General features: G+C 44.3%; 1 protein-coding gene across 2 annotated transcripts; it reads left to right on the plus strand.

Annotated features, from left to right (window-relative positions):
- The first annotated feature begins 5196 nt into the window (after positions 1–5196).
- On the plus strand, positions 5197–110178 carry JAM2 (junctional adhesion molecule 2). Of its 2 annotated transcripts, XM_073668268.1 has the most exons (10): positions 5197–5378; positions 63943–64008; positions 70764–70880; positions 73139–73288; positions 83252–83442; positions 87252–87354; positions 89326–89433; positions 100610–100622; positions 103845–103878; positions 104634–110178. In XM_073668268.1, exons 1-10 carry the CDS (start codon positions 5324–5326, stop codon positions 104664–104666), a joined length of 870 nt encoding a protein of 289 aa, XP_073524369.1. In that variant the 5' UTR covers positions 5197–5323; the 3' UTR covers positions 104667–110178. The 2 variants fall into 2 exon arrangements, with proteins under 2 accessions (XP_073524369.1, XP_073524370.1); XM_073668269.1 differs by lacking the exon at positions 100610–100622.
- The last annotated feature ends 34001 nt before the right edge of the window (positions 110179–144179 follow it).

A 144179-nucleotide genomic window follows, 5' to 3' on the forward strand; every position in this document is an offset into this window, starting at 1 on the left:
AAAATTTTTTTTTGTTAGGGAGCTATAAGGGTTAAAAGTTGACCAGCGATTTCTCATTTTTCCAACAAAATTTACAAAACCATTTTTTTAGGGACCACATCACATTTGAAGTCACTTTGAGAGGTCTTTATGACAGAAAATACCCAAAAGTGACACCATTCTAAAAACTGCACCCCTCAAGGTGCTCAAAACCACATTCAAGAACTTTATTAACCCTTCAGGTGCTTCACAGGAATTTTTTGAATGTGGAAGAAAAAAATGAACATTTAACTTTTTTCACAAAAATGTTAATTTAGACCCAATTTTTTTTATTTTCACAGGGGTAACAAGAAAAAATGGACCCCAAAATTTGTTGTGCAATTTCCCCTGGGCACGCAGATACCCAATATTTGGGGAAAAAATACTGTTTGGGCGCACGGCAGGGCTCGGAAGGGAAGGAGCGCTATTTGACTTTTTGATTGTAAAATTTGCTTGAATAATTAGCGGACGCCATGTTGTGTTTGGAGAGCCCATGTGTGCCCAAACTTTGGAGCTCCCCCACAAGTGACCCCATTTTGGAAACTAGACCCCCCAAGGCACCTATCTAGATGCATAGTGAGCACTTGGAACCCCCAGGTGCTTCACAAATTGATTCGTAACAATGAAAAAGTGAAAAAAAAAACACTTTTTCATTTTTATGAATCAATTTGTGAAGCACCTGGGGGTTCCAACTGCTCACTATGCATCTAGATAGGTGCCTTGGGGGGTCTAGTTTCCAAAATGGGGTCATTTGTGGGAGAGCTCCAATGTTTGGGCACACAGGGACTCTCTAAATGCAACATGGTATCCGCTAACAAATTGAATGGAAAATCGGCTCAAATTGTTAGCGGACACCACATTGCGTTTGGAGAGCTTCTCTGTGACCAAACTTTGGAGCTCCCCCACAAGTGACCCCATTTTGGAAACTAGACCCCCCAAGGCACCTATCTAGATTCATAGTGAGCACTTGGAACCCCAGGTGCTTCACAAATTGATTCATAAAAATGAAAAAGTGTTTTATTTTCACTTTTTCATTTTTACGAATCAATTTGTGAAGCACCTGGGGGTTCTAAGTGCTCACTATGCATCTAGATAGGTGCCTTGGGGGGTCTAGTTTCCAAAATGGGGTCACTTGTGGGGGAGCTCCAATGTTTGGGCACACAGGGGCTCTCCAAACGCAACATGGCGTCCGCTAACAATTTGAGCCGATTTTCCATTCAATTTGTTAGCGGACACCATGTCGCGTTTGGAGAGCCCGTGATGTGCCTAAACAGTGGAGCTCCCCCACAAGTGTCCCCATTTTGGAAACTATACCCCTCAAAGATTTTATTAAGGTGTATAGTGAACATTTTGAACCCAGAGGTACGGCACATTATTTGTTTACATTAGGTCATCATATTGAATAAGTTTTCATTATTCTTGAGCGCAAGTGCTCGCTACTTGAGTTTGCATCGGGTACTCAGGTATGCACCATGTACAGCGTGTGCTCGAGTGACATGCTCGAGTCCCTGCTCTGCATGTTTCACGGTTATTAGACACCCAAAAAAAAACATGCGGGGATCGCTCGTGCATGGCAGGCAATCCCCGTAAAGTTTTTTGGCCGCGAAGCATATGGGGCAGAGACTCGAGCATGTCACTCAAATACCCACGATACTAAATGCATACCAGAGCACCCGATGCAAACTCAAGTAGCGAGCACTTGCTCTCAACACTAGTCGCCATATCGTCATCTTTTTTTCTTACTTTTGAAAAAAATCCCAACCCCAGCCCTAACCCTAGCACAACCCTAGCCCCAGCACAACCCTAGCCCCAGCACAACCCTAGCCCCAGCACAACCCTAGCCCCAGCACAACCCTAGCCCCAGCACAACCCTAGCCCCAAACCCAGCCCTAACCCTAGCCCAATCCTAACTCAAGAGTTTATTTTTGACGCCGTTCCTTGTGCGGTATAAGTGATTAGACGACTTTATTCTTCGGGTCGGTGTGATTACAGCAATGCCAGAATCATATGGGGTTTTTATGACTGACAGCTGTCACACACTAAAAGACGCATTTTTTGTAAAATCTAGTTTTTGCATCGCCATATTTTGAGAGCTATAATTTTTCCAGATTTTGGCAGACAGTCATGTGACGGCTCGTTTTTTGCGGGATGACTTGACGTTGTTATTGGTGCCATTTTCAGGCACGTGACATTTTTTGATCGCTTTCTATTCCGATTTTTGGGAGGCAGAATAAACAAAAACCAACAATTCAGGAATTGTTTTTTTTTTGTTTTTTTTTATTCTGTTCCGCGTGTGGTAAAATTGATGAGGCAGCTTTACTCTTCGGGTCAGTACGTTTACAGCGGTACCACATTTGTATCATTTTTCTATGTTTTGGCGCTTATACACAATAAAAGCTATTTTATAGAAAAAAATATTTTTTAGTATCGCTTTATTCTGAGAGCTATAACTTTTTTATTTTTCGGCTGATGGAGCTATATGGCGGCTTGTTTTTTGCGGAACGAGATGACGTTTTCAGCGGTATCATTTTTATTTATATGCGTCTTTTTGATCGCGTGTTATTCCACTTTTTGTTTGGCGGTATGGTGATAAAGCATTGTTTTTTGCTTGGTTTTTTTTTTTTTTTTTTTTTACCGTGTTCACTGAAGGGGTTAACTAGTGGGACAGTTTTATAGGTCAGGTTGCTCCGGACGCGGCGATACCAAATATGTGTACTTTTATTGTTTTTTTTTTATTTTTTTTATAATAATATTTATTGATGGGTACATTATATTTTTATTTTTGGTGTATTATTTTTTTTATTTTTTTATAATATTTTTGCACATTTTTTTTTTTTTTTTTTTTCCACTTTCACACAGTTTATACACTTTATTACTTTGTCCCACTCTGGGACTTTCACTTTTTTTTTTCTGATCGCCTGCATGGCACAGGAATGGAGCACCATCCCTATGCCATGAAGGCTGTCAGAAGTGCACAGTGTGAAGATTGCTTGGAGATGCACTGCGCATGTCCAAGCAATCTTCCTGCTCTCTGGTGACCCGGATGTTGTCATGACGACATCGGGTCGTCATGGCAACACCCGGGAAGCCTTTGCAGACTGCGCTGGAAGCCGGAAGAGGAGGTGAGTATCGCCGATCACCTCCCCTTGCCCCCGCAATGCCGCGATCGACTTCGATCGACTTCGATCGCAGCATCACGGGGGTTAATGTGCTGGGAGCGGTGCGTGACCGCTCCCTGCACATAGTACTGGGTGTCAGCTGTGACAATCAGCTGACACCCGGCGGCGATCGCGCCCGCACAGCCTGTGTGCGCGCGCGATCGCGATGACGTACTAATACGGGTCTGGCTCTTAAGTCCCAGGGCACAGACGCGTATTAGTACGTCAGATGTTATTAAGGGGTTAAGTAGCTTTTCTGATGATTGCATACACCTGGCTATGAAGTTCAAAGCTCAATGAGGTTACAAAACCAAAAAAAGTGCTTTAGTAAGTCAGTAAAAAGTAGGTAGGAGTATTTAAAACAAGAAAATGATAAGGGTGCCCATACTTATGCACCTGTCAAATTTTGTTTGAATGCAGATTGCACATTTTCTGTTAGTACAATAAACCTCATTTCAAGGCAGAAACATTACTGTGTCCAACAGTTATTACATATATCAAACTGAAATAGCTGTTACAAAAACACCAATTTTAAGAAAACATTAAGCTTAAGATTAATAGGGGTGCCCAAACTTTTTCATATAACTGTATGCTTATTCTGTATTGTCTGTATATGTCCCCCTTAAAATTTGTAAAGTGCTGCGGAATATGTTGGCGCTATAAAAATAAAAACTGTTATTATTATATTATTATTAAGTAAAATGGATCCACAGTACGCAAATCTTTTCATGGTCAAGCTTGAAAGTGACTTCTTGTCCTCATGTCCCATCAGGACTATCGTTACATTGATGATATTTTAATCATCTGGACGGGGTCTGAGCAATAGCTGAAGACGTTCCATGAACACTTTAATCAATTTCATCCCACCATCAACCTAACACTCAACTACTCCTGTACTGAAATTAACTTTTTGGACACCATCATCAAGCTACGGAACAATGAAACAGAGACATCCTTGTACCGGAAACCAATCAACCGTCCTACATACCTTAAATGGGAGAGTTTCCATCCAAAACACATAAAAAACTCTATTGTTTACAGCCAAGCCATCAGATACAATCGGATATGTTCCAACCAGATGGATAGAGACAAACACCGTGATGGCCTCAGAAAGACCTTTTTGAATCATGGTGACCATCCAAGAACAATTGAGAACCAGATTACAAGAGCCACCAGGATATCGAGGAGTCATCTCCTACATTACAAAACTAAACAAGAAAGCAACCGGGTGCCTCTAGTAGTCACCTACAATCCAAATCTGGAGGCGCTAAGAAGAGCTGCACAGAAACTACAACCCTTACTACAAAAAGATGCCCGATTACAATCAATATTTCCAGACCCCCCACTTCTGTGTTTCAGGCAGCCCCCAAATCTAAGAAGCATCATTGTCAGAAGCTCCCTGTCCTCTCCACCAGCTACAGGAACCTTTCCTTGCAGCCAGAAAAAATGTAAAACCTCTGGAAATAATGACCACAGACAAGATGAGGAGACCCCAACTCACATCAGGACTACAAGATCCCAGGTACGTTCAGCTATCACATCTAATGTAGTAAACTTAATTATATGTCCAGCTGGGGGTCTTTATGTAGGGGAGACGGGGCAAAAACGTAGAGCAAGGATGAATCATCATCGCCACACAATAAAAGAAAAAACAATAGATCTACCTGTCTCCAAAGCTTGCAATCTGTTACCATCTTGTCAGTTAGCCATTAAAAGCCATCAACCACCAAGGACTCTCAAATCCTAATATAAATATCAGGCAGCACAAAAAAGAATAAAAAGTTATTAGAATAACCAAATTGGAGCTCTTACCATGGCCCAGCCTTGAATTGGTTAACTCACTAATTTCAACTTTTCTCATCACATAGACAAGAAAAAAAAGTAGCTTGGTTATTAATTGGTTAAAAACCGTACAAAAAACGGTTTCCCAGGTTTCCTATGCCCCTGAACAATGGCACAAGCTGCCTGCTTATGGAGAGAGCTGCCGGCAGAGGGCGCTGAGGAGCCGCAGTCCCAGCCTGTCCTATTGCTGTGCTCAGACCTCCCCGTTATCAGCCGGAGCAGCAGTGCGGGGCGCAGAGTGTGGAGCCGGCAGCAGCTGCCCTGGATCTGAACTCTGCTCCTCTCCTCACTTTCCTCTGGAGACGATGTGGCTCCCGGCTTCTTGCCTCTGCCTTCTGGGACACTTTGCTGCTCTTTGCTGTGAGTTTTTTGGGGGTTTCTTTCTCTATTTTCCAGGGTTTCTTTCACTTTGTGTTTTTCTCCTGAGTTGTGAACAGGTCTCTGCTTTGTGTTTGTCACATTGTCCTGGATGGGGGGCTACAGGGAGGGAAGCCGAGAACAGCAGCCCCTCATAATGAGCTGTTTGCCCTGGATGGGGAGGGGGGGCTGCAGGAAGGGAAGCAGCCCCACATAGTGAGCTGTTTGCCCTGGATAGGGGGGCTGCAGGGAGGGAAGTAGCCCCTCATAATGAGCTGTTTGCCCTGGATAGGGAGGCTGCAGGGAGGGAAGTAGCCCCCCATAGTGAGCTGTTTGCCCTGGGTAGGGGGGCTGCAGGGAGGGAAGCAGCCCCCCATAGTGAGCTGTTTGCCCTGGATAGGGGGGCTGCAGGGAGGGAAGCAGCCCCCCATAGTGAGCTGTTTGCCCTGGATAGGGGGGCTGCAGGGAGGGAAGCAGCCCCCCATAGTGAGCTGTTTGCCCTGGATAAGGGGGTTGCAGGGAGGGAAGCAGCCCCCCATAGTGAGCTGTTTGCCCTGGATAAGGGGGTTGCAGGGAGGGAAGCAGCCCCCCATAGTGAGCTGTTTGCCCTGGATAGGGGGGCTGCAGGGAGGGAAGCAGCCCCCCATAGTGAGCTGTTTGCCCTGGATGGGGGGGGTTGCAGGGAGGGAAGCAGCCCCCCATAGTAAGCTGTTTGCCCTGGATGGGGGGCTGCAGGGAGGGAAGCAGCCCCCCATAGTGAGCTGTTTGCCCTGGATGGGGGGCTTGCAGGGAGGGAAGCAGCCCCCCATAGTGAGCTGTTTGCCCTGGATGGGGGGCTGCAGGGAGGGAAGCAGCCCCCCATAGTGAGCTGTGGCTACATTGTCACCTCTGTGTGTCCTGCTGGGACATGGGAACATTGTATCCTCACAATCTGCCATGCTGTAGCTGCTGACCTGGGCACAGGTGCCCTTGTGAATACCGTGGTGCCCACTCATCATATCACTAGCGCTGCATTGTCCCTGTATCAGTCTGTGGCCACTTTCCCCTGAGTTCTACAGAAGTGACCTCTATGGTATAGTCAGGGGACATCACATTTGGCTCGTTGGGTCCCGAGAACATTTTAGGTCCAAAGTTGTGGGGTGTCCTCATCTTTATAATTGTATTGCGCCCAGCAATGATAGACTGCACCAGCAGGGGTTAAATGTATGCCCTCTGCCCATTATTAGCTGCTGGGTTCTCATAATTGAGCGTCAAAAAGTGATGTGTGTGTGTGTGTGTGTGTGTGTGTTTTATGCAATTGAAAAGCTGCGTTTTACAGTACTGGCAAAAACTGAGATTTCAGAAATCTCATGCACATCATTGCTTTTTTTTATTTAGTGACCTAATTGGAAAACTACCGCCTATCACTTCTTTCAGTGGTGCGTGTTTTTTTTTTTTTTTTTGTGTGTGTGTTTTACCATAGAAAGCAATGAGAGTGCAAAAAAAAACTAAAAAAAACCCGCAACCATTCGCTTTTGCTGCTTTTTTTTGGGGGGTGTATTAACCTAACTTTATTAAAGATGTACTGTGAACAAATGACATGCAAAAAAACCGTAGCAAAATCTTTTTTACTGTGGGAAAAAAACGCAACAAAAAAGCAACGTGTAAGCATCACCAAAATGCCATAAAAGCAGTGCATGTGCAAATTTTTTTGTTTGATTTTAGGAATCTGGCTCCCCTATACAATTCAGTGGGTGTGCAAATAAAAAACAAACAAACAAAAAAAAAACGGATGCAATCCGGACGCCATCTATGTGGTTTTTTTTTTTTTTTTTATGGATCCTTTACAATTATTAACAAAGGAAACTGCGTTTGGCTTTGTGTAATTTTTACCTATTGGTGAATATAAAATGGTTATGACAGGATCCCTGCCATCTGCCTCCTACCTGGCGGCATCCCTGGTGCCTCTTCTAGCGTCCCATGTGTGTCACAGTACAACTGATGACCCTGAAGGAGCCGGGGATGTAGGAGGTGGTTTGCAGGGTTCCCGGCTCATGGGATCCTGTGAAATGATTCACTCATCTCTAATAATGACGAAGGTGAAAAACCGGTCATACAGGTGATGACTCGGACGACCACTTCTCATGCACGTATCCATCTTTTTCACAGATAGTACACGTAACCCATTGAGATTCTTCACGTCTGTTATTTTTTTTTATTTTTTTTTTTTTGCTGACCACAAAAAGAAATCGGATCTACTTCAAAATCCATGTTTAAAAAAAAAAAAAAAAAAAAAACACCTCAGTGTGAACACGCCCTACATGTATGGTTTCATGGGGACTTATCTGCTGCAAAAAACTTTGCAAAAAGTGACTCTCAACATAAATTGGCCAGACTGATGAATCTTGGTAGTGCACACTGTGGAGATTCACTGCGGACTTGAACCCCAAACCTGGACAACCCCTTTAAATTCAGTATTGTATTTCAGCAGATCCATAATGATTGTGCTCTGAGCAGTCGTAGCGACAAACTTGTTTTTTTTTCTTTTAGATCAAGTCTGATATAGGAATTGTAGTGAGCTGGCAGCGCCGGGGTTAAGTTCTCCAGCTGTCCATTATGTTAAGTGCTGGTTCTGTATTGATGCTTTGCGTCTTGATTTATTACTTGGGTGATGCAGCACAATCCAGGCTTAAACAGGTTTTCATATGAGTGAATTGGATTTTCTTGCTTCGGGCTCCTCAAAATACCTTATTTCTGCAGCAATAGAAATGCAGTGTACCAGGGAAGGCTGCCCAGAAGTCCGCGCCAGCTTGGCACACATCTGCATTCTGAGCTGCTGTAACATCACACTTTTTTTTTTTCCCTGTGGCCCCGGATATTTTGTGCACTTCCAGTAAGCGGCTGCCCCCTCCTGCCCCCAACACTGGCGCTAAACCTTAATCTGACTCGCATGGTAAAAAGCCAGAGCCTGATACATTGCGACTAAATCATCAGGGTCACAGGAAATGGCCACATATACCGGCACAATGCCGCATTGTCTCATATGGGGACTTAGAAACTTTTCACCAAAGTGACAAAAACTTCAGTTTTTCCTTTTCACCAGTTTTGTTAAACTTCCCCCATTGGCTGGATATATACATATACTGAGGTGTAAACTCGTCTGTCCAGGGGATGGGTGATAACTTTCTGATGCCAATAAATCGGACCCCCCACCGACTCTGACAAAGGTAATATGCCCCTCTTGGAATGAAGCCCCCTCCTTGTTTATTCCATATGTGCCTGCTGGAGATCACCGAGTACAGCTCCATTCTCAGGATCGGTGGGGGGTCCCAGTGGTCGAACCCACACAGACCAGAAACTTATCACCTATCAGAAAATTATAGTCTGAGGACTCTGCAAGATGCCTACCGCAGCAGCAGTCAGTTGCCATGTGTCCTGAATTTCCCAGGAATCTTCAGCCGAAATGTGGTGGGGTTTCTAGAATTCCCAGGTGAACCAGAAACGGTCTCAGGAGGTTTTCTTGGAGGATTGGCGCAGGGTTGTGCAATCTTCAGGAGCGCAGAAGCTTCCTGCTTTGCTGGGGGTGCTGCGCTGCTGTTTGACAGTTCAGACCAGTGGCAGGGTCATTGCTACGAACACACCGCTCTCACAGAGGCAGAGGCAGGTTTGGACGGGTGAAGCACATGAGGACTTAAAGGGCACCTGTCACCAGAAATAACGCGATTTAACCTGCAGGTTAACAGCGTTATTATGCTGCCCGGCGCCTGCACGCAGCCAAATGCAGCAGGGAGAAAATGAATTTTATTCTTCCCGCCAGCATTCAGTTTCAGTCATGGAGGCGGGGGGCGCCGCTGGTTCAGTCAGCGCTGTAACCCTTTGAGTATACAGAGCAGACGCTGTAACCGTATCCCCGGCACTGACTGATACTCACTGTACATTGGGGCTCAGCTGTCAGTCAGGGCTTGGGACACAGTTACAGCGGCCGCTCTATACTAAGAGCAATGACTGAAGCTGAATGCTGGCGGGGAGAATAAAGTTCATTTTCTTCCCCACTGCATTCGGCTACATGCAGGCGCCGGGCTGCATAATAATGCTGTTAACCTGCAGGTTAACAGTGTTATTTCTGGTGACAGGTTCCCTTTAATGCTGGTCAGATCATGTAGTCCTGCCTGCTTCAGAACAGGATGTAAAGCATAGAGCATGCAAGCAGCGCATACGCCGTACCTATGCAACTGGCAACTCTTGAGACTGCATAGAGGGCCGGTAACCTAGGCATTGAGCTGTACATAATAGAACTTAAGAATGTGTTTTTTTTTTTTTTTTATATAAGAACAGACTATTTTTGATAGGTAAACTGCAAAGTTTCTTGAGACTTGAAATTTTGCCTATTCAAGAATTAGAGACAACCTCTTTAAATGTTGGCAAACATATGCGTATACTGCATGGGCCTACTGATGGACTAACTTCCTATGTAAAGTCTAAGGCTGGCTAAACACATTAGATGTCTGTCGGCCGAACGATGCTTCGTCTGACCGCCATCTCTCCCATACACAGGAGCGAATGCTCGGACGAGCGCTATTATGTTCTCTATGTGCACGCGGCTGACTGACACGTTGGCCGGAGGCTTATCTCTGGGAGAAAAAATGGTAGCGGTAGTCTGAAGTAGGACATGCGCCATTGACATCTCTCCCGACCATCAGTTGACTGGCGCCACCATACATTAGACCGTTGGCTGAATCCTTTGTTATCGGAGGGTTCAGCCGAAATTAGTCTGTGTACTGGGGTATAGCAGCGGTGGCAGCAGCAGCAGCACTACTGTCACTATATCAGTGGTTGTAACCATGGATACCTAAGGTCCTGCATATGAGGGAAGACATAGCGAATCAGACTATACTAATTTCTAATTGGAGGTATTTTCTATTATTATTATTATTATTATTATTACACCTACTACATTTGGGATAGGCTCTTGGCGATGGGAATACTATAACTATCTTGCCAAGTGCAGCATCCCTAATAGTGGGGGCCACTAACTGGGACATAATTTAGCAGAATCCCCTTTTAATAAGCAGACTGTTGAACGGTGGCTTTTTGGTTCAGCTCAGAAGGCTGGAGCCCCCTTTTATATCAGAGAGGTGCTACTCTGTTATGTGGAAGTGAAATAATGGCATTGATATCATCTGATCACACAGTTGGCTGCAGCTTCCCCACTCTCTTATGTGTGATCCCGAATATGCTGTTTGGAAATCTGAGCCTCACTCCCAGCTTAACGCTGTCTGCAGGATCCCAATACATGGAATTCAATGCTCCCAAATAATGAGCGCGCGTCGTTACCACCCCCCCCCACATGGCAAACCCTCACGTCCAGCAGTGGCAGAAACAACTGCTGCGGGCCGGCAATTGTCCCATTGTCACCCTGTATTCTAACCATGTGTGGAATGCGGAGCGTCTCACATGTGGTTTGTCAGGGCGGTACTGGAGGTAAGTATGTGACAGCGGACGGCGTGCATTTATTTATAACCGGAGAGCGGTGACAAGGCATTCGGAAGATGTGGAGAGCGCAGATATTTGCAGCATGGAATCTGTTATTCCACTGTATTCTGCTATATTATCGCCACCATTTTTTTTTTGGGCTGCAGCAACAACTAACATGATGAAAATGCCCATATATTTCTGAATACTGCAATAAAATGTTTATAAGGCTATGTGCCCACGATGCAGAAATGCTCCTGATTTTTCCTGAGCGTTTCTGCATCTCCCCTGGCAGAAAAAACACATGCGGATTGTACATGCGGATTGTACATGTGTGACGCCTCATTCTCGAAAGATCCCCTTTTGAGTTTACCCTGGGTGATGGGGGACTCAGTGTCAGGTCCTGTGATGAAGAGATGGGGTGCAGCCGTGGCCCGGACCCGACCCGTGCTCAGGGCCGTCACATGAAAAGGAAGATGTTGTGGGCTCGTCTGGGTTGAGTGGCTTATTTAACGACTACGCCATCTGTGGTGCCTGGTGAAGGGTCACCAGCGCCGCTGCAGTCCGCCGAGGCCTGGTGTCATGGCGGCCAAAGTTCTCACTGCTCCCCACAGGCGGAGCAAGGCCTCGGGGCAGGCAGACAGGATGGAAGGGGGGTAGTAGTGCGGGGAGTACGGGCACCGCGTCGCGTGGCATGGCGCAGAATGAACAGTCCGGAGGCCATAGGGGTGAACTTCCAAGGCTTTACTCACTTAGAGACGACAGCGGGAAGGCGACTCCCTGCTCCCCGCGGAGTCCTGCGGCCACCAGGGACGGGGGTCCGACTACCTCCGAAGAAGTACAGCATTCAGTTGGGACCCTACACCAGAGTGTTCTTGCGCTACAGACCTCACCCTTTCCCGTCTGTGCGTGTGTAGATAGTCCGGGTCTCCCTCTGAGCTCCTCTCAGAACTAGGGCACGGGTGGCAATTCCTCTCCATCCGATGCCCGGTGGAATCCTCAGGGCCTACCAGGCTTTCCCAACCAGGACTTGGAGTAACGGTGTCGGGGGCCGGTACCCCTCTTGCAGCTGGAATCCCTCTGAATAGATCAGGTAGGCGAGGACAGGTGGCTTAATCCTCTCCGTCTGCATCCTCCCCGGGACCCATTTGCTGTGGAGCCACACTCTAGAGCTCCGGGCCTTCTTGCTCATGGTCCTTGAGCGGGCTGAGATATTCCTTATCTCCCACCTGCGCATCATCCCAAGGCCTAGGGACTAGGCTGTGTCTCCATCCCCTGCAGGCCCACACAGGATCCACTTTCAGGGTAGGAGATCACGTTCTGACACCAGTCAGGGTACACCCGAGTGCTGTCAGGCATCAGTCAAGAATAGTCAGAGAACCCCCAAGAGCCAAGATGGCTCTACATTAAATATGAAATTTTAAAGTGTAACTAACTTGTAAGTCCTCCACCCTCACCCACTAACTGGTTCCTACCACGTTGTGTTCCCCAGTCTCCATGTAACCAGGGGAGCAGCACCTAGTGCATACTAGCTCCCTCTGGTGGAGAATGTGGTGTTGGATGCAAAGGTTGGGTCACGACTATCACACTGTCCTTACCTCAGAGGAGGAACACCACACTCCATTAAAGAAGTGCAGCATCCCTGTGGCGGTCGAACCCTCAGGGGCGCCACACATGCATTTTCCTGCCAGGGACTTTCGGATGTGAAGCGTTCCTCACTTGCATTTCCGCATGCGGGTTGACAAGATCTGTCCAAGTGATTTTAGCATCACTTGGAAAGTGCTTGACAACTTGGTCACACTATATAAATCCATGCAACCGGCATGGATTTATATAGTGTGACTGAAAGAATGGTAAAAAATAAAAAATCTATACTTGCCTTCCGATGGCCCCCGGTGTCTTGCTTCACTCGGTGCTGACTGCCGGCAGTTTGCGGTACACCTGAAGGACCAGCCGACGTCAGCATTGCGTGACCCGTCACATGACTATGATGTCAGCGCAGGTCCTTCAGTCCATTGTGATTTGCCGGCATGAGAGGAGGAGCGCACCGCTGGCCGCCAGAAGGTAAGTATCATATTTTATTTTTTATTTTATTCTTTTTTTCACAGTTTCTATGGTACCCGGGTCCGGAGGAGAGTCTCCTCGTCTCTAGACCTGGGTGTCATCCGCACATTAGAACGCATGGAATCCGCATGTACAGATGCAGTGATGCAGAATCCATGTGTTCTAATGCAAGTCAATGGCGGCAAAAAACGCAGTTCTTCCGCAAAATAATTGGTAGTGCTGCGGATTTTTCCACAATGATAATCCGCAGCGGAAATTTCCACAGCATGTGCACAGCACATGCGGATTATCTATCATTGGGGGACATGGCAGGCCTTCTACCATGCGTTTTTGCCGCTGCTTAAACGCATCGTGGGCACACAGCCTAAGGCACCAGCAAAGTCTGAGGTTCCAGAAATCTCATACACACATCATGGATTTTTTTTTTTTTTGTGCTTTGCATGGTTTTTTGAAAGATAAAGCATGTCACTTCTTTCAGCGTTTTTTGTGCATAAACCAGAATGAGATTTTTTTTTATTATTATTTTTATTTCACTGAACTTTATTTAGAACACGGACAAAAGGACAGTGCAAGAAAACAGCAACAAAAATCGTGAACCACTTCCTGGCAAGAGATCAGGTTTTGCTGCAGATAATGAATGCCGAAAAAAACATGTGTGAACATGGCCCAATACTTCCACACAATAATGCCGTCATTAACTGATAAATAATATCTCCATACAGTATCCAAATACTACTCCTACATTGTGCCCTGCCATATATATCCGGAAATACTGCTATTTAGTGCCCAGTGTTCAAATAATACCGCCATACATTGCCGAAGTAATAAACTGTAAGGTCTCAAGTGGACAAGGGTAGTTAAAGGGAATCTGGCACCAGGATTTTGCTCCATCTGAAACCTGAATGATGCAGAGACCCTGATTTCCATTGATGTGTCACTTATTGGGCTGCTTGGTGCAGTTTTGATAAAATCCGTTTTCTCTGCTGCAGATCTAGCAGTTCTCCAAATGCTGAGCTCTGTATAACCCCGCCCCCACCACTGATTGGCAGCTTTTGGCCTATGCACAATCAGTGGTGGGGGCGGGGTTATACAGAGCTCATGAATATGGAGGACTACAAGGCAGCAGATTTACGAGTCCTCTAGCGTTAGTCTCCTCTGATGATAAAACAGTGATTTTTATCAAAACTAAGCAAATAAGCAGCCCAGTAAGTGACACATCACTGGAATCAGGGTCTCTGCCCCTACATCATGCTGGTCTCAGATTAGGTATCAAAACCCTCTTAAAAAGTTAAAGTCCCTGGTGATCCAGAGATGTAAAGTTTACATAATCCAATCTCGGGTATCTTCCTTAGATCCAGTCTTTGTGACCCACTTAGGAAAACAGAAGCTCTGGGCCATTGCTTTGTTTGTCACCTCATAAAACTTGCTTTATTCTTTGCATGAGCCAACATATTCTCGTAATCCCATTCTCTAATTTGTGGCTCTCCACTGACTTGTTACTGAAAATGGAGCCTGGCAGCAGAACATGACTGTTCAAACCAAGCACAGGCGCGTAGTGGAACCGTTCAGAGCACCTTTCCACCTTTCATTCATCCCTACCTGCCACTTGCTTCTGTAAAGCCAGAGCTGTCAATCGAGAGAGGAGATAAATGGGAAACAATTCTGATTAAGGCCACGTTCACACGTTCAGTATTTTACATGAAAACCAGGAGTGGGTGCATGTGTGTCTGTTATACTTTTCCTCTAATTGTTCCACTCCTTGCTTTGGCTTACAAACACTGATGTAAATTACTGTGCGTGTGAACGTGGCCTTAGTTCCCACAATGAGTTTTTTTTTTTTTACTCTGCTTATTTCTGCTGAGCAAAAATACAGTATCTTAGGCTATGTTCACACATCATGGTTTTTTTCAGCTTTTTTTTTTTTTTTTTTTCTGCAGCAAAACCTGATCTCTTGCCAGGAGGTTGTTAAGGATTTTTGTTGCTGTTTTCTTGCTTTTTTTTTTTTTTTTTTCTTTGGTGCGTTTTTTTTCCCACCACCCATTACTTCCAATAGGTGATAGAAGTGACATGCTCTATTTTGCAAAAAAAAAAACTATGCTAAAGCACAAAATCCTGAACAAAAAAAAAAAAACAAGGTGTGTGCATGAGATTTCTGGAATCTCCATAGACTTTGCTGATACTGTAAAACACAGCAGAAAATTTGCATCAAAAAATGCTGAAAAAAAACCATGATGTGTGAACATAGCCTTACAGTTCTAGCAAAGTGGATGAGATTTATAGTGGATGACCACTTTTTTATTTTTTTTCTTGATTATTTTTTTTTTTTTTTACACTGCTTTATCTGACCTGCGGTGCAATTTTTGATGCCAAAATTTGATAACATGCTAATTTCTCTTGTGGGTACTCTGAGTTGTTGGTGCAGATTTTTCCTATAGAATTGCGTCAGACGTGTAAAACAAAAAACGCATGTGTGTTTTTAGGCTATGATCACATGTAGATTTTTTTTTTTTTTTTTTTTTACAGTACCAGCAAAAGCTATGAGATTTCAGACATCTCATACATATGTTTTGTTTTTTTTTCCCCTGATTCTTGACTGATTTTGAGAACTGCGTCTTTGAAATTTGCAGCCTGTTAATTCTTTCAGCGTTTTTGCAGCATTTTTTTTTGTTCTCCCATAGAAAACAATGAGAAGGGGGTGGGGGCACTGCAACAAACGTCTTTGCTGCAAGTAAAAATCGCAAGGAATGCAGAAAGACGCACCAAATACTCATTGTGGAAAATGAGATGAAAGATTATAATATGTGTATGTGTGTGTATATATATAATATCTGCACATCCAAAAACAAATTTAGAATTTAAATGGCAGTAATGTATTCGGACACTAGTTTATTAAATATGTCTATATGAAGATGATTAGCATTATCTGCCTCTGAACAAGCGGTCAGACCTTGTTTTTTAATGCTAATCTTGTTTTCAGCATAAAGCCGCACATTTTATTTTTCGGTCTACTCATCTGCCTCTCCCTGTGGGTCGAAAATGCCAAAACGGAGGACACACAGGACTTCTGTTGCACTAAATTCTATATGCATGCAGCAAAGTTGTTCCTCCAGCACTACTGTACAAGGTGAGCAGATAAGCTATTGCTCTCTGTTATTATTCTGACTCCATAACTAAGATGTGAGTGTAAGCAGCTTGAGACACCATTTCTATGGCTCTCTTTGTACCAGTACTCACACGAAGAGATTTCATCAGATAGCTTGACTCGACTGCAGAGGCTCGTCTGAAAATTCCAGAAGAAGGTTTGTTTTCACGCTGAATTCTTGTAGATATGCACAAATACAGTAGCGGTAACTGCAGTAGGTAAAAAAAATACTATTCTGAACCAGAGCTGCAAGATATGTGGCAATCTAAGATGGCTGACACAGAATGAGGAAAAAGAGGGGGTGAGGGGTGGGTTGCTGACTTCAGAGCTCCCAAGTCATGGGATATGATGGTTATCAACCAAATTCTCATTTAAGAACGTATTACTCTGAGGCGCTCCTGTCCCATAGCACAATTAGGTGGGAAGATGCACCGAGCGCCAGTGCTTGGTTTGTACAGTCATCTTGTGCTGACAGATTTTCTTCAGTACTGGTGGCTCTGTTGCTTTTTCGCTTGGCTCCTTAGGGCACATCTATTATCAGTGACTTTAGTTTTACTCTATTCTGTCTTGTAATCTGTAACAGTATAATTTTTATTTTTTTTTTCTCATCCGGAGCTTTGGCTCCTACTCTAAAACCATGCTTTACACTGCATCTCTGCCTCTTTAAATTGGCCAAGCACAATAGTTATCTGCGAGCCAATGTCTAGACATTAGATTTCCATTACAGTAGAGATATACCAGTAATTCTTATAAATGATTAGGTATCTGCTAGAAATTTATTGAAGCAAATGAGCCTAAATTAGGAGGGATCCTAAACTAGAAAATATCATAAATCGAAAAATATTTTAAAAAGCGAATCAGCAAAATCCTTTATTTGTCCCTAATGAAGCTGCTGATTTTACTCTATATGAATAATTACCATTTGCCCCAGTCGCTGTCTTCCCTCTCCACATACCGTGAGTATGAGATGGTTGAAATTCCTTTGAATTAGTTAGACATTTTTGGGAATAGTAGGGGGGTGGAAGTGTTTTTATAGCTACTATTTGCAAACAGATGTCCTGTCCGGACTGGGCTAAGAAAGGAGCCTGACGCTGGTGCTGGACAGGTGGCAGCCCGTGGAGGCTCGGCCTCATCAGTGTTCCCATGGATAGTGTGAGGCACATGCCAAGTGCGAGGGACAGTGTTCAGGCTACTAAACTCTGCCGAGAACTTGTGTGGACCACAAAAATGTGATGTGAAAAGAGAAATGACATTTTAATTGCCAGATTGTATTGTATAGCTTAAAGGGAACCTGTCACCAAGGTTTTCCCATATAAAGTAGGGCCAGCACTTGGATGCCCTATGTGACAGCATTCTAGAATGCCGTCTATAAATCCCCGATCCGCTCTGCATAACACAGAAAAGATCTTTTATTATACTCGCTTACGGGGCAGTCCGGTTTTATGGGCGTCGCTGATCTTGATTCGCTGAATCCTCTCTTCTTGCGATGCCATCCTCCTTACCTGCTTCATGTGGATGACGTGTCTGTGCGTCATCCACAGTGTCCTCCATCATGCTCCTGCGCAGCGCGTACTTCACTCTGCCCTGCTGAGGGCAGAGCTAAGTATTGTAGTTGTCACAAATGTCAGGTGTGACAAACAGTTGTTCTGGATCCAGCTGTAGAAGGTCACTGCGCTTGGCTCTGCAGGCACCTTCTTTGATCTTTTCATCTTTGTAGTGTAGTGATATCCTTCTCCTTCTAGGACCTAGCAGTGACCTTCAACTTCAAATGCCAATTGACACACCCTTGCTGAATATTTAAATCCCTTCAGTCTCTCCAGGGAGTCGCCGGTGATAGCTCTATTTTCCTCTGTCCTGTCCTGAAGTACTAGTAGTTGGCTAGAGTCTTCATGGAGTTCCTTTGGAGGATTGTTGGTGTGATCTCTCTGGTGTCTTCTCAACTAAGTGTTTTCCCTTGTCTGTTTACCTGTTTGTCTTTAGTTGCAGTGGGGGCTGACTAGTGCTCACCCCGTTCCCTCCCTATCTAGGGCCTATCGCTACGGGCAGTCAGGGATTATTTTTACTTCTCGGCGATAGGTGTGGAACCTTTTTAGGGACGTTAGGGCAGTCAGGGTGTTGTCAGATCTGCCTAGGGGTCTCCACTCCCCCTTTCCTTAGTGTTTGGGCTTCCTCCCCCTCTTCCCGTTGTTGTGCACTTAGTCTTTCCCTCACCTTGCTTGACAGTAGTGCACATGCGCCAGTGCTCTGTGCCCTTTCCCTGCACATGCATATTACTTAGTGAATATAATAAAAGCTATTTTTTTTGTGTGTTCTGCTAAGCACATTTGGGACTTGTATACAGCATTCTAGAATGATGTATATGAGGGCTTACAGGTGTTGGCCCTATTGTATATCGAAAAAAGCTGGTGACAGGTTCCCTTTCATTGCAATGAGCGAATGCAGAGCAAGATAGTAGTAGGTTACAAGTTGTTTACTGCATGGTAATATAGTTCAGGACAGTGAAATTAAAGGGGTTTTACAATATCAGTAAAAATTTGCATAAAACAGACCCATTACTCACCTTATAAATCCCCAGTGCTAGTGGTGACTGCCGACCACCCACAATCAATTATTGTATGACCTTGCCCAGCACTTATTTTGTCCTATTATTTTATTTATTTTTATTTTTTTCTGATCTTTGAAAACCCTTATAAGGGAAAAAAAAAAACGCTAAACACTTTCCATAAAATTCTCTTATTGTATACATTTGTCTGGACCTCCAGTGCTAAAGCAAAGTAACAATAACTTAAGGAATGAATGGGGGGCTTAAAGATACCCTGTCAGGACCCCCATGCCCTCCAATCCAGCAGCACTCACCTACAGTGCCTACAAGTAGTATTCAACCCCCTGCAGATTTAGCTGGTTGACACATGCGGAATTAACTTGGCATTGTGACATTTGTACTGTAGATCAGCCTGGAAGTGGGAAATGCACTGCAGCAACTTTTTTTTTTTTATAAAACGTTAAAAGTTAATTCAGAGTGTCATTTATTATTCAACCCCTCAAACCACAAGAATTCTGTTTGGTCCCCCTAAAGTATTAAGAAGTAGTTCAGGCACCAAGAATAATGAGCTTCACATGTGTGGATTAAAGATCTCTTTTGCCAGCCTTTTCTGACTATTTAAGACCCTCCCCAAACTTGTGAACAGCACTCAGACATGGTCAACATGGGAAAGACACAGGAGCATTCCAAGGCCATCAGAGACAAGATCGTGGAGGGTCACAAGGCTGGCAAGGGGTACAAAACCCTTTCCAAGGAGTTGGGCCTACCTGTCTCCACTGTTGGGAGCATCATCCGTAAGTGGAAGGCTTATGGAACTACTGTTAGCCTTCCACGGCCTGGACAGCCTTTGAAAGTGTCCTCCCGTGCCGAGGCCAGGCTTGTCCGAAGAGTCAAGGCTAACCCAAGGACAACAAGGAGGAGCTCCGGGAAGATCTCATGGCAGTGGGGACATTGGTTTCAGTCAATACCATAAGTAACGTACTCCACCGCAATGGTCTCCGTTCCAGACGAACCCGTAAGGTACTTTTACTTTCAAAGCGTCATGTCAAGGCTCGTCTACAGTTTGCTCATGATCACTTGGAGGACTCTGAGAATGACTGACTGGTTCAAGGTTCTATGGTCTGATGAGATCGAGATCTTTGGTGCCAACCACACACGTGACGTTTGGAGACTGGATGGCACTGCATACGACCCCAAGAATACCATCCCTACAGTCAAGCATGGTGGTGGCAGCATCATGCTGTGGGGCTGTTTCTCTGCCAAGGGGCCTGGCCATCTGGTCCGCATCCATGGGAAGATGGATAGCACGGCCTACCTGGAGATTTTGGCCAAGAACCTCCGCTCCTCCATCAAGGATCTTAAGATGGGTCGTAATTTCATCTTCCAACAAGACAACGACCCAAAGCACACAGCCAAGAAAACCAAGGCCTGGTTCAAGAGGGAAAAAGTCAAGGTGTTGGAGTGGCCTAGTCAGTCTCCTGACCTTAACCCAATTGAAAACTTGTGGAAGGAGCTCAAGAATAAAGTCCACATGAGACACCCAAAGAACCTAGATAACTTGGAGAAGATCTGCATGGAGGAGTGGGCCAAGATAACTCCACAGACCTGTGCCGGCCTGATCAGGTCTTATAAAAGACGATTATTAGCTGTAATTGCAAACAAGGGTTATTCCACAAAATATTAAACATAGGGGTTGAATAATAATTGACCCACACTTTTATGCTTAAAATTTAATAAAATTCAACTGAGCAACATAACTTTTTGGTTTGTAAGATTTATGCTTCTGTTCATAAAACCTACTCTCGTTTGCAGTTTGAAGGCTCTAACTTATTTGCATCTTATCAAACCAGCTAAATCTGCAGGGGGTTGAATACTACTTGTAGGCACTGTATGTATGATTAAACTCTGTCTAACCAGCCCTGTATTACGTAATTCAGTTAAATAACTTCCGGTCAAGCACAGTACACCTCCGAAGCTGGGAGTCGTACACCCGGCTTCAGACGCAGTGACACTGCTGAAGTGAGTGGTCAGCGCGCATGCGCGAGATTTGCATGAGTTGGAGATGAGGCCGGCTTGTGCAAATTGTTATCATGCCCACAGGGGTGTGATAACATGGACAGAGGGCTGACTGGTCTAACACCCTATCGATTAGTCAGAACCCTCATGCATAGGAATCAGGGGACATTATAAATGCTTTTTTAATTATTTTATTTAACTGAATTGCGTTATTATACAGGGCTGGTTAGGCAGGGAGTTTAATCATACATAGGTGAATGCTGCGCGGTTGTAGAGCATGGGGGACCTGACAGGTTCCCTTTAAAAGGTGTTGTCCGGCCTTAGGCTACAAATTTGCAGTTACACTATCATGCACTGCAGACTGGGAGGATTCTCCGGTGCCGCTACAGGAGTGGCGGGTATGTGACCCCAAGTACATGATTTGCAGGCATTCGGTTACGTGCCGACTAGACATGAGCGACCTCACTCAGTGCAAGTGTATTGAGCGAGGCCTGACAATGTGGCCGGGAGTATGTAGATCGTATACTTGTGGTCACATGATAACGCGCACCCGGCACTGGTGAATCCTTGCAGTATTGCAGTCATCATATTTTATATAGCACTGTGTCCTTACAATTGCTAATTTTCCCTTTCTACCCAGTAAATTCTTCTCTATTCTCTGCAGAAACAAAGTCTCTTGTCCCTGCATTTATCATTCAACTCCTGACCCAGTTGCTCCGCTCCTCACCCCCCTGCCATAGACTTTTGCAGTGAGATATAACTTGTGCAGAGAAAATTGACCTCCTGTTCCTACATAGAGCTTAGAAGGATTCAGCTAATCATTTTTTTAATCATGTGATGTCATAGACCTAATGGAAAAATGAACTGGTTGGAAAGGCAAAATGAGCAATTGTAAGTACATAATGTTATAGAATATGATTGCAATATGTTAAGTGGATACAAACTTTGATGGGAGGAGTGCTTCTTTAGATATAATTCCATGACTCCTGTCTGAATGAGGCCTATGTGGATATGTGCAGTTGTGATTTTTGTAGCTTTTCCTTCCCTTTTAAAAAAAATTCCTGGTGTGGGGAAAAAAAAAAGTGACTTCTCTAAGGCCATCTGTCAGTAGGATCAACCCGATATGGATATGTCTATTGTTATGAATGGAGGCCATATGAAAAAGACGCCGTGTGCACATTGCCTTTCAAAACTTTTCCAAAACTCTTCAAAAAGACCTTCCCCGACTAATCAGCATTTATTGAAGCCGTTTCTTCTTTAAAAAAGTCATCGTTTTTGACCACCCCCCCCCCCAAAAAAAAAATCTCTTATCTTCACATTGCCTTAGGATACTACATCTATGGCTGGCAAAGAGAGTCAGGTACGAAACATACGTTTCTTTAAACATATGTAGCTAGATGTCAATTTATATAAAAGTATATTCCTGACATTTATCAAATTTTTCATTTGCCACTAAACCTTACGTCAGGTTATAAAAATGCAGCTTCTAAAACCAGCTGCTGATGGGAAGCTGTGAGGTAGTGATCATGGGGGCAGGGATTCTCCTCAATTCCATTGCCATGTCATCCCATTGAAGAGCACTGCCGTCAGCTCATTATGTCCTGCGTTGGTCTTGCATATTTTATTTTTAATTAGAGCATTTTGTGGTCTTCTCCTCAAGCCCACATTCCTACATAAAAAAAAAAAAAAAAAAAAATAGATGTAAGGTACAAACTGTTGCTTTTACACACTTTATGCCTATAGTTGTTATTGTGAAATTATTTAAAAAGAGAACTGTAATAAATATGTAACTTATATTTTATACCATAGTTTAAAAAAAAAATTCTGCAAGTGTTATCTTTTTTTTTTTTTTTTTCTAAATGTAAATCCACATTGAAAAAAATATATACTTTAAATGTATGTTTATATGAATAAACGTTTTTTTTCTACATTGCCATATTATTCTTAGGAAAAATAACTTTTTTTAGAAAACTCTCAAACTTTTTTTTTTTTTCTTTTTTAAATCTAGAAGAACATAATGATTATCATAATTTTTATATCGCTGAAAATATGCTGTGACATCAGGATACAGTATAAAGTCTTTGCAGTATTTTTTATTACATAAATAAATTACAATGCAAAAAGTAAAGTTAAAATCTTCGTGTACATTTTTAGATACTTTATTATATGGTAATATATAAAAGTAACTGTGTAATAAAATGTATATCTTTTCTATTACTATTAGCTGATGTTGCATGAAAGTTTTTGTGTTCACCATTCTCTGTTCCAGGAAAGGGTGGAAAAGTCTGAGGGAAGTCATTGTGTGACTTGTCGCTTAGGTTTAGTGTGTTTGCTCAGCATTCCCAGAATCCCCCTGGTTGTACCTCTTAACAAGGGGATGAATGAATGATTGGGCTGCCTCTTTTGTGTTGTCTTTTTAGGCTTGTAAAGGAGGGCACTCGATGGGAATGTGTTTCCTTGGACACTATAGAACATGTCCATAAAGTTTAGTGTTTTCTCACTGATTTCCTGCTGGGAATGTCCTGTCCTCTTGCCTACACTGTGAACCACAGGAAAAGCGGGTTACAGTATATTACAAACTTTTTTTTTAAAGGTCCAGGCAGAACTAAACGATCATCGATGGCAAGTACTTTCCATTTTATGTTTCCACCTAAGAATAACACAATCTTCCATATAACTTTATAAGGGCAATGCCCGATCAATAAACGTCACAAACAATCCAAAAAAAAGTTTTTGTAGTTCCACATTAAGTCGACCATCCTCACTACACAAAGTCTTCATCGTTCCTTTCAAGTCATTTTGTTTTCTTCTTAAGCTGTTTATAATCGAGGAACATTTTTTTTTTTTTTTTTTTTTTTTTTTTTCAGCTCGAAAGTGAAATTATAAAATTGATCTTTATTTGTACCAACAATTTGTAGGCCACTTTAAAATCAGTAAAAAAAAAAAAAGTCAATAAAACAGAATACCACTAATGAAAATAATTAAAATTCCTAACGGGGGTGGGGGGGGGGGGGGGAGTTTTCAAAAACTAAGTTCTCATAAACCAAACACTAATGTATATGGTCCCCACAATTACATCCACTTCTTACTTAATATAGATATACGCAGAAACCAAAGTCTTGTGTTCTGCACGTTCTCATTAGTAACACTGTACAATGACAGAATAACTGTAATACCTTCTCACTGACAATCTGATGCCTTTTGTTCATATTTGATTTTAAAAAGGATCGATAAATATGAGGTAGGTAGATGAGCAAAAAATGCAAACCGTTAATGGGGATTCCCATCTTGAAACTCCTATCCCAATATATATTGGGTATAATAATAATAGCAAATACCTCCAATTAGAAATGTAGTATAGTTCTTCTGATTCGGCATGTCGCTTACCCCATGTGCAGGGCATTGCAGTAGCTTAGGAATCCATGGTTACGACCACTAAGCTACTGCAATGCCCTGCACATGGGGTAAGCGACATAGCGAATCAGAAGAACTATGCTATATTTCTAATTGAAGATATTTTCTATTATTATACCTACTACATATTGGGATAGGATCTTGTAGATGGGAATACCCCTTTTTAGTGGGATGTTTTAGCTTCACTTCTGAAGCGTGAATAAGGCTTTAGTTGGGGAGCTGAAATTTGCACCTAGATGGGTAACTAAAACTCCACATTTTGTTCACTAGGACTCCTTGAGTGCTGTTTCCATTTTTTGCTCTTTAGTTTACTCAGAGGACACTTTTTTTTTTTTTCCAGATAAACATTAGGTAAGTAGCTAGACATGAGAGAATGATGGATATCGATAGATATTAGATACACATTAGGTAAATGGGTAGATGAGCCAGATACTGGGGGCTTCAACTCGGCCAGGTAAATGGGCTGCACATAGAAAAAAATCTAATTTGACAGACGTGATGACATTTTCAATTTTTTTTTTTTTGGTCTATATGACTCTGATCATTTTTATTTAATTTTTTTTGGTGTGTCAGTATAATTGGAAAGCTACATTTTTGGCATGATTTTTTATTTTTTTTTCTGGTGTCCATTGTATGAGTCTTGGTACAGTTTTATAGCTTGTGGCAATTCCTTGGATTTGGGTGTGTATGGGGGACCGTTCGCTTAAATATGTAATTCTTATAGATTTTTTTTTTTTACCTGGTGTAAATGCCACTGTATTCCGGAATCCGGTGCTGTTTGTCCTTTTGTTCCTTCGCCTCTCCGTTCCCAAGATATCGTGCCCTCTTCTATCTTCAAATAAATCTAGTAGCCAAGTGGGTGTGGTCCTGAACTCTACAGTTGTTTTCTTGAGGACCTGCCTACTTGGTAAAAAGGACTAGGCTTATGTAGAGGAAAGAGGAGGCCATATCTCAGGAATGGAAAGGAACAGGAACAAAACCAAAATAGTACCGGATTCGGGAGAACAACTGCTTTCACACCAGGTAAAATAATTCCACATTTCTGACAAGTGACAGGTCCTATCTGCTGCCGCCACTTTACTGTATTAGTGGTGCCCATCACTTCTGCATTCAACTCAATGAATGAAAAGATCTATTCTGTGTAATAAAATCCCCACGTTTTATTATAAACATGTTTTGTATTTTCCAACCGCAATAAGGAATCCTGTCGTCGGTAAGTGCGTTTCTCACTCCTCTCGGTTTAGTACATATTGGATATCTTTATAGCATATCACTCGTGTACAGCGGCATCTCGTCCTCGCCAAGCATGTCCGAACATGAAATGCCATGCTGTTCTCATGCTGAAATACTGACATTTATATTTAGTAGCCCTTCTAGTAGTGCCCACAGCCATGTCTATATCTATCCATATCCATTTAGGATTTTCCAAAAAAGCTTCCTGGGGATGGGGAAACATTTTAAAAATGCGGTGTGCTCGGTCACATGGGTGTACATGATATACGGTGGCGAGGCAGCATGCATCGGGACGAGCTGTCAGCTATGGTCATTTAGGAACATGTACAGATAATTGGAAGTGCTGTTTTATTAGAGGCACTCACATAAACCACTTTTGTAGCATGGCGTCACCCAAAATCCATATATAGTTTGATGGATGTGTTCAAGGTTGGGAAGAGGCATGGCCAACGACCTCGGCAATGTGCAAGAGTTCAGCAGTCTTGCCGTAGTGCGGCCCTTGTAAAGTAACCCAATCCCTATGCGCACTATGTAGAGTGGGGAGGCATTTTCAAAAATATGATAGTCAATGCTTTAAAGGGGACGTCCACTACTCAAACAACCCCTTCTTAAGCCTTATGTTTCCACCTTGTAGAATAATACACAAAGTTGTCTTTGTAACTTTCCAACTCTCCAATCAAAACTGTGTGCGCTCCGAAAACTAAGCAGAAATACTCAGTGTGAAGACGCCCTATAGCTACGTTCACACAGATTTTTAGATGTGAATTCTGCTCCCAAATCCACATAAAAAGCTGCTTCAAACATTTTTTTTTTTAATAACATTTCCGTTCATTTCAGTGGGAGAACACGCCTATAGTCTACACGGTGATGTTTTCTTTTCATGTGGAAATAGAAGCAATGCTATGTTCACACTTTTTTTTTTTCTTTTATGTATATTCGAGATCTACGTAAAAAAACAAAAAGAAAGCCGCAGTGTGAATATACTCCATTATGTCAATTCTTAAGCTGTTTCTGCTTGAAACATCAAATTTGACTACTGGATCAATTGAAATGGGGAAAAAAAAACATACTCAGAAACTGAAAAAATAAATAAGATCCCCAAAAAAATGAGTTTGTGGATTTTTCAGGTAGAAAACTCCACCTCAAATATTTCCATGTGAACACACCCTTCCCACATCAGATTTTGTACAGTTCCAGAATGTAAATGACACTTCCCGGAGTGTAAATCATCAAAATAATCTCTATTAAGACATTGAGCCAGCAGGTAATGCAGAGAGATATGAGCTCTGCAGTTTGCAGAATTGTGAATGCAGCTCTGGAGTTTAATACAGGATGTACCAATCCCGAATTACAAGTTGAGTAATGTAAAGTATTTACAAAGTGATATAACTTTTTATGTAGATGATCTCTTCATGAATTTCAAGGATAATCTGCTTTCTATAGCGCTGATATTGTGCTGCCATGTCACTATGTGGTCGTCCATTCCTAAATGAACATTGATCTGAACATATTCTCTTACTGTCCGGTCTCCGGGCTTTTGCTAGAGATACAGCAACTAGAAGAAAAATTCTGCAGTAATTAGGGAAAGTGGCAATAATTCAATCAACGGCGGGTTATGTGGCTCCACTTACTCAGCAAATCCAGAATCTAACTTGGATTCTAGATTTTAATTAATGAAACTGGAAGTGGATGGTTACCCCGTCTCCTAGCCAAATAGGCCCATTGTCCTGACTTCCCGTAGATCATTAGACTTAATGGAATCTGTACAAAGCGTCGTCTTCCTTAATGAATATTTTGCTTGTAGTGCCTCTTCGTGATGCGTCCTGAGGACCCATAAGACAGCTGTGCTACATTTGCCGCGCCTACGGTTGAGGTTGGACTCTTGTTGTGTGGCCATGTAAGGTCACACTTATGTCTTGTACATCGGCACGACAGCTGATTAACTCTGAACGCGCATCATTCTCCTCCTTTCTTGACCCTCAGATGTATCTCAGATATATAAGAGTTGTGATCATGTATCAAAATAAGTCTTGGTGGCTTTTCTTGTACTTCAAAGAAGATGGGGACATTAGGGAACGGCATGGTGCTAAATACGCCTGGGCCATCTTGAAATTTCTGCCAAGTTGAAAACTATATTCAGAAATAATCACTTAGGAAATTGAGATCTTAAATTATCTCCGGACCAGTATCCATCTGACGGCCAGGAGGGATCAACGACAGAGAACGTGATAAGTGCCACAAGTCACTTGATGCTTGTACCAGAGGCGACTAAACCATTCTTCGAGCCAATGTGTCCTCTGACTTTAGGATTTGCCGATGGGGTTGTCTTCTACTGGACGATTGGTGACCACTTTTGTCTATGGAGACCTTTCTGGTACTTTTGTAGACCCATCTGTTTCCGCAGTAAAGATTGATGGCTTATAATGGTCTAGTACATTTCCCCTAATGATAACTAAGGCTTTGTTCTCCTCAACAGCCCTGTTTCATATCCATAATATATTGTGTGCAGAATTATTAGGCAATTTGTATTTTGATGATTTTATTGTTGAACAATGCCTGTGCTGTCGATCAGTCCAAAAGGTTAGTAAACCTGAATATTTAAGGAATAAAAGTGAGGTTTTGTCTCTTTTCTTAGGAGAATATCTGTGTGCAGAAATACTGTGCAACTGAATGAAAAAATATAAATTGTCCCATCTCGGTTGTTTTCATTTGTTAAACTGAGAATAAGCAAATACCTCCAAAATGGACAAATGTTCCTGACAATTTTTAAAAAAATATCAGTGACCAATACAAGAATATGGCCGCCCTTCTGTTCATTATCAGTCATAAGCTCCATCCATGGAGTCTGTCAGTTTCTTAATCGTTTGACAATCCACTTTTTGGGCCGCACCAACCACAGCCCGACACTGATCAGAGAGGTGACTGTTCTCCTTCACCGTAATTCTCCCGTTTAAGAAGAGCTCACAAGATCTCAATAGGGTTTAGGTCTGGTGAGGAAGGGGCCGAGTCATTATTCTTTCATCTCTAAGGCTTTTACTTGGAGCCGAGCACTGGAGACCTCGTTGCTACGATTAATTATTGTCCTGCAGGAAAATCATGGTTTTCTTGAAAGAAAGCGATGTTTGAAGAATGTCTTCTAAAGCTTGGCAGTAGGTTTGGGAGTTGATTTTTGAGTCCATCTTTCACCCGAAAAGGTCCAACTAGGTCATCTTTAATAATATCTGCCAATAACAGTACTCCACCTCCACATTCCTGATGACTGAGTGGAAGTTGAGGTCTGTAACCATTATTGATCCAGCCACGGCCAATCCATCTGGTCTGTCAAGAGTCACTCCATCTCATCTGTCCATAAAACCTTTAAAAAATCTGTCTTCACATATTTCTTAGCCCAGTCTTGGACTCTTTTTTTTTTTTTTGTGTCTTGCTCAGCGATGGTTGGGTTTCAGCCTCCCTTACCTCGGCCGTGTCTCAAACCTTGTACTTCTGGGCCTTCAGGGAGGCTGCAGCTCTGGTATATGACAGCACTGGAGAATAATGGCTCAAGTTTGATTCTTCTCAAATTTTTGGCAGTTAGTGTACAGCTTTTTTTTTTTCTCTACACGTTTTTTACGACCCTGATGACTATTTTCAACAAAGCTTTTGCTGGTTCTTTGATCATGTCCCAATAACTTAGCAACTTCAGGAGTGCTGCATCCCTCTGTAAGACTTGTAACAATTTATGACTTTCCAGAGTGAGTTAAATATTTTTTTTTTTTTTTGGCCCATTTTGCCTCAGGAAATCGAGCTGCCTAATAATTCTGCACACCTTGATAAAGGGTGTTGTATCCTTAGGCCTCACCATCCTCATAACACAAATACACATCACTTGATCTGCTTCATCCAATAAGCATTCAAGGTTATACAGCGCCGAGCTGGGAAATCTGTATAAAAATGGTGATGTGGTAAAAATACTCACTTACCTGATGGACCCTATTGGCTTAAAATCATAGAATGTTAGCGTTGGAGGGGTCCTCCAGGGTCATCATGTCCAACCCCCTGCTCAATGCAGGAGTCACTAAACCATCTCAGACAGACATCTGTCCAGCCTCTGTTTGAAGACTTCCATTGAAGGAGAACTCGCCACCTCTCGTGGCCGCCTGTTTCACTCATTGATCATCTTCACTGTCAAAAAGTTTTTTCTAAGATCTAATCTGTATCTTCTCCCTTTTAGTTTCATCCCACTGCTTCTAGTCTTTGTGGAAATGAGAATAAGGATGATCCCTCTACACTGTGATGTCCCTTCAGATATTTGTAGACAGCTATTAAGTCTCCTCTCAGTCTTCTCTTTTGCAAGCTAAATATTCCTATCCATAAGTTACCATTAAGGTGTCCTTTTATTTTTTTTTCCTCCAGATGTAATGAATCCTGTTATTGAGGATCCTGACTTGAGATTCTGATATGTATTTGAACCTATGTTTTTTTGACTTGGTCTTCTTTTGTCCTAACGGGTCAGAACAATTTCCTATTCTGATTGGAAAATTGTCTTGTAGTAATGAATATTTATTTTTTTTTTTCTTTAAAATCTTAAATCTGTGTCCGTTTCACAAATGCCGGATATGCAGCTTCCGTTATTTGCATGAAGTTTTGTAGGTTGTAGACATTTACACATCGTTATGAAAAACACATTTTATTTTATGATGGTGATTGCCGCCTTGTTAAGGACTCTGAATCCACGTGTCATCCTTGTTTTCGGAGTGTAATAAAAGCTAAATATGCAGATTACAATGACGTTGGAGAGGTGGCGAGTATTTTTAGCTTGTTTTTATAATGTCATTTCCATAATGTATTCCAACCTGATTCCTGTACAGAATAAGAACAAACTCCCGGCTATATGTTGAGCGTCGCAACAAAGGTGCGTTTCTGGGAATGTGGATCGATAACGGTGGCTTTTCAGCACTTGCCAAAGTAGTCACCTCACTGATTCAGATGGTGGTCCTCTTCTGGGTTACAAAATGGTTATTTAATTTTCAGCCTCCCCACGGATTATTTCCAACCACTCCTTTTCCGTAGAGGAAAAAATCTGATTGTTCTAAGTATAGTGCAAGCCATAGTACTTCTAAAAAAAACTGACTATATAAAGGATGATTGGTCTGGCCAAACTTTTTTTTTTTTTTTTTTTTTTTTTTTTTTTTTTCTTCACCTTTTGTCTACAAATGTTAAAAAATAAATGCCAACTTGCACAAATTTATCCCTGACAATGCTCGGCTGGCTGTGTAATCCATGCGGTCACTCCTAAAACAACACTTTCCAGGCTCTCCGTGATGTTGAAGAATACTGAAATGACAACATTCATTTTATAAAGTGCTTGGACTAGAAAGTTCTGCCTGAGAGAGTTCACAACAGGAGAACCGCAGGGAGCGGCTCAGTTCCAGGAGAACCAGGGTATGGCCGCAAGTGGATTAGAGAAGGGAATGTCATAATGATTTAAAGGCGTTATCCAACTTCTAAAACAAATAAGTAATTGCAAATGTAAAAAAAAATGAAATAAACTCTGGTCTCCATCTATACTCTTCTCATCCCTTCTTCTCTACGGACTGTAATTCTCCGGTGGTGCTTTTGGTCTATGTTTACTAGCGGCCAGCATATGACCACTGCAGCTGAACAGTGGCAGATACTAAAATATATAATATTATATTATTCCAGTGGGTTCTAAACTGTATGTGTAAATTAAATTATTTAAAGTAGTTGTCTGGCTTGTGGTGACAGACTGCAGACTTCGGAATCCTTGAAACGCTCGCACTACAGTCAGGATTCTCCGGTGTCACTCGCGAGACCTGGTGGTCACAAGACCGCAAGAATATTATTTGCATACATTCGGTCATGTGCCTACTAGACATGCTCGGCCTCAATCAGTACAAGTGAATTGAGTGAGGCTGAGCACGTCTAGTCGGAATGTGGACAGAAGTATGTGAATGGCATACTTGCGGTTACGTGACCGCCCAGTCTCGACAGTGACACAAGAGAATCCTGACAGCGTGTAGTACAAGTGCTGCAGGGATTCAGAAGTCTGCAGTCACATAGAGTAACTGCAAATTTTCACCACAAGGCCGGGCAACCCCTTTAACATCAGCAACTTAAAGTGTATTCTGATTTCAGCAAATATTTGTACAATGGGCATTTTTTGTAATTCGCCAACTTTTTTTTTCCATTTAAAAAAGCCTTGTGTCCTTTGGGCAAAATTTTACAGGCTGAAGATTTTACCTATGGAATTACTCCGCTAAAATCCACGGTGTATTACAGCAGCTGGAATTTTTTCATGCAGAAATGAGTATGCTGTGGGTTTTAAAACCTACAGCCTGCGCATTCAATTAAGGATTTTATGTAGATTTTAACAGAGGAATTTAAAATCCAAAATGACTTTTTCTGCCCCTGTGTACACATGGCCTTACTGTACTGTAGCACAGCTGTGTCTTGTAAGGAGCCATACACCTGTGTATCCATCTCATAACCCAGACTCGTTTTATCCTCTGGAAGTGACCAATAAAGTTTACAATTGGAACGCTGCAAGCAGAGATCTTGTAAACCATGAAAAAATGGTATAGAATTGTAATCAAAATTATGCAAACACCCTCCCCCCCTCCATTGCAAATTTATTGGAAAATTTTCAAACTTTCTTCTGTCTGCAGTGAAACAAGAATATAAATAGCTCAACACAAGTAATCTGACAAGTGGCTTCTCTAAATTCCACACAACATGCCACTTTTTCTGACTACTGTAGTCTTAGAATTATTCAGCCCCTTAATGACAAGTGTCTCTCTGGCTGATATGACCTGCTGTTGTGACCCATGTTTGGAGGAGGAATAATTTAAACAGATGCCGAAAAGAGGACCATGCCTAGAGTGGCTCTGTGGTGGCAATAGGGAAGTATGGCGGTGGGGGTGGTTGGATGATGCTCTGCGGCTTCTTTGCTTCCTGTGGCTCTGGAAACCTGCAGTGTGTGGAGGGTAAGATGGTTTCAATCATCAGGTTACAAAACCTCATGAACAAGCTGAAGCTTTGATATCGCTGGACCTTCCACCAGGACATCGATGCCAAGCGTATCTCAAAGTCCAGGCTTCAGATGACCTGAAAGACTTTGAAGTGGCTGCCATAATAATCTGATTTGTATCCTATAGAAAATCTTTGGTGGGATTTGCAGCCTGCAGACCCAAGAATATTAGTGACCCTGAGGCCATTGCTCATGAGGAATGGGCTAAGATTGCTCAGGAGTAGGGATGAGCGGACCCGAACTTAAAAGTTCGGTGTTCGTATCGGGCAGCTACTGTTCGGTGCTAAACGCCAAACACGGATTTTCCCCTGAAGTTCCTTGCAATGTTCAGAGTTTTGTTGCAGAGAGAGAGAGAATGGGATTCAAGTTCAGGTACAGTTTTGGTACCCGAACCAAACTTTGGAATAAAGTTCAAGTCGGTGTCACGCCAGGTGTAAGTGGGCTCCCTTTCCCCTCTGTGTTGCAGACACTAGGGAAAGGGGGGAAGAGGTGACCTCCTAATCTGGACTAGCGTTACCCTGTCTCCCCCTAAAGTCCCTATATAGCCTCCGCAGCTGTCGCCAATCACGTGCCTCGCCCTACTATCCCTGGCGTAAGGTTATAGCTGGGGGTGGAAGGAGATGAGCACTAGTCAACCTCCGCTAGCACCCTAAAGACAAAAGGGGGAAGACCACACAGGGGAATCGCTACTTAGCTTTAGAAGAACTCCAACAGGGCACACGGCCTCGACTTCAGAGAGGACGTGATGCTGCTTCAGCCAAGTTCCAAGTAGAAATGAGTATAACCGGCGACGCCCACCTAGACACACCAAGTGTACATTCATTCATTCATTCATTCATTCATTCATTCATTCATTCATTCATACATACATCTACACCCAGACTAAAGGAAGGTAGTCTCTGGGTCCTAAACACAGCCTCCTATCTAGGCAGCTGTCTGCATTGCCAAACGTGGAGATCTCCTGCAAACCACTGCAGGGTGACTGTCTGTCACCTCTGACACACCCGTGACAGTTGGGGACCAGAACCCGAACTTTCACAGGTCCACTCATCCCTACTCGGGAGCGCTGCCAGAATCTCATATCTGTCTATGTATCATGTTTGGAACAGGTCCTAACAGCCAAAGAGGCTTTACAAAGTACTAAAAACAAGAGATGGGAGAATTGATTCACAGGACTGCGGTCCACGAATAGCCGGGCCGGCGCAATGTCACGTGCACTGGCTAATCAAGAGAGGAGCCGAGAATGCCAGGAGTCACAAGTATTGACCCGGCCAATGGAGAGTCCTGCAAATCGGTTCTTCCATCTGTACTAACGACTTTTGTTTTGTAGGGATGAATAATTTGGTGACTGCAGTAATCAGTAAAAGTGTCATTTTGTGGTGACCAGTTGTTACATTGTTCTTTGGTTTATTGCAAACAGCAGAAAATTTAAAACTTTTTTTGCTGATAAACCTAATTATTCTACCCCCAATACAAATTTTGATTGCAACTCTATATTAGAACTTTATATACAAGAGCTATCCATAAGGCAAAATAATCATATTTATTTCCACAAACTAAAATATTGAATTTTTGATTATGGGCATTGGGGCTTTGAGTGGGTTTTAAATGTACTCAGAGTTTTAGATGTGATTCCCAATGTAGCTGCTGCTGGTGGTGATGATGATGATGATGGTGTTTTTCTGCTGAATATACAAGCTCGGCTTTGTCTACTGAGAAAAACTAAACCTAATGGAACAATCCTGGAGCTGAAGCGTTGCACTCCGCTTTAACATCTCAGCGGTAATCCTGCTCCCTGACCAAACAGGGAATAACGTGAACCCTTCTAATCGCCGCAGTAAAGTCAGTGACTCATGCACTGGCTCGCTGTCAAACGTCCTTATTTTATCTTTTTTTTTTTTTTTTTTTAATTGTAGCCTGTGGAAATCTGAAAACAAAGGGAAAACACTGGAAGTCCCTAACAAAGTCCAAGAATAGATCAGACATGAGACATAGGTGTAACATGATGCTCCTGGGCACTAGTCCAAAACACATCTGTAAAAGGGCCCTCTATCTATTTGTAGTATTGGAATCTTTGGAGGCCCCTAAGGCAACTGGTGTCACTGAAATATCTGCACCCCCGTTCCACTCGTGTTCCCCAAATTGAATGCACTGACCAAAACTGAACATTTCAGTAGAGGAAAGGCCACTAATTCCTGCATGTCAAAGCCGAAGGACCCCTGGACCCTCCAGTTTCTTGGTATCAGTGAGCGACAATTTCTTTGCTCTAATTTTCAGAAAACTTTGCGCAATTTTTTTTTCCCAGGTTAGAAAATACATTTCTGTTCAAAATCCCAGCTCTTGTCCCGTCCTGCATTACACAAACACCTCATTGATTTAAATGGTCTCGACGTAATACTCCACTTTACCTGTGGTGGCGCCGCAGAAAAATATAAACTTTGTTGCAAAGTTTATCATAGAATGTTTAGATATGGAAGGGAACACCGGGGTCATCGTGTCCAACCCCCTGATCAATGCAGGAGTCCTTAAACCATCTCACAGATGTCTGTCCAGCCTCTGTTTGAAGACGTCCATTGAAGGAGAACTCGCCACCTCTCGTGGCCGCCTGTTCCACTCATTGATCACCCTCACTGTCAAAAAGTTTTTTTTCTAATATTTCCTTACAAATCCTAGCCGATCACTGGTGGTCCTAATTTGTAATTAGAAGATTTCCTTTTTAAAGCCCAAGTTCATTCAAAACTTTAAAAATTAGGTGCGACTAACTCGAGTCCACTCCTCACCCATCACTCCAGCAGGAAGCCAAGATATGAGGGGCTGTCTGATAAGATCCTCACACTGTGGAGCCATTCCGGTGCTTGCTGTGACGTGGGAAAAAACAATGATCACTGGTGATTTTCCTTTTCCTGACTAACAAGATCACAGCTGCCTTTTACATTTTTTTTTTTTTAAACCTTTATTAGGAATGTGTCATCAGGAGATTACCTATTATATAAAATGGGTTTTATGCTACATGTATTTATCACATTTTTGCAATATTTTACTCTTACCTATTTTTTAATATTGCTAGAAAAATGGTAAATAACCAGAACACTGAATAGCCAGACTGACACTTCCTTTTCTATTAGATTACTTTCCAACAGTCTCATCATCATCACAGAAAGGATTACTTACTGATAACACCTCTATATACAGTAGATAATACAGGATCCACCATTAACAATAGGTGATGTCACAGCTCACCTCCTCCTCCTCCTGTACAATGACTGATAACACCTCTATATACAGTAGATAACAATGGATCCACCATTCACAATAGGTGGTGTCACTGCTCACCTCAGTCATTGTACAGGAGGGGGAGGAGGTGAGCTGTGACATCACCTATTGTGAATGGTGGCTCCTGTGTTATCTACTGTATATAAAGCCTATTGATGCATTGCAGCGCTGAGACTCTGGGTTCAAATCCAACATTCGCATTGAGTTCTCCCTGTGTTCGCATGGGTTTCCTCTCCTTTCCTAAACACTATAAATTCCAGATTAACCCATTGGTATGTTTTTTTTTTTTTGTTTGAGCGCCAACATCTCTGTACTGCGCTGCCAAATCTAATTTTTGTGCCTTTTATAGGCCCAATCGTATATATACAGTCAATGTCAGAAAATTAAATCCAACCCGATCCTGCTGGTAAAGAGGAGATGATCAGATTTTGCAGACTGCCCTCTCATAACTGTTATTGCCTCTTCTGGGCGCGCACTGCAGGATCCATGGTCGCGATGCATAGAGACACTCGCAGAGTAAACACTTATACTCTCCTGTCATAACAAACTTAGCCATGTTTGACATCTGAGCCTTAATTCACTGTATATCCGAAACGCGTGGCACAAATCGCTCTGCTTGATTCATGAAACGCGGTAATGGAAATTCCACTTTGGAGTTTAACCCCTTTGATGCAATGTATAATCTCATCTGTTTTCTGCGACTTCTGTATTTATTACATATTTAGTTCCTGCAGTGTCCAGAATTGATCAAGTTTTAAAGGGAAGAGTCACCTTCATTTATTTTTATATTTTATTAATTTACATGGCACCAACATATTTGGCAGCGCAGTACAGAGATGTTGGCGCTCATAAATTAAAAACATACCGACGGGTTAATCTGGAGTTTAGAGTGTTTAGGAAAGGAGAGGAAACCCATGCGAACACGGGGAGAACTCAATGCGAATGTTGGATTTGAACCCAGGGTCTCAGCGCTGCAATAGGCTTTAAAGAGGATTAGGGATGAGTAGACCCGTGGATGGTCGGGGTCATCAAGTTTTGACCAAACTTTTGTCCAAAATTCAGTTCGTCAATAGGGACCCGAACTTTGGTGCTGTGAAATGGTTGTAGTAAGGGCTAGGGGCTGCAAAAGAAAGCGGAGGAGGGTTTTTTTTTTTTTTTTTTTTTTTTTTCCCTCTTTCTACCCTGAACTTTACAATTCAGATTTTCTCATCTCTAAAGAGGACCTTTCACCAAATTTTTTATGTTGAACTGGACACACAATATAATACATTTTACTTTTGCTCTATAGCCATTTTTTTCGCCTCTGTTGCTGAGATATTAGAGATCAAAGTATTTGGCACCTAAACAGTCAGTGTCGGACTGGGTTGGCAAAGGCCCGCCTGTATCATTGATTCTTGTGGCTCACTGTTCAGTTACAAGCAAAAATAACCTGACCCTAGAACACAAATTTACTTTTGCTTCTATGTAATTTTGACTTGGTTAGCTTGTCTAATGTAATTATTAGATTTTACCTTTTTCTGCAAATTGTGAATAAAGTGTAATAGCACTACTCATTAGCAGACCTTCACAGCGGCCTACCGGAGGATTCTCCTGTCCTGCTGTGGGCCAGTCCGAGCCTGTAATAAACAGTTATTTTTTTAAGTCCAAGTGGGAATTACCAGAGAGATCTCACTGGCGGTGTGTACTTCTTCCTTTTACTGCTGCTGCCCAATCATAATTTGTAAGAAAAAGGAAAACTGCAAAAAAAAAAAAAAATATATATATATATATATATATATATATATATATATATATATATATATATATATATATATATATATATATATATATATATATATATATATATATATATATATATATATATATATATATATATAATATTATAATTAATAAAAAATATATATACACACTGCTCAAAAAAACAAAGGGAACACTGAAATAACACATCCTAGATCTGAATGAATGAAATATTCTCATTGAATACTTTGTTCTGTATAAAGTTGAATGTGCTGACAACAAAATCACACAAAAATCATCAATGGAAATCAAATTTATTAACCAATGGAGGCCTGGATTTGGAGCCACCCCCAAAATTAAAGTGGAAAAACACACTACAGGCTGATCCAACTTTGATGTAATGTCCTTAAAACAAGTCAAAATGAGGCTCAGTGTTGTGTGTGGCCTCCATGTGCCTGTATGACCTCCCTACAACGCCTGGGCATGCTCCTGATGAGGCTGAGTATTGTGTGTGGCCTCCACGTGCCTGTATGACCTCCCTACAACGCCTGGGCATGCTCCTGATGAGGCTCAGTATTGTGTGTGGCCTCCACGTGCCTGTATGACCTCCCTACAACGCCTGGGCATGCTCCTGATGAGGTTGCGGATGGTCTCCTGTGGGATCTTCTCCCAGACCTGGACTAAAGCATCCGCCAACTCCTGGACAGTCCCATCTTTTTTACTTGCAGTAATCTGGCAATATTTTATACAGGAGCATCAAGATAATGATGGGAGCTTGTAAATTGTATATTTAATGAACTTGGCAAGAACCACTAAAAGTGACTGATTTTATATAAATTGCATTAACTTGCATCAAGCAATTTTAAATGTTGCTGAGTGATCAGTTTTACGCTTACCTTATCATTAGACCCTTTTTTAAAGTGAAGTTTTAACTTAATCTCTCCTGTTTGCTGAGGAGCTGCAGCCTTGTGGGGATAATGGATTATGGATATATCTTCTGGCTTGTGAATTTAAAGCAGATATGTGAAAAAAGATTTCACAATACAAACTATATACATTATTAAGCTCATCTCTTAGACCTGATGAGGCTGGTATGCTTACTTTTAAAATCCATGTCAGAATGGCTATATAATCTTGATACTAAAATAAACATTTTACGAGTCTAGCTAAGAAGTAAGCAAGTTCATGAGTCTTAGTGAATTCAATCTCTATCCTTCCAGCCTGACTGACTGCTGCAGCTTGTACTGAGTTGTGAGAGATCTCCAATACTGCAGGGAAGAGGCACACTGAGGAGCCTCAAATTAGTAGTTGGTGTATTGAAATGCTCATTTTAATATCAGGCTGGAAAACTTACAAAAAGGACTATACAGCCATTTTGTTATGTATTTTCAGAGTAGGAACACCAGCTTCACCAAGTCTAAAAGATCAATACAGATTGTAATATGAAATCCAGTTACGGATCCACTTTCATATGAGAACATTACTCTTATTTTAAGGACAAGCCATCATTGGTTTTAGTCACTACTAGGAGATGCTGAAGTTGATTCAGTACTTTTTTTTTTTTTATTGTTACAAGTGTCAACTTATCAGGCACAGTCGAGCAAGCCATTGCCCGATTTGTTCCCTGCTGTCTATTATCGTTTTTTCTTTTCCTTTAGAAACAGAGGAAATTTTTACATAGTTAAGATAGTAATGACTTATACAAGTCCACAATTCAACTTGCATTACAGAGAGGCAGTCAGCACAAAATGACTGTTCAAACTAAGCACAGGCACTTGCTACACCCTGGGTGTGGCCAAGCAGTTAAGTGAATCCTCCCACCTACTTATTTTCCATCTATTGATTCTCTGATTCCTGTAAAGTCAAAGCTGTCAAAGAGGGAGACCTAGCTAGAAAGTAAGTGGGAAGGAGCACTGTCAATAAAGAGGGAGACATAGATGGAAAGTAAGTAGGAAGGAGCACTGAACTGCTCGGCCATGTCTATGGTGCACCAAATGCCTGTGCTTGGTTTGAGTAGTTATTTTGTCCTAAAAGGCTCCCTTTAGCAACCCTTTTTTCTGGAGTTGTGCACCACATAGACATGTTCTAATGTATTCTGTACATTGTATAAGTCTTACTGTCGGAAAAAAATCCACTTGGAGATGACATTGAGAAGATTTGAACACGTTTCAGACCATCTATGTTTTGTCTCACTGTTACGACTCTTTGGAAAACGCATCTAATGTGAAAGTGAAGATGTGATGTCTCGTGGTACATATTTGGAGATAGTAAAATAGCAGTCATTATCATGTAATCATTTCATGACCTTCTAGGGAACTTTGTCTCAGAGGATTTTTATCTAGAGATCACTAGGAAAATATAGAAATGTAACTTAGAGATGTCAGCGGTTATTTAGGCCAAACTATATGGTTTATCCGCCGTGAGATCCAAGGTGATAAGTTAAAGAGATATTCCCATCTCCAAGATCCTATCCTAATATGTAATAACTATAATAATATTAACAAATGCCTCTAATTAAAAATGTAGTATAGTTCTTCTGATTCGCTATGTTGCTTACCCCATGTGCAGGGCATTGCAGTAGCTTAGATATCCATGTTTACGACTACTAACAACTGTCACTATATGAGTGGTAATAGCCATGGATATCTAAGCTAGTGCAATGCCCTGCATATGGGGTAAGTGACCTAGTGAATCAGAAGAACTATACTCCATGTATAATTGGAGTTATTACTAATATTATTATTATTATTATTATTACACCTACTACATATTATGATAGGATCTTGGAGATAGGAATACCCCTTTAACAATGAAATAAAGCCCCCGTTTGACATCTGACTAGATCGCAGCTAGTGCTATGATTTTGGTTGTTTTTAAGTTCAGGACCATATTGGACTATTTTGCTGTGTTTGATTAACGGCTGCCTTTATTCGTTTTAGCACTTAAAATTAAGTAGTCCTGGATAACCCCTTTTTTAGTATGGGCCTAAGGAATAACATGTAGGTAGTTACTAATTACCTGCCTCTTGTGCCCAGCGCCGATCTCCACCGGCAACGCACCAGTTGCGGACTGCTTCTGCCATTGATTCGATTCAGCGGCTTTCACTGACATTACATCAACAGAGCAGTGGCTTCTCTTCTATTAATGGAGCGTCACTACCGATGTCATGCTGATTGACCTCCAGCTACCTGCTGCCTAACTGCAGGGAGCCAGCTTTCAATCAGCATTATGTCGGCACGTGTATGGAGCGAGGCCGTGCCCACTAGTCCGCTACACCTACTGGCCGGCCGCGTCACTAGACTCGCTCAATACAAGTGTATGGAATGAGGCGGCGCCCACTGCCCGCAAGTATGTATAACTCGTACATACCCTCCATTACCGCTTCTAAAACCAGTGACTCCCCGCAGTGCGTGAGCTGGGGAGATTCATAAGTCTGCAGTCACACAGAGTGACTGCAGACTTATCTATTTGGATCGGACAACCCCCTTTAATTCCTTGAGGTAGCAGCTATTTTTCATTTTTATTCTTTCATTTTCCCTCTACAAGGGTGTTTTTTTTTTTTTTTTTTTGCCAGACAAAATGTAATTTTGAACGGCTTAACTCCATTATGTTACATAAAGGAGTGGAAAAAAAATCCAAGTGGGGTTGAATTGAAAAACAATAAACCCAGCTATCTATCTATCTATCTATTCCATTTTTTGGTGAGATGAAGTGAAGAAAAACAGCAATTTTTGCCATTTTGATTTTTGTTTTACATTTCAGATTTCACCATTTAGGATACATAAATTGGTATTTTGTTAGTTTGAACATTAATGCCTGCAGACATACCAAATATGTAAGAAAAAAAATTCAATTTCATTATTTGTTTAGGGAAAAGTGATTTTAACTTTTTAGATTTTTTTAAAGTTTTTTTTTTTTTTATTTTTTTTACGTCAACTTAGGAATCTGAACCTGGTATTTGATGATCACGTATTGTGGTATTGCAGCCCTTGGATAATTATTTATCTCCTATGAAGAGCCACAGCCACATGAACCAACATGGTGGAAACGTGGCCTTCAGTAGGTTTCTGGCTGTTGCGACAACAGCATTGGCACTCTGCGATCGCATCATGTGTCGGCTGATGTACGACACAAGAAACACTCCCTTCCCCTGTTTCTAACCTCCTGAATGCCACAATTGCCATTTACATCGGTTTCTAAGAGGTTAAACTGCGGTGATTGGAGTTGGCTGTCATGACAGCAGTTACTCAATGTGCCGGCCACATGGAGTAGGCTCAGCGCCTGAGCCGGCTCCATATATGCAGTGCGCACATCCATCGTGCATGCATGACTGATGTCGCCAAAGGGTTAAAAAATTAGCCGGATAGGGGAGAGGAATCCACTGGGCAGATACCTGAGCCAAGAGAGGAGAAGTTAGAGGGACCTCAAAGTGGACTTTTCGGGCCTGAACTCTTTCCCCGTGACCAGCTGTTTTTTTTTTTTTTTTTTTTTTTGTTTTGTTTAATGCTATGGGGTTTCAGAGTAAAACTTTGCTTTCTATAAAGAAGCAGACGGTCTGCAGTTGCCTATGGTTCGGCAGCATCAAATGGTTGCCACGTTCCCTTTAACATGATGATGTCTGGTGGTTTTAGATGTTCTTTTCTCCTAATATTCGGCAGAGCTTTATCTATATAACATCATTATTGTCATTATGTTCGTTTGCGCTTGAACTGATTTAATTACAAGGATCAAAGTGTTCCTAAAAACAATCATGATTTTTGCCTTGAGGAATAATTGTTGTGTAGCCCAAACACTTCTTTGGAGGCCATCGGCTGGGCTCATAGAGAAGTCTGTACTAATCCATCAACACAATATAATTGTAGAGCTGAGATCTAGAAATGTATTCAAGAGTTGTTTGATTTAGACAACCCCTCCTAAGAATGAAGCTGGCGCATGGGTCAACGAATTAATCATGCTATTGAACTAATGGGATCCTGCATTGACAAAGTGCTGAATCCCATTTGCTCCCCGCAGGATGTCTTCAGATTCCACCACATTCATGTATCCACCACATTCTGTCCAGGTACCGAAACACGAGACCGAGGGGAGATTCATCCAATAGGGCACATGGGTAGGTATTATCCAAATGGTAAAACCCCATTTGATTTATTTTTCCATCATATATGCCATTGGCAAAAGTCACATGCATATAAATTAGCTGGTTGGCCATTCACTCTGAAATCCTTAGATTTGACCTACATTAATCTAAACTGGATGGCCACTTTAAGGTCCAGTCTACCAAAAAGGCATCTAATGCCTAAATTCCTTGAAGGGGTTGTCCATTAGTATGATATTGATGACCCATTGGGGCCGTGATGACTGGAGTCTGATCTACATGGAATTAAATTACCTTACTACATACAGGGGTCCATTTCTTATCTATATAATTTTTTTAACAAAGTCTTTTTAAACCCGTGCTTCTCTAGAATTTTATTTTTTTGTTTAACAATTTTTTTTAAATTTTTAGCCCCCCCTCCCCCCCTTACAGACTTGAACCTGTAATTGTTTGATAGCAGTACAACAGTATTGCATTGTGTATTGAACTCTCAGGTCTCCTGTGATGCCCCGCTGTGACGGAGTAAAGGGCCCCATAAACATTAGACTAACGTTGATTGGACCTGCTGAAATCAGGAGCTTGGCTGACAGTTGATTTCAGACAGCCGATCCTTTTGTTCTTGGTGAGTTGTGCCGCTGCTAGAGTCTGGCATGGAGGAATCCGGACAAGTGGCTGCCGGCCAAATGATATGTCAAAAAATATGGGGCCCCATATGCATATAATCCACTAGAGCTCTTTGAAAATTGCTGAGGCTCAGATATGGTCCCTTTATTAGATATCTTGAGATCCTAAACTCCCAGGAAAGTGACTTTTTTTAATGACCCTCATTGGTTTCATACCATGCTGGGCTATTTAGGTCGGATTGCTGTGTACGCCGCTCAAAGTGATAACACACAAGTCCTAATTTTAAACGCAAAACAAAAGAAAAGTGTCACATCAAATATGTCCTGGACCAGCTGTTACATTCCTCTCCCGATGGAAAGCGAAGGGGAGGTAAAACAAGGAATGTTCTAATCTGAAGCAAAAGCTCCTACATACAGACAATAACCACAATCTGCTGGGACTCGCACTTCAGTCAGATTTTTTTTTTTACTCCTAATATTTCATAGTGAAATAATTTTTCAGATGATCGGATTGCTGGGATGCCTTGTGTGGCTGGCATTCCTGGGCTTCTCCACATACCACATAGTTGTGATGAGAAGGTCACAGCATCTTGATGCATTCCTCGAAGTCCTAGGATACATCTTAGGCCAACGTAGTTTGGAGATACCACCTGGCCCTAGTTTTAGAGCAGAATATACATCACTTGCTGTTGTTGGCCCTAATACTAAATCTTTCACTGGATGCCTTGTCTCCTTCTACAGTGGAGAAGGGGCTTCCGTGAAGCCTTGGTAGAAAGAAGGTGGTCATTTACTTAAGCCAATTGGTTTTCCAGTGGGGCTCCATTTATTCTTGCCCTACAACTGTGTGCATTATAGTAGTTAAATAGAATTAGGTAACTAACGCCAGGGTGTGTTATAGAAGTGTGCATTCACACTGAATTTACATGGACACCTGCAACATATTTCTTCGATTTTTGTGATGGATTTATCTATATTGAAGAAGTAACCTCAATTGCCTTGGTTTCACTCCTACATCTTATTTTCCTCAAGAAGTGCTCCAAAGTCTGGCAGCTGCTATTCAAGATCCTTCATATGGATAACCGTTGAATTGAACAAAACGATTCACAGGACCCTGGTTCAGTGGCCACGTCAGGGCTACTTGGCTCCGGGAACAGAACACTGCGAACTTCCTACTACCTGATGGCATCTGAAGCACCTCTTCTAATTAATAGGCCCCTCAACGTCCGTCATGATGTAGGCATAACATTGAGGGAGCTTAACAATCAGCCAAGAATGCCGACAGGTAGTAGGAAGATTGCCGTGCTCTCCATCAGAGTACCAATATGGCTACTGGGCCAGGATCCTGCAAAATCTTTTGCTCAACTCTAGTTAACTGGATTGGATTAACAGGCGTCCTAATTGGAGAGCGAGGGAACTAACTGTACAACTGTATTACGTCTATGATCGGCCACATTTGCCGTGTTGGCCTAGCTCTTGTGATGGCCCCAAGTTATGATACAATAAACTACCTCCATCCATCATGTGAGATATGAAATTTTGGTGATTAAAATGCAATTTTTCTGTATTAGCTGTATAGGCAATTATAACAGTAGCGTTTACTTTCCACAATAGGAAGCCTAGAGTATACTATTTCTCCTTGTGGGAACTACCAGGCTGGAGTATGGAAACTTATAAATCAGGCAGTGTGATACGGGAAAAATGTTTGAAAATTAGACCACCCCTGTAATTTCATGATAGGAAATTACGTCACTTCTTCATTGGTCAGGGGGTCTAGCCGCAAAGTAATTACACAGAATTATTCCCCGTAGGTTCAGGTACAGATTAGTAGGGCTGTATATGTAATTTAAAGAAGACCTGTCAGTTGGCAAAAATATTAAATTTTTTTTTTTCACCTGGTGTAATTGCGGCTGTTCTTCTGATTCCGGCACTGTCTTTTTTTTGTTTTTATGCCTCTCTATTCCTGAGATATTGCCCTTCTTCATGGAATGTAAATGTAGTCGTTTTAGCCAAGTGGGCTTGGTCATTGACTCTTGTTGGTGTGCGTTTTTGAGGACCACGCCCAGTTGGCTGAAAAGACTAGATTTATATATAGCGAAGAGGAAGCCATATCTCAGGAATGGAGAGGCATAGAAACAAAAGAAAAATATCACCAGATTCAGGAGAACAACGACCTTTACACTATGTAAAAAATATTACATATTTATGCCAAGGCTAAGTGACAGGTCCTCATTAAAGGGGTTGACCCACGAGGAACCATTATCGCTTATCCTTCTTTTTTTTTTCATGTGTGTCAACCCTTTTATCTGTTTTGGGCTTCACTGTGTACATTCAGATAATGTATAATTTTTCCTGCATATAAAACCATATTGCACATCTCCATGAGTTGTATGAAATGCAAACCTCAGCTCTTCTACATCAGTATCGCGGTTTATGGGACCTGTATGTAAAGGGACATATTCTTCGTGGCGGAACCCGCTTCTGTTTCTATATATGGAAGGATTCTTCGTGATATATGTTCCCTGTCGGTGTCCCGTCCTCTCACACGCACTGTACTCATTTATTTACTGTGCTCCTGAAAAAATGAGACCATTAGACTGGTGGAGACAGGATTTATCCTGGGAGAACTTCATACACAGCGACACTGGAATAACACATCCCGCTTGCTGGCAGGACGGTTCTCCGCAGATTAGTCTTCCGCTATCCGGACCCTCTGCCAGCAAGTGGAACATCTGCTCCGGCGTCTATGTGTTTACGTGTAGATGAGTAACGTGGTCACGTTGTAATTCATCTGCGATGCACCGAGAGGTTCATGAAGGGAAATCTGTAGGTGAAGTTTCTGTGTAGAGACGAAAGAAAATTCCCGAGAATTCAGAAATAGATGAGAAATTTCCATAACAAAAAATAGAACTGACAAACCATTCTACCTAACGGCTCCAAAATATGGGAGAATTTCATTCAGTGGAGTCAAATTTAGGGACGTAAGAAGTTACAATGGGGCTCGATAGTAATAGTCATGGGGCCTGACTCCACCATGACCACACTCACTGACGGCCCTCTTGTCTTTGCTCCGTTCTTCGATCTCCTTTGTTTTGGTCTCCAATCTGTATTGGATTTTCCACTTTCCCCAATATTCCCAGTGATCACTAACTGGCCGTTACCTGTGGGAAGAGGTGGCCCCCAGGGGCAGCCCGACTCCATAGCAGCTGCCATGTCTGTCACACTCGTAATTGCCCCCATGGTCTAATATATTGCATCTGTGTTTGGAATAGAAGTGTGTCTTTTTTTATTCATGGTGAGGTGTTCTCCATGAAAATGAATCGCTGAATCATGGGGCTGGCTTCACACCAGGTCTGTGCACTTATTGATGACTTTGTCTCTAGGGCTTATGCATAAATCCCTGAAAAACTGGATTCATGCGTAACGCCCAACAGAGCCATTGACGTCAATGGAGTCTAAAATATTAAACTATGGACATCTTTTGACCTCCGTCCCGGCGATGTTCATCTTTGTAGACTCATTGACGTCAGTGGCTCCTTCGGGGGAACATCTATATCCCAGTTTTTGGGAATTCAGATGGAAGCTTCAGACAACGTTATGGACGAGGACACAGGCGTGATCTGTCCCCAGACTAAGGAAGCATACATTACTCTACTGGTAAATAATGGGCCAGTAGAACCACATAGTCATTATATTCATTTGGGTACTGGGTGGCACTGGAAATGGGTACAGATATGTTAATTGTGGCAACATTGCTTCTTGGATTTGGGGATCCTCTGCCATTCTTCCTTGCAGATCCTCTTCAGTTCCGTCAGGTTGGATGGTGAACGTTTGTGGACAGCTATTTTCAGGATTCTCCAAAGATGCTCAATTGGGTTTAGGTCAGGGCTCCGGCTGGGCCAGTCAATAATGGTCACAGAGTTGTTCTAAAGCCACTCCTTTGTTATTTTAGCTGTGTGCTTAGGGTCCTTGTCTTGTTGGAAGGTGAACCTTTGGCCAAGTTGAGGTCCAGAGCACTTTGGAAGAGTTTTTTTCATCCAGGATATCTCTGCAATTGAAGGAAACATGAATGCGGCCAAGTACAACCAGTCATCCTGTCCCTACAGCTGAAAAACACCCCCGTAGCATGATGCTGCCACCACCATGTTTCACTGTTGGGATTGTATTGGGCAGGTGATAAGCAGTGCCTAGACAGCATGTGACTTAAATATGAGTGTCTGAGCAAAGGGTATGACCATATGATTTCAGTTTTTCTTGATGGGCTTAGAGGACTTTCTATTTGGATTGGACTCTCTCTTCTTTTGCCAGGTAGCACAATCCTAGGTATGTTGGCAGCATCAGGACTAGGACAAGTGTGGGATTGTAGTGGACCAGGCAGAAGAGACCCTCACGTGGAGTTGCCAGAGACCACGAGAGTCAGGAGCAGAGGTCAAAGGAGGATAATCACTAATAGTGAATCATCTGTCGTAGGCTCTTAGACCTAGACACTCCGTGAGAGGACACACCACCCTCTTTTTGTTATGCCACAATTATTTTATTTATTTTTTTTTTTACCGTAACCACATCTATTTCTTTGAGCCACAGTCCCTCCATGTCTCCACCAGTCCATTCCTCGTCTCCACCAGTCCATTCCTCTTTTACACCCTCTAAAAGGATAGAAACTTTCCATAAGTTCTGCTTCTATTGGAGGCTTCAGTGGCGCCCGTGAAACTTGCCAACTTGGCCAGTAGTTAGGGAGGTCTCTGCTTCTTTCACGTGTTGGCAGAGTTGCCAAGTATGATGTAGTAACACCCTAAACTTGTCCATTAGATTTTGCTGGCAGAAGCCCAAAATCTGGGCACCAAGATTTCAACTAGCCGGCCACCCCTGCTATATATGCATCATTTAGTAAACCATCATCGGATCCCACAATTATCTATGTTCTGCTGTAGACCTCTACAGTAACCAGTCATGGAGACTGGTTTCATCATTTCTTATGACATGACGTCCATGTTTGTATTTTATCATTTATTTAACTCGCAGCTATGCTTTAAATGGAAGAAATCATATGTCAAGAAAGTTCCCAAAGTGATGCTGCATGGTTAGTTTACACGGCGGATTTTGTGAGAGACGAGTCTATTTAATCTGATCACATGCTTGCTTGGAGGCTTATGAAGCATGAACATTTTATTTGGTGTCCCTCTTAAATCAATTATCTACATCTCTGCAAATTTTACCACGGAGATTCAGAGCCAAAATGCAAAGTCCAGCATGCCGGCCTAATCCCTGCCCGATAATCGCAAGAACATTCTAATTAAACTTCTGGCGGATTCTACAAACCTCTCTAATTGTGCAGGGGGTGAAATAACACCCGAGCGTTAGCTGTGTCCCCTCATAGTTTGGGGTCATGGAGTGAGTGTGATATTTGTTGTGGCCTGGGGCTATGTTTCCGGCTGCTGAACTAACACAAATCGCTCCATTAGAGCATGGGCAGCAGACAAATGTTCTAGCATGTGAGCTGGGAAACACGAAAGGAGAAAAGAAAACCGTTTTTTACCCCATAATTCTATCAGATATCATATTTGTTGATACCATAATGTCTGTAAAGCTCTGTGGAATTAATGCCGCTATATAAGTGAGTAAATAAATACTCCCTCCCTGACAGACTACAGGAATACAGCACTATCTAAGCCCACATCATTTACCCAGAGTCAGGGGAGCAGTACTATCTATGCCCACATCGTTTACTTAGAGACAGGGGAGCAGTACTATCTATGCCTACATCATTTTACCTAGAGACCAGGGAGCAGTACTATCTATGCCTACATCATTTACTTAGAGACCGGGGAGCAGTACTATCTATGCCTACATCATTTACCTAGAGACCGGGGAGCAGTACTATCTATGCCTACATCATTTACCTAGAGACCGGGGAGCAGTACTATCTATGCCTACATCATTTACTTAGAGACCGGGGAGCAGTACTATCTATGCCTACATCATTTACCTAGAGACCGGGGAGCAGTACTAAGTAAATGATGTGGGCATAGATAGTACTGCTCCCCTGTCTCTAGGTAAATGATGTGGGCATAGATAGTACTGCTCCCCGGTCTCTATCTATGCCTACATCATTTACCTAGAGACCGGGGAGCAGTACTAAGTAAATGATGTGGGCATAGATAGTACTGCTCCCCTGTCTCTAGGTAAATGATGTGGGCATAGATAGTACTGCTCCCCTGTCTCTGGGTAAATGATGTAGGAATAGATAATACTGCTCCCCTGTCTCTGGGTAAATGATGTAGGAATAGATAATACTGCTCCCCTGTCTCTGGGTAAATGATGTAGGAATAGATAATACTGCTCCCCTGTCTCTGGGTAAATGATGTAGGAATAGATAATACTGCTCCCCTGTCTCTGGGTAAATGATGTAGGAATAGATAATACTGCTCCCCTGTCTCTGGGTAAATGATGTAGGAATAGATAATACTGCTCCCCTGTCTCTGGGTAAAAGCCGTATGCATATATAGTACTGCTCCCCTGTCTCTAGGTAAATGCTGTAGGCATAGATAGTACTGCTCCCCTGTCTCTGTCTCTAAGTAAATGATGCATGCTCAGAGGAGCAGTACTATCTATGCCTACATCATTTACCCAGAGACAGGGGAGCAGTATTATCTATTCCTACATCAATTACTAGAGACAGGGGAGCAGTACTATCTATGCCCACATCATTTACCTAGAGACAGGGGAGCAGTACTATATGTGCTTACATCATTTACACATAAGCAGTACTATCCATATAATTTACTCAGACTCAGAGACGCAGCACTATCTGTTCCTATATCATGTGCATGTAGGCAGGGAGCAAGTACTAGCTAAACTTTTATTTCCAGCAAGTGACAGATGGGCAGTACTATCCATATTATTTACATAGACAGTAAGGCAGTATTATCTGTTCTTACATCATTTACAGTGCATTGTGAAAGTATTTGCCCCCCTTGAACTTTTCTACCTTTTGCCACATTTCTGGCTTCAAACCTAAAGATATAAAATTCGAATTTTTGGGGGAAGAATCAACAACAAGTGGGACACAATCGTGAAGTGGAACGAAATTTATTGGATATTTTAAACTTTAACAAATTAATATCTGAAAAGTGGGGCGTGCAATATTATTCCGCCCCCTTGAGTTAATACTTCGTAGTGCCACCTTTTGCTGCAAGTCGCTTGGGGTATGTCTCGATCAGTTTTGCACATCGAGAGGCGGAAATTCTTGCCCATTCTTCCTTGCAAAACAGCTTGAGCTCATTGAGGTTGGATGGACGGCATTTGTGAACAGCAGTTTTCAGCTCTTTCCCCAGATTCTCGATTGGATTCAGGTCTGGACTTTGACTTGGCCATTCTAACACCTGGATACGTTTATTTTTGAACCATTCCATTGTAGATTTTGCTTTGTTTGGGATCATTGTCTTGTTGGAAGATAAATCTCCGTTCCAGTCTCAGGTCTTTTGCAGACTCCAACAGGTTTTCTTCCAGAATGGTCCTGTATTTGGCTCCGTCCATCTTCCCATCAATTTTAACCATCTTACCTGTCCCTGCTGAAGAAAAGCAGGCCCAAACCATGATGCTGCCACCACCATGTTTGACAGTGGGGATGGTGTTTTGAGAGTGATGAGCTGGGTTGTTTTTACGCCAAACATATTGTTTTGCATTGTGGCCAAAAAGTTCGATTTTTGGTTTCATCTGACCAGAGCACCTTATTCCACATGTTTGGTGTCTCCCAGGTGGCTTGTGGTAAACTTCAAACGAGACTTTTTATGGATATCTTTGAGAAATGGCTTTCTTCTTGCCACTCTTCCATAAAGGCCAGATTTGTGCAGTGTACGACTGATTGTTGTCCTATGGACAGACTCTCCCACCTCAGCTGTAGATCTCTGCAGTTCATCCAGAGTGATCATGGGCCTTTAAGCTGCATCTCTGATCAGTCTTCTCCTTGTTCGAGATGAAAGTTTAGAGGGACGGCCGGGTCTTGGTAGATTTGCAGTGGTCTGATACTCCTTCCATTTCAATATGATCGCTTGCACAGTGCTCCTTGAGATGTTTAAAACTTGGGAAATCTTTTTGTATCCAAATCCGGCTTTAAACTTCATCACAACAGTATCTCGGACCTGCCTGGTGTGTTCCTTGGTCTTCATGATGCTCTCTGCACTTGAAACAGAACCCTGAGACTATCACAGAGCAGGTGCATTTATACCGAGACTTGATTACACACAGGTGGATTCTACTTATCATTACCAGTCATTTAGGACAACGTTGGATCATTCAGAGATCCTCACTGAACTTCTGCACTGAAAGTAAAGGGGGCCGAATAATATTGCATGCCCCACTTTTCAATTTTTAATTTGTTAAAGTTTAAAATATCCAATAAATTTCGTTCCACTTCACGATTGTGTCCCACTTGATTCTTCCCCAATAAAATAGAATTTTATGTCTTTGTTTGAAACTAGAAATGTGGCAAAAGGTAGAAAAGTTCAAGGGGGCCGAATACTTTCACAATGCACTGTATATAGTACTTACTGCCTCCTGGTCTCATCTTCACTTTCATCATTTTACATGCACTTTCAGGTAACAGTACTTCTCATAGTACTGCCTCCCTGTGTCTGTCATTAATATCTGTTCCTACATCATTTGTATATGGAGATAATGAGGCAGTGTTATCTGGCCCTACAGAATTTTCATAGAGACGGGGAGTCATGACTATTTGCACATTTTACCATAATTTCTGTTAGGAGAATGGGGACGTTAAAGTCCTACCCTCCTGGTAATGCCCCTGCCCCTTTATACCCCAGAAAACCCGAATTTGCAGAGACAATACTGGCAAACTTAGGACAGAAAACGAAAAACAAATAACCCCTATAAAATCACTCTTTATTAAATATTAGTTAAAAATTACCATATAAGCACACCACATAAATAAGACAAAGTTAAATATTTCATAATGCCAGTACGAGGTGATAGGGTCCTATTAGGGACCTACTAGCTCACCTGTCATATCCCCTCCCTGGCCCCGGGGGTAGGCACCCTAATAGACAATCGAGAGTGGTGCGCCTGCTCCACGTCGACTGTCCCTGTTGGTCACTATTTACCCCTACAGAGGGTGTAGAGGATAAAAAAACGTTGTGTCAACCAATAGTAGAACAATAACCTTTCAGAGTAAAAAGAATGAATTTGCACCGACAGTTGTTAGATAAAGTTTTGGGCCTAGACTTAGCCCTGTCACTGCCCCTACTGTGTACTGGCACCCCCGATCCACCTCAACTGATCCTTCCAGGCCCTACCGTGCTCGGGAAAGGTACTGACCAGGAGGGACAGATTCAAAGGCAGAGATATACCCTACCCTACCTAGGTGTGACACCACAGTTCCTTTCCCAACAAGCTTGTGGGATATAGGAGAGAAGTATAACAATCTAATAGAATACTATGCAGGGTATTATAAATGGATAACCATTAGTAACTGGTCCACACAGAATAATAGCAGCAGCATCTATATGCAATACACATATATACCAGGAGGCCATTTTAAGGCTCAAACTATCTCAGGCGTATATAACATTCTCAAGGTACAGCAATAGGGGTTCAAAAAAACCACACAGGAAAAATGAGTATTTAGAGCGAGTGTAGTGCTACAAAGAGTTAAAACTTAACATTTATTACAACTGAATAAAGTAATACACAAGTCCAAAGGACCTAAAAACAAGTATAAGCCTGTCTGTGATAGTGAGTGACCCTAACAATCAATAGCTCATTATGTCCAGGAATATGACCATACGTGATACCAATATAGTCTACCTGTAACATCACACAGAAAATGGCGGGAAAATAGTAACGGAGCTCTCAAGACAGTGTCTCAAACGTATCGTGTCTCAGCCCACAAGAACCTTGATACATTTACACAATTGATGGTGAGCCTTTAAACACCTATAAATATATTAATGGTACGACCTCACCAGATAGAATGTTGGTTCTTGCTCTCTGGCTTTAAGACAGCTCCATGTGATGGGGCATCCAAAACCTTATTCAGTCTCCAGCAACTCACAGCACACCGCTCCCAATGCGTTTCATTGCCTCAGCTAATCATCAGAGGAGAAGAGCGTGTCATGCGGTATAGAAGCTGGCATCAAACGCTCAGCTTATCCATTAGACAGTGCCGATAACAGGCAGATAGGTCCTCCTTTTGAATATGCCCGCGCTGACAAGCGGGCGCGTCACTTCCGGTTCCGGCCAGACGGCATCCGGTATGTGGAACGCAGGCGCCGGCCGTGACACGCAAACGTCACTTCCGGTTCGCGCGTCCCACAGGAAGCCAGTGCACAGACCAGGAAGCGACGAGTAGGGGGAATGAACACAGTGTGCCCACACATAGCACGCCGCGGTGGGTGGTAACAAGAACCCCCACCCACCCAAACTCACCCCCACCAGGAGGGGTGTCAGAAAAAAAGAACCATGTATGACACTCCTCCGGTCACATACCATATGCCGCGCAGTCTATAATGACCTATAATGACCACGCTAGACATACCCCAGTGGTCAAAAGACTGGAGATACTTCACGGGTCAGATCAGTGGTAATGAGACAGAGGACAACCTTGCACACATAAAGCCCAAAAAGGAAGGAGAGGTAATTTGTAAAAATAGGGAGAAAACTGGGGAGGACCGCACCTCCAGAGCAAGGGAAGGGGAGATGAGAAACGAGAAGAAGGAGAGTGGATAATGGGGCGTAACACAGGAAAAGATATTGAGCAAAAAATCAAAATCAACCAGGTGAATACACCGAGGGGAGTAGAGACAGCAGAGGGGACTACACAGCCCTATTGATAAACTAATGAGGACTGTCCCTACCTGTCAGTGGAGGTTGGCACCCTAAAACCTGTGCAAGTGGCGCCCCCACTCCGCGGCGGCTGTCCCTACTCTCCTTGCCCTATTTCGCCCTGCACTCATAAGAAGGACCTGTAGGACAACTGTTCATTTAGGCCCCGAGGGGCCATTGTCTGCAATCTAAAAATCCACTTAGTCTCCCTTTGGAGAATCAATTTGTCCCAATCACCCCCTCTTGGGGGAGGGGAATACCAAAGGGGCAGTTCATGAGGATCCGAAGAAATTGCTCGGATGACGTCACTTTTAGAACTCAGTCCAGTGACCTCTGTCGACGTTTTCACGAGAGGGGTTACCCTAGGAAGGTGGTGGCCGAGGCTTATGGTGAGATTCTGGCTAGTGACCGCACCTCCCTACTACACCCACCCCCTAAACCGAGCAAAGATAATGCTCCATGTAGACTTATTACTACCTTCTCCAATCAGGCACATACAGTTCGTGAGATACTACACAAACATTGGCCGATCCTCCAAATGGATGAAGACATTGGTGATGTGGTCGATTTAAGACCCATGATTACCTATAAAAGGGACAGATCCCTTAGGGACAGACTGGTCCACAGCCACTACACGGGTCATCTGGGAAACAATTGGTTAAGAAGTTCTATCAATGGTAGTTTCAGATGTAGTGGATGTGTATCATGTAAAGTTATGATACAAGGAAAGGACTTTAGAAGCAATGTCACCGGAGAAACCTTTGTCGTCAAACATTTTATCAATTGCAGATCCAAGGGGATAATCTATATGGCCATTTGTGTGTGCGGGGTGGAATATGTGGGGAAAACTAAAAGAGAACTAAGAAGAAGAGTGGGGGAACATCAACGGGATATAGCCCTGAAAAGAGACACCCCCCCCCCCCCCCCCCTGGCGAGACATGTGAACAACGTGCATCCTAACGACACGAACGTGATACGATTCATGGGAATCGATAAAGTGATTGCCCCGCCAAGAGGGGGTGATTGGGACAAATTGATTCTCCAAAGGGAGACTAAGTGGATTTTTAGATTGCAGACAATGGCCCCTCGGGGCCTAAATGAACAGTTGTCCTACAGGTCCTTCTTATGAGTGCAGGGCGAAATAGGGCAAGGAGAGTGGGGGCGCCACTTGCGCAGGTTTTAGGGTGCCAACCTCCACTGACAGGTAGGGACAGTCCTCATTAGTTTATCAATAGGGCTGTGTAGTCCCCTCTGCTGTCTCTACTCCCCTCGGTGTATTCACCTGGTTGATTTTGATTTTTTGCTCAATATCTTTTCCTGTGTTACGCCCCATTATCCACTCTCCTTCTTCTCGTTTGTCATCCCCCCTTCCCCCTTCCCTTGCTCTGGAGGTGCGGTCCTCCCCAGTTTTCTCCCTATTTTTACAAATTACCTCTCCTTCCTTTTTGGGCTTTGTGTGCGAGGTTGTCCTCTGTCTCATTACCACTGATCTGACTTGACCCGTGAAGTATCTCCAGTCTTTTGACCACTGGGGTATGTCTAGCGTGGTCATTATAGACTGCGCGGCATATGGTATGAGACCGGAGGAGTGTCATACATGGTTCTTTTTTTCTGACACCCCTCCTGGTGGGGGTGAGTTTGGGTGGGTGGGGGTTCTTGTTACCACCCACCGCGGCATGCTATGTGTGGGCACACTGTGTTCATTCCCCCTACTCGTCGCTTCCTGGTCTGTGCACTGGCTTCCTGTGGGACGTGCGAACCGGAAGTGACGTTTGCGTGTCACGGCCGGCGCCTGCGTTCCACATACCGGATGCCGTCTGGCCGGAACCGGAAGTGACGCGCCCGCTTGTCAGGTCCTCCTTTTGAATATGCCCGCGCTATCTGCCTGTTATCGGCACTGTCTAATGGATAAGCTGAGCGTTTGATGCCAGCTTCTATACCGCATGACACCCTCTTCTCCTCTGATGATTAGCTGAGGCAATGAAACGCGTTGGGAGCGGTGTGCTGTGAGTTGCTGGAGGCTGAATAAGGTTTTGGATGCCCCATCACATGGAGCTGTCTTAAAGCCAGAGAGCAAGAACCAACATTCTATCTGGTGAGGTCGTACCATTAACATATTTATAGGTGTTTAAAGGCTCACCATCAATTGTGTAAATGTATCAAGGTTCTTGTGGGCTGAGACACGATACGTTTGAGACACTGTCTTGAGAGCTCCGTTACTATTTTCCCGCCATTTTCTGTGTGATGTTACAGGTAGACTATATTGGTATCACGTATGGTCATATTCCTGGACATAATGAGCTATTGATTGTTAGGGTCACTCACTATCACAGACAGGCTTATACTTGTTTTTAGGTCCTTTGGACTTGTGTATTACTTTTTTATTCAGTTGTATATAACATTCTATATAAAAGCAAAGAATGTACTTATCTTAAATATTACTCCACAAAGGCTACCCGACGCGTCCCCCCCCCCCCCCCCCTCTCCCCTTTCCTCTGATTCGGGGTTCATCAGGGGCTAGACGTGGGAGAGATGGGCACATCAGTCTGTGACCCAACCATTTACAGAAAAGGCCCGGAGGTGTCTCAATATACACCCCTATGGCTGCCAGAGATGTTGGTGGAACGCTGCGTCGGGAGCGGGGGCACCACTCTCAATTGTCTATTAGGGTGCCTACCCCCGCGGCTAGGCAGGGGATATGATAGGGTCCGATTAGGGACCTACTAGCTCACCTATCACCACGTACTGGCATTCTAAAATACACTGCTCAAAAAAGGAACACTGAAATAACACCTCCTAGATCTGAATGAATGAAATATTCTCATTGAATACTTTGTTCTGTACAAAGTTGAATGTGCTGACAACAAAATCACACAAAAATCATCAATGAAAATCAAACTTATTAACCAATGGAGGCCTGGATTTGGAGTCACCCCCAAAATTAAAGTGGAAAAACCCACTACAGGCTGATTCAACTTTGATGTAATGTCCTTAAAACAAGTCAAATTGAGGCTGAGTATTGTGTGTGGCCTCCACGTGCCTGTATGACCTCCCTACAACGCCTGGGCATGCTCCTGATGAGGTTACGGATGGTCTCCTGTGGGATCTCCTCCCAGACCTGGACTAAAGCATCCGCCAACTCCTGGACAGTCTGTGGTGCAACCTGACGTTGGTGGATGGAGCGAGACATGATGTCCCAATCGGATTCAGGTCTGGGGAACAGGCGGGCCATCGATAGCTTCAATGCCTTCATCTTGCAGGAACTGCTGACACACTCCAGCCACATGAGGTCTGGCATTGTCCTGCATTAGGAGGAACCCAGGGCCAACCGCACCAGCATATGGTCTCACAAGGGGTCTGAGGATCTCATCTCGGGACCTAATGGCAGTCAGGCTACCTCTGGCGAGCACATGGAGGGCTGTGCGGCCCTCCAAAGAAATGCCACCCCACACCATTACTGACCCACTGCCAAACCGGTCATGCTGAAGGATGTTGCCGGCAGCAGATCGTGCTCCATGGCGTCTCCAGACTGTCACGTCTGTCACATGTTCTCAGTGTGAACCTGCTTTTATCTGTGAAGAGCACAGGGTGCCAGTGGTGACTTTACCAATCCTGGTGTTCTGTGGCAAATGCCAAGCGTCTTGCACAGTGTTAGGCTGTGAGCACAACCCCAATCTGTGGACGTCGGGCCCTCATACCACCCTCATGGAGTCGGTTTCTAACCGTTTGAGCAGACACATGCACATTTATAGCCTGCTGGAGGTCATTTTGCAGGGCTGTGGCAGTGCTCCTCCTGTTCATCCTTGCACAAAGGCGGAGGTAACGGTCCTGCTGCAGGGTTGTTGCCCTCCTACGGCCCCCTCCACGTCTCCTGGTGTACTGGCCTGTCTCCTGGTAGCGCCTCCAGCCTCTGAACACTACGCTGACAGACACAGCAAACCTTCTTGCCACAGCTCGCATTGATGTGCCACCCTGGATGAGCTGCACTACCTGAGCAACTTCTGTGGGTTGTAGAGTCCGTCTCATGCTACCACGAGTGTGAAAGCACAACCAACATTCAAAAGTGACCAAAACCTCAGCCAGAAAGCATTGGTACTGAGATGTGGTCTGTGGTCCCCACCCGCAAAACCACTCCTTTGAGGGTGTCGTGATAATTGGCAATAATTTCCATCTATTGCCTATTCCATTTGCACAACAGCATGTGAAATTGATTGTCAATCAGTGTTGCTTCCTAAGTGGACAGTTTGATTTCACAGAAGTTTGATTTACTTGGAGTTATATTCTGTTGTTTAAGTGTTCCCTTTATTATTTTGAGCAGTGTATTTAACTTTGTCTATTTATGTGGTGTGTTTAAGGCTGTGTGCCCACGTAGCGTTTTTCAAGCGTATATGCTGCGGAATTTCCGCAGCGTAAACGCTTTGAAAAACGCATGTATATCCGCACCCCATGGTCCCCAATGGCATTCCGCAATGTCAATGCCCATGCTGCGGATTTTTCCGCAGCGTATATGCTGCGGTCAAAAATCCGCAGCATGTTCATTAATTTTGCGGAAGCGCAGCGGAATCAATGTGCGGATGGTACCCAAGTCTGGAGGAGAGGAGACTCTCATCCAGACCTGGGTACCAAAGAACCTGTAAAAAAAAGAATAAAATAAAGTTTATACTTATCTTCTGATGTTTTCCCTCCGTCGCGCTGTTGTCTGAAGGACCTGCCACGTCATTGAGTCATGTGACCCACCACATGACTCAATGACGTCACCGCAGGTCCTGCACACAACAGCGTGAGCCGCTCAAGCCTCCGGACGGGGCAGAGAATGCATCAGAAGGTGAGTATAAAGTTTATTTTTTTATTTTTTACCATTCTGAACAAGTTGTCAAGCACTTTTCCAAGTGATGCTTGGAGAAGTGCTTGATAACCCGCATGCGGAAATGCATGCAAAGACGCCTCACAAACGCTTCTACCTGGCGGGAAAACCGCATGTAATATCCGCATGCGATTTTCCCGCCAGGGAGAAGCGTAAAAAATATGCTTCAGGTCCGCAACGTGGGCACATAGCCTTATATGTTCATTTTTAACTAATATTTAATAAAGAGTGATTTTATAGGGGTTATTTGTTTTTGGTTTTCTGCTTAATAGGCCCCTGGCATTATCTATTTTTGCAAACTCAGGACAGTACAGATATGTCTGTGCTTTCATAATTTACATAAAGAAAGGGATGGGCGTACCATCTAGTCCTACATCATGTACATAGAGACTGGGAGGCAACACTATCTGTGCCTATATGAATTAAAGTTCATTACAGACAGTACTATGTGTCAGAGACAAGGAGGCAGTACTGTTGGGGGCAACATTGCTTATAGAAAAAGTCAAAGCAGCTGAAGTATGGGAGATCCAGTTGTTACGGCCATAATCGGGGTGAACGTGGCTGTACAATGTCAAGTATGAAGAAGGGGACATGTTGGGCAGATGACATGTTTAGTATTGTGGGGGAAGGAATGTCTCTATTTGAATGTTGGCCGTCCAGAATAGCAGCATGTGCTGACAGCTTTACTGGCCGTATGTTCTGACCACAGAGTCTCATATAGGAGCTAACAGGCGAAATCACGAACGTGCCCACATAATGAGGCCTAGTACGTAAAGTTCTCCAGTCCTTGAATTTTTTAAAACCAGGTCACGGCTGCATTATAGGGTTATTCCCATCTTCATAGATAGTTTTTTTCCTAGCACTATCCAACAATATCTATCTCTCTTGCAATTTACTGCTTAATAAAACTGGCACCCGTCCTTGAGATACACTCCTCAACAATGAAAAGGGAAAAGTTGTGGATTTATGGAATTACAAATGACGAAAAAATAGAAATTAAAGTTACCAAAACATCTCAATTTAGTCAGTATTAAGCGTGAGCGCTACGTGCATAAATCCTCGCACTTACAGCCTTGGCTGCTATTTGTCTGGTGAATGTTCTGCCGTCTAATTCACTTTGGAAAATCATCAAGATCCACTGCTGACGGCTCCCTTTGCAATTACCAACCAATGACGTCCCAGATGTGCTCCATAGGAGACAAGTCCGGAGACTCTGTATGCCATTGTAGCACATTTAGGACATTATGACCACTAGAGGGGTCCGCTGCACAAATATTATGCCACTCCACACCATAATCGCTGGATTACGACCGGTATGACATCCCCTCATGAAGGCCTCTTCATGGCGTTGCCCTTGTGGTCTTGTGACTTTTGAAGAATGGTGTGTACTGATCCTTTCTGTACTGCAAATTAAATTGGACATTACATACCAAACCTAAGACGTCCTAGTGTCTACACCATTAAAGGCATTTGCCTGACATTGGTCTACAAGATGGAAGTCCACCTACAGATGTTCCATTGACCTCACACCACCGCTCTCAACGTCATCATGGTGCTGGAATTGAGGGTTATTTTCTTTTATTATTCAGCGATGAGTCCCACTTTTGTGTTGGATTGCAATGATAGTCGGAGATTGGTCTGGAGACCATGTTGTCAACATGAGTGTGTCCCAAAAGCTGTATTTAGGCAGGACAATACCGGGTTGAACATTGCGCATGCTACTGTGAGCAGCCTGAGTGGCCTAAACCATGGCCTACAGAGTTTCCGGAATTTGTCTCCCATAGAGCACATCTGAGACGTCATTAGTCGGCCTTTGCACAGGAGCTGACAGCAGCGGATTTTGATGATCTCTAATCCGAATGCACTTGAGCAACAAAACATTCTTCAGACAACCATTAATATCCGAAGGTATTTCCCTGGCGCTCATACTTGATACTGATTTAATTGAGATGTTTTGAAAATTTGGAGTGTATTTATGTAACGGATCCGGGTGGTGGAACCTCTGTGCTGCGGTGCAAGGAGGGACCGGAGGGGCATGACTAAGTATCTACTCTGCCTGACTAGCGTCGCACGGCGGCTCAGTCGACTCCGTAAACCAGGGAGGGACCGAGCAGAGGGACCAGGTGCCAGTCTGGGACCGACCTTGTATGAGAGCACTCCCATGAGTCAAAAGGCAGGAACTGACTGGTACAACGGAAGAGCACGGAATCCAGGTGGGCGGTCTCTAAGAAGCGGGTCACACCACTGGAGATAGAAACGGATAGAGTCAAGGACGGAGAGGATTTATTCTTGCCTAGGACGACCTCTCCGAGCGGTCCTAGACACTGGAGTTTCCCGGTTTCACTGGACCGGAACGGATCAGATACTCCTTACTGCCACATTAGAAGCAGCTCCCCTCGGCTCGGCGCGACTCTTGGCGAGACTTGACCATCTTGGTCTGGTCAATCTGCATGGGTTCGGGCAAGCGTGCCCGGGGGATTTCCGGTTGGGAGGCAGGTTTCTGGTATACAGGAGCGAGACGAGGAAATCTTCTCTCCCGGGTAGTCTCCTTAACTCGTTCCAAGAAACGGATGTCAATCCGGGTAGCTAGTGACACCAGGTCGTCCAGGTTCGGAAGGAATGTCCCGACCAGCTAGCTCGTCCTTTATCCGTCTGGAAAGACCCTCCCAGCAGGTGGATACAAGGGCCTCGTTCCAGGCTAGCTCAGATGCGAGAGTGCAGAAATGGATGGCATACTGGCCCACGGTGAGACCCCCTTGACGGAGAAGAGAGGAGGCAGTAGAAAATTTTCGTCTGGGCTCATCGAAAACCTTCCGGAAGGTAGTGAGGAAAGCCGGAAGATCAGACACCAGGGGATCCCCTCTCTCCCATAGAGGGTTTAGCCATGCCACTGCTTCACCGTTGAGGTGAGACATGATGAACGCCACCTTGGCCCGGTCGGAGGGAAACTGATGTGCCAGGAGTTCAAAGTGCAGCGTGCACTGGTTTAGAAAACCCCGACATAAGACGTGGTCACCACCAAAATGTGGAGGCACAGAGAACCGGGGTCCAGAGCTGGATGCCATGGCACTAGTAGGCTGAGGCACCGCCGGAGTGGGTACCGCTCGGCTCAAGACGGACACAGGTGGGATCGACAGCGTGTCCAGGCGGGAGTTGACAGACTTCAGGAAGGTCAGGATATTTTCCTGTTGGAATCTCTGACGAGAAACCTCCTGGTACAGGTCAGTAAGCGAAGGAGCCTGGGAGGCACCGGGTTCCATGGCCCGTGCAAACTGTTACGGATCCGGGTGGTGGAACCTCTGTGCTGCGGTGCAAGGAGGGACCAGAGGGGCTTGACTAAGTATCTACTCGGCCTGACCAGGGTCGCATGGCGGCTCAGTCGACTCCGTGAACCAGGGAGGGACCGAGCAGAGGGACCAGGTGCCACTCTGGGACCGACCTTGTATGAGAGCACTCCCATGAGTCAAAAGGCAGGAACTGACTGGTACAGCGGAAGAGCACGGCAGGCAGGCTGACGGGTGGTCCAGGTAGTCAGGCTGGCTGATTCGGGTGATAGCCAGACAGGTGCTCCGGGTAGGCTAGCTGGCGGCCACAACAGATAACAGGCAGGTGCTTCCAGGTAAGCAGGCGGGCAGAGCCCATAGACAGACTGGCGGACTGGACTGAAGGCAGACTGTCGGGCTGGAAAGTAGTCAGACTGGTGGACAAGACTGACTTGCAGAGGACCTGAGGGCTGAAACAAAGTAAGTATCACAGAGCAACAACCTTACACGGGCACCTCCTCCATATTGGAGGAGGTGCCTTTTATAGAGAAAGTCCTCCGGCCACTGGCCGGGGACTTTTTAGGACGGCGCGCGCGGCCCTTTTAAGAGAGAGCGCACGCCCTAAGCACAGTGCCGGGGAAGCCGCGCGCACCAGCAGGGAGGCCGGAAGACGCCGGAGCAGGACCACGGCGGTAAGGGGAACGGTGTCTCTGCCTGGCAGGGGGCAGAGACGCCGATGCTACAATTTACAGTTTTGTTTACAACTCGTTGCATAGGAAACCGACCACCGCTGCTGTCCATCTTGTAAGCAGTGCGCTGAAGCTGGCCCAGATTAGGAGGTAACAGCTAGCTCCAGAGAGCCTGGCCAGTTTCAAAACAACTGTGCTTACATTCAATAGACAAGAGCTTGTAAGTGCTGCAAACATTCTAGCTGTTTAGCAGTGGTGGTCGGTCTCCAAATGCAAGGATTCCTGTTGTCCTTGTACAGTTTGACCACTAGTCGCTGCTATTTTTCATCTTAATTGTGCTGCAATTCCACTCCTTACCACTGGAGGCTTCTGCTGTGTTCTGCAATTGCCCTTTACTAAAGATGGCAGATTCTGAACCTGTGAAATCCATCTTGTTTCCTGTTTTGGCCTACTTAAAGCCGCATGGATCTCTCCTTCATTGCTTGAGTATTGTCCAGTTCCAGTCTCCAGCTCCTGGACTGTCTTACCCAGACTGTTCTTACCGGTCTGCGGATTGTTTCCTACAACTCCTTTGACTCCAAGAACTTCTACTACCGCTTGTGCTCCTATGCTACTGAATTCCTGCAGTACTGCGCCAGTATCGTAACATCAAGGCAACAAACTGTAAACAAATTTTAATATCTCAACAACGGCTGAAAATTTTAATGAGCACTAAATTACTTGTATTTACAAGCTCTATCCAACGATACCCGTTCACAAAGAAGGGAATAACTTTTTACTACAGATAATAGTTTACAAATACAGTACAGGCCAAAAGTTTGGACACACCTCATTTACAGATTTTTCTGTATTTTCAGGACTATGAAAATTGTACATTCACACTGAAGGCATCAAAACTATGAATTAACACATGTGGAATTATATACTTAACAAAAAAGTGTGAAACAACTGAAAATATGTCTTATATTCTAGGTTCCTCAAAGTAGCCACCTTTTGCTTTGATGAATGCTTTGCACACTCTTGGCATTCTCTTGATGAGCTTCAAGAGGTAGTCACCGGAAATGGTGAAAATACAGCAAAATCTTTAAATGAGAAGGTGTGTCCAAACTTTTGGTCTGTACTGTATGTCCTATGGTCTTAATAAATCCATCATTAGCTAGCTTGACAAGCCTAGAATTCTCTGGACCCCACCCATGGCACAAGTCCACCATTGCGGTGCTAGCCGGCTAACGATTGCTCCTTGGTTTTGTAATATGTATTGAGTAACTCCTCATCTGTTGTTGTCTTGTATTTTACAGTTTGGGAAGTGTCTGCTGTGATTGTGGAGTCCGAGAACTACGATGTAAAGGAACTTGAATTTGGAGGTAGGATATTAGGATTGTGAATTATGTCCCATCTCTAATGATGGATGTTATGTGCTGTAAAATGGAGAAAACATTTAGCAAAAAGTCCAGGAAATCTGATTGACAACCTTACAGCTCATAATATCGCTTGTCACCCCAATTTCATGAAAGGCAGCACAACGCACTGATGCCAGGGGTTGTAGTCATACCTCATCTGGAGATCCCAGGTTATATCATTTTGTGTTATACTTCAGAGCTGCATTCACAATTCTACAGACCTCAGAGTTTAAAGACTTTTTTCCACTAGATACATTTATCACCAATGTATCATATGGGGCAGGGGAGTATCAAGAGTCAGAATTTAATGGCAAACTGTAGAATAGGGTCCCAAAGCTCATCACAGTGAGACCCTCCTGCTGTGCCGCCAACTCTGACAGCCCCTGCTTGTGCAGAGCAGGCAGTACTGCGAGAGGCCGCAGTGTTGGTGGGCCCGAGCGGGCTGTACTGCAGGAGGGCCCGGTGGTGACGTGGTCATTTTTGTTCATTTTGTCGTCAGTTCCCCTTCAGTCGCTGGTCCTATAGCCGCCATTATACCTACTACAACTATGATGCTGTACCTGATGTGAGCACCCAAAAATGAACAATCCTGAGTTCCCTATGTCTTCTTACTGCACAACTACAGGAAAGGTGCTGATTATTATTAACGAGCCTTCATAGTAACACACACACGCTGCTTATCACCCGATGAATGGCAAAACACTTGCTCGTCAGGTGAAATGATTTTTAGGCATGTTTAAAAATCATAGTTCTCGGCAGCACAAGTCCTGTTCCTGTGCCGGCAAGAACGATGACAGCCAGTGTGCTCCAAATGATCTATTACTGATTGATCTTCACTCATTGGAAACACGGTCGTCCTGTCTGAACAGGCTGATAAATGACCTCCAGTCCGTAAACATGTGGCCGATCTGCAGTCGTTAAATGACCGCAGGTTGTGAAGTCTGAATGCAGCCTAAGGGCAGGTGCAGACGACCGTATGTTTTCCATTCGAGAAAATTGGTCCAATTTTGCTACTCCGATTCTGATCACCCTCTGAATGTCATCCGAGTGCAGTCTGATATTTTCCACAGACCCATAGACATGAATGGGCGAGTGCCATCTGATACGGAGGAGGAAGGAGTCTGAAGGGAGTGGTGGTCGGGCAGGCAGTTGTTAAATTAAGTGTCTATAGAACTATGCAGTCAACAATGTACTTTGTGGAAAAGTAGTAGTTTGTAATTTGCAGAATTATAAATGCAGCTCTGGAGTACCATACATTATTAATCTCAGGTTTTTTACCAGATAGGGGAAGCAGAGTATTTACAGTTAATACTAATAAAATGCACAAAAAAGTGAATTGTTGGAAAGGACAGATGAGTTTTTATAGTTTATCGTCCCTACACCAGTTACCCACCATCCCATGAGAGCAAACAAAAGCCAAAGGGGCACAATATTCCGTAGCATTGGAGCCACGAGGGTGTGCGCTGTAAAGGGTTTATCTACATGTGTTTATGGGAAAAGCAGCATTGATATTACAGTATTCAAGAAAATTTATTAAGCTCCATAAATCAGCCGCTTGGAAATCAATATCAGTTCTATTTCCTAAGTGCTTCGCAGTTATTGCTACAGTGCGGAGAAGGAAGATCTCTGCTGCCAAAATGCCTTCTCAAAAAGAAATGCCAGTTACTATTACTGTCCCCTATTATTTCTTCTGGGGAGACATTAAATCTCCCGGATAACCAGCCCTATGAAAGTTGTGTTGGCAGCGATGTTGGTTATTGCGCAGATTTGCCCAAAATAACAAAGAAGGGGAAGAATAAAAATGTAAAAACTCAACACCTTAATCTTGCAACAGTATGATTCTTTTTTTGGCTAAAAGCGGTGCACACATCTAAGTATTCTTGGCAACACCATCATTTTTGCCAGGACAATCCTACAACCCAATTCTGAAAGGGTTTGAGCTTATGCAAGCTCTTCACCAAAGTGGCCATTTGGGGACGTGTCATTTGCATTTTGGGGGCATTCCCTGATGGTTCAGGGTGTCCATTTGGGGCTTAAAAAGGTTGCCAAGTATGTCTCTGGAACACCTTCATTGAGAATGTGGTTCACCTGGTTCTTGTTGGTGGCCTAACGCTGGGGAGTGTTCCTCCTTGTGTTGAGGGCAATGGAGCTTCCCACCGGGCTCCGTCTTCTAGGAGACGTGGGCTCTACCGGCCCGAGTTCATCATCACCCCCCCCTACATCAAAAAGGAGGAGCCCACAGCTCTGCTCCTTCATGCTGACATGTTTACCTGCATCCATGTGAGGACGTAGGTGCGAGTCAATGAATCAGCAGCACTGGAAAAAGCAGCAGCCGGATCCCTGCCTCGCTGGTGATTGTCAGTGATAGCCGGGGTGCAGGCAGACATTAAGGGCTCATTCACACATCCGTTTTTTCCATGTACGAGAAACACTGGCCAGTTATTCTGATCAGACTTTGATCTGTGTCTGATCAGAGTTTGGTCTGAGTGTCATCAGTTTTTCTCATACATGGAAAAATAAAAAAAATAAAAGATGTCCCCACATCCTCTATTCTGACCATCCGTGTTATCCAATTTTTTTCACAGGCCTATTGACTTGCATTGCCGATTTTTCATCCGACCCTCAGGTCAAAATCTGATATGTATCCACGAACCCCTAGGTGTGAAGAAAAATTCAGAACTGTGCACAACCCCGTAGAATATCATGGGCACTAGTGCTATCCATGAAAATCATGAGAAAATCTGACGTGTGAATGAGCCCTAATGATATTTTTTTTCCTAATTGTGCCCATTCCCTCAGGGTGGTGTGAGTTGGTGCCTTGGGTGGACCGCTACCTCCACCTACCTTCTGTCGGGCCCTGATGAGTTTTGGCCCCCTGGGGTACCAAGGTCTACGTGTGCACCCGTACATCGCCTGCTTACACCTATTCACTCTGCTCCCTTAAAAAGAAAAGCAAATAGACCTAGACATGGCTTGCTTACCTAGGCAGTAACTGCAGCGAGACTGCTGGGTCACTTTCCTGGAGTCCAGGTTTATTAATTCATATTTATACTTCAGGAAACCTTCAGCCTATTTCTGTTGTCTCCTTGCAGAACAATTCCTCTGTCAGCAGTGATATAGCAGCAAGGTCAGGCTGTCTTCCGCAGAAACTCCACGTAACACATTTCCGCTGGGTGACCCAGGAGAGACAGTTCTAGACGTCAGGGACTTGGTTACATAATTATAGGACACGGCAGGAGGTTCTTGTTACTCTCTTATTTTATCATTAATATATTTGATTTCATTTCCTTATTAATCAGAGGCATTACATTTTATGTAACCTATTTCCCACCGGCCGTATGCCATGCGTTGCAATGGATCTAAACTTCATTCTATATCATTAAAATGTCACAACCGTGTGAAATAAACACAAAAACCATGGCATCGTATCAATGGGTGGTCCCAAATGGACAAGCCGTGATGCAAGTGGAGGTGGTCACGCTCTTCCCACTTGTCTGGTTAATGGAGGCGGAAAGTAATGACCTGAGCATGTTGCGGGATGAATCCTGGGAACGGTGAGGACTAGGATGGCATGGGTTTTGGGGTGGCGTGGTAACCTCTTGTCTGGTCAAGATCTGAAAACTAAAAATACGGGGTCACTTTGTGTCGACATTGCTGCTGTAGGGCTTATGTATGTATAAATATCTGATTGCTGGGGGTCCCACCATTGGAACCAGCACCAATTTTTCGAAAAAGGGTCCTGATTCCCCGCTATTCCTTTCTGCAATTAGGATTGAATGAAGCTGTATAGCAGGGGTCTCAAACACGCGGGCCGCATGCGGCCCCTGAGGCTGCTTTATGCGGCCCGCAGGCACAGACCCCTTGACGATCCCGACCTGGTCCAGGAGGAGCCGCCGACAGCAGCGCTGCATTGCCGCACAGAGACTGTCTCCCAGCACTGCATTTTCAATGTCAGCCGCCGGCCAATCAGAGGCCAGCAGCTGATATCTGCGTGTCGGCGCAGCGAGTATGACGTCATTGCCATACGCAGCTATCAGCTGCTGGCCTCTGATTGGCCGGCGGCTGACATTGAAAATGCAGTGCTGGGAGACAGTCTCTGTGCGGCAATGCAGCGCTGCTGTCGGCGGCTCCTCCTGGACCAGGTCGGGATCGTCAAGGAGTCGGACTCTGTGGTGCCTGCGGGCCACATCTGCAGGAAGGCCGCCGAGGGAACGGAGGACAGGTGAGAATCATCTTTTTTTTTTCTATTTTATGTGTGTGAAGAACAGGGGGCACATAGCCACAACATGGGGACCTGGATGGGGCACAGAGCCACAAGAGGGGACCTGGATGGGGCACATAGCCACAAGATGGGGACCTGGATGGGGCACAGAGCCACAAGAGGGGACCTGGATGGGGCACATAGCCACAGGATGGGGACCTGGATGGGGCACAGAGCCACAAGATGGGGACCTGGATGGGGCACAGAGCCACAAGAGGGGACCTGGATGGGGCACAGAGCCACAAGAGGGGACCTGGATGGGGCACATAGCCACAAGATGGGGACCTGGATGGGGCACAGAGCCACAAGAGGGGACCTGGATGGGGCACATAGCCACAGGATGGGGACCTGGATGGGGCACAGAGCCACAAGATGGGGACCTGGATGGGGCACATAGCCACAAGAGGGGACCTGGATGGGGCACATAGCCACAAGATGGGGACCTGGATGGGGCACATAGCCACAAGAGGGGACCTGGATGGGGCACATAGCCACAAGATGGGGACCTGGATGGGGCACATAGCCACAAGAGGGGACCTGGATGGGGCACATAGCCACAAGATGGGGACCTGGATGGGGCACATAGCCACAAGAGGGGACCTGGATGGGGCACATAGCCTCAAGATGGGGACCTGGATGGGGCACATAGCCACAAGATGGGGATCTGGATGGGGCACATAGCCACAAGATGGGCGCCAGGATGGGGAACATTGCCACAAGATGGGGACCTGGATGGGGCACATAGCCACAAGATGGGGACCTGGATGGGGCACAGAGCCACAAGAGGGGACCTGGATGGGGCACATAGCCACAGGATGGGGACCTGGATGGGGCACAGAGCCACAAGATGGGGACCTGGATGGGGCACATAGCCACAAGATGGGGATCTGGATGGGGCACATAGCCACAAGATGGGCGCCAGGATGGGGAACATTGCCACAAGATGGGGACCTGGATGGGGCACATAGCCACAAGATGGGGACCTGGATGGGGCACAGAGCCACAAGAGGGGACCTGGATGGGGCACATAGCCACAGGATGGGGACCTGGATGGGGCACAGAGCCACAAGATGGGGACCTGGATGGGGCACATAGCCACAAGAGGGGACCTGGATGGGGCACATAGCCACAAGATGGGGACCTGGATGGGGCACATAGCCACAAGAGGGGACCTGGATGGGGCACATAGCCACAAGATGGGGACCTGGATGGGGCACATAGCCACAAGAGGGGACCTGGATGGGGCACATAGCCACAAGATGGGGACCTGGATGGGGCACATAGCCACAAGAGGGGACCTGGATGGGGCACATAGCCACAAGATGGGGACCTGGATGGGGCACATAGCCACAAGAGGGGACCTGGATGGGGCACATAGCCTCAAGATGGGGACCTGGATGGGGCACATAGCCACAAGATGGGGATCTGGATGGGGCACATAGCCACAAGATGGGCGCCAGGATGGGGAACATTGCCACAAGATGGGGACCTGGATGGGGCACATAGCCACAAGATGGGGATCTGGATGGGGCACATAGCCACAGGATGGGGACCTGGATGGGGTACATAGCCACAAGATGGGGACCTGGGTGGGGCACATAGCCACAAGATGGGGATCTGGATGGGGCACATAGCCACAGGATGGAGACCTGGATGGGGCACATAGCCACAAGATGGAGACCTGGATGGGGCACATAGCCACAAGATGGGGACCTGGATGGGGCACATTAGTACAAGATGGGGACTTGGATGGGGAACATTACTACAAGATGTTTGCCATTATTACTATATGATGCTAATTGTAAGACAATATTACTGAATGTGGCCAATTGGGGGAAACAAAATTGTAAAAATCAAAAAAATAAAAATAAAGCATGAAAAAATATTGGGCACTAAAAATGCTGTTTTATATGTAAACTAAAGTAAACACAAAAAAGTGCACGTTTATTATCGCCACATCCATAACGACCCAAGCCATAAAAAAATAAACACGGAAAAAATTGTTCAAAAGGTGTATACAAAAAAAAAAATGGTATCACTAAAAATGTCACATTGAACAAAGAATGCGGCCCCCCAAATTCAAATTTTTTCCATGTGCGGCCCATATACCCAGCCGAGTTTGAGACCCCTGCTGTATAGTCACACGTAGCCCCTGCTGCTCCCATACTCTCCAACTGTCTTGGATCTCCCAATTCACAAGGGACTGTGGCTTACCTAAACCCTGCCCAAAAGTGTTACTTGTTGGGCCAAGTCATAGTTAAGGGTGTGGTGTAAACGTCCTCAAATGTTGGCAACTATGTGATTCATTTATTGTCTGTGGGACTGATGGAGACCACCAAGGACACTGTTCCAGGGGTCCTTGGGGCATTACAAAGTTCTTGCCCCCTTGTATATTTTAAGTTGGCTTATGACGTTATGTATCGTCCTTTCTAATTATGGCTGTCATTATTCCTCTCAGAGACCATCCTTACCTGCAAATACCGACTAGAAAAGGAACAAGTTATCCGGTTAGAATGGAAAAAAGTGGCTCTTAATGGAGACGTTTCCTTTGTCTTCTTTAATAACTCGCTGGCAGGTAAACTTTTTATATACTTTTATTTTTGTTAAAAAAAAATGTTACAATCCACCCTTAGAACCAGTAGAAAAACCCCTGTGTCACATTCACCTTAAATAAAAAAAAAAATAAAAAATCTATGGGGTATGGACTTAAGTGCAGGAACCCCGAGGGTTGCTTCCCTGGAGTAAATTCTCTTTCCGACTGCGGATTATTAGCAGGTGGGCAGAATCATGGGGCAGAATGGAAGAAGACTGGTGTTCAATGTACGGTTAAGCAGGTAGCATGATAACCAACCTGTTACAGAAATAAGGGTCAGGGCAGTCAGAAACTGGAGAACAAAAGTCATAGTAAAATGTAACAAACCAAAAAACAAGCATTCACGATTATCTGAATGTTACAACCTTATGGCTTAGGTAATGGGGCAGTGTAGATAGTAGATAGGACGTGACAGGTTCACTTTAATGCCGAAATCTTCTATAAAGAACCTCTCCTATATCAGTCTAACAAAGCTCCTTTTCCCATATAATTTACCACCATTCTAGTTCTGTCCTCACCCAGCAATCTTCTATAACGGCTTCTCTCTTCATGGGAGGAGACCCCCGTCTAGTTTTACTCATGGGTTTTTTGTGTTTTTTCTTGTAAATGATCTATGACCACCACAGTTGTCTGTTAGAAAACATGACTTTGTGTCTCATTGACCCCTGTGTCTAATATCCTTTCTTATCCGAGGTACTAACACAGGCTTAAAGAGGTATTCCCATCTGTGAAAAAACATAGGGAGGAGAGAAAAGGAAATATTCAGCTCACCAAGTGCAGATGGTTTTGAAGCCATAACAGAGAGGGGGGAAAAAAAACAAGAGGGTTTCAGCATCCGCCAATCATGATTAGAAGTTTAAAACGAGACTTTTTATGAAAAAAACTATTAGTTTTTTTTGCAAAAACCTGACATAGGTGACATAGGGGAGGAAGATGAAAAGGACACGGGTCTACGCATTTCAAGCTGTGGAGCTTTTAGTCCATCTCAAACAGTATTAGTAAATACCTCCAATTAGACATGTAGTATAGTTCTCCTGATTTACCTATGTCGCTTACCCCGTGTGCAGAGCATTGCAGTAGCTTAGATATCCATGGTTATGACCATTAACCACTAACTAACATTAATACCGAAGCTACTGCAATGCCCTACACATGGGGTAAGCGACATAGCTAATCACAAGAACTATACTACATTTCTAATTGGAGGCATTCACTAATATTATTATTACACCTACTACATATTGGGATAGGATCTTGAGATAAATCCTCCTTAAAGGGAAATTCCAAAGAGCCACTATTAGACAAAAGTCCGCTGATTCTGCTAATTTTCTTCTCAATGGGATGAGCTGACCAGTCCATCTAATGTGTATGGGTGACACCATCTGTTCCCCAACAGATCATGTTGAGGAGAGAAGGATCAAGCAGTTGACATTTCAATGTCCTATCCTTTTGTTTTCAGGGCAGATAAGCTGCTGCCAAAGATGTCTGGCAGCGCCTCCCAGTCCATAATATATGAATGCTCTGCAGATTTGTTCTTAATGTGCACCTTGTTCTTAATGTGCACCTTGTTCTTAATGTGCACCTTGTTCTTAATGTGCACCTTGTTCTTAATGTGCACCTTGTTCTTAATGTGCACCTTGTTCTTAATGTGCACCTTGTTCTTAATGTGCACCTTGTTCTTAATGTGCACCTTGTTCTTAATGTGCACCTTGTTCTTAATGTGCACCTTGTTCTTAATGTGCACCTTGTTCTTAATGTGCACCTTGTTCTTAATGTGCACCTTGTTCTTAATGTGCACCTTGTTCTTAATGTGCACCTTGTTCTTAATGTGCACCTTGTTCTTAATGTGCACCTTGTTCTTAATGTGCACCTTGTTCTTAATGTGCACCTTGTTCTTAATGTGCACCTTGTTCTTAATGTGCACCTTGTTCTTAATCTGCACCTTGTTCTTAATCTGCACCTTGTTCTTAATCTGCACCTTGTTCTTAATCTGCACCTTGTTCTTAATCTGCACCTTGTTCTTAATCTGCACCTTGTTCTTAATGTACACCTTGTTCTTAATGTACACCTTGTTCTTAATCCACACCTTGTTCTTAATCCACACCTTGTTCTTAATCCACACCTTGTTCTTAATCCACACCTTGTTCTTAATCTACACCTTGTTCTTAATCTACACCTTGTTCTTAATCTACACCTTGTTCTTAATCTACACATTCTTTGCATTTATTTTGTGCCAACAGCTGATTTACAGAAGCGAGCGGAGATGATGGGCCCCAGTATCCGGTTCAGGAACCTCAGCAGAGGAGATTCAGGACAATATCGCTGTGAAGTCAGTGCGCCGCAAGACAAAAAGAATTTCCAAGAAATCATCATTAATTTAGCGGTGTTAGGTGAGCGCTATCTGGAGGTAAAAAGAGAAAACTGTCCTTTCAGTCCAGCTTATTTCCTCAGCTTGGCAATAAATCCGCCTCAGGGCAGGTGCAGACGACCGTATGTTTTCTCATCCGAGAGAATCTGCTCGATTATGCTAATAACACACTGGTCAGAGTGTGATCTGAGTCTCTCAGATGAGAAGATGGACAAAAAAAATCTCCATCTTCTTCATTGTGTCAGTCTGTAGAATCGGACTGCACTCAAATGTCATCTGAGTGCAGTTTCATATTTTCCATGGACTCCTTAAAAAAAGTTGATCATTATTGAGCTCTGACATCTTAGAATTCAGTTATATAGTTCAATTTGATACTGCCGCCCCCCTAATGCTCTGGGCACCTTTTTTTTTAGCAAATAATTAGCCCACCAATGGATCAATATAGAAAACATAGGTTGAAAATTGTGAGAAATATTTAAGGAAGACTTGAGATTCTTACGTTAAGAAAAAGGCATTCCTAAATTTTCTTAGAGGGAATCTTTCAGCAGGTTTTTGAGAGCAGCATAATATAGGGACAGAGAACCTGATTCCAGCGATATGTCACTTACATGGGCTGCTTGTTGTAGTTTCAATAAAATCAGTGTTTTATCAGCAGGAGATTATCACTAGAAGACTAGTTGTGTTGTGCCATATAGTCCTCCTGCTTTGTGTAACCCCGCCCCCACCACTGATTTTCAGAAAGCTGCCAATTAGTGATGTGGGCGGGGTTATTCAGGCCTCAGCAACTGCTAGATCTGCGGCAGATAAAACAGGGATTTTAGCAAAACTGCACCAATCAGACCAGTAAGTGACACATCGCTGAAATCAGGGTCTCTGTCTCTACATAATGCTGCTCTCAGATAACATGGCAAAAACCTGCTGACAGATTCCCTTTAAATTGGATCTATCATCAGATTTCAAAATGTTATGAAATAAATCTTAGACCTGATAAGGCTGGTGAATTTACTTTGAAAATCTATGCAAGAATGGTTGTATAATCCTGTTTAATAATGGGCAGGGAAACTTTCAAAAATAATCCTGATCCTAATGTTGATATTAATATCAAGATTATACTGTACAGCAATTTTGACCTGGATTTCAAAGTAAGTACACCAGCTTCATCAGGTATAAGAGATCTAATAATTATATGTATACAGTTTTTATTGTAAAAATCTGGTGACAATCTGCTTTAAATGTAGGAGCGAGCTTATTTATGTGCAGCTGACGCGTCCTCGGCTCCATCTGGGTATTATTTGGATCCTGCATGTTGTAAACTCCGGCAGAAGTTTCCAATAAAAGCGTCCGAGTACAGCATGTTCCGCCATTAAACCTCGGTACTTCTCACATTTTTTATCTGACACAGTACAATGGTGCTTCTCCGGTTTTATAACGTCTGAAAGGTTTTAAAGCTTTAAAATATGTGAAATCTAATCTGGTTTTATTCCTCAGGTTGGCGATTTTCCCTTTTGCCTCTTTTCCAGGAAAATTATTATTTTTTTTTTTTTGTTAATCTTCCTTTTTACATTTTGGACAAGTAAATCTAATCATTCCTTCAAATGATTTCCTCCTGTTGTCTGCAGTCTGTGCGTCTCTCCAGCTGCTGTGACACTACAACTCCCATCATGACCTGTCAGAGCATGTTGGGGGCTGTGGTACTAGACAGGATTTATGTCATCCATATTGTACATCTGTCATTCTCTCGGTCAGTAAAATTTGCTAAACTGACTTAAATGTGTCTAGAAAGAGATCCCGAGTGTCCGCCTCTGTTATGTGGCCCATTATCTCGGCTTCATAGCCAAAATCTCCCGCTCCAGGCTTTACAAAAGACACTCATTTTAAAAAATCACTGCCGAAGTACATGATATGATCTCAGCCATGCTGGCTGAATTGTAAATGCAGCTCTGAAGTACGTGCACAGGTTGAGTATTTTGTGGGAGATTTTTCTGCAGGAGAAACGCTGTGTAAAATATCTGTTGTATTTACATGAAATAGGTGAAAAAATGCCACAAGAATGAACCTGCTGCACACGAGAAAAAAACATAAACACTTTTGGCTCAAATCCACAAGGAAAAAATAAGCGGCGTGTGCACGAGGCTTCAGAAATCCCATTCACACAGCATGTAAACCTAATCAATAATGTATGTACACAGTGAGTGCAGCTCTGGAGTATAATACAGGAGGTGACTCAGGATCAGTAATGTATGTACACCGTGACTGCACCAGCAGAATAGTGAGCGCAGCTCTGGGGTATAATACAGGATGTCACTCAGGATCAGTAATGTAATGTATGTACACAGTGAGTGCACCAGCAGAATAGTGAGCGCAGCTCTGGGGTATAATACAGGCTGTAACTCAGGATCAGTACAAGATAAGTAATGTAATGTATGTACACAGTGACTGCTCCAGCAGAAAAGTGAGTTCAGCTCTGGAGTATAATACAGGATGTAACTCAGGATCAGTAATGTAATGTATGTACACAGTGACTGCACCAGCAGAATAGTGAGTGCAGCTCTGGAGTATAATACAGGATGTAACTCAGGATCAGTAATGTAATGTATGTACACAGTGACTGCACCAGAAGAATAGTGAGTGCAGCTCTGGAGTATAATACAGGATAAGTAATGTATGTACACAGTGACTGCACCAGCTGAATAGTGAGTGCAGCTCTGGAGTATAATACAGGATGTAACTGAGGATCAGTACAGGATCAGTAATGTCATGTATGTACACAGTGACTGCACCAGCAGAATAGTGAGTTCAGCTCCGGAGTATAATACAGGATGTAAGTGAAAATAAATAATATTACATGACGCGAAGTGTCCATTAAAGAAATATTTACGCCAAGAGCTGTTCTCAGTAGCTGCTATACAATGCTAAATTCAATTACAGTTGTCAACTAACAATCTGTTACTTGTACCGTGACCCTTCCAAAAACAGAAGAGTACGTCATTACATAATGGAAATGCTGGCAGTTCACTCGGAAAGGAAATTACCTATCTTCCTTACTTAGAAGAAGAAAAAAAATACAGGATTTACTAGAACAAAACAGTGTAATATTCCTTGGTGATGCGGCGCCTGAAGATTTGGAGTGCACCGATGTGCTAACTTCAGCCGCCACGAGTCCTCATGAAGGGGCTCCGTTTTGCCATGTGACTAATTCCCCACCACCTTTTTGCAAAAATTACAAGGGGAGACCAATACCAGAGGGGATTGGACCGGCCTGGGCTGGGTTCACCAGATAAGCAAACGGTTACCAACTTTCCCAAGAATGTTCAGAAGTCTCCTGAAAAGAGGGAACACCCCCTGGACTCCTGGAAGAGTCAGCAGGTCTCCACCCTCCGTGCGATGCCAGCATGGGACCTGAATTGTGCAGGGGGCAGGGGAAAGCAAAAGCGAGACTATGGGGGAAACCTTTTTAAGGAATTTCTTTTCGAGCTATTTTTTAACCTGTGGTTTACATATAGGGGATGCAGAGTATGGGGTTGCACCCTGCCCCTAAAAAACGTCCCAAGGGAAGAGAGGACTCCTCATAATTAGGGGGCCAGCAGCTCCATTCATACTGGTGCACGCCGGCTGCCATGTTTGTACTTTTATCTATTGTTTTCTTGCTGATGGTTTACAGACGTGGAGCTCAGTGTGATTTTGACTATATCCAACTTTAAAATAAATATTTCTGCTGCCAGCTGCTTGTTCATGAGCTGGAGAGGAAGCCATTCTCTAAATATAAAAGAGGGGAGATATGTTTTTGAAAATCTAAACATACCAGACTGATGAAGTCTCGGCCATTCTTCATAGGGAGCCTGCAGAGACATCACAGGGCCGACCCTCATTTATCTTTTTAGGTCTTCTACAAATATTATTTTCATATGAACAAATATTTTCTTTTGGAGCGGCATCCGGAACGAGAGAAAGAGCGATGATTGCACGGAGGGAAATGCTGTCAGGACTGGACGTTGGCATGTTAGATTTAGGTTTATATCTTCAAGGGTAAAACCAAGCCGGAGCATAAGCTGCTATACATGTATTGTGTAGGAGCTTGTTCACACTGCTCTTTTTATTTTGATGTTTTGCAAAATGGCCACAAATACCCTGCAGTAAGTAAATAGTAATAGTACATGTAAATAACATAGGGGACTTAGTTACCACTATTTGGATAAAAAAAAATAGCATAAGTCATCCGACCACGACAAGGTGACCCCAATCGGGGCGGTCCTATCCTCTAGTATTAAAACTTTACCTTGTATCAGCTGACCTCAATGTAAATAGGGGCAGAACAAGACTGGGGCCTGACTGTTCGTCTACAAGGGTGTAGAAATGTCCTTCATACTTAGTTGGGTAAATTAAAAATATTACAAATTTAACAAAAAAAACAACTGTACCAGAATCTGAATTTTTCTAGGTTCGGCCATTTTGCTGTAATCTTTTAGGTGTTGGGAAAGTGCTTTGTGTTTTTTAAAGGAAAATAAAACAATTATTAGTCTGTTCTTGGTCTGGTCCTCCCCAGTCTTGGCACAACAACTCACCATCTGGTCCTCAATTGGTTTATGGTCACCATGCAGGTGTGGATCTTCGGGCCTCATGTGGTGACGCAGAGCGTTACACACGTCATTGATGTGCATTGTGGGGCCAAGTGACGACGTGAGGTCTAGTCAGTGCCAGAAGAACTGCAGCAACAATACAGCTGTGTGGCAGCCTACGACAATTTAGTATCATTTTTCGTTACTTTTTTAACAACTTGCCAGACCTCCGTTTTCTAAGCTTTGGGGCCTGGAGAGGCTTCAGAAGAATTAAACGTCAATTTGGGCAAAATCTGACCAAAATTTTCAGGAGATTTGCTCATCTCTATTCATAATACTTAATCTTGAGTTACAACTTGTGTTGTCCAATCACTGGGCTCTTTTCTTAGTTCTGAGCTCACAGCTTCTGTCACTCCTTGCTGGCTCAGTGACTGCGGAGGGATTTGTATTCTGGGATGTGTACTTTGTACATTAGGCACTGTGCAATGGTCTGATGTCAAAACTTGCTCAATATTGAAGGATCCTTAAAGGATTCGGGAACTTGTCTGAATTTATTAATTTGAATGATTTCACTTAAAATGTGATTTCATAAAAAAAATAAGATTATTGAAATATTAAAAAAGGCTAAGTGAGTACTCTATTTTTGTGATTGTTTTTTATGACATTGCAAGCTGTTTTTTTTATTTATTTATTTTTTTTTTTAAATGATCTATTGGATAACCCCTTTAATTAAACCGTTTACTTAAATAAATTAGGGTTATGTGCAGATATAGCAGAATTGCAACTTAAAATTTAGACAGGTTTTCAATAAGAATATTCAGGGAATTCCACAATGACAAATCCACACCAAATTAATCCGATTTTGCTGTTGATCTTCCTGTCGAAAACGGGAGTATGCAAAAAAAAATAATATAATATATATATATATATATATATATATATATATATATATATATATATATATATATATATATATATATATATATATATATATATATATATATATATATATATATATATATATATATATATATATATATATATATAATCAGTACAGACCAAAAGTTTGGACACACCTTCTCATTTAAAGATTTTTCTGTATTTACATGACTTTGAAAATTGTACATTCACACTGAAGGCATCAAAACTATGAATTAACACATGTGGAATTATATACTTAACAAAAAAGTGTGAAACAACTGAAAATATGTCTTATATTCTAGGTTCTTCAAAGTAGCCACCTTTTGCTTTGATGACTGCTTTGCACACTCTTGGCATTCTCTTGATGAGCTTCAAGAGGTAGTCACCGGAAATGGTTTTCATTTCACAGGTGTGCCCTGTCAGGTTTAATAAGTGGGATTTCTTGCCTTATAAATGGGGTTGGGACCATCAGTTGTGTTGTGCAGAAGTCAGGTGGATACACAGCTGATAGTCCTACTGAATAGACTGTTAGAATTTGTATTATGGCAAGAAAAAAGCAGATAAGTAAAGAAAAGCGAATGGCCATCATTACTTTAAGAATTGAAGGTCAGTCAGTCCGAAAAATTGGGCAAACTTTGAAAGTGTCCCCAAGTGCAGTTGCAAAAACCATCAAGTGCTACAAAGAAACTGGCTCACATGAGGACCGCCCCAGGAAAGCAAGACCAAGAGTCACCTTTGCTTCTGAGGATGAGTTTATCCGAGTCACCAGCCTCAGAAATCGCAAGTTAGCAGCAGCTCAGATTAGAGACCAGGTCAATGCCACACAGAGTTCTAGCAGCAGACACATCTCTTCAACAACTGTTAAGAGGAGACTTTGTGCAGCAGGCCTTCATGGTAAAATATCTGCTAGGAAACCACTGCTAAGGACAGACAACAAGCAGAAGAGACTTGTTTTGGCTAAAGAATACAAGGAATGGACATTAGACCAGTGGAAATCTGTGCTTTGGTCTGATGAGTCCAAATTTGAGATCTTTGGTTCCAACTACCGTGTCTTTGTGCGACGCAGAAAAGGTGAACGGATGGACTCTACATGCCTGGTTCCCACCGTGAAGCATGGAGGAGGAGGTGTGATGGTGTGGGGGTGCTTTGCTGGTGACACTGAGTATTTATTCAAAATTGAAGGCAAACTGAACCAGCATGGCTACCACAGCATCTTGCAGCGGCATGTTATTCCATCCGGTTTGGGTTTAGTTGGACCATCATTTATTTTTCAACAGGACAATGACCCCAAACACACCTCCAGGCTGTGTAAGGGCTATTTGACCAAGAAGGAGAGTGATGGGGTGCTATGCCAGATGACCTGGCCTCCACCGTCACCAGACCTGAACCCAATCGAGATGGTTTGGGGTGAGCTGGACCGCAGAGTGAAGGCAAAAGAGCCAACAAGTGCTAAGCATCTCTGGGAACTCCTTCAAGATTGTTGGAAGACCATTTCCGGTGACTACCTCTTGAAGCTCATCAAGAGAATGCCAAGACTGTGCAAAGCAGTCATCAAAGCAAAAGGTGGCTACTTTGAAGAACCTAGAATATAAGACATATTTTCAGTTGTTTCACACTTTTTTGTTAAGTATATAATTCCACATGTGTTAATTCATAGTTTTGATGCCTTCAGTGTGAATGTACAATTTTCATAGTCATGAAAATACAGAAAAATCTTTAAATGAGAAGGTGTGTCCAAACTCTTGGTCTGTACTGTGTGTATGTGTGTATATGTATATATATATATATATATATATATATATATATATATATATATATATATATATATATATATATATATATATATATATATATATATATATATATATATATATATATATATATATATATATATATATTATAAATATAAATATATTTTGTGGCTCCTCTGCCTGTTCCTGTGTACAATCTAGCCTCCTTCAATACCTCATCCCTCATTGGGGAGGCAGCCAGGTTGTAAAGAGAAGCCATGGAAGTTCACTGTATAGTGAGTGAGGTTTTTGTTTTTGTTTTGTTTTTTTTATTTTAAACTTTGTAGAAACTTTTTCCAGACTGGAAAATTTTTCTATCTTTTTACGTCTTTGTTGTGCATTTTCCCCATTGAAATCAAATGTGTATCCAATTAAAATCCACATGGGAAATTCACAGTAATCCACAGCACTGCAGGTGGACCGTTGTAATAGAAAGTAAAGGGAAGTGTATGTAGATCAGAAGGACGCATATGGCCGTGATTTTCAGTATCATTGCATCCCGCCTGTACATTGTTTTTCCCGATATTTTTCTCTTTCGATATGTATATTATTTTTTTAACATTTTTTAATTTCAGGTTTCTGACACAAAATCTACTTGTGCTGAACTATAATACCAATATATTCATAATATACTGTAATCTCTAACACTGCGGTCTGACTGCTGAGACTACAGAAAGTCATGTGAATCCCCAAAATCATCTGGTGAATGGAGCGGTACTGAGCATGTGCGACCACTGTTCTCTTCACTGTCCATAGTAGTGATGGTCGCACATGCTCACAACTTTTCCACTCGCATAGGGGACTTTAGGGTTCCTGATCTCCTCATGGGTGGGAGTCCAAGTGGTCGTACCCCCAGTGATCATACATTTACAACCTATCTTGTGGATAGGTGATACATTTTTTATGTGATAATCCCTTTCATGGGCTGTCTACTTACCCTAATATAAAAATACATTTTTTTTTATTTCAATATGTACTTATCATTCAAAACCACCAGTCTACCCAGACCAGAAAATGACTAAAAAGAGTCTCTGGGGGACCACAGATTCCATGAGGACACCTTTTGAAGATCATGTAATGCTTCACTTCTCCTGTGGGGGTGCTGTAGTGAAATTGTACACTTACTGTCCATTTCCTTCCTAGATTGCAGCCGATTTCGGAGGTTCCCAGGTTAGGGACACCCTGTGACCAACGTAATACTGGGGACAGGCCACCCATTTATCGAAGGAAAAAAAAAATGGACCATCCAATAGGAGATGAATGTTAGATTGCTTTTGACCACTGGAACCAACATCAGTTGCTATAATGGGAGTCCTGCTACCAATATTGCTGAGGGTGGAAGAAGTTTAAATGGAGTAGTGGGTGGTTGACCGCACATACTGTCACTCATCCGCAGCGGAAGTGACGGAAAAACGCTGTGATTTAGGAATAAGTTTCTGTTTTAATAGTTTTTACTCCTATCCTAAAGGGGTTATCCAGGTGTATGTTTGCCTGCACTGTGTGTGACTGCATACTTCTGAATCCTCACAGCGCGCACACTACATGCTGCCATAATTATCCGGTGCCGGTGGTGAGAGTGGACACATAATGACTGCATACTTCTGAATCCTTACAGCGCGCACACTACATGCTGCCATAATTATCCGGTGCCGGCGGTGAGAGCGGGCACATAGTGACTGAATACTTCTGAATCCTTACAGCGCGCATACTACATGCTGCCATAATTATCTGGTGCCGGTGGTGAGAGCGGACACATAATGACTGCATATTTCTGAATCCTCACAGCGCGCACACTACATGCTGCCATAATTATCTGGTGCCGGCGGTGAGAGCGGACACATAATGACTGCATACTTCTGAATCCTTACAGCGCGCACACTACATGCTGCCATAATTATCCGGTGCCGGCGGTGAGAGCGGGCACATAGTGACTGAATACTTCTGAATCCTCACAGCGCGCACACTACACGCTGCCATAATTATCCGGTGCCGGCGGTGAGAGCGGGCACATAGTGACTGAATACTTCTGAATCCTTACAGCGCGCACACCACATGCTGCCATAATTATCCGGTGCCGGCGGTGAGAGCTGGCACATAGTGACTGAATACTTCTGAATCCTTACAGCGCGCACACCACTTGCTGCCATAATTATCCGGTGCCGGTGGTGAGAGCGGGCACATAGTGACTGCATACTTCTGAATCCTCACAGCGCGCATACTACACGCTGCCATAATTATCCGGTGCCGGTGGTGAGAGCGGGCACATAGTGACTGCATGCTTCTGAATCCTTACATTGTGCACACTACACGCTGCCATAATTATCCGGTGCCGGTGGTGAGAGCAGGCACATAGTGACTGCATGCTTCTGAATCCTTACAGTGTGCACACTACACGCTGCCATAATTATCCGGTGCCGGTGGTGAGAGCGGGCACATAGTGACTGCATGCTTCTGAATCCTTACATTGTGCACACTACACGCTGCCATAATTATCCGGTGCCGGTGGTGAGAGCAGGCACATAGTGACTGCATGCTTCTGAATCCTTACAGTGTGCACACTACACGCTGCCAAAATTATCCGGTGCCGGCGGTGAGAGCGGACACATAATGACTGCATACTTCTGAATCCTTACTGTGTGCACACTGTACTGCAGTTATCACCTGTAGACAATGTGGGAATATTACTATAAGTAACATGAGTATTTTCTTTATCAACAGTGGCCCCCAGCATCCCATCGTGTGACATTCCTAGTTCCGCCATGAGCGGTAGCGCGGTGGAGCTCAAATGTCGAGAGAAGGAAGGAAATCCGGCATCGGAGTACAAGTGGTTTAAGAACGGCTTCGCCCTAGAACTAAGTGTTAAAGCCACAAACACCACATACCAAGTGGATAAAGCCACCGGCACGCTGGTAGGTTCTCCCATCGCCTATGAATCTGTCATCTTCACAAACTATAGGCAGCAATGCTGATTGAAAGGGAAACCATCACTAAGGAGACTCATTTTTGATTAGTTGGTGCAAATATTTTAACCAAGCTCTCTCCAAATTACCGATCAGAGGCTGAGGAGAGAACTTTCCATGGATATGTCTCAGCCCCCTTCACCAGTAAGGTGATGGCAGCAATCAGCTGATTTTGGCAGGTTCAGCTCCCAACACCACCAACAAAATGTCAGCAAAGCTTTTTCTGGCTAGCGTTACATGGCACCTGTTCAGATGGATTGCCGTCCAACATGTAATAATACATGCATGGCTTGTATCCACCAAAGTGGGAGAAGCTCTTACGGAGGGGATCTCTGTTCTGACTCTTAGGATCGCGATCTTTCCTATGACATCCATGTTGGCTGCGGTGTAGGAGCGCATGTCTAAGGAGTCAGGGCTATGACTTTTCTAAAGAAATCTCCTTTAAAAGGGCTGTCCAGGACTTTGGTTTGCACTAATGTGGAATCTTTAATATAGGCCACCAATAACTGTCATACAAGTGCCATGTAATGTTTGTGGAGTCGTGGTTGGTGCAAATTGATTTGCAGATCCCAGTCCATCGGTCACCTGAGTAATCTGGAGTTCTGAGATCCGCCTCCTACCTCTTGGCATCTGTGGCTTTACTTTTGGTTAGCTGGCCTGGCGAGATGTCATCGTTGTGGTATGATGGACTGTGATGTCGCACCATACTGGCTAATAAAAAGAAGAGCCGCAGATGCTGTCAGGTAGGATGCGGTTCTCAGGGCTCATGTGTCACGGGTTTACCGCGACAGAGAGGGGCCAGAAGACCACGGTGTCTGATTTCATGTATTCCTGCACTGATTAGAAGCACTTAACCATCATATTAAACAGTACATGTTTCTGCTAGCAGTGCAGTGGTTCAGTTGAGAGCTTCTGAGCTTTCCTGCTTTGTTGGTCTAAGCTATTCAGTATTGGCCACTCCCATCTGCTACATATACTCTCCTCTGGCAATCAGGGATTGGCAGTGTTAGTTTCATACTGCCTGGTTCTGGAGTTGGAGATGTTGGTTGTTTGAGGAGGTCTTTGGTGTGTGGTTCTAAAGAATGTTGCTTGGTGATTTGTGTATATGCGTATCCTCAGCCTCTCCTATTCGGTTTTTCCTTCCCTTTACTTCCCGATGCTCCACTCTGTTATTTGTGAGTGCATATTTGTATGATCGGTATTTTCATTTATCCCCATGCGTCTTCCCTTGTTACTCTGGTTTGCGTATTCTTATACACTACATCTCCCCACCTCCCCTGGGCCCCGACGTCTTCACCATCAGAAGTAATCCAGGGAGCAGGGATAGCTAGGGCGCACTAACTTTAGGGATAGGGAAGGAGCCCCTAGCCCCGGGATATCCTACAACAGTGTTGTGATATCCTGTCCAGCAGCTGCAGATTACTGACGTGGCTGCCATGACTGGACAATGGATTGATTTACATCAACTCTTGTGTAGATAATGAATCGGGACCTTGTGGCTTCATGTTACTCCTCTAGAGGGAACTGTGTCAATGACCCAAACTAAATGGATCTTGCCTGAGTCCATAAGTAAGAACTTCATAAAGTTTTTCCATACGATACTCCATGTATTAAATACAAATGTTATCACAATCCACAGAATGGCTGCCACCATTATAAATGAGATGCTGGATCATCCAGCTGGTAATATAGATACTAAACACTGGAGAATCGAAAGGTTTATTTTTGACGTCCACCCACGGCTACGCCAGGACAGTTGGGTGAGGCAGAAGATACGTAGCAACTGGCAAGAACTAAATTAAAGAGCAAAGCTGAGAAGAACATATCGGGAGCGACTCAAATAACTAGATATATTTATTACATTGCTTGCAAGGTGCTGGAACTGGGATCCGCTTCTTGTCCTATGTGGTCAGATGCCACCACTCAGGTCTTCTCCATGGCAGCCACATTGTGATATGAATTCTTCCTGTCACTTGTAGTTGACTGAGTGATCAACTTTAAAGGGTTTGTCCCACTGAGATGTTTTTTTTTCTTTTTCCATATAACCTGCGTTACAGGAGGGGGGGGTCTCCTCTCAGGACCCTATGAGCCACAGTGGAGACTTTCTATGTATCTGCAGCTCCCTCCTTGACCCAACCTATCCCTGTTCTCCATGGATGACCATCCCTTGGAATGGCGGATGACGTGTAATACAACATTTCCCCATGCGGTAGGCACTGTATGGGAACGGCACAGCTATCATTGACTTAGAAATCAGATCCGTATCGATCAGTTGATTGCTTGGCCAACATTAGCCAGAGACAATCGCTTTATTCCAAAATATGAAAGGAATGGAGCGCCACCTGAGGATCCTTGTGAGAATACGTCTTAAGGCTCTGTTCATGTGGAGTTTTTTAAGGCGTTCAAAAATACAGATTTTTAAGCAAAATTCTATTTTTGTTTTCTGAAACTTTTTGGAAGAGGCTTTTCCTGAAGCACTTTAAAACATCTAGAAAAGACTGAATATATGAACAGTAAACTGGATTTTCCTATAAAAATGAATAGGAAGAGTTTTTCAAGTGTTCTTGAAGCGGTTTTCAAGAAGGATTTTGGAGCAGATCTGCTCCAAAAAAAAACTCAGTGTGAACGTAACCTAAAGATGGCCATTGACATTCAGTATTAGATCTGGCCAATGTTCCTATTGTTCTTGTGAGCTTACAGAATTGGGATATGGGTCATACATGACCTGCCAAATTTTTGTGTCTTTGTGAGACCATCAAAGAGAAAGGAGTCTGGTAGTCACCGAGGAGGGGCGAGCTGCAGATAGTTTGCCTATGGGCTGTGTCTTATATCCCTCTTAAAGGGGTTTTCTAGACAGACATCTGTCCCCCCCCCCCATTGCAGTTAGTTTTTAAAAATAAAAACAGACTGTGATTTACTCACCCACACCGGGAATACTGAGTCTCCTCCTCCGATCCCCCTGGTGTCTGCTATTCTCTGCAGCGCTGACGTCACATTGACAGCACTGCAGACAATCAGTGAGCTCGGTGTCTGTGAAGGCTCGTGCCATCTACTTGGTCAGAGCTGCTGAGCTCACTGATTGCAGCTGTCGACATAACATCGGGAGCAGCGGCTGAGACTCGGTGCTGGACTCGGGGAGGGTGAGGAAGGTGCGTTTTTTTCTTTTTCTTTCTGAAGCATACTGCAGCCGGCGGCCAGGTTTTCTGAAACTTTAAAACCCCTTTAATGGAGGTACAAGACACAGCGTCCACTCCCCATAGGGGACTACAGACTCCTTTCCCGCTGACTGTCCCCGACACAAATTTTAGCTGCCAAATTCTTATGTTCCCATTCTGGAGGCACTGGGGGGGTGGGGAGGGAGAAGCATTTTCCAAAACCAGAAAATCCTTTTAAAAGTTTACAAGATTAGGCTGCAATACCAAAAGCAACCAGAAACTTGAGTGATCCTGTTTCTTAAAAAAAAAAAAAAAAATAACATTTTTTTTAATTTTATGCAACATATTTAAGTTGATTTAATAGAATAAAACAGAATAGTAAACGCAATTTTACCTCCACATACCCTCGATCGCCCTGTCAAGACCTGACCTTATGATGACGTCTGAGCCACCATTATAATGAAGTATGTGTCCATTGACCTCCGCAGTCTTGAAGCCGTCAGCATCCGGCGTTACGGCACAGTTTCCAGTTGACATGTCACTGTATTAATTAGCACCAGGGACTATTGATCCGTGTAAGTCACAATCTGTCTCTTCTTCCAGCATTTCAATACAGTCACAAAGGAGGATACAGGAGAATATTACTGCGAGGCCAATAATAAGATTGGGAAACCGCAGAGGTGTCCGGCAAAGAGGATGCAAGTGGGTAAGTAGCCCGCCCGCAGTCACCCAAATGCCAGCACTATAAATTTAGGAGGTTTTTTTATTGTTCTTGAAGCTTCTCTACTCATACATGGGAGGTTTTTTATAGACTTTCTGATCACTATCTGGTAATCCAGAATATCTGATGATTTAGCACCTTGCAGCCATTGAAGTCAGATTAAATTGACACACAGATGAACATCAAAAATCTTGATTATATTCATCAACAAAACTGAACTGAAAAAAATAATTAACTGGAGTATAAGTTGATATGCAAAATAGGAGCATGTTCACACTGGCCACTAAACAGACAAAACCTGACCATATACCCTGCTGCAAGTAATTAAGTAAAAGCAATAGTGCATATAAATAACATAGGGTAATTAGTAAATAGCGTTTTTTATCATAAAAATGTAAAAGCCATTGACCAGCGTCAAGGTGTACCCAATTTCTGGATGGTCCTAATTTCTAGTATTAGTGCAGGTAAGGATGTGGCCTCCCTTCCTTTGAGCTGTACAATACATTTATATAGCTTCCCATTTGCTGTGTGTCCATGTTCGGGACCCGGTCCTGCTCAGCCCTTATTCACACGGACGTCACTATGAAGAGGTTAGGAATATCCCGAATTTGGGTTCACCGTGACGCTGGTGGGATGGCTTTTTCACTTTTTTTGCTTACTAGGTCCCCCAAGTTATTTATAAGCACTATTGCTTTTACTTACAGCAGGGTATATGTTCATTTTGTTTCTGTCTTAGGTTTTATTAATAAAGAAAAACTGAAGGCACTTTGCACAACTTGACTACACACGTACTGATTTTTCAGAATTATGAGTTTCCATGGTTTTAATAGAGTACAATGATCTGCCTGTAGCCCCACCCTGTTGTCCGTTTTCACTCCACTTTCTCTGACACCTCTTGTATGATCTGTGCGGACAAAAATAGGGGCATTTAAGGGGCGGACATCACAGGGGCACAGATATGGCTTGGGGGCCGCTTTGGTGTTTTTAGATGTTACTTCTATCGTTGCTCACACTTACACACTGAATAATCCCAGTTGGACAATTTTATGAAGAACCCCTCCCATGCCCTAGACCACCAGGATTGTAACCGTAAACCCCTTCATGGTCCTAGATCACAAAGAATGTTATTAAATTTTGCCCAAAAATCGCAGGTTGTCCATAGTATAGGGGATGACTTCTTTATTATTGGGAGTCTTATGGGTGAGGTCCATGGTAATCCTGAGGACAGGGCTCCTGAACCCTGAGAATGGGGTCTGCAGAGCCCCATCTTTAATGAAGCGGAAGTGCTCATGCTCGTCCTTCACGCCATTGATTGTCAGGGAGACTGCTGTAAATGGCGGACTGCTGTCTCCGTAGTCCCATAAATAATGAATGGAGCGAAGGTTGATCCATGTTATCCTACGCTCCACTCGGCATCAGAAGGACAACCAACGATCAGCAACTTGTCCTCTATCCAAAAACTTGTGATATTGAGGTAACACTTTTAACCCCTGAACTACCTTAGACTTCCAGGGTAGAGAAAATGATTTTGTTAAAATGTTCAAAGATGTAAGTTGCTGGGTCGTGTGGACCCATACGATGGGGCCTGATTTGTCTGTGTCCACCCCTGGGAGAGACGGCAGGGTGTAAGTACATGACCACAGGAACAGACTGTGCACAGGGTATAACCATGAAGAAAGGTCTACACGGAGCTGTAGACAGAAGTATACACGCCCCTGAAGGTATGATGCTATTATTGTAACACCCTACTAATAACATTCATAGCTGTACAGGGTTTTATTTCTGTGTGGAAAATCTGTCAGCAGTCGGCATGCAGCTATGGTCTGAGACCACCATAGAGCAGCCGGGGGGCCACTGACAGATTTGTACCGGAGACGAAAGGAGTGTGGATTTCACGGTCTGCCCGGTATTTGGACATGAGGGGCGCTCACTTAGTGTTTCTTTTCTGTCACGCAGATGACTTGAATTTGGCCGGGATCATATCTGCGGTAGTAATCGTCTGTCTGGTCATTGTCCTATGTGGCTGCGGGGTCTGCTACGCACAGCGGAGGGGATATTTCTCAGGTAAGTCATAGGTATTTGCCACTTTTTGAGACTGGCGATTTCAAATGAAAGAATAAAAAGAATTTTTGAGGTGTTTGTTTCTGTGTTTATATTATATATAATCCCCCTCCCCCCAAAAAATACAAGAAAAAATAAAGCATTTGAATACATTCAGCGTATATTGCCTCCTGATTAGAGTTTGATCAGAGTGTCATTAACATAATCGACCCGATTCTCTCAGAGTTTGAGTCGAACGTCAGCTTAGTGTGATCCGATTCTCTCGAAGGAGAGAGTTAAAGCACAGGTTAGAAGATGGAGAACAAGATTTCTCCATCTTCTTCATTGTGTGAGTCCCGGATGTCATCCGAGTGCAATCTAATATTTTACTCGCACCCATAGACTTGAATGGGTGCGTGTGATCCGATTTGCCCAGCAAATGGGTGTGTGTGATCTGAATCGGTATGATAAAAAACGTAGATTAGTGCTGCCCCATAGTAAAATATTGGCTTGAATGCTATCCGATAAAACATTGTATAACACTCATCTGAGTTATACACTCATGTGAGCGACCCCTAACAAGTAGCACATATAACCACCTTCTGCACTCCACAAAAGTAGTAATGACCGCACACCAAACCCCCAAACACACACACAGACCTCAAATCAAAAGGACAGTGCCATAAATACATTTTCCCAGAACCCCTAAACTAATAGAAAACTCAGACTAAACCCTCTAAAAAAGACCCTATAAACACATATACCAGAATGGCCCTCCTTAATTTACAGACCCCAAACCACAGCCCATAAAACATCGGACCTACCTGGTGACAGAACATGCTATGGCAATGCCAGGGAACAAAGGGAAGAGCAGGAACGGGGAGAGGTGAGTAAGTGGGACCCCGAGATATTCAGTGTCCTCTTCTGAGTCAACGAGATTCTATTTTTTTGGGAGTCTCTCCACGACAGGTGTAAGGAGGATAGATAGGTATGGGATAGATAGGTGTGGGATAGATGATAGATCTTTTACTCGTTCTGCCATATTGCAGGACTCCCCCATTCAGTTGTATTCATTCTTCTATAATCTCAGACTCTTTCGGCTGTGATACGTAGGAGTGTTCACTTATTGTATGGAGGGAGCAGACTCACATAATGTTCCAGAGCTATAATTAGTTGTAGATAGCATTACCCGGGGAGCAGGGTGCGGCCAGTTGAATTAATAGTATTGGAAAATAAAATGTGTTTTGAGACGTTTCCGCGTGACTCGCATTGTGCATTGTAATGAAGCGGGGTCATAGAAAGAGTTTGGGGAACCAAAATAATTAATAATAATAATAATAATAATAATAAGGCACCACAGATCTGGAGGACTCCTCATTGTTTAGGCAAATCTACGTCTTTCAAGTTAGTTTTTGTGTAATATCGACCCCCGGTATTTTTGATGCCGAGAAGAGTGCTGCAGACTGCGCCATTTATTTTTCACCTGAAAAGGCCCAAAACCCAGACGGATCCCCTCATAGACGCTGGCCAACTCTCCTGGATATTGGGGGAGTCCTTTCAGGTTCCTGGAAGTGTTGGCAGATCTCCTTGGCCCCTCCAAAATTTTCTGGAAATGCTGATTTCTTATGTTCCGGCATCTCAGGAATTGTCGCTGTTTTAGAAACCTAAAAAAAGACCTTTTAAAGCCTTTATCCACCTTCACAATCATTTTTACAGTTTTCGCAATGCATGTAACTTTGCTTTGTGATTGGTCTTTATCATTTTTTTATACAGCCTTCAGACAAATCTGTGTCTCTATGGCAACAGACAACAAATAAACCCCATGTAGTCTGGCCCAGCCCAGCTTTTACATTTTTTTTCTTCCATCAGTCCCCTACTTCTTGGTAACTGACTGAATGTTTATGAGCAGAAGATGGGAAAAGACGGAATAAAGTGCAACTGAAAGAATGTTGTCAATTACCATGGAAACGCATAGTTCTGTAGAGCTGTAGACTCAAAACGATAAGGAATTTTTAAGAAAGGTTCCTTCATTTTTCATTTTAGATGAGTTGGGAGACTAGAAACGTAGCCTGCAAAGTATCACAGTGATGGATGGGCCGATCTGTGTCCTGGAGGTCCTCACTTACCCCTTGCTCAGGACACATTAGTTTTGGAGCGGTGTCAGACATCTCTCCAGCGCTCACAGACTTAGTATCTCACTCGGAGAAGTAGTTCAGCTGGACGTGAATCTCCCGTCTGTAGAATCCTCATTATTCATAATGTCACAATGGCCGATTGCCAGAGAGAGAAGAGCTCGGCCTGGTAATGAATTGGCGGCTGTTTTTGTATAAATTAACTATATCATTGGTGATAGATAGTGAAGAGGCCGAGCCCCGACAAACTCCATTCTGAGGATGTGGTCCAGAACTGCTCAGTAAGCGTTTCACTTCTGGCTCGGGAGATAGCGGTAGGGCATGGCAGGTCACTTGGCCAAGAGTTTCGACTCTTTGGGCAAAGACTCAAGAAATATGGATCTGCAGACAAAAAGTAAATGTCAGTGGCAATTCTATTCGCAAGATGTATTATATTCCGCCTAGAAGAGCCGCACTGAGGTGGGGAGATGGCACATGTCCTTCCACCATCCATGGAGGCACCTGGCACTTACCAACTCTTGGATCATCCTGCCTGCTCCTACAGATTGGAGAGACCTCCAGGACTCTCAGAAAAGTTGGTAAATTTCTTAGGCAATGCTGAACCCTCTTGAAATATCATGGGGAAACACTCCTTCCAAGTTTTTGATTTTCTGTTATTGGAGTGTCTTTTCCAGTAGTGTAGGCTGGGTGTCAGGTCTGTGTGTATCCAGGGTGCTATTGTCTTCACTAGCTGATATCAGCACAGCTTCTATCCTGCACTCATTTCTTCTTCTTTTTTCTTTCTACCTTGTTTATAGCCTGTTTTTTTTCTGCTCTCCTAAAAACGTTGGAAACTTTCTCCCCTTTCCATGTGGTGGATATAGTTTTTACAACCTGCTCTTCTGCAATCTCTTAACACCAAAAGAAGGGTGGGGAGTTGTATTTTTGCCAATCACTTCGCTATACCAATGAATAACAGAAACTGCAGCAGCAAAATGGTAGAAAAATTTTAATGACAATTTAGAAAGTTGCTTAAAGAAACACTTCTCCTCCCATCAAAGTTTTTATCTTCTTTAATACATTGCAGTCATCATATTATATAGCACTGTGTACTTACAATTGCACATTTTTCCTCTCTACCCAATTAATTCTTCTCTTTTCTCTGCTCTGTGTAGGAACAGGAAGTCTCTTGTTCTTGGATTTATCGTTCTTCTCTTCACCTCCTAACCCAGCTGCCCCTTCCTCCACCTCCCAGTGACTTTTACAGTGACTTCTGACTCGTACAGGGAAAAGAGACTTCCTGTTGCTACATAGAACTTAGAAGAATTCAGCTAATCAGTTTTTAATCATGTGATGTCATAGACCTAATGGAAAACGGAAGAATTAGCTGAGTAAAAAGGCAAAATGAGCAATTGTAAATGCACAGTGCCATATAATATGATGACTGCAATATATTAACCCCTTCCCGACCCGTGTCACACCGTTTGTGACATGGAAAACAGTTCGTTCCCGACCCATGTCACAGCGTCTGTGACATGGAGGGAAAGAGCCCCTGCAGCGCCTGCGAGCGGGGTCGCTCAGGTGTCACAGTTGCTACTGCAACTGGACATCCTGAAGTCGACCCCCCGGGGGGTGGATTAACCCCCCCCGTGCCTGGGACCCCTCCGATTGGCTGTTTCATTTTCACTTTTAGTGAAACTGACAATCGGTATGAACTAAATATTTCACCAATGAAAATTGGTGTAATATTTAAATCTGGGCATTGCCTGATGCTTACAGCATCAGCCATTGGCTGGGGGGAGTGTCACCTCTGTTCCCCCCCTCCCCCCAGATCTGATTGGGGGGCTAGCGTCACATGGATACTAGCCCCAATCAGATATGGAGGGATGGCTGAAACCTCCCAGCACCTTCCCAACCCTAGATCGTCTGCTGTGGACCCCCTGCTGTGGACCCTGTGGATCGCGTCTGCCGCCGCCACCGCTGATCAGCTGTAAGTATTGCCTCCACTCCCCCTGACCCCCCCCGCCCCCCTCTCCACCCCCCCTCCACTTTCATACCTGCACCCCGACCTCCGCTCCCTCTCCCACGTCTTCATCCACCGGCTGCTGCTCTCCTTCTGACAGCCGGTGGACTGTGATCACAGCAGCAACAGGCTCAGTGTAAATGCCCTGCTCCTGTGATCAAACCCACCATCCCCCAGTCCCAGTGATATCACCCCCCACCTCCCAATAATCACCCCCTGTTCCCAGTGTTCACCCCCCCTGTTCCCAGTGATCACCCCCCCCCCGAAAACCCAGTAATCAGCCCCCTGCTCCTGCCAGCTCCTGCTCCCCTTTCTGCCCCAGTAATCACCCCCCGATGCTGCCGGCCTCCTACCCCCCCTTGCTGCTGCCGGCTCCTGCCCCAGTGATCACCCCCCTTGCTGCTGCTTCTGGCTCCTCCATCTCCTCAGCCCCCTCCTACGTCTGACCGCCCCCTACGTCTGACCCCCCCCCCTACGCCTGACCCCCCCCCTACGCCTGACCCCCCCCCCTACGCCTGACCCCCCCCCTACGCCTGACCCCCCCCCCCTACGCCTGACCCCCCCCCCCCTACGCCTGACCGCCCCCTACGCCTGACCGCCCCCTACGCCTGACCGCCCCCTACTCCTGACCGCCCCCTACGCCTGACTGCAGAAGGTTACACCAAGCACACACACGTACACTCACACTATAATAAAGTTTTGATTTTTTTTTTTTTACACACGCACAAAGCACACAAAATGTCCCGCCCGTCCCGCTCATCCCAGTCTAGGGCGTACTCAGCTGAGGAGGCTATGTCAGGTTGGTGTGTGTGTGTTGTAGTGTATGAGATTGTGTGTGTGTGTGTGTGTGTGTGTGTGTGTGTGGTGTATGCACTACAATATACCACACCGCACACCAACCTGACATGCACTACACAATGGTGTCCGCTAACAAATTGGAACCCTTTGCGTTTGGAGAGTCCCTGTGTGCCCAAACATTGGAGCTCACCAACAAGTGACCCCATTTTGGAAACTAGACCCCCCAAGGCACCTATATAGATGCATAGTGAGCACTTGGAACCCCCAGGTGCTTCACAAATTGATTGATAAAAATGAAAAAGTGGAAAAAAAAACACTTTTTTGATTTTTACGGATTAATTTGTGAAGGATCTGGGGGTTCCAAGTGCTCACTATGCATCTAGATAGGTGCCTTGGGGGGTCTAGTTTCCAAAATGGGGTCACTTGTGGGGGAGCTCCAATGTTTGGGCACACAGCGGCTCTCCAAACGCAACATGGTGTCTTCTAACAATTTGAGCCGACAATTTGTTAGCGGACACCATGTTGCATTTGGAGAGCCGCTGTGTGCCCAAACATTGGAGCTCCCCCACAAGTGACCCCATTTTGGAAACTAGACCCCCCAAGGCACCTATCTAGATGCATAGTGAGCACTTGGAACCCCCAGGTGCTTCACAAATTGATTCATAAAAATGAAAAAGTGGAAAAAAAAACACTTTTTTGATTTTTACGGATTAATTTGTGAAAGATCTGGGGGTTCCAAGTGCTCACTATGCATCTAGATAGGTGCCTTGGGGGGTATAGTTTCCAAAATGGGGTCACTTGTAGGTGAGCTCCAATGTTTGGGCACACAGCGGCTCTCCAAACGGGACATGGTGTCCACAAACAAATTGAATGGAAAATCGGCTCAAATTGTTAGCGGACACCATGTTGCGTTTGGAGAGCCCCTAATGTGCCTAAAAAGTGGAGCTCCCCCACAAGTGACCCCATTTTGGAAACTAGACCCCCCAAGGCACCTATCTAGATGCATAGTGAGCACTTGGAACCCCCAGGTGCTTCACAAAATGATCTGTGAAAACAAAAAAGTACTTTTTTTTTTTTCACAAAAATTTTCTTTTAGCCTAAATTTTTTAATTTTCACATGGGTAACAGGATAAAATGCATCCTAAAATGTGTTGGTCAATTTCTCCTGAGTACACTGATACCTCATATGTGGTCATAAACCACTGTTTGGGCGCATGGCAGGGCTCAGAAGAGAAGGAGCGCAATTTGACTTTTGGAGCTAATTTTCCATTCAAAAAGTAAAATGGCGCTCCTTCCCTTCTGAGCCCTGCCGTGTGCCCAAACAGTGGTTTATGACCACATATGAGGTATCAGTGTACTCAGGAGAAATTGACCAACAAATTTTAGGATGCATTTTATCCTGTTACCCATGTGAAAATTAAAAAATTTAGGCTAAAAGAAAATTTTTGTTAGAAAAATAAAAATGTTCATTTTTTTCTTCCATGTGGCTTTAGTTCCTGTGATGCACCTGAAGGGTTAATAATCTTCTTGAATGTAGTTTTGAGTAGCTTGAGGGGTGCAGTTTTTGGAATGGTGTCACTTTTGGGTGTTTTCTGTCATGTACACCCCTCAAAGGGACTTCAAATGTGATGTGGTCACTAAAAAAAATGGCTTTGCAAATTTTGCTGGAAAAAAGAAAATTTACTGATTAACTTTGAACCCTTCTAACTTCCTACCAAAATTTTTTTTTTTTTCCAAAATTGTGCTGATGTAAAGTAGACATGTGGGAAATGTTATTTATTAACTATTTTGTGTCACATCACTCTCTAGTTTAGCAGAATAAAAATTCAAAATTTGAAAATTGCAAAATTTTCAAAATTTTTCCCATATTTTTGATTTTTTCACAAATAAACGCAATATTATCGACCTAAATTTAATACTAACATGAAGCCCAATATGTCACGAAAAAACAATCTCAGAATCGCTAGGATCCGTTGAAGTGTTCCAGAGTTTTTACTTCGTAAAGGGACACTAGTCAGAATTGACAAAAATGCCAAGGTCTTTAGGGTCAAAATAGGCTGGGTCCTGAAGGGGTTAAGAGGGTAAACATTTTGCTGGAAGAAGTGCTTCTTTAAGGAGTAACTAAACTTTGAACATTATATATTTTTCAGGTACTATAGCTTTATGCGGATTGGTGGGTTCTGGGACTTGAGACCCTTACCGGTCACTCAATAGACCACTGAGAAGTGAGCAGCTCGGGAGGCCGGAGCAGGCAGAGTGGCGTACTTATTCAATAGAACGTTATAGGTTTCTCAGGGGTCTTTTGAGCAATTGGTGGGCACTAAAGGACCTGGACCCCAACCAATCTGCAGGGAATTAAAGTGCCCGAAAAAAAAAAAAAAATCTGTTCAACATTTATTTACTGTTTTCAATTTTGCAATTCATTAGTTTGGAAGCTTTAATTTGCTTCCTAATGCAAAGTTGAGCTGTTTAATTATGAGCTATTGGGAATCAAGGGCCTATTTATTGTCCTTACACAGGTGTAAGGAGGTGGAAGTGTCACCCCTGTTCTCCCCTGAAGATATGTAGAATGTTTTTTTAAAATGTTTAACGTTTAATATAGTTGGTGATGGAGTTGTTCTGCCCAACAGGCACAGATGGAGTTAACAAGTGGGACTAGCCCAGTGGGGAGGAGCTTAGCGTGGGGACAATGAAGAGTTCTGGGTAGAATGCCAGATAGGCTCAAGCCTTGAGCAGAAGCAGACCTCCGGTCCGATTGAGGAGCAGAACCACCTGCAGTGGGTGTCCTGTGGCAAGAGAGAAATGACCGAGCAGGTAGTAAGACCCTACAGAGAGGTAGTTGCAGTCCGGAGTCTGTTCAGAATAAAAGGGATGAAAGAAGTATTGGGGCCTGGGCCAGAAAGCCTAGTGGGACAGGACAGAGTTGTCAGTCGGGTAACGGGATGGAGAAGGACGGACAAAGAGAAAAGCCCCATGTTGTGGTCCAGAGGTGTCAATAGAGCGAGAAGCTAAGTAGTAGCCATATTGGCATAGAAAACTCTCTCCTAAGGGGAGTAAGACGTGGAGCCGCGGAAGGAAGTATATGACTCTTGCTTGCTGGACTGTAGTTATTGGGGACGAGGAGACTCCCGGGGCAGTGTGCTGTGCTGGGTTGTGTTGAGACAGATGAGCTAAGAGAAGCGGAAAGAGAGTGACTCCAGGAAGAGAAGAAGGGTGTGATGATGTACCACGTCTTAACTGAAGTGTCCATGAAGATGGATGCTACTATCTGCTGTATGGAGCTCCTCAGAAGTTATTTTTTAGTTAAAATGTTTATTTATGGACTATGGCCTCTCATTGAACTCTACAACACCTGGTCCTGGCCGGCCGAAAAACAACAGGACCATGTGGTCTACAAGGGCGTCTCACATCACGGCTAAAGTCCACACACCTTGCCAGGACCCCCATTTTCATGCCGCGGCGTAAAACCCGAGTACCTAGGCTACCGGCACGTTACACAGGGGCCCTCTGCTGACTATGTCCTATTCCTCTGGGAAGTCCTTACCTTGTGTTTCTGGACAAAAAAGAAAAATCAAAACACGTTGACGCCCTGAGAATCAGAAGTGATGTCAAACCAAACACAAAGGCAGGAAGCGGTCAGTGGAGCAGTCAATGAGTGCGTGCTGTAGGAAGTGACTGAGTGTCAGCTCAGCGGGCCGCATCCCCTGCATTAAGGGGGAGATCCGTGTGTACGGCTGTGATGGGCCCTGCGAGCCCTCAGAGCAGGAATACTTCTACCAGACACGGAGAAGAGTCTGGATCTCGTACATGACAGGAAGATGGTTCCAGTTAAATGTCTACAGAGAAAGGAGCTCGTAGATTTACTGCTCAGGATTACTAACTCCCCGTGGTCCGCCTGAACCTCAGGCTGTAAATATGATGGCTCCTGCGACTGCCGACGTACCAAAGTGCAGCCAACGCTAGAAAATTATAGGAAATGCTCACCCTGAAAAGTTAAAAGGGTAACTCCAACTTTTTAAAAACTTTTGATGTTATAGAAACAGAAGTTTTAATTGATGGGTTTTCAGCACCCGGATCCCTAACGAGCCCGTGCCCCGCTCTTCTCAGCCTCCAAGCATCCGCCAGGAACCCGATTCCCACGGATCAGGACTTGTGGCTATAACTTGAGAAATGTTTTTTTTTAAAGAGTAGTTACCCTTTATCCCTGCCAGCAGAATCCCTCATAAATAGGACACTTTTTGCTGGCACTACTTTCCAACGTTTTTACCCCTTAATGACGAGGCCTGAAAGAGTCTTAATTATCAGCTAATTTTTTTTTTGGTTTGTTTTCTCCACTCGGCAGCGATAACTTTTATGATTTCTCACTGACGTGGCTGTATGAGGCTTTGTTTTATGTTGGGGCAAACTTTTTTGTTTTTTGTTTTTTTTAGCACTGTTTTGGGGTTCATGTAAATTATGAAGTAATTCAGAGATAATACAAAGACCACCCTTATACACAAGACAAATGTCGGCTGAACCCACTAATTTTATCAGGATCCGTCAGTTATTTATTACACGTAGGGCCATATATAGGACGTTTGGGGAGATAAGACTTGTATAGTTTTAATTTTTTTAGCTAGATCCGTATGTTCTGTAGGCACAAAATTGAGCTCCCCCCAATAGAGAGCAAGTGTACGCTCAACCAAGCATTCATGCGTATGGAGAGTTGGGGAGACAGCTTACGTTATCCAAGGTGTATTGCCATCTTAAGAATTGCATTAAGGACCAGTAGACATCATGTTACTGTATGTGTGCAGAAAAGACCAATCAGCAATACAAGAAAGGATTCTTTGCAGTAAGAGTAGTAGTCCATGTAGCAAAACGGTTTTAAAAAATGGTTAGACAATTATGGCACAGTTTACAGTACAGAGTTATAATCAAAGTAGTATTTACTAAAGATTAAGTTCTTCCCCTATCCATATCCTATGGATCGTGGATAACCCTTCAAAAGGTATGGTGGCAGAGGAGTAACATTAGTGGGGATTTTTCCCCTATATTTGGCCCAGGCAAGTTCTCCTCGTGGTGTATTTCAGCACATTGTGACCTCTGCGCCACGTTTATTGTCAATGGCTTTTATTGTATTACACACAATATATTGGAACCAAAACTTGTCAGGCACTGGGAGATTTCCTTATTTCAGAGGTGGGATTAGCAAATCCTTCTGTTGTCAATCCTGCGTTCCATCAGGAGTCCGTTACATAAGTAGCCAGTGCCCCCTGGACGTGACAACACAATGACCGACAAAATCCTTACTACTACTACTACACGTCTTCCTGTGCAAAAAAAGTCAAAGAAAAAGAATTTTACTGTTGTTTTTAGAAAGAATATAATTGCCTTGACGTACAAAGCAAAAAGAAAACCAGAACATCAATAAAATGAGAACATGATGTACTGTCCATTTAATAACAGCAGAAAGCACACATAATACCAAAGAGATAACTCTCGAATAACAGCGCCATATACAATGCCATATAATACTTCCATACAGTGTTGAAATAAAACCACCATACTGCGTCCCACACACTGCATAAAATATTATTTTCATCCAGTGTCCCAAAACCATCCAAAAGTGTCTAAATGATACCACCATATAGTGCTCAACAGGACCACCACCGAGTGTCCAAAAATTAAACTCCTACAGTGCCGACAGTACCCAAAACCAGAGAGTGCATAAAATAATACCTCCGTATAGTGTGCATAAACACTATCCAGTGTTAAAATAATATCACCACAGTGTCTAAATAATACAATTGCGCCACCATAGGTTGCCCAAAAATTAAACTTCTAAAGTGTCCACAATTACACCATAAAGTGCAAAAAAATGCTTCCATATAATGCACATAAATAGCACCAAACAGTGTGTGAATACATCCACAATAAAATGCTCAGTAGGACTTCCATCAGGTGCACGAAAATCACTCTTACAGAGCCCATCGTACAGGGCATAAAACACCTCCATATAATGCACATAAATGACACCGTACAGAGCTGAAATAATACATTAAAGAATCCATCATCTTTGTTAGATCACTTCATGGCTCTATGCCGTAGGGTTATAATGTCACATTTTAGAATCAGATTCTTATATTTTAGGAGTGGGCTTTTTTCAGTGTTTGTGTAATGTTTCATTGTTTAGAGACTTTTTATTACTTTCATTAATGCTGTTTTTTATAGGTTGTGACATATCGCCCCCTTAACTTTTTTTTTTTTTTTTTTCCTCCCTTTACAGGTGGAAAATCTAAGTACGTACTCTTTTTATTTCCCCTTTATTGATTGTTGGGTTGTAATTTGGAAATACTCATCCATATAAAAGCTGTACCCCAGTCACTATATATGCATGGTCCATGGCTGTGTATGTAGTATTGACTCGCCCCCAGAGCCGTGGGGTACTCGGCAGCCGGGCCTATGGATGCTGGTGGGGGATATCATGGTGGCTGGCCCGGTCTGTGGCCCAGGGCGGTCAACAAAAAGGGGGAAATATTTATAGGGGATTTGTAAAGTTCGCGACGCCACCTGTGGAATGCGGCTAAAGGGAGCCGCCGCTGCGGAGCAGTCCTCTAAAGCTGATGTTACGGCAGCAGGGATGGTGTGGCTCTCCACACCAGGGCAGTGTAGGGAAATGGATGGTGGTACAGGTGAGAGACGGCCAGGACGGTTCAGGGAGAAATGACAGACACTCACACAGGGGTTCGCTTCGGTACCTTTACTGGTGTTGTTGCAGGTATGGTCCAGGGTACTCCAGGCGAAGGGTGCACTTCTGGACTCTCCCCAGTGAGCGGGTATAGGGCCTCCTGATTCGTTGCTTTCACTTGATAAGCTTCTAACCTGCCTGGAGCTAGGCCTGGCTTGATTTCTCGCTCTCTCTTTCTCTCTTTCTCTCTCTCCTGACTTGGTGGTAGGGCCTTCTTCTTGGAGATCACTCTCCCTGGACGCTGGGGCCTCTGTGACTCCTAGCCCTGGTACTGTAGTCAGTGTTGGTCGACCTGGGACTTGTAGTCCTCCAGGTATCCGGTGGTCCCTACTGGGTATAAAGGGACCCGGTAGGCGCGGACCCGGGGTCCGGTGTATAGTTCGGGGTGAGCCTGGTACTATCCTCTGCCCCCTTGTTACTTCTCCTCCCCTCTCGCCTTCGGCCTCACTCAGGGCCCTCACTAGGCTTCAACTCGTGCTGTAGGCCTTGGCTCGCCTAAGCACAGCAGCCAGCGTGCTGCCTCTTCACTGGTCTAAAGCCCCCGTCTCACATAGCGAGATCGCTGCTGTGTCACGGTTTTGGTGACGCAACAGCGACCTCACCAGCGATGTCGCTATGTGTGACACTTTGCAACGATCAGGCCCCTGCTGTGAGGTCGCTGATTGCTGCAAAGTGTCCTGGACCATTTTTTGGTCGTTGTTCTCCCGCTGGTCAGCACACATCGCTGTGTGTGACCAGCGGGAGCAGCAATCAGGCTGGTAACCATGATAAACATCGGGTTACTAGGGGCACACGCGCACCTAGTAACCCGTTGTTTATCATGGTTACGAGCCTGCTAAAGTGAGCGGTAACCTCCCGCTCACTGTAGCAGAGTGGTAACCATGATAAACAACGGGTTACTAGGAGCGCGTGTGCCCCTAGTAACCTGATGTTTATCATGGTTACCAGCCTGCTCCTGCTTCAGCAGGCTGGTAACCGGAGCAGGACATCGTGGAAAGATTCTTTCCACGATGTCGCTGCTCCCCTGATCGTTGGTGAGCCTGCCTGTTTGACAGCTCACCAGCAACCACATAGCGACGCAGCAACGATCCCTGACAGGTCGTATCGTTGTCGAGATCGTTGCAGCGTCGCTAAGTGTGACGGGGCCTTAAGTGCCAACACACTCTCTCTAGCTTGGCTCACTGAGAGACTGCCTAATTGCCTGGCTCCACCCTCCATATATATATTCCTAACGGGCTCCCTCTGCTGGTATGAGGTGGAATGGTGGAGGTGTTTGTATGAATGAGGGCATCTTGTGGAGAAGTCCATCCATGCACCCTTCTGGGTTCTGTGGCACCTGTGGGTAGCAGGGCGCCACAGTATAAATGATATGCAAGCATGATAGGATACTAGACGTATGGAGGAACGTGTGTATGGCCACTATTCATTCATCTGTGCTATGAGCGGGGGAGATGGTGAAGAATGGTAGAAGCTTGTGTGCTGAGCATATACAATGAACAGTTGCTTCTACAGTGCATTAGACTGGTCCAGATGTGTAGGATTACATTTGAGCTGCAGACAAACAATGGTTGATTCTTAATGATTGCCCTCCTCTCCTGGAAGAGTTGGAAAAAGTCTTCCAGGTGTTGAAAGGAAACTCTCACCTTCACACCTCCTTTGCTGGAACACCAACAGGAACAGGGCATAGTAAATTGGGGCATGGATGAATGGCAAGTATGTTTTGAAATTTTGAAGTTGTTTTTTTTTTTTTTTTTCTTTTAAAATTGGAGGAATGAATAAAATGATTGCAATGGTGGTCATATATTTTAAAGGGAACCTGTCACATTGTACAGGCAGTCTGATCTGTGGACAGCACAGTATAGAGAAGAAACTGAGCAGAATGATTTACAAGTTTGTTGGAAAATATTCCGTATTATAACTTGTATTTTATTCATTGAAATCCCTGATGTTTGTATGCATAGGAGTCCAGTGGGCGGTCCTACTCAGTGACTGTACAGTGACTGTATGCATAGGAGTCCAGTGGGCGGTTCTACTCAGTGACTGTATGCATAGGAGTCCAGTGGGCGGTCCTACTCAGTGACTGTATGCATAGGAGTCCAGTGGGCGGTCCTACTCAGTGACTGTATGCTGAAGGAGTCCAGTGGGCGGTCCTATTCAGTGACTTTATGCTGAAGTAGTTCAGTGGGGCGCTCCTACTCAGTGACTGTATGCTGAAGGAGTCCAGTGGGCGGTCCTACTCAGTGACTGTATGCATAATGAGTCCCGTGGGCCGTCCTACTGAGTGACTTTATGCATAAGGAGTCCAGGGGGCAGTCCTACTGAGTGACTCAGCTGTCTCCCCCTACACAGTCATACAGAGAAGACTGTCAGTCACTGAGTAGGACCGCCCACTGGACTCGTATACATACAAAAAGGGATTTCAATGAAAATGTAAGTTATACTGAAAATGTTCCCACCGAAATGTTTATCAATCTGATCAGCTCCTCTGGCTCTACAACATCCCGCCTGCGGATCACATTCCATTTTCAGCATTACAGGTTCCCTTTAAGGAGGGCTTGGGTCATATGGCTTATTGGGGAGGTCTTCAATGTGTACATATCAGTAGCCATAAGATTGTAAGTAAGCGTCTGTGATGAGGGGCAGAAGACGGGGAAATTCTAGCTGCTGACTGCACTCATATAGTAACGCTACAATGGTATTTTCTAGATATTGGACATACTGTGGATATTTTGGCATTTAGGGTTTAGTATCTTAATTTTTTTTTGTCTTGCAGGAAGGAACATAATTCAGCATCACAGGCAGAAAGTGTAAGTATTCCATAACTTCTAGCTTATCTAGGTGAAGGACTGGTCGGCGTCGGTAACGTGTGTTGTCTGGTTCACAATTCCAATTTACGAACATTCTACTAGAGAATTCAGAGGAAGGTCCCAATGATTTCTCTTGTGCTCAGGAAAACCCAATGGCCCCAATTTATCAAAACTGCCGTTGTTCATACCGGTCTTGATGACTGGGCGTGCTGGAGTCAGACGCCCCTGATTCATTAAGAAACACACACCTCTTATTGATTCAGGAGCATCTGACAAGTTGCATGCACCTCACCACTAATCCTATTCCAGTCGGGGACTGGAGTATGAATTGTGATGTAAGGAATGCCGCTGCTTGTCATGAATTGACATGCAGCAGTTGTCACATCGTTGTCCTACCACTTTGTTGGATTAGCATGAGAACGCCATAAGCCACAATATGATAGCGCAACCTCGCATTTGCCAAAATTTCGCAGCTTTTAATGACAAAACTCTGGCGTAAAGGCTTTGATGAATTGGATCCAATATGTCCAGGCCTATTCTAATGTCTCATGTGCTCAGTAGTGAAGGCTTCTTTACCCCTGCGGTGGAGTAATAGAAAACCAGAAGACTTGCTGACCAGTTTTGTACATAATAAACAATTATCAGAGCAAAAACTGTATAAAATAAACTATAGTTTCTATATAGAAATTGTAAATACAGTTGTAAATGATTTTTTTTTATACAGCTTTATGTATTTTTCAATTTTTTTTCTGCAGGATTTCAAGCACACGAAGTCCTTTGTGATATGAGAAGATAGTCCGCGATGGCGGCCTTTTTGGCTACTATTTTTTGCCTAGATGGCACCCTCCATTGCGAGAAAGATTGACTTTAAAAAGTATCTATTTTTACATGAAAGTAATGTAATCGACCATATTCTGTGGGGGAAAAAAAACAAAAACGGGATTTATTGTGCTTTTAATCCGGATGAAGAAGTTGAACTGTAAGCTATTGAGTATCTTCCCCCTGAGACTTCTGCCATTATGGAGGCAAAAGATATTACCCCGTCTCTTGGAAACATATCTGCCAGGAAAGACCTTCTCACTCGTATTGTACTAGTAGCTATTTTTACACCGGCTAAACAGTGCATGAATGTTAAAGGAAATGTCGTATGTGTATATAAAGCAATTTATTGCTAGATCATATTGTGTGGCCTAACATAGAGCAGACGCCCCGCTGAATGTGTAGGAAATGTTAACCCTAGCAAGAAAAACAATATTTTAATGGGCAGTGTACTAGAAAAAGATGACCATATTTACATCGGTTCTACATAATCTTGTATGCCTTAAGATAGCTGAAAATTTTGGGCCTAAGTATAGAACAAGTGACTGTAAAAATCTGGAGATCCCGGCTCCTGAGCTGCAACGTGAAGGCCCCAACTACCATGTGCCCCGTAGAATAATGGTGCCTTCTTACGTGGTGGTCTTTGACTTATTTTATAACATTTCAGTGCCCCAAATTGGGACATTTAAGTTACACCCTCCAGGACCACCAAAAACAACCAGTAATGCCCAATTTTTTTGGGCTGGTTTTTCATAAACCTCACCCCTTTTCCGATTTGATTAAGGGTGGTTTGGGCACTTTCGGGCGACAGGTCTATTCACCTCTGTCGCTACGGCTCTCACCCAGCTATCATTTTTTTCCCATGTTGGAAAATAAAAAGTAGTAATCTGATAGATTTCTATGGAGCTAATAAGCCATATCCCATGTGGCACAATATAGTCCTGCGCTGGGACACTCATGTCTTATAGGCCATAGTCCTACAGAAGCCTGCGACCTACCAGACAGAAAATGGTGGGGCAGGGAGCATATGGCTTCCTGCTCTACCACAGGACCGAACTGCATCGGCATCATGTTGATGACGGTAAAGTTCAAAGTAGCCCTTGCCTGGAGACTTGAGGCCCCGAGCAAGAAGTCTGGAGCATGTGGACTGCCCTGAATCTTCGACACTAGCGACACCACTTTTTTGTAGTACTTTCTTTCTTTCTTTTTTCATTTCAAATGTTGACCCCTAAGAATTTTGTGCCTGGGGCAACATCCACTGTGGCCCCTATCCTCATGCTATGTGTTCCTCAACTCCTCAAGAGCCACCAACCGATCATGTTCTCAGGATTTCCTTAGTTTTGCCCAAGTGATGGAATTATTTCCTGGGCAATATTAAAGAAATTCTGAAAACAGGACCTGTTTGTGGTTCTTGAGAACTGGAGTTGGAGAACACTGAACTATAGAAACACGACTGGCCAAACTATAAAATCCAACGAGATGAGATTCGCAAAAATGACTTGTACACTATTGGGATTCTTCTACGTAGGTGTAGCCCGGGGCGCAATAGTAGACCATGCCTCTTACCGGGGTTAATTTTGTGTTAGTAAAAGTAAAAATTCATAACCATGGTGCTCACAACAAACATTTTAGGTTTGGCCAAGTTTAGACGTCCGACAGTCCATGGGTCCACTGATTTGAACTCGTGTCTTGAAGGCATTATACCTAAGAAACTGTTGACTTTGAGTCAGGAGCCCCATGAATGGTCTGAAGAGATTCACGTGGCCTCTTTTATACCTCCATTTACTGCCATATCATATGCATCAAAAAATGTCCTATTGGCGTCGTTCATATTTTTATAGGATGGGCTCCATTCTCTTTATATTTTATTTTCCTACGTCTGTCGGCTTCAAAATCCTAAACAATGGTCAATGGAGTCCAATAATTTGATTTCTGTTCCGAATTTGGGTGTTGTATTATATATGTGATTTTAGAAGGTCGAGAGCCTTGTGTTTTTTATTTGTTTTTTTATCCATAGCAATAAATTTGCTCTTCAGGATGACTGACCTGCCTGCTATGGACATGAAGATTGGGCTTTCTGTTCCATTGTGATAAAATAATAGGGAGTAGAGACCATATTTCATGACAATTTGCTGGACAATTACAATTTTTTTGGAATGATATTTGGTGTCTAATTATGATGAAGGTACACCTCCAAGAATCTGAAGTTTGGTCTTCAGTTTGGGTCTTCCCAAGGACTCGTGTATTCATCCATCATCTGCTCTGTTTCGTATGTATGAAATTCTAGGGCCTTCATATGAAATTGGAGATATTGTAGAGACGTCATGTGCTGCCTCCATGGGCGTCCTAAGTTGGCTGCAGATGAAACATGGCAACAATAGGGTTGTGTGCATGAGCCCTTAGAGCAGTGTTCCCCAACTCCGGTCCTCAAGAGCCACCTACTGGTCCATGTTTTTAGGATTTCCTTAGTATTGCCCAGGCAATCATTCCATCACCTGGGAAATACTAAGGAAATCCTGAAAACCATGACCTGTTGGTGGCCCTTGAGGACCGGAGTTGGGCAACACTGCCTTAGAGGGATGAGTAAAAAAAGGTTTTGGCCATCGTAATATATATGACTTGACTTTGAATATATTTTCTGGCCTAACTATCTGAACAAACCAAAAAATATATAGAAATGTTATTAAATAGGACGATAAACACTCATGGACTGAATTTGACAAAACTTAGTTTTATGTACCCGAGAGATATTTTGGAAGATTTTTGTCAAGATCTGGAGGCTGCAAGCATGGAGAACCCTTAATTAATAATAATAATTACTTCCAAGGGCCAATATCTATTCAAAGAGAAAAGTGGGCAGATGATGATATGCGCCATATATCGGGCCGGAGGAAACTTGGAGTAACAGTCATTTTACTTTTTATTTAGTGAATCAATAGTAAAAGCTGCTTCTTTCCCCTCTTGGACTGATCTTTCACTCTCAGTTCAGGGGTAAAATCTGTATTCAGTAAGGAGATTATTTTCCCAGAGAGGAGGAGCTAGAAGCCCCATAGAACTTTATAAGCACCAACTGCATCTCCTATCAAATTTATACCAATGTTACCCATGAATTAAGAATATTAATAATGAAAGTCACTCGAGGAGGAAAAAAAGATTTATTTCAAAGTTTCTTATTTTAGCTACACACAGGCCGAAAAAAGACTCAGGTTCAAGTTAAACCTTTCTCCACCATTTTTACATCCCTGCAATGCCATTTATTGTGAGAAAAGCATCCAGCCCTTTTCTAAAAGCTGTTAGTATCTGCCATTACTACCTGTTGTGGTCGGCATTCCACAGTCTGACTGCTGTAACTGTAAAGAACCCTTTCCTATTTAGCTGCTGGAATCGCCTTTTCTCCACCCACAACAAATTTCCCCTTGTCCATTTTCATTTATGTATTTATGATTTATAAAAAAAAATTTAAACGGTTATTCTTTAAGTTCGACTAGTTGTCAGAACCAAGTTTAGTATAGGTCTAATTTTCTGAGATGGGCCCAAAGTACCCAGTCCAACTCTATAACTATATAAAGGACAAAAACTTGTCTGCTTGTGATTTTGAATTAATTACACACAGGACACATAGTTTATAAAGCCCAAAACCTCACAGATAGTGACCTGATTTACCGTCAATGGCTTTTTGGGTTGTCCACTGCCACATCATACATTCTGCCATTGTTAGGACTGTTATGTCAGGTCCAGAGCCCCCCATAGGCTCTTCTAGACCTCTAATGAGCCTTTAGTTGTAATTGCAGGAGCTAGAAGTTTCAAGTTAGATAAACAAACGTAAAATAAAAAAAATGATGCAATGTGCGCAAATTAGAACTGATCTTCACGGTCCTCTATTTCCGAGTAAATGGGACTTGTTTGATCTCATTCACACCTTTTACTCAAGTGTAAGCAGAATATAGGTGATCAGTTCTTCATTAATTCTCACATCATCCTCCATCTAGTTTCAGGTTCCTCCCGTCTCGCCTATCGCAAAATAAGATGAACGGGGACACATCCTGTTGATAGTGAAGTTCAGTAAAAATAATTTTTTTCACAAAGATTTTATGCTCGCAGCATGAAAACCCGTTACAATGCACAATTTTGGTGAGGTCCGGCAGCTGATTTTAGGTTTCGCCATCAATGCAGCCTGTGCCTCAATGCTAAAGCTCCTGCTTGCCTGGCTAGAGGTAGTGAGTTTTGATCCCAGTACAGACGACACTTCAAGAAAAGTAAAGACTACGAAAGAAAAGCAAAGAATAAGTCAGCAGAGAGACTGACTGTTACACTAGAAATAACTTATCTTTTTTTTAAATATACATGAATTTATTTTAGAATTATTTTCATTCATACCTTTAAATTCTGTTGGTTATTAGAATATTTGAGCACGAGTCCCATGACGAAATTGTATATACCCTTTAGTGTTGGAAGAATTTTTTTGGTATTTGGAGATTGCTGCTATGAGCTATTTCAAGAGGAATTGACGTAGAGGAGATCATACTCTTTGAAGAAACCGCAATGGCGAAACTTTTGAGTCGGGCACGATTTTAAGCTAATTTCCATGGAGCTTTAATATCCAGATACTATTATCTTGCAATAGGTGAGACTGAAACTGGTTGGTGGATTAATGAAGAACTGGAAACTTGAGTGAAGGTGTAAATGAGATTCAAGGGCAGCACGGTGGCGCAGTGGTTAGCACTGTTGCCTTGCAGTCCAGGGGTCCTAGGTTCAAATCCCACCAAGGACAACATGTGCAAGGAGTTTGTATGTTCTTCCCGTGTTGTGTGGGTTTCCTCCAGGTTCTCCGGCTTCTTCCCACACTGTAAAGACATACTGATAGGGGCCCACAATCTAAATCCCCTATGTGGAGAGTGATGATAATGTCTGTAAAGCACTGTGTAATTAATAGTGCTAAATAAGCAATTAAAAAAAATCAATGAGATGGTACTTGGAAACAAAGGACTGTGAAGATAAGTCCTAATTTATGCACCTTGTATCAAAAACCACTGTTGTGAGTTTTTGGCCAAGGTTTGGGTTCCCATTTAGTGCCTGTTGCTGGTATTGGTATGTACAACCCTAAATATCCATAAAAATAATTTCATCTTGTTAAAAATATATATGAAAAATATTTTTCTTTTAAATTTTTATTTTTGTTTTAATAAATGTGCCTTAATTTAAAGTTCATGAGACTGTATACATTTTTTCTACTGGCTATGTATAGTTTTCCGACCCTCGCAGGCCTGTAAAGTTTGATAAGTTGTTTGTTTGCTTTTGATATGAATTGCACTAGAACGTCTCGGACGTCTGTTACAGCAGATTCATCTACTATTGTGCATGCCCGTAAGATGAAGATATAGATAGCTTAGCACTTTGTTTTTTTGGAGATTATATGATGTATAACCTGATGTAGAATACTGTCACAAATAAATAAAGAGTTTTTTTCTTTTTTTTGGTATAGCTATTGTGTCTTGCATTTATTGTATATGTATCTTTCAGTAGTGGTGGTCATGAAATGCAAAATTACTATGTGGACTCCTCCAATCTGGGAAATCTCTGCATTCAAGGCTCATCTTGAAGTATCAAAATCCAAAAATGGCTTTTTTTTTTTTCAAAGACGTCTTCTCGCTTGTTCATTGGTTTTGTCTGGTATTGCAACTCTATCCTATTGATTTCAATATATCATACGAGTCCTATCTACTCGCCTACGAAAGTTATTTAGTGGTCTCAAATGACTCTAGTCAGAGAGATGATGAATGATGGTTCCTGTCCATTATAACACCAAGGCTGATGGAAAGCTTTTCGGGGAGACGTAAAAAAAAAACGAAGCAAGACCAAGTTTAGAGTTGACAAAAAAGATTTGCAGAACTTTGGTCCAGTGGTAGACCGTGTCTGCTGGACCAGAGTCTTGTGAACCCTCTTCTACCTGCCGGGTTCCTGGAGCCTCTTCTGATTAGTAGACTTGGCGTTACATCATGTGCGCTTCAAGCTTCAATGGGATGTTACAAGGTAGCTAAAATAGGATCACAGGGCTCTGGTCTGGCAGCCATGGACTACCAAACTGCCAAACTGGCCACTTGTCTAAATATTTTTCCTCAACTTTAACCAAGTTGGATTTGAAACCATTAGAGAAGGCATTACAGCTACTCGGGAAACCATTCTCAGAGACCATTATGGGTTAGATACTGGCCACGAGTTGCAGAGGTATCCTTCATAGTGGGTGGGGCTTGGGAGATGTAGTCAGAATAAATCCAAGTCAGTAATGGGTTTGCTAAATTATTATGTCCAAAAAAATCAAACCAGGGGCCAGAACAGTGAGTATCCAAGAGGAAGCCGAGTCGGGAAAGCTAGACGGTGTCCAAGAGGAAGCAGAGTCTGGAAAGGTAGACTGTGTCCAAGAGGAAGCAGAGTCTGGAAAGGTAGACTGTGTCCAAGAGGAAGCAGAGTCGGGAAAGCTAGACGGTGTCCAAGAGGAAGCCGAGTCGGGAAAGCTAGACTGTGTCCAAGAGGAAGCCGAGTCGGGAAAGCTAGACTGTGTCCAAGAGGAAGCCGAGTCGGGAAAGCTAGACGGTGTCCAAGAGGAAGCCGAGTCGGGAAAGCTAGACGGTGTCCAAGAGGAAGCCGAGTCGGGAAAGCTAGACGGTGTCCAAGAGGAAGCCGAGTCGGGAAAGCTAGACTGTGTCCAAGAGGAAGCCGAGTCGGGAAAGCTAGACTGTGTCCAAGAGGAAGCCGAGTCGGGAAAGCTAGACGGTGTCCAAGAGGAAGCAGAGTCGGGAAAGCTAGACGGCGTCCAAGAGGAAGCAGAGTCGGGAAAGCTAGACGGCGTCCAAGAGGAAGCAGAGTCGGGAAAGCTAGACGGCGTCCAAGAGGAAGCCGAGTCGGGAAAGCTAGACGGCGTCCAAGAGGAAGCCGAGTCGGGAAAGCTAGACGGCGTCCAAGAGGAAGCCGAGTCGGGAAAGCTAGACGGCGTCCAAGAGGAAGCCGAGTCGGGAAAGCTAGACGGCGTCCAAGAGGAAGCCGAGTCGGGAAAGCTAGACGGCGTCCAAGAGGAAGCCGAGTCGGGAAAGCTAGACGGCGTCCAAGAGGAAGCCGAGTCGGGAAAGCTAGACGGCGTCCAAGAGGAAGCCGAGTCGGGAAAGCTAGACGGCGTCCAAGAGGAAGCCGAGTCGGGAAAGCTAGACGGCGTCCAAGAGGAAGCCGAGTCGGGAAAGCTAGACGGCGTCCAAGAGGAAGCCGAGTCGAGAAAGCTAGACGGCGTCCAAGAGGAAGCCGAGTCGGGAAAGCTAGACGGCGTCCAAGAGGAAGCAGAGTCGGGAAAGCTAGACGGCGTCCAAGAGGAAGCCGAGTCGGGAAAGCTAGACGGCGTCCAAGAGGAAGCCGAGTCGGAAAAGCTAGACGGCGTCCAAGAGGAAGCCGAGTCGGGAAAGCTAGACGGAAAACAAAACACAGAATTGCAGGAAAAACACCAGGAAACTCCTCGCATTGCTGCTAACCAAGGGTCGGCGTCTTGACCACAAGCAAGAGTCTTGGCCACTTGCATTGCCGAAAAAGGTTACTGGTAGCTTGTGTCATCCCAGAGCTTATCTGCAATACCAAACCCAACCAGTGGATAAGCTTTTAATACTGTTTTCCTACAACTTTCCTTTACGTCCAAGCAATTATTCACCTTCGAACACATCTTTATTAACTTTACAAACACCATGTATAATCTTGTACTTTCCTTAGTTACAGCCTGTATTGTAGCTACTTGTACAAGCTGCGTTCACCATTTGTCCAGCTTCAGAGCTGAAATTTTCCAACATTCCTTACTGACTCATTGTTACACAAAGCTGGAAAAAAAGTCTTCCCTCTAAACACGGTCCAGTAAGATGCAATCAATTACTGCTTATTCCGTTATATAAGGCAAACTGTTATAGCATACTGACCTCATCAGGGGCAAATAAATTTTTTACTTAAATGCATTTATTTTGGGCTAAAGGGTTTTGCAATTGTTTCAATACAAATTGTGCATTGGTTTCCTACTGTAGACTCTGCGCTATGTCTATTGTTGGGTCTAGAATGAGTTAACTAAGAATCTGTCAGTAAGCTTTTTCTGACAGACTTTGTGACTCTTTTTTTATTTTTTGTTGTGGTTCTCTTGGCTGATTTATGATCACAAACCATATCAAAGTTGAGCTGATCTTTGATGTGATCATAAATCGGCTGAGATGACAGTCACTGGTGATTCGGAACACTAATGTTTGGGAAATCTTCCACTTGGACAAAATGTTGAACCCTGCAGCTGATCAGCCGCTGGTGATTGCCTGCAGCGCTCATGTGATATTGACTCCTTTTACATAAAAAAAATATGATTTTACATGTTAGTGCAATTTTTTTTAAACTAAAGATAACTACTAAGTTTCAGTTTTAATTTCTTCATTCATTTTCAGACTGCAGGTTGCAACCTGATCCAAGTTTCAGTTTTTCTTTTGTTGGAGTGTCTCTCCTAGTAATATAGGCTGGATGGATTGTCTCTCCCAGTAATATAGGCTGGATGTGAGCTCTGTGTGTATCCAGGGTGCTGCTGTCTTCATTAGCTCATATATCAGCACATCTTCTCTCCTGCATTTATTTCCTCTTCGAGTGCTTTCCTCTTTATCTATAGCTGGTTTTCTCTACCCTCCCTGAAACTGTTAATGCTTTCTCCTATCTGACAGATGTGTATTAGTTTTGCCAAAGCATTGAGATAAAGAACTTACACTCAAATAATATAAAATGTTTAATGAAGACTATTTAGTAAATTGCCTGACGTGTTTTTTGGAAGTAAATGAACAAGTAAATACCTCCAGTTTTTATTTTGTGATTATTTTGCTTCATAAAAAATTACTTTGAGCGTTTTTACAACAACAAAAAAAAACCCTTCTTGAATTAGGACAAGTGTTAACGTGCTGGGCAGGGGTCTATAAGTGGTAGATGCTAGCTATATCATAGTTGGCATCTGTCTCTTAACATCTGAGCTCTGACAATGGCATTCATATGTCCCTTAAGACTAAAAAATAATGTAAAAAAAAAAAAAATAGAAAAATAATTTTTTTTAAAAATATAGAAATTCAAATTGCACCCATTAAAAATGAAGGAAAAATAAACCTTTATCGCCGTGTTCATATAAGTCTGATCTATCAAAATATAAAATTAACCCCCTATAGTAAACAATGTAAAAAAAAACTTGAAACACCAGAATTGCGTTTTTTTGCTTTTTTTTCTGGTCATCTCAGCTCCCTAAAAAGTGCAATAAGTGATCAAAATGTCATGAAAATTAAATTGGTATCAATAAATACATTGGCTCATCACACACGCACACAAAAAAGCCCACACATAGCTCTATCAACGGAAAATTTAAACATTACGGGTCTTGAAAAATGGTGGTAAAAGTTTTTTTTTGTTTTTTTTTTACAGAATTATGAATTTTTTTTCATCACTTAAAAAAAAAATTGAAACAAAATTTGATGCAGGTTTGGTATCACCATAATCGCACTGACTTGGACTATAATGTTTCTAGGTTGTATTTACCGCACAATGAATGCCTGTAAAACAAAACCCAAAAACAATGGTGGAATTGCATTTTATTCACCAATTTCAATTTCATACAACTTTAGGATTTTTTTTCACATTTTTTCTGTACATTATATGGCAAATTGATTAGTGTCACTCAAAACTACAACTCCTCCCGTACAAAACAACTCCTCGTATGACTATGTCAAGGAAAATTGGCTCTTGGAAAAATAGATGGGGGACAACAAAAGCACAAAAAACAAAAAGTTCTCTGGTCATTAAAGAGGACATTTCACCACTTTGAGCATGTTAAACTGGCCACATCTTGGAAAATTAGCCGAAGAGCACAATAAAATATAGTTTTTATTTTTTTTATTTGTCCTCCCTGCTGTGGAGATATTGGCTTTTTAACGTTACGGTGCCTAATATGCTAATTTTCCCTTTCAACATAGGGGTGTAAGCAGAGATTATTTTCTAGGGGCGTTTACTTCCCCCCCTGTATGATGTTGACCAATCATAGGAAGGCAGCGTCAAACAGAGGAAAAAAAAAATAACCAATCCCAGAGAAGGCCAGAACAGGCTTTTCCAGCATGAGCTGGTGAGACCGATATGTCTAACCATTTAACAGTGAGATCTCACTCCCAGTGCTTGCTGACATACAAGTGCTGAGAGTAGAGTAGAGCTGCGCTGTAATGTCACTTCATACACTGCTCTGCAACTATCTCAGGCATCGGGGAATAATACCTCAATAGTTGCCATAGGTCCAGACCCCTATATGTGATGTGCTGCTGCTCTCATCTGCTGGCTCTGTCATGTTATTACATGATAAATGACATGACAGTGCTGTGAAAGGAGAGCTGCAGTGTGTGTATAGCATATTTTTTCCACCTTGCTCAGACAGGGAATAAGTTTGTAAATATAGTCTGCTCAGCTGGGAGGGGAGCAGAGACTCTCACAAAGGAGTGCGTATATTTGCTAGACGTGCCGTCCAAACAGCTGCTCTAAGAGCATGAACAAGGCAGCGGAAACAGCACATTCAACATGGAGTTTAAGAGTAAATGAAGAAAGATAAGGTAATGGATTATACTGTGAAAAAAAAATGGTTTATACTACCAAGATTCATAACATTTCACAGACTGATCAATAATTAAATAATATAACGTTTAATTTTACTCTTTATGCGTAGAAAAACTTAAAGGCCATGCAATGTTCCCCTATAAATATGCGAATAGCCTTTTCACAGAGGAAGAGAATAGGTTCTCTAGTGCTACCTATTGGGAGTAGCAATCCTAGGAGTAAATATCAACCTTTTACGTTGTTTTTTTCTATCTAATCTGAGAGCAACATAATGTATAAACTGAGACCCTGATTCCAGCAATGTGTCACTTACTGGGCAGCTTTCTGTAGTCTTGATAATATCACTGTTTTATCAGCAGGAGAATATCATTAGAGGATTAGAAAACCTACCATGTAGTCCTCCATATTCATTAGTTCTGTATAACCCCGCCCCACCACTGATTAGCAGCTTTCTGCCTATGCACAGTGTACACCGACAGCCGTCAATCAGTGATGTGTGCGGGATTATACAGAGTTCAGCATTCAGAGAACTGCTAGATTTGCAGCAGATAAAACTGTGATTTTATCAAAACTGTAGCAAGCAGCCCAGTAAGTGACACATCACTGGAATCAGGGTCTCTACCTCTACATCATGCTGCTCTGAGATCGGATAGCAAAAACCTGATGACATCTTCCCTTTAAAGAGTCTTGCCTCATGATTTTATCTATACTGTAAAGCCAAACCAGAATCTTCTCCAAAAGGCAAAGATGGCTGGATAGGTGAATGATGTATTTTGATGTAAAAAGGGGATATATTTATTGGAAATGCTAAATTTTCGTAAAAAAAAGACATATATTAGGAGAGCTGACAGGTTCTGTATAAATGATACCCCTATCGTGTGCTTCATCTTCTCCATCAAAACATACAGGGGCCGATTCATCAAGACTGTGATTGTGCGCAACGCAAATGGGGCTGAAATGGAAGGAGCCAAATTCATTACGAGACAAATTCTTCACCTATTGTAAGTGTCGTGCGCCTCTGGTACAAAACTATGGAAATTTTGATAAATCCGACGGGCGGGTGAAGCTCCATCCCGCCTCTACCCAAGCTCTGACCATTTCAGCAGAGCTCAGTCAAACTGCCAAAAGTCACAAAAATTTTCTGCAACACCCCATTGCTCAAGACTTTAGCAATTTTTTCACATTTTCACTGCTTTTTTTAAAGCTTTGATAAATCGGCTACAATGTTCTTATAATTAGCAAATGAACTTCATATTGGCAGCCTCCACTATGACCAAGCAATGAGAACAAAAAGGCCCCCCGGTGTGACAGCTGAGCAGATGGAGGGATTCTCATTCCTTACCATGAATCTGCGGCTCCGCGCTGATGACAGGACAGCATTGAAGATCTGCGGAAATCAATGTGCGGAAAATAGCTCTGCCCAACTTAGGAGGCTGTATCGGTAGATTTTATTACACCGGGGGCTTCTATAACAGATTATTAGAAATAGTCCATAATAAATTAATTTCCAGATTGACAGAGCTGCTCCCTCTATATGGACTCGGAGTAAATTTGGCAGAAGAATCTGTCCGAGCCGACAGATATTTGCGGAGCCTCCATGATGCAGACGATACAATGCTGAGGCCACACATACCGCACTATTCATATCCTATTCGGTTGTTCCCAGAATTCACGAAGTGAGACATTATTTCTAAGAATGGCCTCATCTGACAAAGAGGACCATGTATTTCAGGAGGTGACACAAGTTGCTGATGCTACAAGGAGACCTTGCCAATTAAGAGATTCCTGTAACCCAACACTAAACCTGCCGTTCCCCCTACTGTCACCAAAACCGTTCTTACCCATCAAGGCATGTGACGCGCCCCCAGGGCCGTGGGGTACTCGGTGCCGGGCCTATCAATGCTAGGGGGGAGGGATATGTCACAGTGGCGGCGGCCCAGTCCGTGGCCCAGGGCGGTCAACAATAAGGGGAAGGAAAATATTTATATGGGATTTGTAGTTCATAGGAAGTGTTCGTGACGCCATCTGCGGTTTCTGGTAATAGGTACCAGCGCTGCTTCAGACCTCTGGGGCGGTTTATGGGGCAGCTGGGTTGGAACGGCTCCTCACGGGTGGAGCGGGCCTCAGGGCAGTGTAGTAAAGATGATGGAGATGCTGCGGCTTGTGGTGCAGGAGAGATGGCGCAGCGGAAATAACTGACGGAGGCAGTGGAGTGCAGTCATCCGAGATTACTCACAGTTCTGTTCAAGTTCCTCAGGTATACTGTACGGGTGTCAGCCTCCCGCGTCGCACTGCGTCCACCAGATAAGGGGTCCAGCACTTTCTCAAGTATATCAGGAGCGCTTGACGGAACCCCGCTTTCTTTATGTTCCTTACTAGACCGACTTCTTGCGCCGGGTCTTCTCCCTCCTGCGCTGTGCTTCCCCACACACAGTCCCGATCGGGTGCTCTGAAGTCCCTCTGGGCAACCTGGAGTTCCCGGACCTACTTGATGCCCTTCATGCTGACTAGAATGAGGCTGTGGCAACTGCACCATGGAAGTGCAGAAGCCTCCGGTTTTCCAGCCGAGACCTGGAGTAACACGGCTGGTCCAGAGACCGATTCCCTTCTTGCTGCCTGATCCCTCTGTCACTTGGCAGATTCGGGCGTACGGGTGCTGTCCTGCACTCACCATACCCCCTGGGATCCCTTCTGTTAACGGAGCCTTTCTCCTCTGCTCCCCTCCTGGGCCTCTATTACTAGGCCCCTTTTTGGAGCAGAGCTCCTGAAGAGACTCTGCTCCCCTCCTCTCCTTTCACTGAATCACACTCACTCTCTGCTCTGCCACCCTAAGATGGCTTCCCTTAATATACCTCCTATTATGGTGCTCCCCTACTCTACATCCTCCACCCTCACCCACTACTGGTTCCCCCTCTCTTTGGTTCCCCCCACTCCAGCCAGGGACAGGGCTCAGCAGAAACACAGTGCATCTTGCCCTTCCAGCCGGCCTGGAGTAATGTAGTGTTGGATGCAGGTGTTGGGGTTCCGGGCAGCACTCCTTCCTTACCTGAGAGAAGGAGACACTACACCTCTGGGTGAGGTGCAGTACCTCTGTGGCGACTGAACCCTCAGGGGCGCCACACTTCCCCCTGGTAAAACACAGCACGTCCGCGGGCTGGAACTGAGCAAAAACACGGTATTTTAGACATACAAAATTTTTAGATGCATCACTTAGATGATTATAAAACTTTCTCTTCCCTTTATGGGAGGCACATTACTTGAACGTTACAGGTTAACATTATCAAGAACAATCTAAAACTTTTCACTTGAATATACATATTTTTTTCATGTAAAACATTTTCAACATTTTTCAAGCAAATGTAGTGAGATCCCAAACAGGGTGTCCATCTCACAGGTAAAGGTGCAAATCGAGCAGCATGAGGGACCAGTCCAAAAACCCTCAACGTAGGCCCTGGACGTGGCTGCAGGGCATAGGCGATCCAGATACTGGACCTCAGCTTCGGCCACGCCAAACGGGTTTTTGTTCTGAGGTCTGCGGTTACGTATATAAAACCAATAAGGGGCACTTTAAGAAGTGCAAACTATGTACAGGTATAAGTCTTTGGCTGCTCACAGTCCTCAGCCTGCAAGTCTGTATACCCTCACGGGTAACCAAATGCCCACAAAAACAACTTTTCTGCTTGTACCCTTACGGGTGACTATTTTCAGTTCTCAGTTCCATCTACATTTACACTAGTAGTGGTACTGTGGCACTATGCTGTTCACAGGTACCACAGGACCCAGGGTGCATGGACGGACTTCTCAACAAGATGCCCTCACTACATACAAACACCTCCACCCTTCCACCTCATACCACCAGAGGGAGCCCGTTAGGGATATATATATGGAGGGTGGAGCCAGGCAGTCAGTCAGAAGAGAGTCAGTCAGACAGAGTCAGAGAGTCTGAGAGCATGCTGACGCTGAGAGCAGCAAAGACGCAGCACGTCTGCTGCTGTGTTCTGAGGGCCCCCAGTGTGGCCGACGGCGAGGAGGAGAGGAGAGAGGAGTTGAGGGGGCAGAGGAGCATCATAGGCTCACCCCGAATATACAAACCGGACACCGGGTCCGCGCCTACAGGGTCCTTTATACCCAGTAGGGATCACCGGCATACCAGGAGGACTGCAAGTCCCTGGCCGACCTGAAACTAAACCCTTAACAGGATCAGGAACCACGAAGGCCCCAGCGTTACCAGGGATAGTGGTTGCCAGCAGAAGGTCCTACTACCAAGCAACAGGTGAAGGAACAGCACGACACATAAGCTAGGCCCAGTTGCAGGCTGGCCAGGAGCATACAGAGAGGCAGACACGGACCAGGAGGCCTTATACCCGCTCACTGGGGAGAAGTCCTGAAGTGCACCCTTCCTACCGAGTACCCTGGACCGTACCTGACATCCGCACCAGTAAAGGTATTGAAGCGAATCCCCTGTCTGTCAGTTACTCCTGCTGCGCCATTCCGCCTGCACTACAGGTCCCAGCATCACCACCCACCATCAAACTCTACCCTGCCCTGAGGCCCGCTCCACCTGTGGGGAGCCGTTCCATCCCAGCTGCCTTATCAACTGCCTCAGAGGTCTGCAGCAGCGTTGGTATAAATTACCAGAAACCACAGGTGGCGTCACGATCGAACTATAAACCCCCTATAAACTTTCCCCCCTTTTAGTTGACCGCCCTGGGCCATGGACCGGGCCTGCCACTGTGACAGATCCCCCTTTTCCCCAGCATCTACTGGCCCGGACTCCGAGTACCCCATTGCCCTGGGGGCACGACAACTTCTGGTGTCACGAACAGGATTTCGTGCCCGTTGCCACCGGGTACTGTGTGCCGTATTGAACTGTGTTTTTTTACTGTGGTGAACATCGCCGCCATTACCGCGTCGCCACGCGGGAAGAAGAGGGGCGTAACCGTGGGAATCGGAGAGGCGTGACTGCTGGAAGCGTGCGAAGCTCAAGCCCCGCCTCGCGCTCTGACGCAGCACCAGGAAGCGTCAGGTCCTGGAAGGAGACCGTCGTCTGTGGAGCTGCGGCCTACCCGATTAACGAAACAGGAGGTAGGCTACGGTTCACTAGGGGGGCGCAACCATGGCCGACGACCAGCAAGACACCGGAACACCGGATAACGCTCTCGATGCACAACTTGCGCCCGGTGCTGCACAGGCCGGAGCGGCCGCCCCACCAGCAGGGGTCATGACTCCGTTGATATCCGTGGCCCTGCCGTATATCCCTGGAGCAAAATGGCTTCCCCAGTATGATGGCAAACCAGACAACCTGTCTGGATTCAAAAGGAAGATAAGCGGTGTACTGGATATGTACTCAATGACTGGTAAACAGAGAGCCGCTGTTGTGCTGGGACAATTGACTGATGCCGCAGAGCGGGAAGTTGAAACCTGGCCAGCCGCAGACCAGGAATCAGTATCCATTATCTTTAAGAGACTGCAAACTGTCTTTGAAAACCGAACTGAGACAGATCTCCGGATGAGGTTCTACCACTGCACCCAGAAACCTGAGGACAGTATCCGGGACTATGCCTGGCACTTACAGGAAGCCTTGCGGGCCCTGAAACAGGTTAGTCCAGCCAGCATACAAGATGAGAATAAAATGCTGACAGAATAATTCATCCGGGGGTTGAGGTCCCAGGAGGAGAGCAGAACCGTACGGTGGTGGGCCTTAGATCATCCAAATGCCACCTTTGACACCCTGAAGGACATGGCTATTAAGGGCTTTCAGCCCCTGGAAACATCAGGGACTGCTATCCAGCGTTGCCAGGGTGGGGCCGCCCCAGTGCCCGCAGCACCCACTGCTCCTTCATTAACGGCTGAAATAAAAGATGCAAACAGTGCCCCCTAGCGAGCTGGACAGCCTGCGCTCTGAAGTGCGTCAGCTAAGTAAAACCCTGGCCACAGTCCTGAGCACCCTGCAGTTACAGTCGGAGCCTGAGCCAGAAGGAAGGATCCTACTCGCCGACTGTCCTGAGGGTGTCCCCTGGATGAGGAGAAGGAGGAGGACAACGCCACCCCGTAGGAGGACAACGCCACCCCGTGGGAGGACCAACGACCAACGTCGCCCTCCAGGAGAATTCATCTGCTACTATTGCCACAAGGCAGACCACACCACGCGGAACTGTCCTTTAAACGGGCAAACCCTGGGGCCGAGGGCCGACACCCAGGAGTAACTCAACCAGGCCCATCAAGCTGGTACGACCGGTTCGTAGGAGGAAGGCCTTTCCTGTCCATCGTGCTGGACGGTATAGTAACACCTGCGTTACTGGACACCGGCTCACAGGTAACCATCATACCTGATGTCCTCTACAAAAAGTACTGGTCCACAGATGAACTCCACCTGCCAGCCCCGAACCTCTCTGTGTATGCCTCTAAAGGCCTTCCTCTTAACCTAGCAGGGGTTAAGGACGTGACAGTGAAGGTGGGGAGAGTGGAACTAAAGGACCAAGGACTAATTGTCATAGAATCTAATCCTGGTGATACCAATCCGTATATGATACTTGATACAAATATTGTTGGTAACTGTTTGGGAGAAGTGTTGTTTTTGCTCCAACAGATTGCTGACACTGCCAAACCAGGGCAGAAGAAGGTGCTCCAGAGAGAGATTCGAGCCCTCCTGTACCAGCAACAGGTAAAGCTAACAGGTGGTGAGATTGGTAATGTATGGGTGACAGACCCGATACCCATTGTGATTCCCCCAATGAGTGAGATGCTGATTTGGTGTAGGGAGGCAATAGGTCTCAAGGGACAGAACTGCCAGGCGGTAGTGGAGGCCATTAGCTCAGAGCACAGACCTACACTCCTAACTGCTAGAGGGGTAGTTGACGTATGCAATGGGAGGGTGCCCGTACGCCTCCTAAATTGTGGGGAGGAGGAAGTCAAATTGCCAAGGTATGCCACTGTTGCTAGATTGTATACTGTGAATAATGATACCATACACACAGTGGAATCCTTGACCCCACCAGATGCAGTGGAGGACAACGACTCCGAAGCTCAGCTGGAGGATTGGTGTCAACAGCTCCATGTTGGGACTGACGCCACTCCTGTCCATCAGAAACACGGTGTTTACAGAGTGGTTCAGGAATATGCACAAGTGTTTAGTAAACACCCACTTGACTTTGGAAGGGTTAAAGGGGTACAACACCACATACCCACTGGTAACCATCCAACCATTAAGGAGCGTTAGTGACCCATACCACCAGCACATTATCAGAAAGCCAAGGAAATGTTGAGTGACATGAAAAAGGCAGGGGTAGTAAGGGATAGCTGTAGCCCTTGGGCAGCTCCCCTGGTCCTGGTCAGGAAAAAGGACGGTAGCATGAGGATGTGTGTAGATTATAGACAGATTAATCGCATAACATATAAAGATGCATACCCTTTGCCCCGTATAGAGGAATCCCTGGCTGCACTAAAATCTGCCAATTACTTCTCTACACTGGATCTCACTAGCGGGTACTGGCAAGTCTCTGTTGCTGAGGAAGACCGGGAGAAGACGGCCTTCACCACCCCGATGGGACTGTGCGAGTTCAACAGTATGCCATTTGGACTCGGCAATGCACCCGGAACGTTCCAGAGGCTGATGGAGTGTTGCTTGGGACATCGGAACTTCGAGACAGTGCTGCTGTACCTGGATGACGTTATCGTGTACTCGAGGACGTATGAGGACCATCTGAAGCACCTGGCGGAGGTATTTGACGCATTGTCCCGGTATGGGATGAAACTAAAGCCTTCTAAATGCCACTTGCTCAAGCAGAAGGTTCAGTACCTGGGGCACGTAGTCAGCTCGGAGGGAGTAGCACCAGACCCGGAGAAAGTCACTGCCATCCAGAAGTGGCCTGAGCCGAGAAGCATCAAAGAAGTACGGCAATTCCTGGGACTAGTCGGGTACTACAAGAGGTTCATAAAGGACTATACCAAAAAGGTAGCACCTCTACAAGACCTCCTGGTAGGACAGTCCAAAAGAGGAAAGCGTCCCCCATTCCAGTGGGGCAAAGAACAGGCTGAATCCTTTGCAGTAATGAAGGAAATCCTGACTGGTGAAGAAATCCTGGCTTACCCTGACTACAGCCAGCCTTTCCTGCTGTACACCGACGCCAGCAGAGAGGGACTGGGAGCTATGTTGTCCCAGAAGCAAAATGGAAGAGAGAAGGTAATTGCGTATGCCAGCAGGAAGCTACTCCCTACCGAGAGGAACCCGGAGAACTACAGTTCCTTCAAGCTGGAGTTCCTGGCCTTGGTCTGGGCTATCACTGAAAGGTTCAAGCATTTCCTAGCCTCAACGAAATTCACAGCCTTTACTGACAACAATCCCTTGACACACCTGGAGACAGCCAGGTTGGGAGCCAAGGAACAGCGTTGGGTGGCCAGACTGTCAAATTATCAGTTCATCATCAAGTACCGGGCAGGTCACAAGAACACCAATGCTGATGCCCTGTCAAGGATGCCTCACCAGTCACACCGAGGATGAAGTGGATGATTTGGAGGAAGTTGAATTACCTGCTTTCCACCAAAGCGGAGTGGTCCATGAGCAACACGTCACCAGAAGATGTCAGGGAAGGACGCTGAATCCTCTACCCCACCACAGTTGGAAGGAGACCCAGGACAGTGACCCGGTTGTCAGCCTTATCAAAAGACTGATCACCCAGGAAGGTTCTCACCTGGAGAAGGATGCTCCTCCACAAGCCAAGCAACTGTGGAATGAAAGAAGCCGGCTGTTCATCTACAGAGAGAAGCTGTGCAGAAGGTACAGTACAGACCAAAAGTTTGGACACACCTTCTCATTTAAAGATTTTTCTGTATTTTCATGACTATGAAAATTGTACATTCACACTGAAGGCATCAAAACTATGAATTAACACATGTGGAATTATATACTTAACAAAAAAGTGTGAAACAACTGAAAATATGTCTTATATTCTAGGTTCTTCAAAGTAGCCACCTTTTGCTTTGATGACTGCTTTGCACACTCTTGGCATTCTCTTGATGAGCTTCAAGAGGTAGTCACCGGAAATGGTCTTCCAACAATCTTAAAGGAGTTCCCAGAGATGCTTAGCACTTGTTGGCCCTTTTGCCTTCACTCTGCGGTCCAGCTCACCCCAAACCGTCTCGATTGGGTTCAGGTCTGGTGACTGTGGAGGCCAGGTCATCTGGCGTAGCACCCCATCACTCTCCTTCTTGGTCAAATAGCCATTAAACAGCCTGAAGGTGTGTTTAGGGTCATTGTCCTGTTGAAAAATAAATGATGGTCCAACTAAACGCAAACCGGATGGAATAGCATGCCGCTGCAAGATGCTGTGGTAGCCATGCTGGTTCAGTATGCCATCAATTTTGAATAAATCCCCAACAGTGTCACCAGCAAACCACCCCCGCACCATCACACCTCCTCCTCCATGCTTCACGGTGGGAACCAGGCATGTAGAGTCCATCCGTTCACCTTTTCTGCGTCGCACAAAGACATGGTGGTTGGAACCAAAGATCTCAAATTTGGACTCATCAGACCAAAGCACAGATTTCCACTGGTCTAATGTCCATTCCTTGTGTTCTTTAGCCCAAACAAGTCTCTTCTGGTTGTTGCCTGTCCTTAGCAGTGGTTTCCTAGCAGCTATTTTACTATGAAGGCCTGCTGCACAAAGTCTCCTCTTAATAGTTGTTGAAGAGATGTTTCTGCTCCTAGAACTCTGTGTGGCATTGACCTGGTCTCTAATCTGAGCTGCTGTTAACCTGCGATTTCTAAGGCTGGTGACTCCGATAAACTTATCCTCAGAAGCAGAGGTGACTCTTGGTCTTGCTTTCCTGGGGCGGTCCTCATGTGAGCCAGTTTCTTTGTAGCGCTTGATGGTTTTTGCAACTGCACTTGGGGACTCTTTCAAAGTTTTCCCAATTTTTCGCACTGACTGACCTTCATTTCTTAAAGTAATGATGGCCACTCATTTTTCTGTACTTAGCTGCTTTTTTATTGCCATAATACAAATTCTAACAGTCTATTCAGTAGGACTATCAGCTGTGTATCCACCAGACTTCTGCACAACACAACTGATGGTCCCAACCCCATTTATAAGGCAAGAAATCCCACTTATTAAACCTGACAGGGCAAACCTGTGAAGTGAAAACCCTTTCCGGTGACTACCTCTTGAAGCTCATCAAGAGAATGCCAAGAGTGTGCAAAGCAGTCATCAAAGCAAAAGGTGGCTACTTTGAAGAACCTAGAATATAAGACATATTTTCAATTGTTTCACACTTTTTTGTTAAGTTTATAATTCCACATGTGTTAATTCATAGTTTTGATGCCTTCAGTGTGAATGTACAATTTTCATAGTCATGAAAATACAGAAAAATCTTTAAATGAGAAGGTGTATCCAAACTTTTGGTCTGTACTGTATGTCAACCCCAAGACCCATGAAATGGTGTGGCAGATTGTTGTACCCAGGACGGATATCCAGATGGTGTTGGAAGCCTACCACGATCAAGCAGGTCACTTTGGCTGGAAGAAGCTGGAAACCCTGCTGAAGGACCGATTCTACTGGATTGGAATGCGGAGCTCCATAGAGAGGTGGTGCCGGAATTGTGGGCCCTGTAGCCTCAGAAGAAAAGACTACGGCAGCCAGAAAGCACCCTTGCAGTCCATCAAGATAACCCAGCCCCTGGAGATCGTCGCTCTGGATCACGTCAAGCTGTCACCCAGCAGGTCAGGCTATTCCTATGCACTGACCATGGTGGATCACTATTCCCGGTTCCTGGTGGTAGCCCCTGTCAAGGACCTGACAGCAGAGACTGCAGCAAGAACGTTCCAAGCATACTTCTGCAGGCCCCATGGATACCCGGACAAAGTGCTGACGGATAAAGGCCCTGCCTTTGAAGCCGAGCTGTTTAAAGAATTCAGCTACCTGTACGGGTGCAAAAAGATCCGGACTACGCCGTACCACCCTCAGACCAATGGTTTGTGTGAGAAAATGAACAACATCGTCATAGACCTGCTGAAAACCTTACCCTTGGAAGAAAGAAATCAGTGGCCAGACAAACTACCTGACCTGGTAGATCTGTACAATCACATACCTGTGAGTTCTACAAATTGTACCCCAGCGTACCTCATGAGAGCAAGAACTGGGAAATTGCCCATGGACCTGGAACTCGGAGTGGTAGAACCGGAAGCAGATATGTCCACTGAAGACTGGGATACAAATCGGCAAGAGCAGTACAGGAGAGTACAGGCCTGTGTCGAAGACAGTCTGAACAGAGTAAGGGAAAGACAGGAAGAACAGTACAATAAACATGCACCAGCAGAACCCTTGGCACCTGGAGAGATAGTGCTAAAGCGGAAGAGAAGTCACAAGCTCGATGACCAGTGGGAAAGACAGCCCTACACAGTGCTGAACTCCAAATTTGACAACAGTAAAACCTGCCTGATTAGCAAAGATGGAGGTAAAACAACTGCAACAGTCTCAAGAGACCATCTGAAAGTGAGCCCAAGTCTACTGAAGACAACTCAAGAAGAAGTACCTCCTATAGCACCAGAAGAACCCAAGGAAGACGTGCTTCACACAGTTCTAGGAGATTTCCCTGCGGACTGGCCTCAACTTGATGGAGCAGTGATTATACCCGTAATACACTTCTATCAGCCACAAGAAGAACCTGTGAGCACCCTAGAAGAACCTGCTCAAGAACAGGAACAGTCCCCAGTAAGAGGAGGATCGCCCGTTGAAGCAGAGCCTGAAGGCCCAGTGGACAGTGTACTTGCCAGTCCCATGGAGAGATTAAGGCAGTTCTATAATCTACCAGCACGTACACCTGCTAGATTAACAGAAAGTGCATGCACAGACACTAGTGACACCCCAGTGCTACGAAGGTCCACACGCAGCACACAAGGACAAATCCCTGCCAGATTTAGGGAATAAGCATGAAGTGCCTAAATTGTAAATAGTTACCCAGCTGGGTATTGCCTATTATTTATTGTATAAACTGTCAATAATATGTGTGCATTTAGTTTCCCGTCAGGGTACAAAGACTTGTAGGCTGAGGACTGTGAGCAGCCAAAAACTGTTCTTGTATATAGTTTGCACTTATCAAAGTGCCCCCTTAAATGACCACAGAACAAAAACCCGTTTGGCGTGGCCGAAGACGTGGTCTAGCACCTGGATCACTTATGCCCTGTAGCCACGCCCAGGGCCTACGTTGAGGGTTTTCAGGCGGGTCCCTCATGTTTCTTCCTGTTACACTTTCATCGGTGAAATGGACACCTGGTTACGGGACATACTGTAACTTAATTGTTGTTATAATTATTATTGTTGTTAACCTATTTTACAAAATGATTCAGTCCGGGAGTACTGAATTGTACTAGGGGGGAATGTGGCACCCTGCTGTTCACAGGTACCACAGGTCCCAGGGTGCATGGACGGACTTCTCCACAAGAGGCCCTCACTACATACAAACACCTCCACCCTTCCACCTCATACCACAAGAGGGAGCCCGTTAGGGATATATGTATGGAGGGTGGAGCCAGGCAGTCAGTCAGAAGAGAGAGTCAGTCAGACAGAGTCAGAGAGTCTGAGAGCGTGCTGACGCTGAGAGCAGCGAAGACGCAGCACGCCTGCTGCTGTGTTCTGAGGGCCCCGAGTGTGGCCGACGGAGAGGAGAGAGGAATATACAAACTGGACACCGGGTCCGTGCCTACAGGGTCCTTTATACCCAGTAGGGATCACTGGCATACTAGGAGGACTACAAGTCCCTGGCCGACCTGAAGCTAAACCCTTAACAGGATCAGGAACCACAAAGGCCCCAGCGTTACCAGGGATAGTGGTTGCCAGCAGAAGGTCCTACTACCAAACGACAGGTGAAGGAACAGCACGACACATAAGCTAGGCCCAGTTGCAGGCTGGCCAGGAGCATACAGAGAGGCAGACACGGACCAGGAGGCCTTATACCCGCTCACTGTGGAGAAGTCCTGAAGTGCACCCTTCCTACCGAGTACCCTGGACCGTACCTGACATCCGCACCAGTAAAGGTATTGAAGCGAATCCCCTGTCTCTGTCAGTTACTCCTGCTGCGCCATTCCGCCTGCACTACAGGTCCCAGCATCACCACCCACCATCAAACTCTACCCTGCCCTGAGGCCCGCTCCACCTGTGGGGAGCCGTTCCATCCCAGCTGCCTTATCAACTGCCTCAGAAGTCTGCAGCAGCGCTGGCACAAATTACCAGAAACCACAGGTGGCGTCACGATCGAACTATAAACCCCCTATAAACTTTCCCCCCTTTTAGTTGACCACCCTGGGCCAGCCACTGTGACAGATCCCCCTTTTCCCCAGCATCTACCGGCCCGGACTCCGAGTACCCCATTGCCCTGGGGGCGCAACAGTATCCCCACTGGGGATGTTCCTGGTGCTCGCTGACTGACCCGGCCGGATCATCAGCCTCAGGCTGCAGGGGCATGTCCTCATCCTCTTTAAACACGCGGTGGACTTGGAGGGCGTACCACCCGCATTCCCCATGGTGCCTGGTGTAGGAGACATAGTCACCAGGATATAAGTTCCGGTCAGGGTGTCCTTGCTCTAGGTGGGACTCAACATCCCGCCTGTTCACAAAAATGTCCCGGTCACGTATAAAGCCCCATCCAGCTTCTTGGTTAAATTTGACTATTAGTCCCTCCTCCCGGGGACTAGGCCGAATGGTCTCGTTTTGGCGTACCTGTGCCTTGACGGCCTTGTTTCTGGCCTCTAATTGCTCCGAGCGCACCCTCCGGGTGCGCCACTCTTTTGACAGCTGCTGGAGCTCCCGTCTGCAGAACTCCTCCCTCTGCAGAGCTTGGGCCTGGGTCTCCTGCGGAAACCCCATCAGGTCGCCCCCCCCGGTTGTCCCACCTATACTCTTCTCCTTCATGGCGGGCAGCCGGGGGCGCTGGTACAGGGAGTAGAGGGCGTTGTTGCTGGTCCTCGAACTTGGCAGACCAGTCAAATGAGAGCGCTCCGTACACCCACTCGGGTGCCGGGGCTGGCGGTTCCGGGAGGGAGCCGAGCAGGAGGTCCACGGAGTCAGCGCCTGGGTTTGGAGGTTCCGGGCTTAGCAGCTGCTCCAGGGTGTACGTGGCTGGGGACGGAGGGTGCTGTAGGAGGCCCAGGAGCAGGTCGGCGCTTGCAGCGCCCGGGAAAGGGGAACTTCTCCTAACTGCTCCTGTGCTGGATGCGACCTCCTGGCGCTCGTCACGCTCTGCCGGGGCTGGAGTGCTGCAGGTGGGACACAGCGCTGACTGCCACCGGGCGATGATTTTCGCCAGCAGCTCCGTTTTCCACCTGGCGATCGTCGCTTGCTGGGCCTTTTCCAGTTGTTGGCTCAGCTCCAGTACTTCGCTCTGGAGGAATTCAGTCTCCTCCGGGGACAGCTTCACTATTGCCTCCTCCAGGGTGAGAGGGGTTGCCAGCTCCTGCAGGCCAGAGGCGGAGGTTTGGTCCTGACCTCCTTCCATTCTGGCTGCCGGGTGCGGTCTGTCTAGACTGGTTAAGACCACACCCTGTCTCCATTCCTTCTCTCCTCCTCCCCTCCCTTTTCGGGGGCGGTTCCATGGCAGCATGCTGTCGGTCACTCCCAGGGACGTCCTCCCTGCCTTGACGGACACATCTATGCGGACAGTCACAGTTGCAAGGGGGGGGTTGTGCTTTTGGCGCCTTTCTGGGACCCGGCCCACAATGGGAGGCTCCATATTGTTGTCTTTGATCACGCACATAATGGCACCCGTTCTTCTGGGGCGGACTCCACATTCAATGTGGAAAAACAGTTCTTTAGGCACACAATACCCGCTGATAACGGGCTGGTCACGTATCCTGTTCATGACGCCAGATATGACGCGCCCCCAGGGCCGTGGGGTACTCGGTGCTGGGCCTATAGACGCTGAGGAAGGGATCTGTCACAGTGGCGGCGGCCCGGTCCGTGGGCGGTCAACAAAAAGGGGAAGGAAAATATTTATATGGAATTTGTAGTTCATAGGAAGTGTTCGTGATGCCACCTGTGGTTTCTGGTAATAGGTACCAGTGCTGCTTCAGACCTCTGGGGTGGTTGATAGGGCAGCTGGGTTGGAACGGCTCCCCACAGGTGGAGCGGGCCCCAGGGCAGTGTAGTAAAGATGATGGAGATGCTGGGGCTTGTGGTGCAGGAGAGATGGCGCAGCGGAAATAACTGACTGAGGCAGCAGAGTGCAGTCATCCGAGTTTACTCACAGTTCTGTTCAAGTTCCTCAGGTACACTGTACGGGTGTCAGCCTCCCGCGTCGCACTGCGTCTACCAGAAAAGGGGTCCAGCACTTTCTCAAGTATATCAGGAGCGCTTGACGGAACCCCGCTTTCTTTATGTTCCTTACTAGACCGACTTCTCGCACCGGGTCTTCTCCCTCCTGCCCTGCGCTTCCCCACACACAGTCCCGATCGGGTGCTCTGAAGTCCCTCTGGGCAACCTGGAGTTCCCGGACCTACTTGATGCCCTTCACGGTGACTAGGGTGAGGCTGTGGCAACTGCACCATGGAAGTGCAGAAGCCTCCGGTTTTCCAGCCGAGACCTGGAGTAACACGGCTGGTCCAGGGGCCGGTCCCCTTCTTGCTGCCTGATCCCTCTGACACTTGACAGACTCAGGCGTACGGGTGCCGTCCTGCACTCACCATACCCCCTGGGATCCCTTCTGTTAACGGAGCCTTTCTCCTCTGCTCCCCTCCTGGGCTTCTATTACTAGGCCCCTTTTTGGAGCAGAGCTCCTGAAGAGACTCTGCTCCCCTCCTCTCCGTTCACTGAATCACACTCACTCTCTGCTCTGCCACCCTAAGATGGCTTCCCTTTATATACCTCCTATTATGGTGCTCCCCTACTCTACATCCTCCACCCACACCCACTACTGGTTCCCTCTCTCTTTGGTTCCCCCCACTCCAGCCAGGGACAGGGCTCAGCAGAAACACAGTGCACCTTGCCAGGGGCATACATAGGAATCATGGGGCCCCATAGCAGAAGCTCTAATTGCCCACCCCCCCCCCCCCCCCCAAACAAAATGTAAATAATTGTCGGGGTCACCAAAGATCAGATCTCACAACGTTCCATGCTTTACATAGTCATTTTCCTCCTGCTGACGTCCTAGATCTCTCTTTCATTGCCCCATAAAGTGTGATGCCAATAAAAGGGCCCCCCAAACACAGTATGAAACACCATGGTGAATTCCTCCACATGCACAGTATAATGACCCTACTGTACCCCACCTCAACTCCCAGGGTAAAGTATGCTGACCCCAACACAGTATGATCCCCCAACTGTGAGCCGCTAGAGAGGATGGTACATAATAAGGGACGGCGCTATACATAATAAAAGAGGAAACTATATAACTAAGGATGGCGCTATACATAATAAGTGAGTACACTATATACTAAGGGACTGTGCTATACATAATATGGCTACATTCCTGCATCTGTGTGCAGTGTCGGTGTGCTGCCCTGTTTTACTGACGCATTGAGCATGTCCTACTCTAATCCTCAAAATCGGATCAGAACAGAACATTCTCTGACCCTCTTAGATCTCATTCTCAGATCCGTGATTTTCATGGATGTGTGAATGGATCTATAAAACTGTACGAATCCGTGGACCATCCGATAAAAAGATCTGGCAGCACACGGACATTTCACACAAATGTGAGAATGTGGCCTAAGGGATTTTACAGATAACATTATCACTCCAAGTCACACAGCGCAAATACAGAATAATATTTACATCCAGGCACTTACCGCTGACGTCTCATCTGATCAGAGCCGGTTTCTGCTGCTTCTTCTCCATCTGGTCAGACCTTCATGTCGACATCTCCCAGCCACGACTCGTCTTGTCACGATGATCAGTACAGCCCTAAAAATAACAAGGTCTCATATATTGTATATATACTTGTCTCCCCCACACTGCGTCCTCGAATACAGAGATGTAACCCCCCCCCCCATTAATATACTATTAGCCACTTAGTAATCAAAATATAAAGTGATAAGCAGCACTGTGCCCCCCATTAACTATAATCTGCACCGGCCAATAATATAAATTATTCAGTCTCTGTGACTCTCCCCAATTAACTGTAAGGCTATGTGCACACGGAAAACGTACAAGCAAAGTGAAACCCCAATAATTGCTCTCTCCCAGCACCCCCATCATTGCTCTCTCCCAGCACCCCCATCATTGCTCTCTCCCAGCACACTCGTCATTGCTCTCTCCCAGCACCCTCGTCATTGCTCTCTCCCAGCACCCCTGTCATTGCTCTCTCCCAGCACCTCCATCATTGCTCTCTCTCAGCACCCCCGTCATTACTCTCTCCCAGCACCCCCGTCATTGCTCTGTCCCAGCACCCCCGTCGTTGCTCTGTCCCAGCACCCCCCCATCATTGCTCTCTCCCAGCCCCCATCATTGCTCTGTCCCAGCACCCCCATGATTGCTCTGTCCCAGCACCTCCATCAATGCTCTCTCCCAGCCCTCCCATCATTGCTCTCTCCCAGCACCCCCATCATTGCGCTCTCCCAGCACCCCCATCATTTCCTCTCAGCACCCCCATCATTACTCTGTCCCAGCACCTCCATCATTGCTCTCTCCCAGCCCCACATAATTGCTCTCTCCCAGCCCCCCACCATTGCTTTGTCCCAGCACCCCCATCATTGCTCGCTCCCAGCACCCCCATCATTGCTCTCTCCCAGTAACACGTCATTGCTCTCCCCTTCCCCACCATCCCCATCATTGCTCTCCCCAGCCCTATCAGCCCCATTATTGCTCTTCCTAGCCCCATCATTCCTCTCCCCAGCCCCATCAGCCCCATTATTGCTCTCCCCAGACCCATCATCCCATCATTCCTCTCCCCAGCCCCATCAACTCCATTATTCCTCTCCCCAGCCCCATCAGCCACATTATTGCTCACCCCAGCCCCACCATCCCATCATTGCTCTCCCCAGCCCCACCATCCCCATCATTGCTCTCCCCAGCCCCATCATTCCTCTCCCCAGCCCCATCATTGCTCTCCCTAGCCCCACCATCCCATTATTCCTCTGCCCAGCCCCATCAACCCCATCATTCCTCTCCCCAGCCCCATTATTGCTCTTCCCAGCCCCATTTGTCCCATTATTCCTACAGTCATATGAAAAAGTTTGGGCACCCCTATTAATCTTAAGCTTAATGTTTTATAAAAATTGGTGTTTTTGCAACAGCTATTTCAGTTTGATATATGTAATAACTGTTGGACACAGTAATGTTTCTGCCTTGAAATGAGGTTTATTGTACTAACAGAAAATGTGCAATCTGCATTCAAACAAAATTTGACAGGTGCATAAGTATGGGCACCCTTATCATTTTCTTGTTTTAAATACTGCTACCTACTTTTTACTGACTTACTAAAGCACTTTTTTTGGTTTTGTAACCTCATTGAGCTTTGAACTTCATAGCCTGGTGTATGCAATCATGAGAAAAGCTACTTAAAGTGGCCACTTGCAAGTTGTTCTCCTGTTTGAATCTCCTCTGAAGAGTGGCATCATGGGCTCCTCAAAACAACTGTCAAATGATCTGAAAACAAAGATTATTCAACATAGTTGTTCAGGGGAAGGATACAAAAAGCTGTCTCAGCGATTTAACCTGTCAGTTTCCACTGTGAGGAACATAGTAAGGAAATGGAAGAACACAGGGACAGTTCTTGTTAAGGCCAGAAATGGCAGGCCAAGAAAAACATCAGAAAGGCAGAGAAGAAGAATGGTGAGATCAGTCAAGGACAATCCTCAGACCACCTCCAGAGAGCTGCAGCATCTACTTACTGCAGATGGTGTCACTGTGCATCGGTCAACTATACAACGCACTTTGCACAAGGAGAAGCTGTATGGGAGAGTGATGCGAAAAAAGCAGTTTCTGCAAGCACGCCACAAACAGAGTCGGCTGAGGTATGCAAAAGCACATTTGGAGAAGCCAATTTCTTTTTGGAAGAAGGTCCTGTGGACTGATGAAACCAAGATTGAGTTGTTTGGTCATACAAAAAGGCGTTATACATGGCGGCAAAAAAACACAGCATTCCAAGAAAAACACTTGCTACCCACAGTAAAATTTGGTGGAGGTTCCATCATGCTTTGGGGCTGTGTGGCCAATGCCGGCACCGGGAATCTTGTTAAAGTTGAGGGACGCATGGATTCCACTCAGTATCAGCAGATTCTTGACAATAATGTTCAAGAATCAGTGACAAAGTTGAAGTTATGCAGGGGATGGATCTTTCAGTAAGACAATGATCCAAAACACAGCTCCAAATCTACTCAGGCATTCATGCAGAGGAACAATTACAATGTTCTGGAATGGCCATCCCAGTCCCCAGACCTGAATATCATTGAACATCTGTGGGATCATTTGAAGAGGGCTCTCCATGCTTGGCGACCATCAAACTTAACTGAACTGGAATTGTTTTGTAAAGAGGAATGGTCAAAAATACCTTCATCCAGGATCCAGGAACTCATTAAAAGCTACAGGAAGCGACTAGAGGCTGTTATTTTTGAAAAAGGAGGATCTACTAAATATTAATGTCACTTTTCTGGTGAGGTGCCCATACTTATGCACCTGTCAAATTTTGTTTGAATGCAGATTGCACATTTTCTGTTAGTACAATAAACCTCATTTCAAGGCAGAAACATTACTGTGTCCAACAGTTATTACATATATCAAACTGAAATAGCTGTTGCAAAAAACACCAATTTTTATAAAACATTAAGCTTAAGATTAATAGGGGTGCCCAAACTTTTTCATATAACTGTATCCCAAGCCCCATCACTCCTCTCCCCAGCCCCATCAGCCCCATTATTGCTCTCCCCAGCCCCATCAACCCCATTATTCCTCTCCCCAGCCCCATCAACCCCATTATTGCTCTCCCCAGTCCCATCAACCCCATTATTCCTCTCCCTAGCCCCATCAGCCCTCTCCCCAGCCCCAATATTTCTCTCCCCAGTCCCATCAGCCCCATTATTGCTCTTCCCAGCCCCATCATTCCTCTCCCCAGCCCCACCATCCCACCATTGCTCTCCCCCCACCTCCCCTCCCCAGCATTTCAGTAAAAAAAGCAAAAAAAAAACAACAACTTACCTCAGCTCGCTCCCCTGAAGCAGCATCCTCCTGGTTGCCGGCAGCTTTCTTCCTGACCCAGGCGTGCGCTGCATGATGACGTCATCAAGCTGCGCGCGCCTGGGTCAGGGAGGTAGCAGAGGACGAACCCTCCAGCTCCGCTGCTATTCTCCTCCTGACAGCAGCGGAGCTGCAGGGATTGCTCCCTGACCGCCGCGTGCACCGGCGGCGGTATGTCCACCCCTGGACTGCTATGGGGTCCCCCCGGCTCACGATTAATCGATTGGATTAAGACCTGGATGATTTGAAGCCAACACCGTGAACTCTTTTGTTCCGATTCATCATTTGTAGTTTTTTTCTAAATCACTTTTCTTTTATTTTTTGTCTTGTGGTATTTGATGTCAAACTTTTGAAAATGGTTCATAAATTTTGTGCAGTCAAAATTGATCTTTATTTTTGTCTTTTAACTTTTTGGCAACCCTTTAGCTCAAAAAGCTGCATGTTTCCCAAAATGGTACAAAATTCTTACCAAAGTATCTGGCGTACATAAAATTACTCCAAGGGCTAACTGTAGTATGTTTGGGTCAAGATTTGTGAGTTTTCTGACTTAGGCAAAAACATCTGGAAACCTTAAACTCTGCTCACAGTAACATAAAACACAACAACAACAGGTGAATTCATATAAAAGAGACTTAAAAAAGGGCCAAATGGAAAGATGAATATGGTGCAAAAATGAATCGGATCCCTTGCCATGTTCCTCAGAAGCCTGCTACCAAAACAGCTCTGTCCCGTCAAAGAATAGACTGTGGAAGATCTCTGAAGGTGTCCTGTGGTATCTAGCACCAAGACGTTCACAGTACATCCTTTTTCTGTAAGAGAAGTCAACACCTTGAACTCTTTGTCATGCTCCTCAAACCATTCCTGAACTATGTCTGCAGGGTGGAAGGGAGTGATCCTGCTGAAAGAGGCCACTACTATCAGTAAATGACACTGCCATGAAGGAAGGTCTGCACAACGTGGAGGTAGCAGGGTTGCGCGTAAAAACTTTTTTTTGCCCGGTCCATAAAAAAAAATTGGAGACGTTCCTGATTTTTTCAAAGCTGAAGAAACTTAAATTATTTTGATGGAATTATCATAATTTTCCAGCTTACAGTGAATGCAGCTGATGTCTTCATATCAGAATTATGGACTGTAGATATGGATCGCTTATAATCCTAATGATTTATTATGGTCTTAAAATGCGTCTGTAAAAAATATTGTCTGTCCATGATTTTTTAATCAGTCCAGAAAAAAATAAAAACTAAACTTGGCGACCCTGGGAGGTAGTTTCTTTAGGGAACATCTTCATATTTCAATCAATACCCAAGGACAATGTTCTGCTGGGAAACCTTGGGTATTGAAATATGAAGATGTCCCACAAAGCTACTACCTCCCAGGGTCGCCAACTTTACTGATCATTTTTTTCTGGACAGATTATAAAAAAAATCACTTGCTTATCTTCTTCACAAAATGCCATCTTTCCCAGAAAAACGAAGTGTGCACATGTGGCTTCCACGGGACGTAGCCGGGCCATCCGTTGTGCATCTCTGGATCACTTTTTCATAAGTACTAAGCAGAGCATACTGATAACTCCCCACCAGACTTGCCAGTTTGGAGATGCTCTAACCCAGTTACCTAACCATTGCAATTTGGCCCTTAATGGTGTGAATGGAGCTATAGTGTGCATGCTTGACCAATGCTCCATTCATCTCCATGGCTCTATGGGAATGGGAGTGTTGATGAGTGACCACAGCTCCCATGGACACACATGTTCCTTAGCGCTCTATACAGGGGACACCTGATTCACTCCCATGATCTTTAGGGGCCCAGGACTGACAGTAACATACATTTATCGCTTACCCTGTGGATAACAGTCTAGCATTGTTCATGTGATAAAGCCATTATCCTGATTTCAACACATCAATGTCAAGAACTGACTCTTCACCTGCTGTCTTATATCTCCTCCCCATGACAGGTGCCATTGTCATCATTGTCCTTTTCCTTGAAGCTGCTTTGTTGGCGGTTTTGCCCATGGCGGCTTGACTTGGAAGAATGAACATGTAACTTCTTTCAATTCCTTCAGTTTTCAAACCCGAAGCTTTTAAAAGAAGCAGTGAAGACTGAACACATGCACAGCAATGCCGTTTTTACATTGCTGTGCATCATGTACATATTTTTAATGATGCTTTTTCAAGTGGATTCCAACCAGAATCTGCGTGAAATAGAGGTCGTGGGCCCATAGCCTCGGATGGTCTGGTTTTCTCCACATGAAAGGGCTCTTTCACACATCAGTTTTTCGCTACGTGTTCCATCCGTTATCTTTGCGGATAGATCATGAATCCATTACAATGAATGTGCCTATTCACAACTCCTACTGTGATCCATGTGTGCAAGTCAATGGTCCCATTACTGTTTAATTGGTAGGAGAACCTGTCTTGTCCTGCAGATATGGGGCTAATCTGCAGGATAATAGCGCTCTAAGGCTGTACAGAGGCTGCCCGGAGGAATAAAGCGCATTTCCTCCAGGCAGCGGGGCTTTCAGTGCAGCGGCAGCACAGCTTTACAATACCATTAACCTGTAGATTAATCCTATATCTGCAGGATAATAGCGTTTTGGCACATGACAGGTTCCCTTTAAGAATTTTTTTTTTTTTTTCAAGCAGCAAGGATTTTAAAATCTGAGACACGGAGCAAGAATGGATTCATTACACTGAAGAAAAAAAAAACTGACTGTATTTAGATAGAGTAAAAAAAACTGACGTGTGAAACCTTTTTTGCAGCATTTGCTTTTTTTCAGTGTTTTTTTTTTTTGCCATTTTTGACCTGAAGCGTTTCAAAGAAGCTCAAAATCCTTAAACGTATAAACTTGTTTTTTGTTTTTTTGCATAAAAGTTAATATGTTCATACCTTTTTCCGTTTATTATGCGTTTATCCCCGCAGAAGAAAAATGGGGGTGAGAGATGCAGTATGAACACGCACTAAAAAAGAAGCAAATGTCAAATCTTGGGGATTTACTGCTTGAAAAAACAAGACCCCAAATTTGACTTCTGAATCCACTTGAAGCAAAAAGAAAAAAACACACCATGCACAAAAAAAGTGTAAAATTATTATTATTATTATTTTAACGTGGAATTTCCATCAAGTTATGGTGTCCTGCAAATGGACCATAAAAAATCTGCACCAAAAGTCACAATGAAATTCACGAGTTACTTTCAGATTTTGATTTTTTTTGCACAATTCAGCTGCAGATTTCACTTGTTAGATTTGCAACGTCTCGAATCCACTGTGGATTTTCCACACCATCTAAGACCTGACACGGATATGTAGATTCACAGTTTGCCGAAAATGATCTCCGCATGTACAGAAGTCAGCAATGTGAGGGTCCGCTCTTAGGAAGCTGCGATACAGAATCACTTCCCAGCAATGGACGCTGCACAATAAATACAAGAAGAGTTGGATTTCATGGAAAGGATCAAACCCAGTAAAATGGACAAAGAGTTTGCTACCACCTGCTGGTCAAAACTGTTAGTGCACATACACAAAAATAATATGTGACTGAATTTTCACTTTTTTAGTTTCTAAGCCCACTCAAAATTCTTCATTTGTTTAATACAATTGACTCAGAGGCAAAATATATATATTTTTTAAATGCGTGCATTGTAGGCAGCAGAAAAAAAATTTGTTGACTGCGGATTGAGTTAACTGAGAATCCATCAGAGAGCCAATACTGATGGAGAGTTTGTAACTCTTATCTGTCTTTTTCAGAGGAAGCTCTTAGCAAATGTAAGATAATAGTTACATCTGGTATCGGAAGGTCTTCCAACATGAGAGGGAGCAGGACTGCCTCCAGACCACATGCAGAAAGGGGTTTTCCATTTCAGTAAACCCCTGTTCCTTGGCTGCAGTTTTTTGTGTTTTACTCCCCCTCGCCAGGTCCAGCGCTGAGTCTCCGCCGCTGCTCCTGATGTTGGTTATTGTCTGCAGCATTGATGTCACTTCAACAGCACTGCAGCCAATCAGTGAGCTCAACAACTTGTGCTCTCTGTTTTTTTTTTTTTAAGACAAACTGCAGCAGAAAGAGAGGACTTTTCCAAAACCGGAAGCCCCTTTAGGTTCCGTTCCTATGATGAGTTTTTGATTTTGCAGATTTTCTACACTATTTCTGCACCTATTAAGTAAAATAGGTAACGCAACATAAAAAAATCACCAAAAACTCATTATGGGATTGTAGCCTTAGGGTAAGTGCACACGGAATCTATTTCAGGTGAATTCCACCCGGAATCCTCCTCAAAAAGCACCGCAAAAAAATTAACATAGTGCACAGCAATATCAAAACCACATTGCTGTGCACATGTGCCGTCTTATGTCACTTCTTATAAGGACAGGGATCGCTGAATGCTGTGTTACCTTCCTGTCCTAGAGTTCAGCACATCGCTGATCGGGTTGATGATTATTGGGAAGGGCTGGTGAGGACCCAGCGGTCATGGTGAACATCGGCACCAATGACAAAGTTAGAGGAAGATGGAAGATCCTTAAAGATGATTTCAGGGAATTGGACTGTAAGCTTAAAGCAAAAACCTTGAAGGTCGTATTATCTGAAATACTGCCTGTACCACATGGCACGCCAGAGAGGCAGCAGGAGATTAGGGAGGGAAAAGTGACTCAGGAATTGGTGCAGGAAGAAGGCTTTTGGGTTCCTGGAGAACTGGGCTGATTTCTCTGATGCTCTAGGCTCTACGTTAGGGATGGGCTGCACCTCAATGGGGAAGGTCAGCTGTGCTGGGGGAAAAATGGCTAGAAGGTTGGAGGAGTGTTTAATCTAGAGACTGAGGAGCCGGTCGTCCTGTCATGTCTCCGTTATCTGAGACGTGACTGATGACAGATACCAAAGCCGAAACCGGAATACAGATACAGGAGACGTGGCCAGGCAACAGATACAGAAGATGTGGCTGGAAGACAGATACAGAAGATGTGGTCAGGCGACAGATACAAGAGATGTAGTCAGGCGACAGATACCAGAGCTGTGACTGGAAGACAGATATTGGAGACGTGACTAGATGACAGATAGCGGAGACATAGCTGGATGACAGATGCTGGAGACGTGGGCGGGCGACAGATACATGAGATGTGGCCAGACAACAGATACCGGAGAAATGGCCGGACTAGACCTATGACCGGGATGGTAATTTCTAGGGCTAGTTTGTTCAAGAATGACTGTACAAATAAGCGAGGGGGAGGGGTTTGTGTATATGTGAAATCATCCCTTAAATCCCATCCTACGTGATTATATAGGTGAGGCCAACGACAGTGTAGAGTCCCTGTGGGTGGAGATAAGGGGAGGGCGAAAGAATAATAAATTACTGATAGGGGTTTGTTATAAGTCTCCAAATATAATGGAAGCGGCAGAAAATATCCTCATAAAGCAAATAGATGAGGCAGTGAATCAGAGAGAATAATCACTATGGGGGACTTCAACTACCCCCACACAGGAGGATAATGTAATATTACAGAGGAAGGGACTTATATAAGCTGGAGGCGGCAGGCTGAGACATGGCAATTGAAGTTTAATGTAGATAAATGTAAGGTCCTGCACTTGAGCAGAAGAAATAAAATGTATAATTATGTACTAAATGGATGGACGACATCTCAACTATAGGGACCAGTGTCAGGAAGCTGCTGCCCAGGCAAATAAAATAATGGCAAATAAAATTCATCCCTAGCAAGTTTTAACCTTCATGACCAGGCCAAGTTTTTCAATTCTGACCAGTGACACTTTATGAGGTAATAACTCTAGAACGCTTCAATGGACACCACTGATTCTGAAACAGTTTTTTGTGACACATTGTACTTAATGGTAGTGGCAAATTTTGTTCGATATGACTTGTGTTTTATTTATGAAAATATCATAAATTTGACAAAAAAAATAGGAATTTTTTTGTTCAAACTTTTAATTCTTATTCCCTTAAATCAGAGAGATATGTCACACAAAATAGTTAATAAATAACATTTCCCAAATACTTTACATCAGCACAATTTTCTAAACATTATTTTTTTTTTGTTAGGACGTTATAAGGGTTAAAAGTTTACCAGTGATTTCTCATTTTTCCAACACAATTTACAAAACCATTTTTTGTAGGGACCACATCACATTTGAAGTGACTTTGAGGGGTCAATATGACAGAAAATACCCAAAGTGACACCATTCTAAAAACTGCACCCCTCAAGGTACTCAAAAACACATTCAAGAAGTTTATTAACCCTTCATGTTCTTCACAGGAATTAATGCAATGTGGAAGGAAAAAAAATAACATTTTACTTTTTCCCACAAAAATGTTGCTTTTGCCCAAATTTTTCATTTTCACAATGGTGACATGAGAAAATGAAACATACACTTTGTTGTTCTATTTCTCCTGAGCATGCCAATACCTCATATGTGGGGGGAAACTACTGTTTAGGTGCACAGCAGGGCTCGGAAGGAAAAAAGTGCCAACTGAATTCTGGAGGGCAATTTTGGCTGGAATAGATTACTGATGCCATGTCACATGTGAAGAGCCCATGTTATGTCAAACAGCAGAAACCCCCACAAGTGACCCCATTTCGGAAACTAAACTTCTCATGGAATTCATCTATGGGTGTAGTGAGTATTTTTAATTCACAGAATTGTATAACATTCGGCTGAGTAAATGGAAAATTACCATTGTCTCCACTGAAATGTTTTCTAAGTTTACATAATTTTGTGGGAACCTCTTCCCGACCATGATGTAAACTTACATCAAATGTCATGATGGGGTTAAGAGGCAGAGATATTCATGACAAGAACATAGTGTTACCTCTATACAAGTCACTACTGCAGCCACACTTAAAATACTGGGTACAACTTTGGTCTCCCGTGTATAAGAAAGACATAGCTGAAGTGGAGAGGGTGCAGAGAAGAGCGACCAAGGTTATTAAGGGAACAGGTGGACTGCCAAGACAGGCCCTGAGAATACGTGAGAACTTGTTTTCCCCACAAAACCCTTACAGGAATTAATCTCATATAATTGAGTTTGTATCTTGTAATTGTCTACTATTATTTAATCTTCTGTAGATTGGCCTGTTGGGACTGTAACGTGTGGACGCCCCGATACGCTTATTGAATGATGCCCATTTTATGACGTATTCTCTAATTGTGCCTTTCACAACGCAATAAAAGGACACTGTCAGACGTGTGATGCCCATCATTCAGCCAGAAAAATTCCCTTACTGACGTTCAGAGGAGCCTAATGAGGACAGTTCAAAATATAGTTATTTAATCAACACACGGAGCCCAGGACTTGGCAATACAGGTCCTTCGTATGCACAAAGCCTCGGTCACGACTCCACCTATCGGTGTATCTGGAAGCAGTGAGTGACTGTTCAGCTGTCCAATCTAGGACAGGGGCGGGCTGAGCTGTCAGTATGTTGAGTGACAAGCCAGTCATCTAATCAGGGCCGGGGCTTCTTCCATGTGTCTGTTATTCAGGTGATCACCTGGCTATTTAGCTGTCTCTCTGCCTCCAATCAGTGCCATTTGTAGCTTAGCTAAAGTGCTGTGCGCTGTATTCTGTGTTCCGGTATTTGATCCTTGCTGCCCAACCTTGGCTTTGACCATCCATTTGCCTTGCCCTTTTGTCTTTAGCCGTTACCTTCCTAAACTTCTTACCCTGGGTTGTGACCTAACTAGGCCTTTGCCTTACCCCTTTGTTTATGACGATCCCTCTTAGTATCTGACTCTGGACCTCTTGACTACCCGGTCTCAGAGCTTGTCCGTGAGTTGTTGCTGGCGTCACATCCTCCTTAGGGCACGGTCCCACTATCAGTATTTGGTCAATATTTTTTCTCAGGAGTGAGGAACAATCAGAGAAAAGGTATAATAGAAATACGTCACCAATTCTGTATTTATCACCCACTCCTGGTTTTGTTTCCCACTCCTGAGTTAAAATACTGACCAAATACTGATAGTGGGGTTGTGACCTAAGGGTGGTATACCAAACCACTGAAGGAAATGTGGGTAGAAGTCACAAACTCCAGGAATAGCTATGCTGAGATATGGGAAAAAATTTTTTATAAATGAAACCTAGTAGGTGCCCCAAAATTCTACCTATAAAAACTTGTTTGTCCGGCAAAAAAAAAAAAAAAGCAAAACCCAAGCCCTCACACAGCTCCATTAATAGTACAATAAAGTTATAGGTCTCAAACCAGATTTTTATATATACCATATTTTGCAGATTATAGAACTGCAAAATATTAGGGAGGAAAATAGGATTATTTTTTTAAAATAAAATGGGGGTACGTCTTATAATCTGAATGTAGCTTACTGAGTGGAGGAAGTGGAGCGGGGTCCCAGCAGGCAGGGTCGCTGCTGCAGGAAGCTGGTGGCGACAGGAGTAGGGAGATGCTGCGAGCCCCGGGCTAGGAGAAGGGGGCGAGAGGCTGTGGCGGGTGTCAGCCTTTCACAAAATGTCGGGAGTCCCCTCACTTCCCATCCTTTTCACTGCGATGGACTGGGAAAATGGCCACCTGAGGCGGCACATGCGTAGAATGAGATATTTGGAGCAGAGATCTCAATCTGTGCATGTACCACCTCCAAAAAATATGGTATATATATTTTTTGGGAGAACACTGTAAGGCTGTGTGCCCACGATGCGTTTAAGCGTTTCCGCAGCGGCAAAAACGCATGTTAGAAGGCCTGCAATG

This window comes from Phyllobates terribilis, unplaced genomic scaffold (genome assembly GCF_046119375.1).
Source record: "Phyllobates terribilis strain yellow unplaced genomic scaffold, ASM4611937v1 Scaffold_2__4_contigs__length_985480577, whole genome shotgun sequence".
Classification (NCBI taxonomy): Eukaryota; Metazoa; Chordata; class Amphibia; order Anura; family Dendrobatidae; genus Phyllobates; species Phyllobates terribilis.

Excerpts from the sequence above, each read along its gene's own strand:
- JAM2 (XM_073668268.1), top strand. The coding sequence starts at position 5,324 with ATGTGGCTCCCGGCTTCTTGCCTCTGCCTTCTGGGACACTTTGCTGCT. Across the intron at positions 83,443-87,251 it reads ATAAAGCCACCGGCACGCTG|CATTTCAATACAGTCACAAA; the intron begins GTAGGTTCTCCC and ends CTCTTCTTCCAG. Across the intron at positions 87,355-89,325 it reads GGCAAAGAGGATGCAAGTGG|ATGACTTGAATTTGGCCGGG; the intron begins GTAAGTAGCCCG and ends TCTGTCACGCAG.